General features: G+C 45.7%; 2 protein-coding genes across 8 annotated transcripts; one reads left to right on the plus strand and one right to left on the minus strand.

Moving 5' to 3' along the window:
- Nucleotides 1–435: 435 nt before the first annotated feature.
- Nucleotides 436–1,432, minus strand: LOC108175373 (olfactory receptor 13C7). The gene has a single exon (XM_070054314.2). The coding sequence runs from the start codon at nucleotides 1,390–1,392 to the stop codon at nucleotides 436–438; it is 957 nt and encodes a 318-aa protein (XP_069910415.1). The 5' UTR covers nucleotides 1,393–1,432.
- Nucleotides 1,433–37,215: 35,783 nt separating this feature from the next.
- RECK (reversion inducing cysteine rich protein with kazal motifs) lies at nucleotides 37,216–121,691 on the plus strand. Of its 7 annotated transcripts, none has more exons than XM_051851340.3 (22): nucleotides 37,216–37,426; nucleotides 52,921–52,979; nucleotides 53,974–54,048; nucleotides 54,958–54,994; nucleotides 58,442–58,527; nucleotides 58,775–58,837; nucleotides 60,037–60,084; nucleotides 76,249–76,282; nucleotides 78,652–78,849; nucleotides 82,285–82,552; nucleotides 84,618–84,797; nucleotides 96,356–96,568; nucleotides 98,709–98,845; nucleotides 102,137–102,277; nucleotides 104,898–105,086; nucleotides 107,631–107,753; nucleotides 110,044–110,215; nucleotides 113,850–114,042; nucleotides 115,512–115,722; nucleotides 116,890–116,963; nucleotides 118,843–118,998; nucleotides 119,879–121,691. In XM_051851340.3, exons 1-22 carry the CDS (start codon nucleotides 37,327–37,329, stop codon nucleotides 120,101–120,103), a joined length of 2,982 nt encoding a protein of 993 aa, XP_051707300.1. In that variant the 5' UTR covers nucleotides 37,216–37,326; the 3' UTR covers nucleotides 120,104–121,691.
- Nucleotides 121,692–135,104: the final 13,413 nt, after the last annotated feature.

The raw sequence follows: 135,104 nt of genomic DNA on the forward strand, positions 1-135,104 counted from the left end.
CATTGACAAATTCCTGGATGCGGCCTGCCCCTGAGGTGGGAATGGGGCTCTGGCTTAGGGAGCTCTCTTTAGTCAAGGGCGGTCCTGCAGAGAGGTTGGCTGCAAGTTGCTGTAGCCACCCCCACTCCCAGCAGCCGGCGTCACGAAGCCAAAGCCAGCTGCAGCCCTAGGTGAACCAAGGCCAGGGCCCCAGGCAGCACTCACAGCATCCCCTGTGTGCTCTTAACCAGGACAGTATTTCTCAATGTTGAACATGCATTTGAATCACAAGAAGATTCCAGTGTAGTAGGTCTGCAATGGAACCCAAGATTCTGTATGCTGAGTGAGCTCCCAGGTAATGCTGATATTCTGGTCCCCAGACCACACGGCGAAGAGCTTAGCTCTAAACTCAACTTGCCCTCATCTAGCTTTGTGATTATCGAGTGAGAACCACCATCAAAGGGGGCAGCATTTCTGAGCCACCAGGCTCCTCGCTGCAGTCTTCACGTCCTTGTTCCTGAGGCTGTAGATGATGGGGTTCAGCATGGGGGTCAGAAGTCCGTAGAAGAGGGAGATGAGTTTGTCTGCAAGGTCCTGCTTGTTTGCCCCCAGGGGGTCCTTGGACTTGGGCTTCCCATACATGAAGAGGATGGTCCCGTAGAAGACGACCACCACAGTGAGGTGGGCAGAGCAGGTGGAGAAAGCCTTTTTCCTGCCCTCAGCTGACGGGATCCTCAGGATGGTGGTGAGGATGCACATGTAGGAGATGGAAATGAACAGGACAGGGACCCCCAGGAATATCACGTTGGCCACAACCATGCTGACCACGTTGATGGAGATGTCAGCACAGGCCAACTTCAGCACAGCCAGGATCTCACAGGTGAAGTGGTTGATGACGTTGTCCCCACAGAAGGGTAATTGTACCGCAAGAGAGACCTGGACCAGGGAGTTGACGCCACCAGCTGCCCAGGAGCCAGCAGCCATGGGCACGTAGGCAGCCTTGCTCATGACCACGGGGTACCTAAGGGGGTGGCAGATGGCCACATAGCGATCAAACGCCATCATGCCCAGGAGCACACACTCTGTGGCTCCCATGGCAAAGGAGAGGAACATCTGGACGGCACAGCCTAAGAAGGAGATGGTTTTCCTGGGGGTCAGGAAGCCATTCAGGACCAGTGGGACCGAGGAGGTGGTGTAGCACACGTCGAGGAGGGAGAGGTGGCCCAGGAAGAAGTACATGGGCGTGTGCAGGCGGGCGTCCAGGGTGGTCACCAGAAGGAGGACCCCGTTGCCCAGCAGGATTACCAGGTACGTGGACAGGATGAGCACGAAGAACGTCTTCTCCAGCGCTGGGTGGGCTGAGAGGCCCAGCAGGACAAATTCTGTCACCATAGACTGGTTGGCTGCTCCCATGTCAAACTCCTTCTTTCATGCCTGGCAACAGTGAAAGACAGAAAGTGCATGTTTCTGTTTGACGGCTTGCTTGAGTCAACGCGTCTCCGGAGTTACAAACGAACTTGGGCCCCTACATGCAGCTACAAAACCAAGTTGTCTGGAGGCCGGGCTTGCAGCTGACCTTGGCAATCTAATGAAACTTGATAAAACACAAGACGCTCTGGGTAATGAATGAATGATGCTGTCTAAAGCACCAGCCGATGTCTACATGCGCTGTGTCCAGCACCTTGTAGGGAGGCAGGGGCCTCTGGGTAACCCTGTTTTTGCTGTAGAGTTGGAGACCTCAAGCTATCAGAGCTCAGTGACCCTGGTTCTTGAGGTCACACGGGCCACTCCTCTGAATCTGGTTTCTCCCCTCCCAGTAAGTTTCTGTTCTAATTTGACTCCCCACCCAGATCGTCTTGCAGGGAGAGAATGGACTGGCTTGGAAATGTAAAGTTTCCAAGGTCTTACCTCTTAGTGTCTGGTTTATACCGCAGTCTTTTGTGAGTGTAGTGGATGTAAATTAGTTCGTCTGCTCTTGACTCTCTTCTTTGCATAACCTGAACAAACAATTTCTGCAGCCTAGAACCTGGAGTTCCCACCAGAGTGACCAGAAATCGAGAGAAGGACTCCCGTGTTTCCTCCTGTAGCCACACCTGACCATGGCATCTTCGTTGCCCTGGGACTTGGTGAGAGGGACAGAATCTTACTTGACTGCTAGAACCCACTCATAATTCATACCTCCAGCTTGGGTTGGGTGGGGTCTGTTACCAGTCATGAAGTGGAGGGTGGTTGCCAGAGTGAGTCTCATGGGTTCTTAGTATAGAAATAAAAGGTCAGAAAACAATTTGCAGAGAGACAGAAACTTTTATTTGATTGGCAAGCGTCTGGTCAGAGAGGAGACCAGGCAGAGTGCCTGAGGGGGACACTGGCTTTGGGGAAGTGTCCCGAGTTTTTAGGGCATTACTATTTACTCACTGGGTCATCCTACCAGGGCGGTGCCCATTGGACAGCGGCTTCACGTTTGTTTGTTGATTGGCTTGGGGCTCAAGGAGATAGATAGTGGGGATCTCCTGGAGACTGTCTGTCTCCACTCCTCTGCTAGCTCTGGGTGGAAGATTGTAACTAACTTGAAGGCATGGTTTAAAACCGCAAGGTCACACAAGATAGCCAGGGTCTCGTGGAGCCAGTCCAACTCTCCCCAGGTGCTCAGCCCATTCCCCTGCCAGCTGTGGGTGAAAGCTTGCACCCACCTGGAAGGTGTGATTTAAGGCTGCAAAGTCACACATGCGGCACAAGAAGCTATTAGTGGAGGAGAAGCCAGTTTGCTGGAGACAGGCTTTCCAGCCGCAGCCGGCAGCTTGCTGGTGAAAGACATTCCACCTACACCTGAAGGGGCCCCCAGACTCCCAGCCCCACTGGCTGGCCTCAGGGTCATGAGCCACACTCACCTCAATTCCAGGGAGAGAAGCTATCCCTTGCCACGTGGAGAGTTTTGCAGACATGTTCAGATGACATTGACTCAACCTCCCAGAACGCCAAAGTCTGCACTGTCCATCATCACAATTTTACTGTCAGAGGGAGTTGGAACTCCAGATATCATCCAGCCTGCCGCAGGAAGCCCAAGATGGCCTGGAGCTGGTGGCCTAGTAGCTACCCACGTGCGGACGAGAAGTGCTGAGTTCTGCGTAGGCGCTGGGCCAGCAGCTGAGCAGCCAGCTGGGACCCCTACGCTCCATGTCGCAGTCCCTGGGTTCATGTCCTGCCTGGGCTCCTGACTCCAGCTTCCAGCTTATGCACACCCTGGGAAGCAGCAGCGGATGGCTCTAATAGTTGGGGCCCGCCTTCCACACGGGAGAGCCAGGTGGACTTGCTGGCTTCTGGCTTCAGCCTGGTCTAGCTCCAGCCATTGTGGGAATTTGGGGAGTAAACAAGCAGACAGGACCATTTTTTTTCTCTCTGCCTCTGTCTATCTCTCTCTGTGCTTCTCAACAAACAAAACAAACAAACAAACAAACTGGAGTCCTGCCTTTGTAGATTGTCTTTGCAATGTTTCTGCTCTACTTGCTTGTTTTTAAATTTAAAATTTTTCAATTTATTTTCACTTTACTTAAAAGAAAGACTGATATCCCATCCAGTGGTTCACTATCCAAAGGCCTACACTAGCAGGGCCGAGCCAGGCTGCCAGGAGCCCACGACTCAATCCAAGTCTCCCACATTACAGCCACCATCTGTTGTCACCCTCTGTATTATTTAGTTTTTTAAATCAAAGTCTCCCCCAGCTTGGGGTCACTGGTCTATTTCCATGGCTCTCAATTTAAATGTGAAGAAACTGAGGTAGGAGAGAGATTTGTGAATTGCACATGGCCCTGAAAAAGTGCTCTTTTTTTTTTTCTTAAGATTGATTTAGTCATTTGAAAGGCCGTGTTACAGAGAATGGAGGGGGAGACTGAGAGATACCTTCCATCCCCTGGTTCACTCCCCAAATGGCCACAATGGCCAGAGCTGGGCCAGGCCATGCCAGAAGCTTCCTCCAGGTCTCCCACATAGGTGACAGGTACCCAAGTACTTGGATCATCTTCCACTATTTTGCCAGGCACATTAGCAGGGAGCTGGATGGGAAGTGGAGCAGCCAGGACCCAAACTGGTGTCCATATGGGGTGCTGGCATCACAGGCAGTGGCTTTACCTGTTCCACCACAGCGCCAACCCCTGGAGTGCTTTTTCTATTTGGTAATGGTACAGTGTCCAAAAGAGGCAATCCCAGGAATTTCAAGAATGAAGTAGGAGGAACTATTTTTTTAGAGACAAGCTCCTTTTAGTGTCAGGGAGCACATGACCCGAGTCCCGGTGGAAGTTCATAGTAACGCCACCTCGTGCACAGCCCCGAGCCACCTGCGTAGAAGCCCCTTTCCCGTCGGTGACGCCTCAGCCGCTGCTTGAGGCTTCCCTCGGAGGGAGCTCACAGCACTGTGGCTGTCAGGAAGCTTCGGGGACGTGAAATCGGCTTTTCCTCACTTCTTCCCTCCTCCACTGGTCCCTAGCCGGCCCTCTGGGCTCACACGAAGCTTGCCTGCTCCCTTCCGCAGCTGCAGCCTCCAGAGCTCCCCCAGCCCCTCCCCTGCACAGCTGCACACTCTCCCAGCTGGGGGAGAGCCGGCCACAGAAGCTACCCAGGATGGACCTGGTTTCGGGAAGAATCCAGTCAGGATCTATTGCTTGCAGGAAGGAAGGCCAGGGGAGCCGGAAGCGTTCCAGGAGGAGCGACTGCCCCTAGTGTCCGCTGCCCACCTGGGCGGTACACAGCCACACGACCAAGCCAGCCATCCGAGCCCTATCTCAGCCAGCCGTCCCAGCAGCTCTGGGGGCACACTCTTGCATGGGCATACATACTCTGGCTGCTGTCTCACCTGCTGGTGTCTCAAGATGACCCTGAACGGAGAGGCGCCTGTGGTGCACCCACAGTCCCAGAAGTCCTTGCCCGGCCACCAGGCTCTGCGAGACAAGGGAACAGAGGCTCAGCCAGGAGCCCCGGCCTGGAGAAGGCTGTACCACGGTGGGCCGCCCAGCCCTGCCTGGCCACTGGCCCCCAAACCCTCGCTCCTCTGTGCCCCACACTCCTTTCCCGGAGGATCCCACAGGGAGTCTCTCTCTCAGGAATTCGGGGCGGTTGTTCTGGGGCCAAGTCCTATCCCAGAAGCAATTTAAAGTTTGGTGAGAGACTCAGAGTTTAGACTTCACCCCACAGGCCCAATTAGGGGGAGCTACGGAGGTGTGCCCTATACTCAAGGCAATGTCCCAGAATGTTTTCCAGTGCCAACTACTCAGGGTTCTCCTGGGCTTTGGTTGCAAAGATTGGTTCAAGGCGGCCCTGTCACTGCCCTAAGAACTCTAGAGGGGGATGTAAACATTCCAGAAACTTCAGGGGTTCTCAGGCCACCCAGGCTTCTCCTCCCCGGGACCCAGTGTGTGCTCTCTCTCTGTTCTCCACAGAGTTGGGGTGGGCATGAGACCTGATGACCTGAGACAGGACTCTGTCATCGGAGAACGCCCAGCAGAGTAGAACTACCTGCAGGCAGCCGCAATGCTGTCCAGGACGCTGGGCACCAGGGGAACATGCCAGGGACGGAGGAAAGGGTGGCTCTGGGAGACATACAGAAGGAATTTGCAGGATTGAGAGGTGAATGAGGGGTGGGAAACATGCAGGAGAGCAGAATCAACAACAGCTCAGGGGGCTCAGACGGCAGGTGACCCCACATTTGGCACCCTGGCATGCCGAACAGCGTAAGCTGAAGGAGTTTGAGAAAGGGCATGTGCAGGCTGTCTCTCTGACCTTCCCTCTCCCTCCTCCCCTGAGGCACAGGACGCGGGCCAAGAGGACGCCCAGCTGACTACACGTGGTTGCTCTTGGCCCCATCACATTGCCCCGCGACTCTCCAGTCTCTACTTTTTACAAAGAATTCTCAGGCTTAACTGTGTCTCAGGCTCTTTACTTCCATATGAAGCCCCCTGTGTCACACAAAACGTTGTTGAACTCATGTGTGTGCATTTCTCTTGTTATAGGGTCCTCAGCCAATGAACTTGAGATCAGCAGAAGCAACACTCATATACAATACAGCAAACCTCGAGGACCAGAGGGAAGCCGTGGGGGAGTACGCCGGGCAGCCTGTCTGGCCTGGGAGGAACGGGGCAGCCGCGGCGTTGCTCCTGCTGCTTTCCTGCCCATCCTTTGAGCCCAGCTCTGGACTGGTGAGTGCAGATGAAGCTGTGACTAAGGAATAATCTCTGTGATCCAGGTGTTCACCGCTGAGCGGGTTTCTTGTAGTTGACACAATGGGGAGGCGCTTGTAAAGTGGCATCCCAGACGAGCAACTGTTCGGCTCCTGGCTGCTCCATTTCTTTTTTTTTTTTTTTTAAGCTTTATTTTACTTATTTGAAAGTCAGAGTTACACAGAGAGAGAAGGAGAGGCAGAGAGAGAGAGAGAGGAGAGGAGGTCTTCCATCTGCTGGTTCACTACCCAGTTGGTGGCAACTGTCAGAGCTGCACCAATCTGAAGCCAGGAGGCAGGAGCTTCTTCTGGGTCTCCCACATGGGTGCAGGGGCCCAAGGACTTGGGCCATCTTCTACTGCTTTCCCAAGCCATTAGCAGAGAGCTGGATGGGAAGTGGAGCAGCTGGGACTTGAACTGGTGCCCATATGGGATGCCGGCACTACAGGCGGCAGCTTTACTCACTATGTCATAGTGCCAGCCCCCAGAGAGCTTTAACATTCAGCCCTTCCCGACCCCCGACTCCCAGAATGGAGAGAGAGCTGGAGATTGAGATCAATCACCAATGGCCAATGATTTAATCAATTATGCCTGCATAGAGGGGCTACCATAAAAAGTCCCAAACCAAAGGGGTTGGGAGAGCTTCCTGGGTGGTGAGCACGTGGCAGAACGGGGACAGCAGTGCACTGGGCGGGGCGAGGGAGGGTGCATGGGGGCATGGAAGCCCCACCCTCCCCCTCCACCTGCCCTACACAGCTCTTCCACATGGCTCTTGCTGAATTGTGCCCTGTATGATAAACTGGTCAATGAAAGTCAAGTGTTTCTCTGATTTTTGTGAGCCGTCGAAGCAGATGATGGAAGCTGAGGAGGGGTTTGTGGAAGCACCCCTGGCTGCTGGTTGGTGAGAAGGAAGAGTGGCCCGGAACTGGGACTGGCGACGGAAGTGGGGGCAGGCTTGGGAGACTGAGCCCTCATCCTGTGAAGTCTGCACCAGCTCCAGGTAGCTAGGGTCAGGAGTCAACGGTAGGGTACTCATGTGCTGTCCAGAAAGCTGCAGTACTGGTTAGCCCACATGGGTGGCATCCGAAGCACCATGGAGCAGGGCCGGCAGTGGAAGGGTCCCCGAGTGTGAGCTGGTGGAGGACCCTCCCCATTGCACCATGCCCTGACACTCACAGAGGCGGCTGCTCTCTTTGACCTCGGAGTTCCTAGCCTCTCAGATTTCTGCAGGAGTTGAGAGATGTTGCGGGATTCTCGGCCAGACACTTGGGGCTCACACTTGAACGGGCGTTGGAATGTCAATCGGGATCCAAGTGGCTTCTGTCTGCAGCAGGGCGTCCCCCAGCTCTGGTCCCCGCCCTGGGGGGTGCGCAGCCACTCTGCCCTGCTCCTCTTGCTCTGGTTAGAGCAGAGGACTTGCCTCGGCGAGTGGTCTCCCAGCCTTGGGGAGGCAAAGCTTTGCCCACCCCCACCCCACCTGGCCTCCATCCTCTTCCCTCCTCAGGGGTCTGGGTCCAATTGGGGTTTTATCCCCAGAGGACGATGGTTCTTTTTCCCCTTCCAAAGAATGTTCTTCTCCTGACTCCGGGTGGAACCTCTAGATTTCTGGGCAGCATCGCTCCCTTCAGATGCGGGATCTCAAGGAAGCTCCTGTGACTTCCGGGGGAATGCCGCGGCCACGTCTGTCCTCCAGTGGCACAGGCGTCTGCTGACCTGGCAAAGCCTGGGGTTCACCCGACCCCTTGGTCCCTTCCGCTTGTCCTTGGCAAATCACCTCTCCACCCCCACCCCCCACCCCGGACATCTGGGAATGAGATTTCTGACGTGCCAAGCTTGGCCTTGACCAAACCCAAGTATCCCTGGGCTGGTCTGTCGGAGGCTCTGATTCACAAAGGGAAACATGGCTAGCGGGGCCCCAGATCCCAGTGCCCTGAGTTCCCCCAACACCGCATTAGCAAGAAATTGAGCCGCAGACGGCTCGGGTGCGACCCAGAGGCGGGCAGCAGCAGCAGCAGCAGCACCCAGGACCTGGGGACTTCGCAGGTCCTTGGATGCCGCCTAGACCTCAGTCAGAGTCTCTGGCGCATGCGCGGGTGAGTGTGTGCGGGTGGGTGTACACGGGTGTTTTGGGTATGTCTTAAGTCCTCCAGATGATTAGGGAGCATGCTCAGGGCAGCAGACTGGAGTCCCAGTTATGACTTTGGTGGCATCTAAGTGGAGGGAAGGGATTCTTTCAGACCCAGCAGTGCAGCTGCCTGACCCTTGACCCTTGACCTTTGACTGCCACCCCCCCAGCTAACTTCCCCTGGGTCACTGGTCCCGGGGCATTTTTCTCTATCCTTCCAGTGGAGTGCCTTCTTCCTATTCCCAGGTTCCACTTTTTCAGAGTTCTCGGGTCACAGCACTTGGGCTCCCGTGGCCCTGTGGCCAAGGACTCCTATAAGCCCATGGCTTTGCTTCTTTGGAGGCCTCTGACAATCTCCCGTGGTAACACAGTTAGAGTCACATCCAGGGACAGCCAAGCCACCACTGCCACTTCCCTGAGTGATGGACAGGTTGAAAAGTCAGAAAGCTTCACCCCCTGCTCAGAATTCTGCCCCATCTCTACCTGGGTGTTCCCCAGGCCCTCAAGCCCACCATGCCCCCCACAGAATCCATCTTCTCCCCTAAAACCAGCAATCTGGTTAACACCTTAGTGGAGTCAGCATCATCCTCCCAACATCTGAGCCAGAAATACTGATTCTACCCTCTCTGCTGCCGGCTACATCCAACAAAAGAGGACACTGTATTTTTTAATCCACCAAACAACTTTTGAATCTTCCTGTCCTCACCACGTCCCTCTGTCGTTGTCCAGGCCATGGACTTATCTCTCCTTTCCCGAAGTGTTTCCCTACGTCTCCAGTCCTTGCCCTCTTCTCCTAGTTCCCTCCATACTGTGCCCAAAGTAACCAACCTAAAATGCAAACGCGGTCGTATCAGACCTTTACTAAAACCCCATCGGGCCGACAGGAGCAGGCGCTAGGGCCCAGCCTAAACCCCTGCTAGCGTCTTCAGGCCCCAGCAACGTCCCCCTGCTGGTCGCTGCCAGCCGGCTCATCCCACCTCTGTTAGCAACAGGCCCTGCGGCCAGGGAGGCTTCCCCACCTCCCTTCTCGGGCTCATTGCCACTCTCCACTCCAGCAGTGTGCTGACAGGGATTGAACAACCAACTCAAAATGCCTTGAGCTCCTGGCTCCTGGCTTTTCCTGGCCCAGCCCTGGTTGTTGCGGCCGTTTGGGGAGTGAACCAGCAGATGGAAGATCTCTCTCTGTCTCTCTCTGTAACTCTGACTTTTAAAATAAATAAATAAATCTTAAAAAAAAATACTACGCCTTGATCTGTAGCATTTGCTGATTTCTGTGATGTAAATATTCTCTTCATGGTCAACTTCAAGCTACCAAGGAAGTCACTGAGTGGAAACTGAGCAGAACCTGTGAATAACTGATGATAATAATTGATGAGCCAGTGCGAGCCACCGGCAGCACACCACAGGTGGGGGCACCTTCTCTGGGGGCTCCTCCCCCAGCCTGGACCCTCTTCTGGCCATGTGCCACTGTCCCTGTTTGGTGACTATCTTGTCATGTGACTCTGCTGCCACCAGAGGGCGCACACCCCAGAGGCAGTGCTCTGGGTTTCTCTGCACATTTGCTGAGTAAAAGAAGGTGCCGGCCGGCGCCGCGCCTCACTAGGCTAATCCTCCGCCTAGCGGCGCCGGCACACCGGGTTCTAGTCCCGGTCGGGGCGCCGGATTCTGTCCCGGTTGCCCCTCTTCCAGGCCAGCTCTCTGCTGTGGCCAGGGAGTGCAGTGGAGGATGGCCCAGGTGCTTGGGCCCTGCACCCCATGGGAGACCAGGAAAAGCACCTGGCTCCTGGCTCCTGCCATCGGATCAGCGCGGTGCGCCGGCCATTGGAGGGTGAACCAACGGCAAAGGAAGACCTTTCTCTCTGTCTCTCTCTCTCTCACTGTCCACTCTGCCTGTCAAAAAAAAAAAAAAAGGACCCTTGTTGTCCTGGGTCACCTTCTGTCAGGGACTCCCGTGAGGTCTTGGAGCACATGTGGAGATGATGGGGGAAAGGCCAGTGACTTAGTTGGGTGGCCAGTGAGGATTGAGAGAACACAGCAAGTTGGTTTAAGGCACCTAACCCAACGAGATGAAAATTTGGAGTTCACATCTTTGCCTCAGATACCCCAAAACACTGCCTGAGCACAGACTGGAGGTGATGGGGCTTGGCCAAGCACAGGGGGAGAGACTTGGGGGTCTGCATGGATCACTTAGTCAACAGCCAGCAGCAGGCTGATTGACTCTGCTAACTGGATTGGGATGCTCAGAGAGAAGGGGTGGGGGGAGGCTGGGAGGCAGGAGGGACTGTAGGGAGTGGAAGAGGAAGGAAGAGAGGGAGCGAGGAAGGGAGGGAGCAGAATGGAAGGAAGCAGGCAGCAAACTTCTTGTGGTGCCTTGGACATAATTGGGTCTTGGGGACATTATCCCAATAGGATACAAAGTTTCTAACTGAGTGCAACTCACTTTCCAAACTATAAATGACTTCAGGGACAACCAAGGTCCCAAAGAACAAACAGGGTCTAATTGTTTTCTAGGGGCAATGGCCAGGCCTTAGGAAATTTTTCCCCAACCACACAAGACAGGTGGAGGGGACAGGACCGGCCAGACCCTCACCTGTCACAGGTGCACCTGTCACGCGTTCTGAGCCCTGAGCCCTGCTGCTTCAGACCCTCTGACGTGCAGCTTCTTCCCAGCACTTAGGAAACGGCTCGTTCTTCTCAGCAAGTTGCTGAGAAAGCTTTGGTGAGGGGAAGAGCAAGCTTCAGTAGCTCAGCTTCATTGCTCTCATCAGACTGTGGAACGGGCGCGGGCGCGGGAGCGGGGAGGGTGTGGAGCTCTTTCCTCATCCCTGTGCGGGGAACGCTTGCCAGGCACGCACTCCTGTCCCGCTTCCCACACTCAGCTGGCCCGCCTTGGTGACAACTGCTGTAGGCACAGTCTGAAGTCCATGGCCACCCCGGGCCACGTGTCTGCATGTGGGGATGGTGACTGGAGGGAACACTCTCTTCACAGGGCCCCGGATGAGCCAGTGTGAGCCCTGCTAATGCACCTAGGAAAGCAGTGGAAGATGGCTCAAGTGCTTGGCTAGCTGTGAGGCCTGGCCAGCTGCTGGCTGCATCTCTGCATCACAGGTACCCATGGGTCCCAGGCACAGGGTCTGACTTCAAGTTTGGGACCATTTTCCGTATCAGCCTTTGTAGTCCTTTTGTAGCCTTTTGTAGACCCCTGGATGATGTATTTGCCTCAGAGAGACACAGCTATGCTTTGTTTTTCTTTTCTTTTCATTTTAAATTTATTTTACTTGAAAGGCAAAGTTAGAGAGAGAGACAGACAGACAGACAGACAGACATAGATCTTCCAGCCGCTAGTTCATTCCCCATATGGTTGCAACAGCCAGGGCTGGGTCAGGTGGAAGCCAGGAGCCAGAAGCTTCTTCCGAGTCTCCCACAAGGCTAGCCAAGCACTTGAGCCATCTTCCACTGCTTTCCCAGGTGCATTAGCAGGGAGCCAGATCGGAAGTGGAGCAGCCAGGATTTGAAGTGGCACCCATATGGGACGCCAGCACTGCAGGCTAAGCCACAACTCTGGCAGCTATAGCTGTGTTTTTCAAGGACCTGGGGAAAGAGAGAGATGGATGCTTGTTCGTCTTCATGCTGAAGCCAAACAATGTCTGGATATGTGAAGCTGTCCCGCGGAGGATGTGGAGGACGGTTAACTGCCCTTTGAGGCCCCAGATGGCAGGGCCCGGCATAGGCTGCAAGCGGGTAGAGTTCAGCTCCATCCCAAAGGCCAGCTAATTCCGGAGGAATTGAGCCTTGTCAGGAGGCCAAGAGCCCCACACTGCTCGGTCAAGCCTGGCACCAGGACTATCAGAAATGCAGGAATGGTTCTCGGCCTGGGAGAGGAACGGTGGCCCCACGGGTTACAAGCCCGGGAGTGATTAGTGCGGTCGAAGGAGATTATGACGACGGTCTAATTGTTTACAGGACTGTCTCAAATAAAAATTACTTTATTTGAGAGGCAGAGAGAAAGAGACAGAGGCAGACCAGAGAGAGTGCTCCCAGCCACAGGGTCACTCCTCTCAAGGCCCTCGGTGGCTGGGGCTGGGCTGGGGTGAAGCTGGGATCTCAATCCAGGTTTCCCGCGTGGCTGCAGGAACCCAATTTCTTGAGCCATCGCCACGGCCCGCACAGGTGTGCGTTAGCAAGAAGTCAGAGTCCCAGCGGTGCTGGGCGTGGGACCAAGGCGCTCCAGGGAGGGGCGTGAGTGCCTTCACCACAAGGCCAAGCACTTGCCCACCCTCTCTAGATCTTGAGTTCTTTGGGGTCAGGGGCTGTGCCTTTCATTGCTGTTTTCCCTCACCCCGAACTGTGCCTGGCCCAGAGCAGATGCTCCAAAACTGTCTCTAAAACCTGAACTGAATCATCACGGCCCCACGAGCACTGCGGGCCGAGGCCCCACTCAGGGGCTGCCCGGAGCTTCCCAGGCAGGCAGCCCCGGCAACGGCTGAGGCTCTTGGGGCTGGGAATCAGAGAAGTCAGGCGTATTTGCTTTCTAAGAGTGATCTATTTATTTGAAAGGCAGAGTTACAGGCAGGTGGGCAAGGACAGGGAGAAAGATCTTCCAGCCACTGGTTCACTTCTGAAAAGGCCGCAATGGCCAGGGTGGGCCAGGCTGAAGCCAGGAGCCTGGAAACCCCATCCAGGCCTCCCATGTGGGCGGCAGGGGCCCAAATACCTGAGCCCTCCTCTGCTGCCTTCCCAAGGACACTAGCAGGGAGCTGGATCAGAAGCGAAGCAGCTGAGACTGGAACTGGAGCTCCGATAGGGGGTGGCAGCAGAGCAGGAGTCGGCTTAACCCGCTGCACCACACGCCGGTCCCTCACGAGTATTTTGGTTACAGGGCAAACAGAGCCAACTTGCCCAGCACCCTCAAAGTTGCAACCAGGTTTTGTACTGGGCCAGAACAAATGCTTTTAAGAACGCCTAGAAGTCTGGGGAGAGAGTTAAGCTTCCCAGAAAGAAGCGCTCACAGCAGGACCGCAGGTTCTGCAAACAGGCTCAGGAGCGCGGGTGCCTCGGGTCAGGCAGCGGAGGATGAAGCCAAGGGGAAGCTGAAGGTTGCAGTGCCCCAGGGGCCCGCCGGCTGCTCCACGTTTACAAAAGTATCAGCAGGACTTTCAGGCTGTGGCACTGTGAGCGTCAATACGTGGGCTGCTTCTGTCAGCAGTGTCAGCAGGAGTCCTCTAGGCTCCCGCCTGGGCCAAGAAGGAGGATGCTTGATTTTTCTGTTGGTGGTGGTGGTGTTTTTTTTTTTTTTTTTTTTTTTTTTTTGGTGTTCATTAATATCGTGTTATCACCTTGTGTGCCTTATTTTTACAATGTATGCCAGCAGTTATATTTCCAAAATTATTTATAGAAATTGCATCAGGGCCAGCACTATGGAGTAGCAGCAACACCGGCATCTCATATGGGCACCAGTTCCCATCCTGGCTGCTCCACTTCCAATCCAGTTCTCTGCTCATGAGCCTGGGAAAGCAGCAGAATATGGCCCAAGGGCTTGGGCCCCTGCACCTGCGTGGAAGACTCGATCAAGCTCCTGTCTTCTGACTGCTGCCTGGCCCAGCCTTGGCCGTTGCAGCCATTTGAGGTGTGAACCAGCAGATGGAAGACCTCTCTCTCTCTCTCTCTCTCTCTCTCTGCCTAACCCTCTCTCTAACTCTGCCTTTCAAATAAATAAATACATCTTTAAGAAAAAAAAAGAAGTTGTCTTGATACTGGGGTGATGTTAGCGTTTGCCTCTCAGGTATTGGGAGCCTTGAAGGTCTGGGACCAGCTCAGCCCGACCTCAGGGCTATGGGAACATCCAGGCTGACACCTGCTTCCTCCTACCTGCCCTTGACCTATCGTACCGCCCTTTGCAACCCCACTCCAAATATAAGAAGTTTAGTTGGGGGGCTCTCACAGTGGACTTTGTACCCCAGAACCTGTTGCCCATCTCTAGGGGCTGCCGGCAGTGCCTCGAGAGGCTTCAAAGCCCCCCTTTGGAACACAGCCTCTGGGCTGTCCTCACTTCCCCAATCCCTGCTTTTCCCAGAACCGTGACCCCACGCCTCCTCATTGTCCTGTTACCTCTGCAATGTTTCCCACCCCATTTGCACCTCTATCTAGTTTTTCTAAGTGTCATCTATAAGAAAGCTGGTCCAAGTGAACCTGTTTGTTCTCACAGCCAAAGCTAAATGCTGAACTCTACTGCATTGCTCCTAGAACTGCACCCAGGTGAGCACATGGTCAGGGCTATTCCCCCATTGTGCATTAAGGCAAAGATTCTCACCCAACTGCCCCAGCACACTTGGAGGGAGAGAATGCTGGACTTGACCTGAGTTCCCGGAAGTGTCAGAGAAGATGCACCAAGGATGAGACGAATAGGACCCCCCCACCATGGTGGGGTTCATTCTCCTGTGACTCTCAGCCCACCCAACGCTGGAGATTCAGGATCTTTATTGAGATTTCTGTTCTCAAATTTTATATGATTGCTCTAATCAACCCAAATGTATTGTTACTTAGAAAAAAAAAAAAAAAAGAGGAAAGATTTCCTTGCGGTTGCTCAAGTGGATCTTTGTTCTTATAGATGAAAGAGCAAAACCGAACAAGTGGGGATGAAAATTCACTGAGGAGTCAGGGCTCTCAGCTGGCGCTGGCTGCAGATTCAGGGACCACCAGGACGCCAGGGTCCCGCTGGGGAGCAGGCCTCGTCTGTTTGTTCCCAATTCAGACCGACGCTTTGTTCTCTGAGGGGTTAAGCCTGGGACTCCGAGTGTTGTGGAGAGGCTATAAACAATCCAAATCAAATTCTTACAACAGCTGCTTCTGGCACGGCCAGAGAAGACAGGAGAGCTGTTCAAAGAGCAGCTGAAGGGAGGCAGGTCCCTCAGGGCTGCAGAGTCGGGGGCGGGCGGACCTGCGCTGCCCTGCCCCTTGCGGGTGCTCTCGGGGGCCAGGCTGCCTTCCAGCCCAGGCTCCAACACCACCTGCCATTGCTGAGCACTGGGCTACTGAGTCTCTTTCCCTCTCTGGCACTCAACTTCTTCGCCTGCAAGCGAGTGTGCGTAATCACCCCTCTCGGACACATGGCAGAACAGCCCACAGCCTGCCATTGTCTGATTAGGGGGTTCCTCCAAGCTTCCCTCCATTCACTACTTCCACAGTCCCTGAGCAATCACCCCAAATTCCTAACGTCCGCTAACGGAGGAGTGGGGACTGGCATGGCTGACTGTGGCTCCATGCCTGCTGCTATTCTGCCCTCTGGTGGACACTTCTGAATCTGCCATTTGGGGTTCTGCAAGCACCTCGGGTGCTCCTCAAACTTCAATGTCTCTTGACTCACTAGTTTGAGAACCTGGGGATCTTGCAAAAACGCAGAATTAGCTTCAGTGAGTCTGAGGTGGGTCCATAGAGTACATCCCTGATGAGTACCCAGGTGTCAAGCCTGCCAAGGTGTTCCCTGCACCTTGTTCCAGATTGCACTGTTTTGGCCGTTGAGTATGGCTTGCTTCTTGGAGTGCTTGTCAGCATGTTTTTGAAGGACACTTTTCTGCATACTCTTTAGCACACTCAGTCGGTTTCCACACTCATCTGGGGGGTTGCTTGGGGAACCTGATGCTTCCACCTTGCCAGAAGTGAGATCCTGACCAGTGTGGATTATGTATTCCCAAAATCTTGATGCCCAGTATTGACCACGGTTCAATCAGTAGATTTCATTAATTCATGAGGCTGGACAGAGCTTTGCTGAAAGAAATCATTTGCTTTTCTCCTAGAGTGCCAAATTAGACAATCTCACAGAGCGGCTACAAGGGAGAACAAGTAGGTGTTTAAAATCCAGAATTTCCTCATATAGACTCAAAGTTTGGGTTTCTCAGCAGAGTTCAGTGAGAGCTGCAGGAGAGAGAATTCAGGCTACGATGGCAAAGGTTTCCAGCCTCCCACTGGGGAAATGGAGAACTTCCATGTCTGGAATGGAAAAGAACCAGAGAAGCTAGAATGAGAGGAAGATGCTACTGCGTCCATCAGCAGGAACCTGGCACCCTGTCTGCCTCAGGCTGTGGCCCACGACTAGAGGCAGTGAGTGACATTGGGGCAGTAAATCTTCTGATAGGCTCAGGGTGAGTTCTCCAACATCGGCTGGTTCTCTGCTCCTCCCTGGTGACCGGCCTGTGACAGGCACCTGCAAGTGCACGGGGCACAATCCCCAAGACTCCCCCAACCCCCACAACACACAAAGCAGGCCCAAGTTCCCGTGTTCCTGCGTCCCCTTTGGAGAGTGGCTGGATATATCATCCAATCAGATTGTCAGCAGGGTCACCGGCACTTCAAAAGCCCTGGAATGAGCAGCCAAGATTTAGAGCACCTTCAGACACCTATCACATGGAGACTCTAGGCAAGCTCAAGCCGGTTGGCAAGTCGATAGTTCTGGAACACCTGGATATTCATACAAGAAAGAGGGAAAACAACAACAACAACGAATCCCAGTCTGAGTGCTTAAGTTCTATAAAGAGTCCAGAGGAAAATACAGGAGAAAAAGAAGTATGGCCTCAGAACAGGCAAAAGTTTCTTAGGAGGCAAGAAACTCAACCCTAATGGAAGCAAGTGTTAAACTTGGACTTTATCAACATTTAAGACTTTGCTCTTGGGGCTGGCATCGTGGCATAGTGGGTAAAGCCACGGCGTGTGACACTGACATCCCATATGGGCACCAGTTGGAGTCAGGCTGCTCTACTTACAATCCAGCTTCTTGCTAATGCGCCTGGGAGAGCAGTGGAAGATGCCCCAAGTCCTTGGGTCCTGTGTCAGTGTAAGAGACCCAGATGAAGCTCCTGGCTCCTGGCTTCAGCATGGCCCAGCCACAGCTGTTGTGGCCATTAAAGGAATGAACCAGTGCTTAGAAGATCTCTGTCTCCCTGTCTCTCCCTCTCTTTCTGTAACTCTGCCTTTCAAATAAATAAAATAAATATTTAAAAAAAAAAGACTTTGCTCTTTGGGCAACACCACTAAGAAAATAAATGGGCAAGCAGCAGATTGGAAGATAATACATATAATGTATATTTCTAATAAAGGACTTTTATCCACAATATATAAAGAACTCTCATCAATGCAATAAAAAAAAAAACCAAGCCCACAAAATGATGAGCAGATGCTGCACAAAAGAGCTCCCCAAAAGGTTTATGAATGGCAAATTAGCACATGATTTTCAACACCAGTCATTATGAAAATTCAAATTACAGGCCGGTGCTGTGGCTCACTAGGCTAATCCTCTGCCTTGCGGCGCCGGCACACCGGGTTCTAGTCCCGGTTGGGGCGCTGGATTCTGTCCCGGTTGCTCCTCTTCCAGTCCAGCTCTCTGCTGTGGCCCGGGAGTGCAGTGGAGGATGGCCCAAGTGCTTGGGTCCTGCACCCACATGGGAGACCAGGAAGAAGCACCTGGCTCCTGGCTTCAGATGGGCGCAGTGCGCCGGCCGTAGCGGCCATTTCGGGGGTGAACCAACAGAAGAAAGATCTCTCTCTCTCTCTCTCTCTCTCTCTCTCATTGTCTAACTCTGCCTGTCAAAAAGAAAAAGAAAATCCAAATTACAACCACAGTGGGATTCCACTAAGTACTCATTAGAAGGCCTAAGATTTGGAAAACTGACAATGCTAAGTGTTAGGGAAGAACTCTGAAGCATTGCTGATGGAAATATAAAATGATGTCACTTTTCAGAAAACAGCTACCTGTTTCTTATAAACACACCCCTCCTTATGACTCAGCCCTGAGCTGTCCTGATTGTGTGTGTTTGGATTCTGAATGTGTTCATCTAGCACCCATTAACGACAGGGCCAAACTGAAGTTGTTCACCTCTCCCCTGAGATCCAGAGCCCCTACTCTGAACCACCTAGAGGTTTTTTTGTTTGTTTTGTTTTTAAGATTTATTTATTTATTTGAGAGGCAGAGTTACAGAGAGAAGGAGAGACAGAGATAGACAGAGAGAGAGAGAGAGAGAGAGAGAGAGATAGAGAGAGGTCTTCACTCCCCAGATGGCTGCAATGGCTGCAGCTGGGCTGGCTGGGCTGAAGCCAGGAGCCAGGAGCTTCCTCTGGGTCTCCCACATGGATACAGGAGCCCAAGCACTTGAACCTTTTTCCACTGATATCCTGGGTGCACTAGCAGAGAGCTGGATTGGAAGTAGAGCAGCCAAGACTTGAATTGATATCCATCTGGGATGCTGGTGCCACAGGCAGAGGTTTAACCTACTATGCCTCAGTGCGACCATCTGAAGAGTAAACCAGCCGATGGAGGACTCCCACTCCCTTTCCTTCCCCCCCACTTTCTCTCTATAACTTTTTCAAAATAAATAAATACATTCTTTTTAAAAAATGATCATAGAATTTCTACTCATAGTAGCCACAAACTGGAAATAATTCAAATATCCATCAATAAATCAAAAACAGAAACAATTTGGGGTATACCCAGGCCATGGAATATTACCTTGCAACAAAAAGGAACAAACTACCAGACAATGCTGTAACAAGGGATTATATCAAAACCCACCATAGCCAGTGAAAGATGTCAGACACAGGAGCACCTGGTGTGTGGCTGGAATTCCAGAAAAGCCAGAACCAGCAGTGACAGAATGCATGAGCCAGGGGAGGAAAGGGGGCTGCTTGCAAGGGCACGAGGACGCTTTGGGGAGTTGTGGGAATGCTTCATATCTTGCTCTTGTGATGGCAGTTACACAAGTACATGTTCCATAAAATTCGCAGAGCTGGATCTTAGATTGTGCGCATTTTAATGGATGCAAATTATAGCTCAATAAAGGTGATTTTTTTAAAAAAAATTCAGCTACCTTCTGCCCTGTCTCCATTCTAATTCTCGTTGCAAATAGTTCTAAAATGCAGCAAAGTATAAATAAATATAAAAATGTGATCAAGGGCAAATAAGGAGTAAATATAGCAGAGAAAGAAATACATGCCAGGGGGCCGGCGCCGCGGCTCACTAGGCTAATCCTCCGCCTAGCGGCGCCGGCACACCGGGTTCTAGTCCCGGTTGGGGCGCCGGATTCTGTCCCGGTTGCCCCTCTTCCAGGCCAGCTCTCTGCTGTGGCCAGGGAGTGCAGTGGAGGATGGCCCAAGTGCTTGGGCCCTGCACCCCATGGGAGACCAGGAAAAGCACCTGGCTCCTGGCTCCTGCCATCGGATCAGCGCGGTGCGCCGGCCGCAGCGCACCGGCCGCGGCAGCCATTGGAGGGTGAACCAACGGCAAAGGAAGACCTTTCTCTCTGTCTCTCTCTCTCACTGTCCACTCTGCCTGTCAAAAAAAATTAAAAAAAAAAAAAGAAATACATGCCAGGGGCGGCACTGTGGCGTAGTAAAGCTGCTGCCTGCTGTGCCAGCATCCCATTTGGGTGCAGTTCGAGACCTGGCTGCTCCACTTCCGATCCAGCTCTCTGCTGTGGCCTGGGAAAGCAGTAGAAGATGGCCCAAGTGCTTGGGCCCTGGCAGCCCCATGGGAGATCAAGAAGTTCCTGGCTCCTGGCTTTGGATTGGTGCAGCTCCGGCAGTTGCAGCCAACTGGGGAGTGAACCAGCTGATGGAAGACTTCTCTCTCTCTCTCTCTCTTTGTGTCTCTGTAACTCTGCCTTTCAAATAAATAATTAAATACTAAAACAAAAAAAAGTCAAATGTTGCCAAAAAAGCACAATTACGGTGTTTGTAAAACTTAACTAGAAAATTATTAGCAGTGATATGCATTCAGAAATTTAGGAAACAGAAGCAGGTCCCCCAAATCAATTGTACTCCTACATACCTACATACTTAGTCCTACCTTCCTATGTTCAACACACAGCAAGAAGTAAAAACAAAAGCCAAGGAACACTGGTCTTTCAAATATGGCAACAAGGAACAAATAATTGGGAGCAAACGTAATTCTAGACATGAAAGGTAGAGTCAAGAAAAAATTGAAAGACTGTTATGGGAATGTAAAAGAAGACAGAATGACTGACCAGGGGCTTGGAGAAAGAAACACAGTAAGAATGACACAAAATTCTATGGTAGAAGCTCTCAAACTGGAACAAATGAAGTAACTTCTTAGATAAGCATATTCCTGGGTTCTAAGCCCAAACACCCTAATTCCATGGTGTCTGACGTAGGCTGGTAGGAAATCTGTCCTCGTAAACACAGTTATTTTGTTATTTATTTATTTGACAGGCAGAGTTAGTGAGAAAGAGAGACAGAGAGAAATGTCTTCCTTCCATTGGTTCACCCCCCAAATGGCCACCACGGCCGACATGCTGTGCCGATCCGAAGCCAGGAGCCAGGTGCCTCCTCCTGGTCTCCCATGCGGGTGCAGGGCCCAAGCACTTGGGCTATCCTCCACTGCACTCCCAGGCCACAGCAGAGAGCTGGACTGGAAGAGGAGCAACCAGGACAGAACCGGCGCCTCAACCGGGACTAGAACCTGATGTGCTGGCGCCACAGACGGAGGATTAGCCAAGTGAGCTGTGGCGCCGGCCAAACACAGTTATTTTGTAATGAAGCATATACAGCTCTTCTGAATATTTTCCAAACAGATTTCATTTTATGAGATTTTACAATGTAACTATTAGTGAACTATTAGGGTACTTTTTTAAGTTTTGTAAAATTAGTGCTGAAAGTAATACCAGAAGTTGTATTCAGGCGTTAATATTCATATGTCTGATGAGAGTGTAGGGCATAAAGAAGGAATCGCTTTTTTAATAAACAGCTGAACAGCACAGCTTTCAACTGATTGAAGGTTTGCCTTTGACCTACGTGTCACAGCATATGCTGCCAAAAACTTCAGATGCGTGAGAGTTAAGCATAAAACACCATCGTGATTACCAAAAGCTAAGAAAAACAAAATGACATATTTGTGCCAGCTGTGCAGGACAGTGTGATTCATTGTTTTGGAAAAGAAGATGATATCAGAATTAAGATAGATATGTCCACGTAGACATTGCCCTAAACTCTTGACTAATATGGTCTGATTAAATAACAATCACACTTCTTCAAAATAGAAGTCTGTCAACTTCCACAAGCATTTGATGTATTCATGCTATAAATAACCTTTTTTTTTGAATAAATATTTATTTACTTCAAAGGCAGAGTTACAGAGAGGGGGGAGGGACAGAAAGAGAGAGAGTCAGAGAGAGATCTTCCATCCTTTGATTCACTCCCCCAAATGGCCACAACAGCCAGGGCTGGGCCACGCTGAAGCCAGGAGCCATGAATTTCTTCTGGGTCTCCCACATGGGACTTGGGCCATCTTCCACTGCTTTCCCAGGCCATAGCAGGGAGCTGGATCAGAAGTAGAGTGGCCATGATTTGAACTGGCACCCATATGGAATATCAGTGTGGCAAGCAGCAGCTTTACCCACCATGCCACAGCACCAGCCCCTCAAATAGTTTTGATATGGACTAAGACAAGGGGCACATTTGATATGGACTAAGACAAGGGGCACACCCAAACTTCTAATGTTTTGATGTTTTACAGAAAACACAATTATGGTATTTCTAAAACTTAACTAGGCCGGCGCCACGGCTCACTAGGCTAATCCTCCGCCTTGCGGCGCCGGCACACCGGGTTCTAGTCCCGGTCGGGGCGCCGGATTCTGTCCCGGTTGCCCCTCTTCCAGGCCAGCTCTCTGCTGTGGCCAGGGAGTGCAGTGGAGGATGGCCCAAGTCCTTGGGCCCTGCACCCCATGGGAGACCAGGATAAGTACCTGGCTCCTGCCATCGGATCAGCACGGTGCGCCGGCCGCGGCGGCCATTGGAGGGTGAGCCAACAGCAAAAGGAAGACCTTTCTCTCTGTCTCTCTCTCTCACTCTCACTGTCCACTCTGTCTGTCAAAAATAAAAATAAATAAATAAATAAAATAAAAAAATGAAAAAAACTTAACTATGAGTTCAGAAATGTGTCACCACCTCCTGAGAATAATATGAGGTCAAATTGACCCACTTTGGTAGAGACCTTGGAGTAAGTCTTTTCCTGCCATTTCTGAACACATTTTATCTCTTTAGGTGTGTCCTTGATTAGAAGTGTAGCTCTATGCTGCTCTTTTAATTCAAGTCTTTGCACAGTACTCACATAAAATCATGCAACAGAGCACACATGTGCACCATTCTCAGTTAAGCGTTGGGTAAGGCTCAGAATCCGCTGCTTGACACATATTCTCCCTAAGTTATCAGAGCTGATTGCACAAGCGAACATGTAACTACATAGAAATAACATCTCATGATAAATAGTATCAGGATGCACCACAAATGTGGGAGGTTGCTCTATCTCTGACTTTACATTTGAGTAGTTTTCAAATATTACTAATGAATCAATCATTTTGTTCTGAATTTTAGTGGTTAGATGTTTTTCCATTAATTTTAGCAGCGAGATGGAGCAGGATGTACAGGGGATTCCCACTATCCCACCCCAACCTATGCTCAACCTCCCCCACTACATCCTGCCCCAAGTGGTGCATTTGCAGCGATGAACCCGCATTGACATATCACTATCCCCACAGTCCACAGCTTACAGTGGGGTTCACTCTTGGTGTTGAACACTCTGTGGGTATACACATGCATAAAGACGTATGTCCACCATTGTAACATTTTATGGACTTTTGCCTTTTCCAGGATGTCATATAGTTGGAATCAACCAGTATGCAGACTTTTTAGATTGGCTTCTCACACTTACTAATTTTCTTCCTTGTCTTTCCATGGCTTAACAACTCATTTCTTTTTAGCGTTGAATAGTATTCCATTTTCTGGGTGTTCCAGAGTTCATTTATTCACTCACCTACTGATGGATATTTTGGTTACTTCCAGGTTTTGGCAAGAAGTTACTCTAAATCTGTCTGTGCATGCAGAATTCTGTGTGGACATAAGTTTTCATGACTCAATATTGAAGCATTAATTTCTCTGTACTTTTTTTTTCAAGGTACCATCTTAATTTAAATAAAGAATTGTCTGAGATTTCAATGTGAGCTACATTGCAAAAAGCACGACTCTTGGCAAACTATTCATCTATATGAGTCAGAATTTTCTTTATAGCAAAGCCAAAATAAAAATACTGAAACAAATTGGAAGCTAAAATGTGTGTGACTGCAAGTCATCCATAATTTCAGATCTCAAGTTTTTGTATTCATCTGAATATTGCTGTCTTTGAACTCTCCTTTGTTATCTTTGAGCCAAGTAATTGTTATAAATTTGGGCTTATAAATGAGCCAATAAAACACAGCTCTTTTTTTTTCTTTTTTTGATCTTTCATATAACAGGACTCCATTGGAAACAAGAATCCATTGCCAAAAAACATTTTTGTGTCTTTTAAAAAATATGTTTATTTGTTTTCATCTACTTGAAAAGCAGAGTGGCAGAGAAAAAGAGATAAAGAAAGATATCTTCCTTCTGCTAGTCCACTCTCCAAATGGCCACAACAGCCAGGACTGGGCTGGGTGGAAGCCAGTAGCCTGGAACTCCATCCATTTTCCCACATGGTGGCAGGGCCCAAGCACTTGAGCCATCACCTGGTGCCTCCCAGGATGTATTAGCAGGAAGTTGGGTCAGAAGCAGAGGTGCCAAGACATGAACTACTCTCCAATATGGGATGCAGGGATCCCAGGCAGCAGCTTATCCACTGCACAACAACAGCCACCCCAAAATAAAATCACATTTACAAATTTTTATTTGAGAGATAGAGAGAGGGACAGGGAGAGTGAGATGGATTGAGGTCTCCCACTTGCTAGTTCACTTCCTGAATGCTCACAACAGCCAAACCTGGGCTGAGTCTGAAGCTGGGAACTCAGTTTGGGTCTCCCGTGGGATGACAAGGACTCCACTATTGGCGCTAACACTGCCTCTACCAAAGTCTGCATTAGAAGAAAGGTAGAATCGGGAGTCAGAGCTGAGTATCAAACCCAGGTACTCCGACTTAGGTTTTCTTCAAATCAGTGTCTTACCTGATTGACCAAAACCCATTCCTAAAAATCAAAGCTTTATAAAATGTGAAAAATACTGAAACAAAGAGACATACAAAGTAGAGAATATGAGATAATTTCATACTCACAGGCACATGTCTTTTGTTTTTGATTGACTAGTTGTATATTCTCATGGGATGCAGCATGTCTCAAAACATGCATAAAATGTGCAATGATTAAATCTGGGTATTAGCATACCCATCACCTCAATCATTTATCATTTTTATGTCTGTCAGAAGCACTCAAAAACCCTCTCTTCCAGTTATTTTGAAATATACAAGTTTTGAACTGTAGTCATCCTATCTGTGCAACAGAACTTAATCCTTGCGTTTAACTGTATTTTTGTACCCTTTAACCGACTCCTCTCTATCCTCCCTTTTCCGAGGCCACCCCCTCCCAGCTTCTGGCCTATGTGTGGAGAGGACTCACTGGAGGCTGGTAGGTGTTGTACCAGCACCACAGGCTGAGCATCAGCGCTGAGCATTGCAACATGGGAGTGTTGGATACCTTGTGGTAGGGCTTCTCTTCCTCCTCTGAGCTCCCACCATAGGGCTCAGTGGGGATATCAGATATGCTAATCCTGCCCAAGGCACAGAGAGCCTTCATTCACCAAGGCCATGTTCCCAGTTATTAACAGTGAACATGACATGCAATTGTAACCTGTTGACTCTGGCTGGGCAGTTGCTTCTAAGCAACAACTTCTAGCAGGTGCACTCAAATCTTTACTGGGAGGTCAGTTGACTTGGCACATCCCCTTCCTACTGAATGACTAACGCGTTGTCTCAGTCCCTTCAGTGAGATCTCAGTGCAGTCAGGGTCCCTTCCCAAGCCCTCCCTGGCTTTGAGAATTGTATCTGGAGCCAAAGGCAGCAGTTGGGAGTAGGGAAGAAAACAGGACATGTGGTTCTCGGTAATAGTCCCCAATCGTTGCATTCTCATCTGGTGTCCAGTTGTGTAGGCCCTGCAGAAAACAGCTCTGGCCTCCATGCTCTGGTCTTGAGGTCATTTCAGGATCTCGCCTCTCTCGACTTCTGCCTTGCATAGAAGGCATTCAGCTGCTGTTCTGCAGGGATCAAGGCACAGCACACAACTGCAGCCTTTTCTGTGTATACTGAATGCAGGGGACTTCTATATGATCTGTCACTTCCCTGAGCTCTACACCAAGAGTGAGGCTCAGATCCACTCTTAGCTCATATTCTCAAGGCTTCCTTGGGGTTCTACATTCACCCTATTGCATCCCCTACAGCAGTCTCTTCTCCAGTAGTTGCTCTCCTCCTCCCAAAGCATGGGTGGGGAGTGATGGGAGTGGGAGGGACTATAACTGACTAACCACAGGGTTCCTCCATATCTATTGTTTATAAAAAGTACTTTACATCCTCAGACTGTCATGTCGAACTCTGATATTTCAGAAGTTGATTCTCTTAAAGCCACTGTTTCTGGTATTCCAATTGTCTATTTTTTCTTTAATTTAGAGAGTTATTTATTAATTTGAAAGTCAGGTTAGAGAGAGAGAGAGGGGGAGAGAGAGAGAGAGAGAGAGAGAGAGAGAGAGAGAGAACTTCCATCTACAGGTTCATTCCCCAGATGGCTACAATGCCCAGGGCTGGGCCAGGCCGAAGCCAGGAGCCAGAAGCTCCATCCAGGTCTCCCACATGGGTGCAGGAGCCCACACACTTGAGCCATCTTCTGCTTTTTCCAGGCCAATATCAGGGAGCTGGATCAGAAGTGGAGCAGCCGGGACACAAACTGGTGCCTGTGTGGGATGCCAGCATCATAGGCAGCAGCTTAACCTGCTACACCACAACATCAGTCCCTCAATAGTCTATTTTTTAACCCCAAATCTTGGAATTTGTCTGCTTTTGTACTTTTTGTCTACTTTTCTACTCAATGATCATTCCTAAAAAATCTAAGGACTTTCCCTGATGGTTTAGTTCTGGTAAAATAATTACTGGGAATAAAAATACACTAATATTTCAAAATATCATCTCACTATATACATATGAAACCAGATACCATAAAGCCTCAAGGAACTCAAAGTGAACCCTGTCCTTACAGAGAGAGGCCAATTCATAATAACACAAATGTGCTTAGGTCAAACAAAGCCAGGAAAAATATTTCCATCAAAGATTAACTCCAGAAAGTATCATACATAAATTCCAGAAAACAATGTGTAAACTCTTATTTAATTAAAACATTTGTAATAAAACCACCATGTCCTTGCTAAAAGAAGTTTCTCTTTCTCAGAGATTCAGACTCTGTTGCAGGAAACAATCAGAAATGAAGACAAGACAGCCTCAGCCGTAAATCCCTGATTTGGTGAAATAGGGAGATGGCAGATAAACAACCAACACATCTGGAAAGTAAATACTGTATTTCACAGACACGTATAAAAATATATGTGAATATGCATGTGTGTAATATCATCTCTATAGTTTGCTAGAAGGTACTAGTAACTTTTGAGAAATTAAAATTGAAAGGGACAAAAGGAGTGCAAAGGGGCAGGGTTGAGTTGGGTTGATTTATAATTTTAAGAAAGGCAGTGAAAAAAGGTCATCCGAGTTAGGACCTGGAAAGGAAGAGGGAGGGTTTACAGTGACCACAAGGAATGAATTACAGGCCGAAGGGGCAACAAGTGCAAGGGTCCTAAGGCAGGAAATACTGGAATGATTAAGGAAAGGCACAGAGCCAAGATTGGAGCAGAAGACTGAGACAAGAGCAGTAGAAAGAGAAGCCAGAGGCATAGGAGGAGGAGGCAAGGACACAAGACCTTGGGAGCCACTGTAACAAATTGACATTTTCTCTGGAAGGTTCTGAGATGAGAGGGATATAAACTGAGCTACTGAAAAGGATCAGTATAGTTTTCTGGTTGAAAGTAGATTGCAGGTAGCAAAAGGTGCAGTGAGGAAGCTCTTGCAGCACTCCAGGTGGGCCATGGAGGTCTGCACCGCGGTGGCAGCAGTGGAGCTGGCTGGACACGCCCTCCACTGTTTCTGATGAAATGGCAGCCCTCAACTATATCGTTATTTTCTTATAATCTGTCATTTCTAACCAGCTGATTTGAAGGTGTTTCTCTGTGCTTTAGTTTCCAGTAGTTTGTCCCCTTCTAAGTAGACCCTTTCTTTTCTTTATCCTATTTGGAGTACACTCAGCTTATTGGGTCTGGAAGTTGATGTTCTTAACCAAATTTGAGAAATTCTCAACTATGATTTTTTTCTATGGTGAAAAATACGTATTCAGAATTAGCCAGGCTGGCGCCGCGGCTCACTTGGCTAATCTTCCACCTGCGGCACCAGCACACTAGGTTCTAGTCCTGGTCGAGGTGCCAGATTCTGTCCTGATTGCTCCTCTTTCAGTCCAACTCTCTGATGTGGCCTGAGAAGGCAGTGGAGGATGGCCCAGGTGCTTGGGCCCTGCACCCGCATGGGAGACCAGGAGGAAGCACCTGGCTCCTGGCTTTGGATTGGCATAGCTCCAGCCGTAGTGGCCATTTGGGGGGGTGAACCAATGGAAGGAAGACCTTTCTCTCTGTCTCTCTCTCTCACTGTCTAACTCTGCCTGGAAGAAGAAGAAGGAGAAGGAGAAGGAGAAGGAGAAGGAGAAGGAGAAGGGGGGGGGGGAAGGGGAGGGGGAGGGGGAGGGGGGGAGGGGGAGGAGGAGGAGGAGGAGGAGGAGGAGGAGGAGAAGAAGAAGAAGAAGAAGAAGAAGAAGAAGAAGAAGAAGAAGAAGAAGAAGAAGAAGAAGAAGAAGAAGAAGAAGAAGAATTAGAAGAAGAAGAATTAGAAGAATTAGAAGAATTAGAAGAATTAGAAGAAGAATTAGAAGAATTAGCCACCTGGTCTCAGCTGGAATGATCTCAACTTTGCTGGCCACATCCAGAGCATCATAATCAGGAGCCAGTCGAACATGTCTTCTGTCAGGGCTGATCAGGGTACTGACCTTTGAACTTTGAACATCAATGTCAGAGTTTCTGCCCAGCCTGTCAGATCTGGTGCTTGTTGGCCTCGACATTCACAATGAAGACTGTGCTGTTGTCTTCCCTCTTCTTCAAGGCAGACTCAGTGGTCAGGGAGAACCTGATGCTGGCATAGTGGTCAAGCTTGTTTCTCCTGGGGTCCTGGGGGCACCCCTCCAAGGATATCTGGACTGCCACCAGAGACGTAATGTCTTGGGCCATGGAAGCAGGTGATGTGTGGATCTTCTTTTCTGTGGCTGTGGCTTCCTCTCAGCATTGCCTTCTTGGTCTTCAAAGCCTTTGTTTTGTTTTGGTAGGGCCAGGAGCTTCCTTTTTCACCTTTAGTGCCATCTTGGTAAAAAGGCCAATTTTTATTTTTTAAATTTATTTATTTATATTTGAAAGTCAGAGTTACACAGAGAGAGGGAGAGACAGAGAAAGAAATCGTCCAGCCACTGGTTCACTCCCCAAATGGCTGCAACAGACAAAGTCAGGAGCCAGGAGCTTCATCCAGGTCTCCCAGGGGCCCAAGCACTTGGGCCATCTTCTGCTGCTTTTCCCAGGCCATTTGCTGGGAGCTGGATTGGAACTGAAGTAGTCAGGATAAGAACCAGCACCCATATAGGATGCTGGCATCGCAGGCAGCAGCCTTATCTGCTACATCACAATGCTGGTCCCTCAATTATGATTCTATCAATATTTTTCTACCTCGTCCTTTCTCCTCTCCTGGGATTCCAATTACATACACATAAGGCCTCTTGCTAGTAGCCCGTAAGTCACTATAAACTTGTTCGTATTCTTCCAAACTCCTTCCCCGACCCTATTCTTTAAACTGAATATTTTAGCAATTTAGTTTCAAGTTTGATTATTCTTTCTTCTGCCATTTCTGATGGGTCTTCCTTTTCTTTCTTATCTCCTTCCTTCCCTCCCTTCCTCCCTCCTTTCTTTCTTAGAGAGAGAGCACTGCCATCTACTAATTCACTTCCCAAATGTCCTCAATGGCCCCAGCTGTGACAGGCCAAAAGCATAAGCCAGGAACTCAGTCTAGTTCTCCCACTTGTCGAGAACCCAACTACTTGAGCCATCACCTGATGACTCCCAGGGTCTGCATTAGCAGGGAGCTGGAATCAGGATCTGGAGCTGGGATTCAAACCCAGATATTCCAACATGGGCTGTAAGTGCCTTACCCAGTGTCCTAACTACTAAGTAAAATGTCCTCCCTGTGTCTCGACTTTTTAATTCACATATCTTACTTTATCTTTAGATCTAGAATTTCCATTTGATTCTATTTTTATAGTTTCCATTTTTCCACTGCTGTGATAGCCAAGCCTTAAGAGTGTACGTTAGGAGCATGTTCTTGGTTCAGCAGAAAATGGAACTTTTCTAATCACATGAAGAAATGAGACAGCATAACCAATCATCAAGACTAAAAAACAGTCAATAGAATCATTTATCAAACAAAGACTTTCAAGCACTGGTCCTACATTTATTTAAGCACTTAAGGGAAAATATGGTCATACCAAAGAAACAGATTGATGATCTCAGCAATCCACAGGAACTTAACTATGCATCAAAATAAAATGTGATTACAATTGAAAGGAGTAAACACCCAACAAAAAATTTTAGCACTCAAAAAATGAAACAAAGAATTGCATGCAATGAAAATTTCTCTGGTGGAGCCAGCATTGTGCAGTGGGTTAAGCCACCGCCTGCGAAGCTGGCATTCCATATGGGCTCTGGTTTGAGTCCCAGTTGCTCCACTTCTGATCCAGCTCCCTGCTAATGAGCCTGGGAAAGCAACAGAAAGTGGCCCAAGGACCTGGGTCCCTGCCATCCATGTGAGACACCCAGATGGAGGTCTGGGCTCCCGGCCTTGGTCTGGCCCATTCACAGTCATTGCAGCCATCTAGAGAGTGAACTAGCAGATGGGAGATCTTTTTCTCTCTTTGTCTTTCTCTCTGTGTCACTCTGTCTTTCAAATAAATAAAATAAATCTTTAAAACAAATTTTCTACAACATGTAAACAAAAAGGGAAAGTGTTACAGTCAGGAGAAAAATCTATCAAATAGACACACAGCAGATTAGCAGACAACACTGAAACAGCTGGTATGCATACTGTACATATATTCAAGGATGTAAAGGAAAACATGAATTAATAGGAGGGAAGTGAAGATGTAAAAAGACATCAGGGGAACTTCTTTTTTAATTAATTTATTTTTTGACAGGCAGAGTTAGAGAGAGACAGAGACAGAGAGAAAGGTCTTCCTTTTCTGTTGGTTCACCCCCCCAAATGGCTGCTACAGCCGGCGTGCTGCGCCAATCCAAAGCTGGGAGCCAGGTGCTTCCTCCTGGTCTCCCATGTGGGTGCAGGGCCCAAGCACTTGGGCCATCCTCCACTGCACTCCCAGGCCATAGCAGAGAGCTGGACTGGAAGAGGAGCAACTGGGACAGAATCTGGAGCCCCAACCAGTACTAGAACCCAGGGTGCCAGTGCTGCAGGCGGAGGATTAGCCAAGTGAGCTGCAACACCAGCCATCAGGGGAACTTCTACGGATGAAAAATGTAGTACCTGAAATGAAAACACACTGGTAGAATTTAGCGGATGGGGCCGGTGCTGTGGCGCAGTGGGTTAAAGCCCTGGCCTGAAGCGCCTGGGAGCCAGTTCTAGTCCTGGCTGCTCCTCTTCCGATCCAGCTCTCTGCTATGGCCTGGAATAGCAGTAGAAGATGGCCCAAGTCCTTGGGCCCCTGCACCCACATGAGAGACCTGGAAGAAGCTCCTGGCTCCTGCCTTTGGATGGGCACAGCTCCAGCTGTTGTGGCCATTTAGGGAGTAACCAGCGAATGGAGGACCTCTCTCTCTGTCTCTACCTCTCTCTGTAACTCTGACTTTTTTTTTTTTTTTTTTTTGACAGGCAGAGTGGACAGTGAGAGAGAGAAAGACAGAGAGAAAGGTCTTCCTTTGCCGTTGGTTCACCCTCCAATGGCCGCCACGGCTGGCGCGCTGTGGCTGGCGCACTGCACTGATCCGATGGCAGGAGCCAGGAGCCAGGTGCTTCTCCTGGTCTCCCATGGGGTGCAGGGCCCAAGCACTTGGGCCATCCTCCTCTGCACTCCCTGGCCACAGCAGAGAGCTGGCCTGGAAGAGGGGCAACCGGGACAGAATCTGGCACCCCAACCGGGACTAGAACCCGGTGTGCCGGCGCCACTAGGCGGAGGATTAGCCTAGTGAGCCGCGGCGCCGGCCTGTAACTCTGACTTTCAAATAAATAAAATAAGTCTAAAAAAAAAAAAGAATGAATAGCATATCAGACATCACAGAGAAAAGAACAGTGAATTTGAAGACGCAGCGGTAGGAACTATCCAAAATAGAGCAGAAAGGAAAAAAGCTGGGGGAAACTGAGCAGAGATTCGGGCACTGCTGTAACTGTGTATAACAGGAATCCCAGAAGAAGCGATCGATCAGAGGAGGCAAAGAAGATGTTTAATGGAATTAATGGCCAAAATTTCCCAAATCTGGTGGAAGTACAGACGAACATTCTCAGAATTTTAATATACCCCAAGAAAGATAAATACAAAAAGAGCCACACCAAAACACATCATAATCAAACTGCTGAAAGCTAGTGGTTTATAGACTATGACAGGGGCAGACTTTTAACCTAGCAGGTAGGACGCCACCTGCGACTCACACTGGAACACCTGGTTCAACATCTGCCTACAGCTCCTGACTCAGGTTCCTACTAATGCAGACTTTGAGCGGCAGCAGTGATGGCTCAAATAGTTGAGTTCCTGCTGCCTACATGGGAAACCTGGACTGAGCTCCCAGCTCCCTGCTCTTCAGCCTGGCCCAGCCCCAGCTGTTATGGGCATTTGGGGAGTGAAGCAGTGGATGGGATCTCTCTCTCTCATTTCCACTCTATTTCTGCTTCTCAAATTACAAAAAAAAAAAAAAAAAAAAAAAAGTGAGTAAAATAAAAAACTAAAATAACTAAAACATTTTAAAGCAGATAAAAGGGGAAAGACAGAAGGGTGGAGATGAGAATGATGGAAGAGCGAAGATGAGAATTATAGAAGATGTTTTGTTAGAAATTATGGAAACCAGACAATAACTGAATAGCATCTTTAAAGAGTTGAAGCAGGGAGGCAAGGATGGAGGCAGTGACTACTGTTTGGCACAGTTAAGACCTGACTTGAGGGGCCGGCACTGTGGCACAATGGGTAGAGCCACCGTCTGCAGTGCTGGCACCCCATTTGGGCACCGGTTGGAGACCCAGCTGCTCCTCTTCTGATCCAGCTCTCTGCTATGCCCTGGGAAAGAGGTAGAAGATGGCCCAAGTCCTTGGGCCCCTGCACCCATATGGGAGACCTGGTTCCTGGCTTCAATCAGCTCAGCTCTGGCCATTGTGGCCATTTAGGAGTGAACCAGAGGATGGAAGACCTCTCTCTCCTCTCCTCTCTCTCTGCCTCTGCCTCTGCCTCTCTGTAACTCTGCCTTTCAAATAACTAAATAGATCTTAAAAACAAACAAAAAAGACATGACTTGGACATGGACATCTGCATACCAGTGCAGATTGGGACATGCATCAGAGTGCCTGAGTTCGTATCTCAGCTCCTCTTTCAATTTCAGCTTACTGCTAATGAGCACCCTGGGAGGCAGCAAATGAAAACCCAGTTGGGTCCCTGCCACCCACAAGGGAAACCTGGATTGAGTTCTGGGCCCTGACTTTTGCCTCGCCCAGCACTGCTTATTGCAATGATTTGAGGAGTGACCTAGAGCTGGAAGATCTCTCTCTCTCTCTCTCTGTGCCTTTAAAATAATACATAAATGATTTTTTAAAATCAGCTGAGAGGGAAAATATATGTCAATCTAGAATTCTATATAAAAAAATAACTATGCTATGGGCTGGGTATTGGTTTGGGTGCCCCCAAATGCTCACATGTTGAAGGCTTGTTGCCCAATGTCTTATGTTAATGACTGATGGGTTAATGTTAATGGTTAATGGACCAAAGGTGGAAACATAATCGGATTATGGTATCTGAAGGTAAGGTAGAGCCTTTGAGGAATGATTCAATTGCATCAGGCTGGTCAGGGGGAGCCCCCAGGATCCAATCACAGTGGCTCTCTAAGGAGACCATATAAACATAGATGATGAAGGTTCTCTCTCTCTCCCTCCCTCTCTCTCTTTCTGCTTCCTGGTGCATCATTTGATCCCTCCTTTGCATGGATTCTGCCATCCACCTCACTTATCAGATGTCAGACCAATGGGGCCATCCCGCCTTGCACTGTGAACCTCCAAAGTTGTGAGCCAAAATAAATCCTCTTCCTTCGTAGTTAAGACTTTAGTTATAGAGATGAGAAGCTAATACAATACACATATTTCCTAAAGTAAAGACAAAATAAGGGTTTTTCAGATAAAAGCCAAGAGAATTTATTGCTTATATATATATAATATATATATATACATATATACATATATATACATATATATATTTTGAAAAGGATAAATGAAGTAGTTCAGGGGTAGAAAAATGATACCAGAGACAAATTTGGATCTACAGAAATGAACAAACAGCATCATAAGCAGTTAATATGTGGATAAATAAAAATTACATTTTTATTTATACATTTTCAATTTGGTTTTTTTTATTTTTTTATTTTTTTATTTTTTGACAGGCAGAGTGGACAGTGAGAGAGAGAGACAGAGAGAAAGGTCTTCCTTTACCGTTGGTTCACCCTCCAATGGCCGCCGCGGCCGGCGCACCGCGCTGATCCGATGGCAGGAGCCAGGAGCCAGGTGCTTTTCCTGGTCTCCCATGGGGTGCAGGGCCCAAGCACCTGGGCCATCCTCCACTGCACTCCCTGGCCACAGCAGAGAGCTGGCCTGGAAGGGGGGCAACCGGGACAGAATCCGGCGCCCCAACCGGGACTAGAACCCGGTGTGCCGGCGCCGCAAGGTGGAGGATTAGCCTAGTGAGCTGCGGCGCCGGCCTATACATTTTCAATTTGTTTTTGTCCGTGTTTAGTTATTTTTTATCTCCTTGGAAGGCAGAGAGAGAGAGAAAGAGAGAGAGGGAGAGAGGTGTCTCTTCCATCCACTGATCCACTCCCAAATGCACGCAAAATCCATGGCTGGGCGAAGCCAAAGCCAGGAGCCTGGAACTCCATATGGGTCTCCCTCATGGGTGTCAGGGACCCAAGCACATGAGCCATCATCTGCTATTTCCCAGGATATATTAGCAGAAAGCTGGACCAGAAACCAGAGTAGTCGGAACTCGAACCCAGCACTGTGGTATGCAATGTGGGCATTTCAAGAGGCAGTTTATGTTGAAATCCTTACTTAAGGTATACTAAGCTGATCTTCTGTATATTAAGATAATCGAAAATGAATCTTAGCCGGCGCCGTGGCTCAATAGGTTAATCCTCCACCTTGCGGCGCCGGCAAACCGGGTTCTAGTCCCGGTTGGGGCGCCGGATTCTGTCCCGGTTGCCCCTCTTCCAGGCCAGCTCTCTGCTATGGCCAGGGAGTGCAGTGGAGGATGGCCCAGGTGCTTGGGCCCTGCACCCCATGGGAGACCAGGAAAAGCACCTGGCTCCTGGCTCCTGCCAGGATCAGCGCGGTGCGCCGGCTGCAGCGGCGGCCATTGGAGGGTGAACCAGCGGCAAAGGAAGACCTTTCTCTCTCTGTCTCTCTCTCTCACTGTCCACTCTGCCTGTCAAAAAAAAAAAAAAAAAAAAGAAAATGAATCTTGATGTGAATGGAAGGGGAGAGGGAGTGGGAAAGGGGAGGGTTGTGGGTGGGAGGTACGGTATGGGGGGGAAAGCCATTGTAACCCATGAGTCGTACTTTGGAAATTTATATTCATTAAATAAAAGATAAAAAAAAAAGAAAAGAAAAAGATAAGCTGCTGAATTCATGAAGATAAAAAGTAATCAACATGCTAAAAATTAACTTAAGGTTCCAGATTGTATCTGTAGGATATTTCAGAGCAGAAAAATAATATTCACCTTGGCGACAGATTGTCTACTGGATATAGTGAGAGAGGTGGAATAAAACAAAAAAGAGTTCAAAAAAAAAAAAAAAAAAAAGAGGCAGTTTAGCCTTCTCTACCACAATGCCTGCTCCAGACATTATTCCTCATAGTGTATAACAACAGCACTGAAGGTAGGATGGGGGAAGTGGAAGCATAAAGTTGTCAAGTTCCTACATTTTGCATGAGGCGACAATTATTTAAAGGTAAGCTTTACTATGATAAAGTATATACTCCAAACTGTAGAACCACTACTAAAAACTAAGACAAAGAGGTCTAATATTCAAAAGAGGAGATAAAATTAAATCATAAAAATAACACTATTATTCCAAATAAAGGCAGGCAAAGAGGGACAAAATGGATTAAAAAAAAAAAAAAAAACAAGCAGAGCAAATAGAAAACACATAGCAAGATAGCAGATTCAAGCCTAACCATGTCAATGATTATATTAAATCCAAATGGCCTAAGCACTCCAATTAAGAGAGGTATCGTTAGATTAGATTTAAAAGGAAAAAAAAATGCAAGACCCAACTATGTGAATTTTTTCTGGAAAACCATTTTTTTTAATTTTTATTTTTTGACAGGCAGAGTTAGACAGTGAGAGGGAGAGAGACAGAGAGAAAGGTCTTCCTTCTGTTGGTTCACCCCCCAAATGGCTGTCACGGCCGGCACACCACACTGATCCGAAGCCAGGAGCCAGGTGCTTCCTCCTGGTCTCCCATGGGGTGCAGGGCCCAAGCACTTGGGCCATCCTCCACTGCCCTCCCGGGCCACAGCAGAGAGCTGGCCTGGAAGAGGGGCAACCGGGACAGAATCTGGCACCCCAACCGGGACTAGAACCCGGGGTGCCGGCGCCACAGGTGGAGGATTAGCCTAGTGAGCCGCGGCGCCGGCCTAGAAATCTATTTTAAACATAAAGATAGAGCCAGGTAGCCACTTCTGGTTTGGAGCATCCAATTCATGAGTTGCTGTGTTTTCAAATCAATTCTTTATACTTTTATTGTGCCTCAGTTTACCTTTTAAGCACGTTAGAGTTGTCGTCGGAACGTTTTAGAAATATCGTTAACTCACTCATGTTTTCCTTTCATAAACTCGAAAGGGAGAAGAGATTTGAAGACCTAGAAGGCATATAAACCAACTTCAGTATGTGGATAGCGACCGGAACCTGAAACATTGCAAAAAGAAATACTAAAACAAGGAAACTGAACAGTGGGTATTGAATGATATTGAGGAATTTAAACACTGTAACTGCAGTTACGCTTTTTTTTAAAAAGGGAGGAGAGAGGAAAGGGACATTAATTCAGGAATTCAGAGAGAGAAAGGAATGAATTTGCTTTGGCAGCCCTCGGACCCTCTGCAACATTCCTGACAGTAACCGCTGGGGTGCCTTGGGTGGGGACCCGCCTTCAAAGTGTCTCAAAGTCAACTCCTCAGCCTGCCATTCGCGGCTCTCCACATCACACACACACACACACACACACACACACAGTTTTCCCTGCGGACAGGTGTTCAACAGCACAGGACAGACATACCTAGGCGACTTGCGCCAAACAGCTTTGGGGCTGAGTGTCAGGGGGCCGTGTCAGCGACAGAGCCCTTGGGCCTTGAGGGCGGCCGGACGCCGGCCGGCGGTGGAGAGCGAATCTGAGGGCAGTGAGAGAGACGCCCGCTGCTTCGGGCCCTGCTCCTCGAGGGGCGAGCTGGTCGGGGGTGAAGCTCGGGAGCGGGCAGGGGCCTTCCAAAGCCCCTTCAGGCTCTGACATCCTCCGACCCTGGCTTGGACGGACGAAGCTGGCTTGGAGGACCCCCCCACCACCACCACCACAGAAGCCGACCCACAGCTGGGCCACAACAAAGAGCTGGGGTCTGGGGCACGTTGCCGCCCCCGGGAGGTTTTGGAAACTCTGTGCGGCCCAGGGGCGGGGCTTGCGCGCACCGCAGCCAATCACCAGAGCCTCAGGCGCCGGGGGCGGGGCCTGGCGCCAGCGGCTTGCGGCGACCAGGCTGGGTCCGAGCATCCCGCGGCTCCGGACCCGCCCGGCCCGGACATGGCGACCGTTCGGGCCTCCGTGCGAGGAGCGCTGCTGCTTCTGCTGGCGGTGGCGCGAGTCGCGGAGGTGGCAGGGGGCCTGGCCCCGGGCAGTGCGGGTGAGTAACCGCTGGAGCGGCGGCTCGGGGCGGTCGCCTCAGCGCTCCAAGATGGCGCGGGGCAGGGGGCGGGGGGTGAGCGCGGCCCCCAGACCCGACCCACGTCTGGTGACCCGGGGTCGCAGATTTCGGCAGTCGGGAGGTGGTGCCGAGGCGGGACGAGTGAGGACCTCGCCACCCTCGCTCACGGCGGGAAGAGCTTCTAACCTGGGAGCGGTGACCCGGGTTCGAGGCCTTGCTCTGTCACCCACGGGCATGGGTTGCCCGCTCGGCCCTGCCCGCCCCGCCGGGTCCCCGGCTCTGTCAGCCCAGGGTGAAATGCCTTGGTGGGGGCCAGTCGCGAGGACCGCAGGGGATTCAGCCGTGCAGCCGCCTTCCGGCCCGGGCCGATTCTTGTTGCTTGTTCCTGGCCCCTTGCTGGGTCTGAGAAGCCAGGCTCGCCCGCTGTTGGGTGCGCTGAGAGCTGGAGACGGGGCTGGGCTCTGGCGGGAGACGTCCACTTGGCGGTGAAACCTGCCCCCACCCCCTAGGCTGGCAGGCTGGGGGAGTTTTATTTTTGTTCTAAAGGAATTAAAGCAAGGATGGGTAGCAGTGTCCGGTGCTTCTTAGACTGGCTCCCACTTTCTGGGCTTTCAGCGTCCCTGCCAACTCCTGCCTTCCAGGAGCTCCCTGGCTGCTGGGCTGCAGCAGGAGTTTCAGGTAGCAGATGTCCAGGGGAGAGGCAGGGCGCGCGCAGGACAGAGATGACACCCACCGAGGCTGGGGGGAGCGGATTCCTCCTAACTCTCTGCTGGACCTTAAAGGATGGCTGGGATTTGTGCTTGCAAGAGTGGTGGAGACGGTGCGGCGCTTACAGGAGAGACACCTGGGAAAAGCAAAGTCAATCCCAAGGTTTTGAGACAGCTCAAGATGTAAACAATGAATGCATTTAGAGAAAGAAGAACATCGTGTCGGGAACCTGTGATAAGACGGTTCATTATAATTGGGTTCAAGTTTTAGCTGTAAATAAGCTCAGAAGCCAAAGGAAAAAAAGAGAATGCTGTGGGTACTCTTGGCTAAATCAGCTTATCTTTCTTACAGGTGAAAGAGATTGAACTAGACCATTTACAAAATTATGGGCCATGGAATACTAATTGTTTATTCTTATCCCATAGCTGGTTGATTCTGAGGGATGTATTAGAGTGGTGTGGTTAAGACACTTGAGCAAATTACTGAACTTTCATCTTTTGGTGCTTTAATAGCAAATATATAACATTTATTATATATGGTGTCTTTCAGATTTTATTGTAGGATTTAATTGAGCTAATACACTTATAACATTTAGCATGGTACAGCATTTAGCACAGAGAGCACTGAATGTTAGTTACTATATACATATATACTGCTCATGGTACTGCATCTCATAAATTCACAAAATATATTAGGGCCAGAGCTGTGGCATAGCTGGTAAAGCCGCTGTCCTGGCTGTTCTGCTTCTGATCCAGCTCCCTGCTAATGCTCCTCGGAATGCGACAGAAGATGGCTGAGGTACTTGGGCCTCTGCACCCATGTAGGAGACACAGAGGAAGCTCCTGGCTCTTGGTTTCAGACTGGCCCAGCTCCAGTCATTGTGGCCATTTGGGGAATGAACCAGCAGACAGAAGATTTCTGCTGTTACTGGTTTATTTTTTGGTGGGAGTTGATAAAAATGTTCTAAAATTACATAAACTGATGGTTGTACAACTCTGAATATACTAAAAACACCTCAATTGTGTGCCTTAAAAGGGTGAATTTCTTTTTTCATTTTAAAATACTTATTTGAAAGGCAGAGTTACAGGGAGGCAGAGAGAGAGAGCGGTCTTCCTTCCAATGGCTCACTCCCCAAATGGCCGCAGTGGCCAGATCTGGGCTGATGACCCTTCTATCTCTGAAACTCCAAGACAGCACATGGTTTATACTATCTGATAAAAAGAAAAAGTTCAAAGTTTGATCTGAAAGTGAGACTTGTTCCTTGTACTGAATTCTAGGAAGCATATATTGCCTGGTTCCTATATAAAAGACATTGAATAATATAATGGACAAAGACTTCCACTGTGGGTTTGTAGAAAGTACAGAAAATGTTCTATCCTAAACAGAGATTAAGAACACAATTATTAATTGTATTTCAGTGAAGGGCTGACTTGTATTGCTGCTTCCCCCTCTCCTTACCCCCATTAAGCTTGGGAACTTCTGTGTTTACTGGTGTAAGACTCCACTGGTCACCGATGACGTATGGTCACCGATGATGGTCTACGTATGGCTTTCCTAGTCTCATGCGCCCTGACTGTTCCTGTTTGTGGGGGATGGTGATGAGGGAATGATATAAACGGCTCAGTGATTATCTCTCTGGAGTATGAGACGGGACCCTATCTCAGTTCCAGGATTCACGTGTCATGGCACCTGATAATAGCTCTGTTTCTGTTTAAGATGCTATGTAATAGTACAAATGAGAGGAAGCTGTAACATTAAGGGCCTGATTTCAGCAGGTTGACATTTAAGGACTTATGTAATAGTCAGCCTAGAATCCTGAAAAGAATGGAATGAATTTTAAGTTAGAGACATAAACGCCTATCTGAAAGAAAGTAATAAGAAGCAGATTGTCTTCCCAAAGAAATATCTTGACTCCCACTGTAGAAAGAGCTAGGACTGGTGATAGACCGCATATGATGTTTTATTTTGGTATACTGATAAAAGTTCCTGGCTTGCAGTCATAGATTTAAGCAGTCTTTCGTTGGTGATACTTTTCACTGGATGTCACTTCTAGGAGAAGGAGGGAAGATGTCAAGAAAGTGAGTTCATGTATTATTATGATTATAGTTTTTATAAAAAGTAAAACAGATGCTGTAGTGTTTATTTATTAAAAACAAAACAAGACTGAGAGCCTACTTGTGTGTCAGGCACTGGTCTAGCTGCAGAGATTCTGCTCTCCACGGGCTTACATTCTAGAGGAGGGGAAATAAACAATAAATAAAATTTTTCTTTGTGTGGTTAAGTATGCTGTGAAGGAACTAAAACAGATGGTAACAGAACTGTGTGAGTGCAGGCGGAATGCATCTTTACAGAGCTGATATTTGTGTGCTTAGTGACATGGTAAAGTTTAGAGTTGAGACTGAAGGTGGAGATGGTGAGATCCTTATGAAAGACAGAGGTGGGATTCAGGAAGCGCAGAAGGTTTAAGATATAAGGAACAGAGTGAGAAAGAGAATAGGCTAGAGCTAGCTGGTAGCTGGTGCTGAGCCTTGCAAGAAGCCACATAAGGATTGTAGATTTTATTCTGTGTGCAGATAGAACCAATAGTTTTTAAGTAAAGGAGGTATAATTTGATAAATTTTAGATCACTGCTTAATGAAAAAAAAATTGTAGGGAGCAAGAGCAAGAGTACAGTGACTAGAAGGCTGCTGCAGTAGTCCAAGCAGCAGATGCTGAGGACTGAGAGTACAGTTATGGGAGAGACAGAGATGAAAAATGCAGGGGGCCGGTGCCGTGGCTCACTTGGTTAATCCTCCGCCTGTGGCGCCGGCATCCCATATGGATGCCAGGTTCTAGTCCCGGTTGCTCCTCTTCCACTGCAGCTCTCTGATGTGGCCCGGGAGGGCAGTGGAGGATGGCCCAAGTGCTTGGGCCCTGCACCCGCATGGGAGACCAGGAGGAAGCACCTGGCTCCTGGCTTTGGATCGGCGTAGCTCCAGCCGTAGTGGCCATTTCGGGGGTGAACCAATGGAAGGAAGACCTTTCTCTCTGTCTGTCTCTCTCACTAACTCTATCTGCCAAATAAAATAAAAATAAAAATAAAATGCAAGTGTTACAGATGGATTGGATGTGAGAAGTGAGGATGGAGGAGTTAAAAATCACTTGTAGGTTCTTGTTCTTTTTTTTTTTTCTTTTTTAATATTTATTTATTGGCTGGAGCCACGGCTCAATAGGCTAATCCTCTGCCTGCGGCTCCGGCACACCGGGTTCTAGTCCCAGTCAGGACGCTGGATTCTGTCCTGGTTGCTCCTCTTCCAGTCCAGCTCTCTGCCGTGGCCCAGGAGTGCAGTGGAGGATGGCCCAAGTCCTTCGGCCCTGCACCCACATGGGAGACCAGGATAAGCACCTGGCTCCTGGCTTCGGATCAGTGCGGTGTGCCAGCCACAGCGGCCATTTGGGGGGTGAACCAACAGAAAAGGAAGACCTTTCTCTCTGTCTCTCTCTCTCACTGTCCACTCTGCCTGTCAAAAAAAAAAAAATTATCATTTGAAAGTCAGAAATACAAAGGAGGGAGACAGCGAGAGATTGATTTTCCATCTGCTGATTCATTCCCCAAATGCAGCAACAGCCAGGGCTGGGCCAGGCCAAAACCAGGAGCCAAGAGCTTCTTCCAAGTCTCCTACGTGAGTGCAGGAGCCCAAATACTTGGGTGTGGGGAACAACTGAGACTAGACTAAGTTACTGGAATTAAGACTTATTCTATGCATCTGCTCTCCCACAATATGGCGCTGGGGAGGAGTAAACTTCTACACAGCTGTCTCTCGCCAGTTTGACTGATGAGCTGCAGGAGCTGATCCTGCTCCTGATTGGAGGAGAGCAGCGTGTTAGGTGTGTGGGTAGCAGAGTTGGGATTGGCGGAAGAGGACTATAAAGGAGGAGAGAGACAACATGCACCAGGAACATCTGAAGGAACACCTGAGCAGCCCCCGAGAGAGCCGGCCGGCGGTGTGCCGCTCCTCCACGGAAGTGGGGAATGTGGCAGGGGGTACCGCCCCTCCACGGAGGTGGAGGGGTCGGCAGCCAACCCGGGAAGGACCAGCAACAAACCCGGGAAGGGCTGAGCAGATGAAAGAACAGTGCAGGGTCCTGTGTCGTTCCTCCGCGAATGGGGGAGCGACACTTGGGCCATCTTCCACTGCTTTCCCAGGCACATTAGCAGGAAGTTAGCTCTGAAGGTGAGCAGCTGGGACTTGAACAGGCACCCATATGGGATGCCAACCCTGCAGGCAGAGGCTTAACTTCTATGCCTCAGTACTGGACTGAATTCTTTTTTTTTTTTTTTAAGATTTATTTTATTTATTTGAGAGACAAAGTTACAGAGAGAGGTAGAGACAGAGAGAGGTCCTCCATCTGCTGTTTCACTCCCCAGATGGCAGCAACAGCCGGAACTGTGCTGATCCAAAGCCAGGAGCCAGAGCTTCTTCCGGGTCTCCCACACGGGTGCAGGGGCCCAAGGACTTGGGCCATCTTCTACTGCTATCCCAGGGCATAGCAGAGAGCTGGATCGGAAGAGGAGCAGCCGGGACTTGAACCGGCGCCCATAGGGGATGCTGGCACTTCAGGCCAGGGCTTAACCTGTTGCACCACAGCGTCAGCCCCCCCAATTTCTTTTTATCTTGAGCAACTTAGTAAAAATCAGTGCCATTTACTGAGGTAGGGATGATGGGGAGGTAGGGAAGAGGAGCAAGTTGGAGGAGAGTTGGCAGGTGAGGCAAGGAAAGAATCAGAAGTTCCATTTTAGTATATGTTTAAGATGGATGTTAGGAGTATCTGCCCCAGGTCCACTGCCTTTTAAACCAGATTTCATCCCTGTCAGTAATCCATTCAGCAAATATATGTTAAGCTGTTCATCATGCCAAACACTGTAACACATAAGGTATAAAGCAGGAAGGAAAAACAGATATGATCCCTGCATTCAGGGGACTTATAGTTCAGTGGGAAATTCAAACATTTAAATACCACTTATATATATATTTGCATTACTTGTATGTGGTTACACTCACACATATCCATTTATATCCTAAATTTGAAGAATATATTTGAGGAAAAATCATGTGATTGCATGAAGTGTGTAGCACACAATCTCATGGATGCTATAAAACACGTAGGTCACATGAAGCGGGCTGTAAGAAGAGTGTAGTATTAAGAGACGCATTCTGACCATGGGATGCGCAGTTATTGTCGGGAGCCAGATGTTCATACTCGAGATCCCTGGTTTATAGGTGGGAGTCGGGGAAGAGAATTGTCCAAGAACACTGGTATCTAGGAGGGAACTTCAGAGGAGTAATTTGCTTTAGTTGTTTCCCGATACTGAATGTCTGAGTTAAGGCTCTTTTTGATTCCAAGGGAAAGGAACCAAAGTAACCCAAACCAGGGAGCTGGTTATGTAGCATCTAAGAGGAAATCTCATGGAAATCTGGGTGTAGGAAGTCCAGATAGGTATATGGGTATTCATTTTACTATTTGGCCTTCTTTGGCTGATATATTTTATATAGATATATACATACATACATATATTTAGGGATAAATGTAACAATTGTGTGTGTAAGTTAAAGTAGCAGTTGTCATTTAAACATATTTAGAGTAATTATCATATTCCAAGTTCTTTGGAAAATAAAAAGTTGATTAAAAATAAGATTTCATGAGCCAGATGTTTGGTGTAGTGGTTAAAATTGCTGCTTGGAAGGATGCCCACATCCCATAATGGAGTGCCTCGTTCGAGTTCTGCCTATTCCACTTCCAGTCTAGCTTCCTGCTAATGGGCATCCTGGGAAGCCATAGGTGATAGCTCAGGTGCTCAGGTTCCTGCCTCCTGCATGGGAGAACTGGATGGAGTCTGGGGCTCCTAGCTGTTGTGGGCATTGGGGGAATGAACCAGCAGATGAAAGTTCTCTTTGAATGTCTCCCTGCCTTTCATGTAAAATGAAAATAAATAAGTAAGTAAGTATAAAATAAGAGTTCATGTGAATAATAAAAATAACAGATTTGTAAAATAGTGTATCTTTTTATTTAGAATGACCTTTTTCCAGTATCAGCTCAGATTTAGTTTTCTACTTCAGTAGGGTGGAAAGTAGATATCCGTGGGTGTGTTCTGTTTTAGGAATTCGTTAGGAAAACATTAATTAGAGGGAATTTTTTTTAAGAAAAAAAAAAAGAATAGCTTTTCATTAACCAATTTGAATTATAGCTTCTGGGAGGCTTCTGGGGCAAAAATCCCTTTTAACTTCAAAAGTCCTATAATTCTATGGATATTACTTATTTTTAGATTAGGGTGTGTACTTGTTTTTTAAATACTACTTGGTCTTAGAAGTTGCATTTTTCTGCATGTGGCTGGAGCATGTGCTTCCTGCTAAGTTGCCTATCTTTAGTACACATGTGGCCAAAACCAGCAGCCAGACCTTGATGTTTCAAATTATTGTATGATTTTGCTTGCATATTTCAAGGCTACACTAGTTTCTTCTTAAACCTAGAAAACAGGGCCTTTAGTAATCAATTTTTTATTTTTAATAGTTGTATAATCACAGGCTCTTGGAATAAGAATGCAGGATCACTTAATCTGTGTGTTTTTAATAAGTGTCTTTTGAATTATTTTACCGTTACTCAGTCCATCTTCTGAAAATAAACAGTTTTAAACTGTTTTTCTTGAAGAACACATTATAATGAAATTATGAAAACAAAATATTTCTAGAATGTATTGTCTTATAAAAGCAGGCCTTAGTTTTTACACTGTCATAGCTGAATGACCCAATTAGTCCACTATAGTTGCTCTAAAAAAGAAAAAGAACTTTAATTACATTAATTGCATTTGAATTCCTCTCCCCCGTCCTTAATAAACCCATATGCGTAGACGCCTATTTGTGGATATTTATTTCTTGAAAATATACAGTGTTGAAGATTCTAATAAGTTTTTATTATTTCAAAAAAGGAAAATTGTGTACTAGTACAGTCATGGCAAAGGATGAGCCTGTAGTGCAGAAATAAGATGAAGTAAAGGTCCCTAGCCTGTGTGTGAGGGGTGGCAGTCCTCTCCAGGGTGGATGTGTGCTGTTACAGAGGAATGCTTGGTTGAGGGGAAGAAGATAGGAGTTGTTACCAAAAGACTTCAGGCTTCCTCTTTCATCCCATTTTGTCAAAAACAGCAGAAAAGGCTTTTGGACAGACTAGAAGAAAATATGCCAGCATGTCAACAAAGATTGTGGCAGGACAGTAGAAGTATAGATCATTAAATGTTTGAGGTTTTACATAATGAAAAAACAGTATTTTAACTTTGGTGGTCATTCTACTAGAAGTTTGAGCTTTGCCATTAAATAAAAAAATGGGTTTTTATGCTTATATTTTTAAATAAAACCTGTTATTGTAGTTTTAATTATAATGTGTTTGTGATTCTGTTTTAAATAGAACTTTGTACTAAGAAATTGTTTTTCAAAAATTCTAGACCCAAATCAGACTCCTGTCTGCCTGATTTCTTTGCTTTTTGCTAAGCCTGTGTTTATTGAGACCATATGTTATCTGGAATTATCTGTGCTCACGATCAGCTGGCTTTTCTGCCTCCTGTGACCCTTGTGTTGAGGACAGTAGAAAGTGCCAGCTTCCAGAGCACTTCAAAGGAGCATGTCGGTATCACACAGGAGAGTCTTTTTCCTGCCTGCCCTCCCATTCTAATGAGGGTGGGGCCTTAACAGAGTCTTCGGAGATGGGGGTAGGTGGTATAGCACTGAAAGGGAGGATAGAGGTGCTGTGAGAAAGCTTCTTAAGTGCTTGGGCCCTCCCTTGAATTGGAGCTTCTTATAAAGCATAAACAGGGGCCGCACTGTGGCGCAGTAAGTTAAAGCCCTGGCCTGAAGCGCCGGCATCCCATATGGGTGCCGGTTCTAGTCCTGGCTGCTCCTCTTCCGATCCAGCTCTCTGCTGTGGCCTGGGAAAGCAGTAGAAGAAGACCCAAGTCCTTGGGCCCCTGCACCCGTGTGGGAGACCTAGAAGAAGCTCTGGCTCCTGGCTTCGGATCAGCTCAGCTCCAGCCATTGCAGCCATCTGGGGAGTGAACCAGCAGTTGGAAGACCTCTCTCTGTGTCTCTACCTCTCTCTGTAACTCTTTCAAATAAATAAATCTTTTTTTAAAAAAAGAAAGTATAACAGTACAAGCCGCTTTTTATCAAGGCCTCTTTTTTTTTTTCCTTCTGAAACTTAGTAAAATGTTTTTAAATTCTTCAGACCATATTTAGAACTTCAAGGCACTTTTTCCTCATAGAAATAGTATTAGGGAGGGGCCGGCGCAGTGGTGCACTAGGTTAATCCTCTGCCTGCGGCACCGGCATCTCTTATGGGCACTGGTTCTAATCCCAGTAGCTCCTCTCCAGTCCAGCTCTCTGCTGTGGCCCTGGAGGGCAGTGGAGGATGGCCCAGGTGGTTGGGTCCCTGCATCTGCATGGGAGACCGGGAGGAGGCTCCTGGCTCCTGGCTTCGGACCAGCGCAGCACCGACCATGGCAGCCATTTGGGGAGTGAACCGTGAACCAACGGAAGGAAGACCTTTCTCTCTGTCTCTCTCTCTCACTGTCTATAACTCTACCTGTCAAATTAAAAAAAGAAAAAAAAGAAAAAAGAAATAGTATTAGGGAGCCAACTCTGCAATAGTCCTTTATGAAACCAAACTATAGTAATAACACCAATAATATGATTAACCTTGTCATTATTTTATGGAGAAAGGATTTCTAGTTTCAGACTTAAAAGCCTTGATTGTAAGATCTAAGGATTTTTTATTCTTTTATTCATTTGTTCATTCGTTTCTCTCTAATACCAATCCTACTTTTAATTTAAAAAGCTCTGCTTTTGTCTAATCCATATGCTGAAATTATATATATATATTTCATTTGAATAGAGAATTGTGTTGCATGTATACATATATGAAGGTACTTCAAAAAGTTCATGGAAAAATGGAATTAAATAATAAGTTTATATGGAGGTGTAAAGATAAAAGCTTAGGGGCTGGCACTGTGGTACAGTAGTCTAAGCCTCTGCATGTGGTCCAGCATCCCATATGGGCACCAGTTCGTGTCCCGGCTGCTCCTCTTCCAGTCCAGCTCTCTGCTTATAGCCTGGGAAAGCAGTGGAAGAGGGTCCAAGTGCTTGAGCCCCAGTTTCTGCGTGGGAGACCCAGAAGAAGCTCCTGGCTTCGGATCAGTTCGGCTTCAGCCGATGCAACCATTTGAGGAGTGAACCAGCGGATGAAAGAGCTGTCTCTCTGTCTCTCCCTCTTTCTGTCTGTAACTCTACTTCTCAAATAAATAAAATAAATTTTTAAAAATTTAAAAAAATAAAAAGATAGTCTTTCTTAATGCTAAAGATAGAATGTGCCTCTTTGAGAATCACTGAGCACTTGTTGCTAATGTTGTATAGGTAGAGACCCTATGAATATATGTACCTTTTTCATGAACAGTTTGAAATACTCTTATATATTCACACTTAAATGAGTGTAGGTTAATACATATTTTAAAAAACATTTTTAAAGATATGTTTATTTATTTGAAAGGTGGAGGGAGGGAGGGAGACGGAGAGAGAGAAGGAGAATATCTTCTATCTGCTGGTTTACTCCCCCAAATAGCCACAGTGGCTGGGCTGGGCCAAGCTGAAGCCAGGAGCCAGGAGCTCCATCTGGGTCCTCCCATGGGTGCTAGGAGCCTAGGTACTTCAGTCATATTCTGTTCCCTTCCCAGATGCGTTAGCAGGGAGCTGTATCAGAAACAGAGCAGCCAGGACTCGAACTGCTGCTCCGATACGGGATGCTAGTATTGCAGACAGCAGCTTAACCCACTTGCCCAACACCAACCCCTAAAAATATTTTTAAACCATTGTACCAGATGTAGGTGTCTAAAATGTAATATTTTCACCCCTTGTCTATTTTGACTTGCCAGTCTTAGATGACTCCTGATCAATCCAGCTACATCGTTTTCCCAGTCATTAATACTGTATAACACTTACAGGTCTCTGCTGATAATCTCTGTAGCCAATTTATCAACTCCTTTGGGCCCATAATGCCACTTAGCAGCCTTTTCCTTCTTTCTAATTTGATATTTCTCAAATTGTCGTCCTGAAATGTTAATAAAGTCATAAAAAATTCTGTACTTTAAGAAGTCTGTGTAGTCGATCCTTCTTTAGGAGGTTAATAATGCACCTTAATGTACTTACAGCTTCACAAGGTCCTGCAACAAAGAAGTGTTTAGTCCTTTATTTCCCAATTTATTTGAATGTGAAACATTTTCTTTTGAGGTGCAGATACTAATAACTCATGTGAAATGATTTTTCTTTGAGTGCAAGGTTAAGAAACACATCTGTAGTTACTTACTTTCTCTGTTCTCCAGAGTGGCAGTTGCAGACTTTTACAGTTTTTGCTCAAGCCCTCAATTGTATCTCAACTCTATTTTTTTTGTACTGAATCATTATTTCATTGAGAAAATAAGACACTATCAGCGGGCCGGCGCCGTGGCTCAGTAGGCTAATCCTCCGCCTAGCGGCGCCGGCACACCGGGTTCTAGTCCCGGTTGGGGCGCCGGATTCTGTCCCGGTTGCCCCTCTTCCAGGCCAGCTCTCTGCTGTGGCCAGGGAGTGCAGTGGAGGATGGCCCAGGTGCTTGGGCCCTGCACCCCATGGGAGACCAGGAAAAGCACCTGGATCCTGGCTCCTGCCATCGGATCAGCGCGGTGCGCTGGCCGCAGCGCGCCGGCCGCGGCGGCCATTGGAGGGTGAACCAACGGAAAAGGAAGACCTTTCTCTCTGTCTCTCTCACTGTCCACTCTGCCTGTCAAAAAAAAAAAAAAAAAAAAAAGACACTATCAGCTTCCCTCTTAGTTTATCAGTGTTCTTAAATCTTTTCCTCTTGTCTAGATTTTGTCCTACCACCAAACTGAAGTCAGAGAGCATCACTTTTGTTTGCTATTGTAATCCCTATCCCTAATACAAAGCCTCTTCCTCAACCCACATTCCTTTCTGGAAACTACCTCATTTCTGTGTGTTTTGTTTCACTGCACTTACTTCTGCCATTGAGCACCCAGAGTCACTCAGAGTCCACATGCTAAAGAGCATGGTCTTCAGCAAGACTGCCCTTACTGCAGACACCATCCTCCCTTCAAGCGCACCCAGGCCATCCACATTTTTAACCAACTGTCTATAAATTCAAGGCTTCCATGACACCCTCAGGTTCAATAATTCACCAGAGTGACTCATAAAATTCAGGGAAACACTACGATCAAGCTGAAATCCTCATTATTTGACAGTAACATCTAACACAGTTAATGCCTCCTTCTTGAAACATTTTATTTAGGTGACACATAGATACCATTCTTTCTCTTAGTTCTGTTGCAAACTTTTCTTTCTGCTAAATTTTTAGAAATGTTACAGCTCTTTCCGTCCATTAGGTTTTTTGTCTCACGACCATGAAGAATTAGACACATAGACAAGGAGTGTGAGCAACAAGAAGGAAGTTTATTAAGAGAAAAGAAAAGCAAGCTCCTGGCAGCCCTGGTAGCGGCCCCAAAAGGGTTGCCAAAAGAGGTTGTGTCTAAGGTTTTTATATGTTTTTAAAAGGGGAATGTTCTCTGACTGGTGGCTATATAAGCAAAAAGGTGAAAAACTTCTAGTACTGGATACTGGCCACTCAGGGAGCAGCTGCCAGAATCACCTTTTGGGTCTTGATATGCTAATAAACTTGAAACTGAAACCCTTGGATTGAGGTCCTCAGAGGTCAGAGCCAGAGTAACTTGTTTTACCTAGGGAAGTTAATCGAGTGCTCAAACAGGTCCCTGGTAGTCTGGGGGACTTTGGCTGATGCAGCCTGAACTGGTGAGTCTTGCGATTCATGATTCTTCCTTGAAGACCCTTGTCCTTCTACTATTAAGAATCTATCTGGGCCGGCGCCGCAGCTCACTAGGCTAATCCTCCGCCTAGCGGCGCCGGCACACCGGGTTCTAGTCCCGGTCGGGGCGCCGGATTCTGTCCCGGTTGCCCCTCTTCCAGGCCAGCCCTCTGCTGTGGCCAGGGAGTGCAGTGGAGGATGGCCCAAGTGCTTGGGCCCTGCACCCCATGGGAGACCAGGAAAAGCACCTGGCTCCTGGCTCCTGCCATCAGATCAGCGCGGTGCGCCAGCCGCAGCGCGCGGGCCGCGGCGGCCATTGGAGGGTGAACCAACGGCAAAGGAAGACCTTTCTCTCTGTCTCTCTCTCTCTCACTGTCCACTCTGCCTGTCAAAAAAAAAAAAAAAATCTATCTGGGGGCTGGTATTGTGGTGTAGAGGGTTAAACAGCAGCCTGCAGCACCAGTGTCCCATATGGGTGCCGGTTCGAGTCCTGGCTGCTCCACTTCCAATCCAAATCCCTGATAATGCACCTGGGAAAGCAGCAGAGGATGGCCCATGTTCCTGGGCGCTTGCACGTGTGTGGGAGACCCAGAGGAAGCTCCTGACTCCTGGCTTTGGCCTGACCCAGCCCTAATTATTGTGGCCATTTGAGGAGTGAACCAGTGGATGGAAGATCTCTCTCTGTCTGCTTTCTCTTTGTAACTCTGCCTTTCAAATAAATAAAATAAATCTTAAAAGAAAGAAAAAATTCTCCTGTGTCTATAAGTTCTCTTCTCATACATTGGCCACAGTCTCCCATCTCTAAAGGATGGAGTGGAGCTGAGTTCTCATCTCAGATGCTGATATGCCTTTAAGCTTCATCACTCAAAAGTCACATAATGTGATTCCCAAATTTACATTCCCAGTTCAGGGTCTTTTCCTGACACATGTATCTACCTATCTATTTAATATGTCCCTTAAAAATCTAATGAGCATCTCAAAATTATATCTAAAACTGAATTTCTGATCATCCCACCTTTTTAGTTAGGAGGATAGACATTAGCCTATCTGTGTGAGAAAGGCTGAAGGGAAAAGACAAAAAGTATCTTTTTAAGCATCCTTAGAAGCATACCCAGAAAACAGCTCAGCATTTGAAACATCAAAGACCTGCCCATACCCCTGTTACTTTGTAAGTGGGTCCAGCCTTAACCCATTAGAGATACCCTAGGAAAACTCTGCTGGAGCCAAGAGGACTTCCCAATCTGGTAACATTGGGTATTAAAACCTTGGGAAGAATTTCACACCTATTAAATCCTTTCTCCTGGGCGGGCACTGTGGCATAGCAGGTAAAGCCGCTACTTGCAGTGCCAGCATCCCATGTGGGCACCTGTCTAAGACCTGGCTGCTCCACTTATGATCCAGCACTCTGCTACGACCTGGGAAAGCAGTAGAAGGTGGCCCAAGTCCTTGGCCCCTACACCCATGTGGGAAACCTGGAAGAAGCTCCTGGTTCCTGGCTTCGGATCAGCTCAGCTCTGGCTGTTGCCGTCATCTGGGGAGTGAACCAGCGGATGGAAGACCTTTCTCTCTCTCTCTTTCTGTCTCTCCTTTGCTCTCTGTGTAACTCTGACTTTCAAATAAATAAATAAATTTTTTAAAAAATCCTCTCTCCAGAAGAAAGGAGAAGAAAAAGAAAAATGGGAAAAAGTGGACCCTATGCTCATAAACCCCAATCTGAATGCAGATGGGGCTCAGTTTTTTACTAAGAAACCCATCTGACCTGCCAGGCCTATTCAGTTCATTAAACTTTGCTTCCTTGCTTAATGCTACTGTCTCACATCTGAAATTCTTTTCATTTCTTTCCTTTTTAAAAAGATTTGTTTACTTTATTTGAAAGAGTTATATAGAGAGGGGGAGAGAGAGAGAGAGCGAGAGAGCGAGCGAGAGCGCTTCCATCTGCTGGTTCATTCCCCAGATGGCTGTAATGGCCAGGACTGGGCCAAGCCAAAACCAGACTTCTTGAGAGTCTGTATTTATTGTCTGTCTCTATTTCCTCACCTCTGGTAGACTCCTTAATATCATTCACTTTTACCAGTCCACAGAAAATACTGTGAAGGCTATCAAGTAGCCTTCTAGTTAGTAAATGTGTTTCCTTTTTTGGTCTTCAATCTAACTTCACTCTTATGGCATATGACATTACTCCCTCTCTCTCCCATAATGCAGCTGTCTTGTAGTTGACCTGTGTCTCTGATTATTCATCTCAGTCACTTTCCTTGTTTCTTCCCATGTCTCAGATGTTGCTGTTCTTTATATTCTGGTGCTGTTCACCTCTTACTAGAAACTTGCTAGGCAATGCCATTCATTTCCATATATCTCTTTTATGCTAATTATTTCCAAATTCCAAATTTGGATCTTCAGACTTGGCTTTATTTCCATTCCAGCTTGAATTTCTGACTGTATTGGAATTTCCATCTAGATGCCTTAGAAGAACCTCAACATCAATATATCTAAATTTGCAGTCATTTTATCAGTTGACTTTGAGTTGTAGGTATAGTACTAGGATCTAGTCTACCGAGTAATTCTAAGCATTGAATAAAGAAAGGCATTAAACAAACTTAGTAAACTCTCTGGCACATCGAAAGTACACAATTAGTAGTAGCTATTATTATTACGTGACAGTCTCCCCTACTAGATGGCAAGCTTCTTGTAGGGCAGGGACCATGTCTGTAAACCTTGCTTCCCTGTGACTTGGGTAGGTGCTTAGTGAAGGTTGCATTAAAATGAATAATAATAATAGAATTCTGTTGAGGAAATGGTTAATTTTAACCATCTGAATTAGCTTAGTCATCTTGTTTATTTAATAGTGGGAGAATATCAGATGTTTATTTTTTTCTTCCTAGGGGCATTATGTTGTAATCATTCAAAGGACAACCAAATGTGCCGTGATGTATGTGAACAGGTAAGCTTCCATAATAATTATAAAGGCTATGGAGATTTTATAATTGTTAAGTTGTTTTGGGAAACAACTGGACCGCAGCTTAACAAGTGATCAGAGTGACGTCATCAGTAATGGAGCAAACTAGCGGATGGAAGATCTTTCTGTCTCTCCCTGTCTCTGTAACGACAGTCTGTTTTTTAACATCATCAATTGACTAAAAGCAATTCACATAATACTTTAGAAATAAATTTATCTTCCCCCCCTTTTCTGTTTTCTTCTCTCTTGGTCTTTCTAATCTTTATGTCCAACCCCCCCTCCCCCCTGCCCAACTCTCCCAATAGTTTGGTAGCCTGGTTTTCTCCACTTTGGGTCAATACAAAAGGGTCTAGACTTATTATATTTGGGTTTCCTTTCTCCCTCCCTCCCTCTCCCTCTCTCTTTCTCTTTCTTTCTTTCTCTCTCTCTCTTTCCTTCCTTCCTTCCTTGCTTGCTTCCTTCCTTCCTTTTTTCTTTTTTAGATTTATTCCTTTATTTGAGAAACAGAGAGAGGAGAGAGAAATCTTCCATTCACTGCTTCACTTCCCAAAGGGTCACAACAGCCTGGGCTGGGCTGAGCTGAAGTCAGCAACCAGGAACTCCATTGTGGTCTCCCACATGGATGGCAGGGATCTGGGTACCTGAGCCATCCTCTGCTGTCCTCCCAGACACACTAGCAAGAAGCTGGATCAGAAGCAGAGCAGCTAGGACTCGCATCGGTACTCCGATATGGGATGCCAGCTTCATAAGCAGAGGTTTAACCTGCTGCCCCACAACAACAGTTCCTGGACTTTCCTGATGATTTACCAAACTTAAGAATTAAGTTACCTCAGCTAATTTATACCCTTCCAAAGATTTTCCATTTATAAAAGCAATTTGAAAAATATTCTAGACAACTTATAAAACTCTTGAGGATAAAATTTTACTTCTTATAGGAAAAATGTCACAGATTTTTTTTTTTTTTTTTTTGGTCAAATAGATTTTCTCTTCAAAAAGTGAATCCCGACTAAAACATCTATTGCAGCGAGCCCCGGATTATTGCCCAGAAACAATGGTAAGTCTTGTTTAACTTAACTTTGGAGGCTTTTGTGTAAATGAAACCAATGAATGAGTTACTTTTAATTTAGCAAATTTTTAAAATGTGACTGTGATTTGTGGTCAAAGTAAAATACTGGGTTTAACTTAATAGGAAGGTTTTCACACAAATTGCTAGACACCAAATTGTCTTTCATCTTTTATTGTCTATTCTATGATGTAGATCTAAAAAAAATCTTAAATGTAAATATATTACAGCTTTTAAATTTCATCATATTTATATGGAATTTGAAATTGTATTTATTGTACTTTGACTAATTTTATGAAAATAATAAGTCAAATCTTATATTTATTTTGATTTTGAAAAGTTGAATTTGGAATAAAGAAAAATATGTGACTTCTTACTCCTTATATTTCTATTTTCTGGCATACATATAAATATATCGCTTAACTTTCTGAATCATGCAACTTAAAATATCTCTGATGCTTGGACTGTTGTCAGGGTTTGAAATGCTTATGGACCAGGCCAAGAAAGCCTGAGCTTGCATGAAAGAATTTCTTTAGATCTGCTGGCTAGTATTATGAGAAAGGAGAAGAAAGTTTGTGATCAAACAGTTCTGACTGACATGTTTTCCTTCAGTCACTCTGCAGAAACTTTTGTTTATGTGCTTGGAAACTGATTCCAATGAATAACCAGACTCATTCTTAGTGCTGTCAATTGGGACAATGGGAAAGAAGCAAGAGATATTTTTGAATCTCAGCTTTTATTTTTTTTCATCCTTGAATAGCTGGCCCACAGGCATATAAAGCATTGAGAGTATAGTCATTTCTATGATCAAATAAACTGCACATAATATCTATAGAAATTAATTGTCATATGTAGGAACTGGTTATGTACATAAAAACTTTTTGGTGATTACAATTTTAGGTTGAAATCTGGAATTGTATGAATTCATCTGTGCCAGGTAAGTCATAGAGGTGTGGCATTTAGCACTTTAACTTTAAAAGTTTATTTTGTGAATATAGAAATCCATGTCATAGTTCTGTTACCTAATTCATACTCTGGAGTTTCTGTCTTCTCCTTTCCTTCAGCAGTCAAACTTTCAAATGTAGAAGTTATTCTCATTTGCTTAATCCTTAGCTTTGTACTTTGTTTTCCACTTCTGTCATTCTACTGAAACTAGTCTGTGAATGATCACCAGAATCTCTTGGTTCCTTGATCTTTTGACAGATGTTCCTGGACCTAACATAGGGTTATATCCTGAAAAACCCATTATAAATTGAGTTACATTTTGAAAAACCCATCAAAAATTGAAAAAATAAGACAAAGTGCCTTTACTTCACCTAACCTTCTGAACATCCTAGCTTAGCAACATAGCACACTGTGGAGTGTCAGTTTCTTACCCTTGTGGTGGAACTATGGCTCACTTCTGCTGCCCAGCATCACAAGAGTATCATATGGCATATTGCTAACTCAGGAAAAGATCAAAATCTGAAGTGTGGTTTCTATTGAACAAATATTGCTTTTGTATCATCATAAAGTTGAAAAATTGTAAGTGAGAGATCATCTGTATTTACTCTCTGACTTTCCTGAAGCGCTTGATATTATTGACCACTGCTCCTAGGATTCCATCTTGGCCCTAGAGTCGTTCTCTCCTACCTTTCTCTTCTTGCCTGCCATAAGAACTGTAGTTAGTGTGGTGTGTGGTCGGCTTCCCTCCCCTCCATGTTCAAGTAATGAGTGCTGATAATCTAATTACTTCTTAGAACTAATTAGCTATGGGAAAGTAAATCAGAAATCATTGTGACTTTTTACATATCTAAAGATATTTCTAAATGGAGTAGGTAGCATCTGAAATGCAAATCCAAAATCAAACTCATAACTGCCCCTCTTGTGAGTGACACTGGACTGAAAACCTTCAAATTATCTTTGATTCCTTTTTCTTTCTAATTCTATTGGCTCTCCCCTTGCAGAAGGTTTCATGCATCCTTTCTACTCCTAGTTCAAGTCTTTATTATTATACTCTTGGGTAAATATTATAATATCATAACTGATATTTCAACCCATTATATCTATCTTCCCTTCCCCCTTCAAAAAGAATCCCTCAGGAGATAGCCACTTTTCAGAACAAAACCCAAACTCCCTAGCCTGACATTCTATAGATCTTGTAGGACTGAAGTTTGTTTTTCAGTCTTGATTAACACCAGTGCCTTAGAAAAGGGAGGATACCTTCTGTATCTGAATTCTAAAGGCTATCACACTACTCGATGTTTACATTTGTAAAAAATGGGCCTGTTTGCCTTCTTGAAATTGCCTGCCTCCTTACCTATTCTCCTAGTTATCCTTCTGCCTAGTGTCTTAGTAGTTTATATATATACACACACACAGTTCCTACCAAACAGTAATCCCCATGTTATAAATTATATATTTTATTTATTTCACAATTTTATACTTCACATAGCACCTAATAGAGTGCCTTGTATATAATGGGAACTCAATAACAGTAAATGCTTGTTGAATATTTTGCTATTTCCTAAGAAGCCACTGGGTATGGAGAATCAGCAGTGTACTGCATTGTGGCATGACTGCTGTCAGAGTTAGGGCCTACATTAATTCAGTTCAAAATACTTTCTAAAATATGAGGGATTCTGAATAGCAAATAGCAAAAGTAGGCAGTGGAGCTAGACAGAGTCTGTTTCCCTTTGTACCCGTATGATACATAAAGAAGTTTAGAAGTTTTATTCAGTTTTTGCAGTTGGAAAGGCTTATATTTAATGAACTTTGGGAGCAATTTATAAATATATTTTGAGAGCTTTGTTTATGAACCTTTGTTTGTTTTCATTTGTTTTGTTTTAGCAGAATGTATCTCTTTGTGTATGAAGTCCTACTTTCATTTGGAAAACTACATTATCTGTTAACTTGAATCCCTGACATTTTTTTAAAATGTAGATAATAATATACAGATATGAATTTGCAGACCTATGTATTACATGGAAGAAGCATAAAGCATTTTTTAAAAGTGATAAGGAGGAATTTAAAGCATACCTAAAAGCATGTGTTTTCTCTTTTTAAACTGTTTTCTTGTATCTCCTAATTTTATCATAGAAGTCATTCATTGACATTTATGATTACAGAAGGGATCTAAAAGATAATTTAGAGGGAGCCAGCGCCATGGCATAGCAGGTTAAGCCACCACCTACAGTGCCGGCATCCCATATGCGTGCTGGTTCAAGTCCTGGCTGCTCCAATTCCAATCCAACTCCCAATTAATGCACCTGGAAAAGCAGTGGAAGATGGCCCAAGTGCTTGGGCCCCTACACCTACGAGGGAGACCCAGATGAAGCTCCTGGCTCCTGTCTTTGGTCTGGCCCAGCCCTGCCTGTTGCAGGAGTCATTTGAGGAGTGAACCAGTGGATGGAAGACTTCTCTCTTTGTTCCTCTGACTCTCCCTCTATGTAACTCTACCTTTCAAATAAATCTTTAAAAAAAAAAAAAAAACAAATTAGAGTACTTTTATAATCTTTAATTTTACTGTAATTTCATTAGAAAAATCAGTGCTATACATGGATTAAACTAGAATAGTACAAAGTAATTTTCCCCAGTGATTAAGTGTGCTTTATCAAAGTCAGGCCTGGCTCATAGAAATTGTTTTTCCTGTTACTAAGTGACAGTTTTTATATAGGATCATAGGTTTTATGCTATTCTAGGAATTTAATATTGTAAATACTATAATGTGACATTTTTTGTTTGCATGTTAAGTTAAATTAGTCTTTACCTCTGTTTCGCAATGTAGGGGCAGGAATTTGACACAGCTGTTGAGAGTCCTTGGGATGTCCATATCCCATATTGGAATGCTTAGGTTCGCATCCCAGCTTCCTGTTAATGCACACTCTGGGAAGCTTAAGTACTTGGGTCCCTACCACACATGTGGAGACCCTGATTGAATTCCTGGCTCCTGGCTTCAGCCCCACTCAGCCTCAGCTTTTGTGGGCATTTGGGGAGTGAACCAGCAGATAGAACATCTCTTGATCTCTGTCTCTGACACTGCCTTTCAAATAAATTTTAAATGTAATCATTTTTTAAAGTAAAGAAGGCCTTTCCTTTGCTTTCCTTTGTATGTCCTCTATTAGGGATGCTACCTCTCCAACAGTAGGAGTGACTTAAAGAGTGTTTAGGGTAGGCAGGGAAAAAAAGATTTAAAAAAAGTAAGGCCTCATAAATACGCTGTGAGGGACCCTAAAGAGACAGCACTGGGATAGCATAGTGAAGGGAGGGGCTTAAGTATTTTGGGGCTGAACTGGTTTTCCTGTGGACACCTGCTTTGACTTTTAGTGATATCTGTGCAACTATTTGGCATACTGTTTGTCTTTGTCACTACTTATGACCAAAACATTAAACATTTTGTTTTAAGGTGTGTTTAAGAAGTCTGATGGCTGGGTTGGCTTGGGCTGCTGTGAACTTGCTATTGCCTTGGAGTGTCGACAAGCATGCAAGCAGGTAACAGTGAACAACCAGGCTCTTAAGTACCATGGAGTGTGGTTTGGATCTTAGCTGTGCACGTGTCTTGGGCCTTGCACTCTTACCAGCTTTGGAGAGGTGAACCACAGAAACTGCAAATTGGGTATTTCTTGCGTAGACCATTTCTTTTTAGACTTTTGCTTTTTCAGCTATGGTCACTGCATATAAGACCCTCAGCCTTCTTTTATTCTTTCTTATCTTTCCCTGTCTCTGGATGCAAAGAAAGAATATCTCTCTTTCATCATGGTTTACGCTGAGCATGTTCTCATACCCCTTCTCTGCTCCTAAGGTGAGTATGACTCCTAGACTGAGTTATAACTTCTCTTTTATTTGATTCATATCTGGTCCAATTTAGGATAGGCCTCTGAATTCTCCTGCACTGTGCATATTTTCATAATAGTTCATCACAGTGGACTCATGGCTCCTCCATTCCAAGTGGTGAGAGCAGACAGTTGGGAAACTGTTAAATGGACCTGAAACCACAGCTGGAAAGCCATCTCTTATTTTCTTCTTCTAGAGACTGGTCTCTAGACAGGAGTGTATATGAGACAGGGTGTCACCTTCACTTTAACACAGTCCTCTGTACTAGCCTGAAGCAGCTCTCTTTGGGTACCACATGGCCATGTATCTTTTTCTGTCCTCCAGACATTGAGCTGTGGAGGATTTGAACCATGATGGGTCTAGTGTGCCAGAAAGTAGTTGCTGTCCCATTCTGCCTTTTGCTGTCCCCATCCTCATCAGCAGACCTGTTCTAAATTACACAGGCCTAGGGTCCTCTGGAGCAGGAATTGGAGCCACGGCCTTGGGACTGCTTCTCTAGGTGAAGGCTAATACACAGATTAACCACTCCTTAGCAGCTTTGTTTTATATAGAAATTACAAACTCAAACGTGGTTAATAACCTGCCCTTTCTGTGAGCATCAGTTTTGTCATCCATAGCAGGGATAATATCTTCTTAAACTGAAGAGAATTACATGAAAATAACTTTAATCAATTGCCTGGTATAAACCTTTTCTTTCTTTAGTTGCTTCCTCCATTCTCTGGAAATTGGGTCAGAATGTTTGATGTAAAAGCTTAGAATATGAAGGGTTAAAGAAAAAGCAAAATATAAGTGTCCTGGCAGAGCTTCACAAGAATTAGCTACAGCATGCAATTCAACTTTAAAAAAATCTCCAATTTACATTTCCCTCAAAGTCGTCCAGTTTCTGAAATAACAAAAGAGCCATGTTATTACGTGAGATTAAAACCATGAAAGTTAGCTTTAGTGGGATGAAGTTCTAGTATATTGGATAGTTCTTGGGGTAATATTTGTCTTAAAGAATTGCATGAAATTTTTTTGTTGTATTTTAGGAACTTTTAAATATTTGAGAATGAAGTTTTCCTTGAGGAAATAAAGAATAATATACCAGCAATTAATATACACTAATTTGTGTTCTTTTTTCTGAATAGCATGTTTAATAAATTAATGGAAAAATTTGTTGATTTTTAGGCATCTTCAAAGAATGATATTTCTAAAATCTGCAGAAAAGAATATGAGGTATGCATTTTACGAAAAAAATTTGGATAGACTATTCAGATATATCAGAATTGATGAAATCATTTAACATTTTAAAGATAGATTCATTTGTATACAGATTATCTTTTACCTTTACTAAAAATTTAAGGTTGACAAAAATGTCATTTACATTGTTTAGAAATATTATGAATTTATCTTTGCTGAAATAATTAAGTATTAATTTTACAGAAATACCTAAGTTTCACATATAAAGAGTTTAATCTGTTTTTATAACAAAGCAACTGGTTGTACCCAAGATTGTAAACTAGTTTTTCTTAGGTTCTGTATCCTGCCCCATTTCCTATTGCTCAACCCTTCTAGTTGTCCATTTTTGTAAACTGCCTTTAATCATAAAGAATAAGCAAAGAAGCAGAATCACACTGCTGGTGTGAGTGGTTTCAGGCTTTCCTAGTATCTTGCTCTTGGTGAAAAAAACTTAGGTTACAAAGACTGTATTAAACCTTGTCTCCCAATGGCAGGATTTCAAGCCCTCCTGGTATCTAGGTGATCGAAAGATTTGGTTGGGGTGACAGAGGTATTTTGTAGTATGTAAATATATGCGGAAGATTATCCCTGAGGTGAAAAAGTTCTTTATTGAGGTTACCTTGATCAGTTTCAAGAACCGCACTATTAAATGTGACAATTTCATTGTTTTTCATAGTATAAGGCCATGTAACTAAGTATACTTTAAGCATATGCCTCATTCGTTGGTTTTTTTTTATCTAAACACCGGGATTCCTGTTACTTTTAGTAGTCTGTTTTCTTGAAGAAAGAATAACTCTTACTCAACTTTTTCTAGATTATAGGCTTGATTTTTTTCTCAAAATTTAAAATTATGTCTCTTGATTAACATTTTTAAACTGCTGAATCTTGTTTATCTTTTGTCCCTTTGTCCTATTTGCTAAGTTATATCTGTTCCTCTGAAAACAGATTTCCAAATTAACTGCAACTTTCCTCTGTTCTTACTGAAAGGAGCCTTGCCACAAAGAAGTGAAAGATCTTTCTTTCTTTTTTTTCCTTGCATGTCTCTATTCCTTTGAAATGACCAGTTTTAGTTTCTCTTGAACAGCATGGCTAACTGTGACAATTCCTTCTTTTCTCCCACATGATGTCTGACTCTGTCCATCTCCTGTAGCCTGTCCTCCATTATTTTAGTGTGCTTCCTTCTCTTGTCTGGATTTCTGCATTGGCCTAGGAAGTCTGCCAGTATGTGTTGATGAAGGATGGACAGGAAAGGTAAGAGAGACAAGCACCGTCCTATGATAGAAATATTAAGAATAGTTTACTTTTCCCAGTCTTTCCTCTTTTATTTGGCCAAGAATTAAATAACCATTTTCCAAAAATCTACATGCCAAGAGGATTCGTTTATTTTTATACTAAAAGCTGGCTTTGCAAATTATTTGAGATAATTCAGTACCTAGTATGATTTCTTGTATGTTATGTAGAAATAAAAAAGAGAGGAAAGCACTTTAATGTGTGAAAGGATTCTGTATTATAAACCCCCAAAATAATACCTGTCATGATTGTTGAAGTCTAGTCCATTACAAAGTGAACTGAGTAAATTTGGTGTAATGAAGCCTACTTTAACTATGTTGATTGTTTGTCAGTATTAGAATGACTTATAAAACTAGGCTTTTAGTATCTTTTCCTTAACACTGGGGTGGTCCTGGGGTGAACTTCTAGATGTGTAAGCTGTTCATTTAGGCCTACAATTCCAGAGGTAGTGTTTACCTTCAAAGGTGATTTTGTGTAGTTTGATTAAGATTCAGAGAATGAGTAATTCCATTTGGAAAAGCATTTATCTTTATTGGTAAGCTGCTGCAGAGTTCTATTTGAGAGAACTTACTAAGAACTTTAATACATTATTAAATGAGCAAAGTTTAAAAACCATAATGTCACTGAGGACTGTTTTGTTCTAGCTAACCTAAAATAAACCAGTTAAACATAAAGCATTATTATATCTGATTTTATAGAATCTTATACCTGTTTTATGCAAATCAACAAGTATTTTTTAATATGGAGAGTCAGAGTTATATTTTAAAAAGAGCACAAACTTTGAAGTCAGGCTTAGATTAAACTTCTGGTTTTGCTACTTTTAGCTATACTTCAAATACTAAAGAATTGTATCAAATTCAGTCAATCTAACTGAAGTATATGCTGCACAAGCAAGAGCTCAGGGAAATCAGAAAGCAAAGCAAACTTGTTAAGAGTTATCAGGAACTACTACAGTGAAGCCTGAAAAAATTGGTATAATTTGGGTAAGAAGACTACAAATCAAAGGTATATTAGCAAAAGTATACATGGCTCATGCAGGGGGAAGGACAGGCCTATTTTTGACAAAGAATCTGTGATTTGGTAGGATTAGATTTTGGAAAGATGACATTTTGGTGGATGATAATGAAGATTCTGTAAAAGGAGACCAGTATTACAAATAATAACACAGGCCGGCGCCGCAGCTCAGTAGGCTAATCCTCTGCCTGTGGCATCGGCACCCCAGGTTCTAGTCCCAGTCAGGGTGCCGGATTCTGTCCCGGTTGCCCCTCTTCCAGGCCAGCTCTCTGCTATGGCCCGGGAGTGCAGTGGAGGATGGCCCAAGTCATTGGGCCCTGCACCCGCATGGGAGACCAGGAGAAGCACCTGGCTCCTGGCTTCGGATCAGTGCGGTGCGCCAGCTGCAGCATGCTGGCCACGGCGGCCATTGGAGGGTGAACCAACGGAAAAGGAAGACCTTTCTCTCTGTCTCTCTCTCTCTCACTGTCCACTCTGCCTGTCAAAAAAAATTAAAAAAAAATAATAACACAAACAATATTTTAAGAACCTTAATCTGTTATTGCCTGCAGGCTGTTGTACATCCCCCAAACCATTCTAGTTTAGCTAAGAAAGAGAAGATCAAAACTAGAATGACTGCAATAGAATCAGGTATTCAAACACAAATCAGAGATTTGAAGGCAGAATCCATCAGCAGGATTTGTTATGATGGATTGAATGCAGGACATGATGTTCAAGGAGTTAGAAGAAACAGTTCTAAGCTTTTCAGCCCGTTTTCCTGGCATAATACTCTTCCATATTTGAAGGTACTATTTAGAACATCTTGTTCTGGCAACAGATCATATTTGTGCATGAAGCAATCCTCCAGGTAAAAACAATTTAAAATGCTGACTTAATTGGCTGGAAAGAAAATATGGAAGACTCAGGTCAAAAACTTATGTGAAAGGCAAGGATCCAGGGAGTTACAAACACCGAAGAAGGTGTCTTGAAGGCATTTTCATAGTTTTGTAGCTGCATGAAACTCAGAAATAAGAAGACAAATCCTATGTTCTGATTGAAGATGGGAAATCTAGTTGAATTTTCCTCCCCTTCCCACCAATAAATTTGGGATCCCAAAGAGATTATACCCTCAGTATTAGGGTAATCAAGAAATACGCTCATCTCTTCTCCTTCCAGGGACCGCAAGGAAAATGACCTGTCTCAAACTTTTAGATTTTTTCCATTGAAAAAATCATAACTGTAAGCTGGTCTTCACTTGATTTCACAGCCCAGATTTGTATTAAGTAACTATTTATAAAACCTCAAGCCCAGAATTTAGAAAAGCTAACGCAGATCCACTCTAGAGAAAGTGATTCCAGACCTCTTGGGATTTCTAGAGATAAAAATCTGAGGAAAATAATCAGCTCAATAGGCTGATTAAGAAACCAGAGTTAAGAAACCAGAAAACAAGGTTCATCAAACAAGACCCAGCCATAACAATATTAAACAGAATCAGCTTAAAGATATTCAGGTGCAGGCTGGTGCTGTGGCGTAAGGGGTTAAACCTCTGTCTGCAATGACAGCATCCTATATGGACTCTGGTTTGAGTCCTGGTTGCTGCACTTTGATCCAGCTCCCTGATAATGCTCCTAGGAAAGCAGCAAAGCATGGGCCAAGTGCTGGGCCCTGCACCCATGTGGAAGACCAAGAAGAAGTTCCTGGATCCTGGCTTCAGCCTGGCACAGCCCTGCTGTTGCAGCCATCTGGGGAGTGAACCAGCAGATGGAAGATCTCTCTATCTTTCTGTGTTTCTCTAACTCTGCCTTTTAAATAAATAAAATAAATCTTAAAAAAAAAAAAAAGATACTCAGGTATAGAAATTATCAGACACAGACTATGAAATGTTTATTTTAAACTATTTAAGAAATAAAATACAAGGAGTAGGCATTTTTGGAAAAGGACAAGAGATTTTCAGAAAATAAAGAATATAATAATTGAAAAAAAACCCACAATGGATGAATGTCTTTAGCAACTTTGATACTGTAAAGAAAGTTGGGGGCCGGCGCCGCAGCTCACTAGGCTAATCCTCCGCCTAGCGGCGCCGGCACACCGGGTTCTAGTCCCGGTTGGGGCGCCGGATTCTGTCCCGGTTGCCCCTCTTCCAGGCCAGCTCTCTGCTGTGGCCAGGGAGTGCAGTGGAGGATGGCCCGGGTGCTCGGGCCCTGCACCCCATGGGAGACCAGGAAAAGCACCTGGCTCCTGGCTCCTGCCATCGGATCAGCGCGGTGCGCTGGCCGCAGGGCGCGCGGCCGCGGTGGCCATTGGAGGGTGAACCAATGGCAAAAGGAAGACCTTTCTCTCTGTCTCTCTCTCTCACTGTCCACTCTGCCTGTCAAAAAAAAAAAAAAAGTTGGTGAATTGTAAGATAGAATTGAAAACATTTTAAGGAATACCAACACAGAGGGACATAAGGCTGAAAGATAGTTTCAAAGGGTGAGAAAGTCTTCTAATTGGGTACTAGGAAAAGGAAAAAAAAAATAGTATGAACAGAGGCAGTGTTTAAAGAAAGTGACAAATGCCCAATCAAGGTTAAAAGCAGAAATACCCCACATATTATAAACATACATGAAAGCCAGAGATCTCTAACACAGTCAGAAAGAGACATTACCTTCAGTGGAGATCAACAGTTGGTTTTCCAGTAGCTGCAGAGAAAACCAGAAGACAGTGGAAAGATCCTTCAACTGTTTTGAAAGAATGCAACAATCAGTCTAGAATTCTTATCTACCAAAAATGTTTTTCAAGAAAGAAGACAAAATTAGGATATTTCCAAGTAACAGAAACAGAATTGCCATTACGAACCCTTTCCAAAAATTATTCTGTAAAGGGAGTTCTGAAAGGTCTGCTTCAGACAGGATTCAGATACAAAAGGGAATGTCAAAATATAAAGTGAATAAAATATGGGTACATCAAAATACACAGATTGTATAAATTAGTAATAATGAAGTATTCTACTTTAAAAACAGAAAAAAGTACCCAGCAACACTAGCAGATAGACTGGGAAGGAGGCTTACAGAAAGTGGAGTATATCGAATGCTGGTTCCTTTCAATGTGAGCACCTCCTATTAGGAATACAAGACTAATGATGATGAAAGATAATGCCTACAGGCAACTTTCAAGTAACCTTGAACCTTGAGAGTGAATGAAACCTATGTGAAAGAGAAAGTATAGAAGCTGGGTTTTGAAAATTGCTGCTTTACGGAAACTTAAAAGAAGAACCAGATACTGATCTGACATTTCAGACCAGTGCTCAAAATGGGATGAGGTGTTCCAAAAAAGGAGTACTTCCTATCACAGGAAATGTTCAGTTCAAACAAAGACTTACACAGCTGGATTCACCAGCTGTGGAGGGGATTCTGCTATGGACAAAGATGTCTTACTGATGATTACCCTTCTGACTCTACTGTTCTCTTATTCTGACCAATATATGAGAAAGTACTTATTTCAGAATCATACCCATGTAAAACAGTAATAATGTTTTATTAATGAAGACACCAAGCACTGGTCTGTAGGAGTTACAGAATCACCCATCGTCTTGATGGTGCTACATGAACATGTTCAAATGGCTGAGCATGTTCAGTTACAGGTTCTTTGTGCATTCTCTTTGGCCCACATAGAAGTCTTGGTTAGGCTTCATAGGATTCATGGATATGTGGTGCTCGAACCTGAAATGATATCAAATTATTCAACAGCTAGAATTATATGAGCAGCAACAATCAGAATAGATACTATAAGTATTGCCAGACCTAGTGGTTGACTAGAACTAAAGTAAAAATGATCTCATATTTTCTATGAGGTATGGGACATTTAATATAGATTATTTCTGCATAAGCTTTTCCTAGAAGTTAGCTGTGAACATTTTCTTCTAACCATAAAAGTAGTAATTTAAAATTTTTTTCACTGTTGATAGTTTCTTCCTTTAATGCCAGAATAAACATCATTAAGATGAGGTGAAATAAAATGTTAGCAATGTAATGTGAAGCCTGGAGAATAAGAATTTATGGAAACAAACAAGGGCTATGAAAATAAAGGGCTATGAAAAAGTGAAAATAGTTTATGTGGGGAGGGGATAAGAATGGGAGTATTTTTAATGTATTTGAAAAGTACTTCCTCTATTTTGAACTAATGTGCAATAACTAAAAGTCAGGACAAAACCCAGAAAATTAAAACAAAAGGGTGGGGGCCGGCACTGTGGCACAGTGGGTTAATGCCTTGACCTGAAGTGCTGGCATCCCATATGGGTGCCAGTTCGAGACCCGGCTGCTCCACTGCCGATTCAGCTCTCTGCTATGGCCTGGGAAAGCAGTAGAAGATGGCCCTTGGGCCCTTGCACCCATGTGGGAGACCGGAGGAAGCTCCTGGCTCCTGGCTTCTGATTGGCACAGCTCCAGCCATTGCGGCCATCTGGGGAGTGAACCATCAGATGGAAGACCTCTCTCTCTCTGCCTCTCCTCTCTCTGTGTAACTCTGACTTTCAAATAAAAAAATAAATCTTAGAAAGAAAAAAAAAGGTATGGATTAGGCTACTTCCTATGGCAGTAAAATTAAGCACTAAAAATAATGCAATCTCTTAATTTTTTCCTTAACTCGTGACGTTAAAGTGATAACTTAAAAGGGATTATTCTCTCACCTTAATAAAATGGATTTTAACATTAAGGAAAAAACAATGATGTGAGGCTGACAAATTTCCAGAGACCTGGTAATGGCTGTAGGGTAATGAGGTAAATTTTAGTTTGGAGTTTATGAATCCATTTCATAACTTTAATGTTGGGTCTTATCTACCATTCTCTTAACACAGTGGCCTTACTTAAGTGTAATCACCTTTCTATTTGCTGTATGAGCTAGCAAAGCGCAAAGCCACAAATTTGCCATCAGACTTCCACGTTTTTACTTGTTTCATCCTTCTTTCCTGGATTCTTTTCTAGACTCTTCTTTGTATTCTTTCCAGAGGTGTCATTTTCATTTCTTCTCTTTCTTTCATACCTTTCTTTAGTACGTTTACTCGATGTTGTTTTATCAAGGAAGGTGAGAAACTATGAAGGAAAGTCAATAGGAGCTATTTTTATGAGGACTGACTTTTTCTAAAATATTGTCAGTTAAGTTTTAAACTGTAAAGTAGCTAATACAACTAAAATATTGTCTGCAGTGGGTCTTTGGTTCTGTTAGAATGCCAAGGTAAAATTAAGGCTCAGGATATTAGCAAGTGCTCCTTCAAACCACAAAAGTAACACAAACCACTCAGTACCACCTGTCAACACCCAGCTAAGTGTGTGAGAAAAGGTTGTTGCTATGTGATAATTGTTATTTTTTGGATATTCACATGGCTCAGAATTCATAATTGTGTACAGCAAGGTCTCTTTGCTGTCCTTTGCACCACAGCCAGCCAGCTCCTAAGGTCACTAGAGCTACTTTATGTGTATAAAAGTAAATATGAATATGTGGTCCTCCTCCATCCCCTTTTATCGTACACTTTGTTCTGCACCTGGATGGCGGTGTTTGGTGTATATTTATGTATGCCTACATTGCTGCACAGTGTATACTTGGAAAATGACACAATAAGATATTCTGCTTAAAGATATCTATGTATTCTATTTTGTTCCATTTTCTCCCAAGTTAATCTTGATTCTAGATTTATTCCTGGAAGTTTAAAGGAAAAGGGATGAGAGCAGCCCAATTTAGAGACGTGAGGGAAAGGGATGCCAGTACCAAAAGGATTCACTGGACAGCTAATGACTCCCAAGTGTCAGTGTGGTTGCCTCTGTGCTGTGATGGTTCTGAGAACAGAGGAACCCATCTTGCATGCCAGATGATTGCCTAGGCTGTGGTCAGCTATATTATATGTCTTTCTCCCACTCAGCTGAGGAAGCTCCCAGAATTGTCCAGATACAGTAAATAGAACACCAAATTAGGTAAAGTGCTATTGAAGTACACTGTATGGGAGAAGATGTGAGCCGTTACCTGCAGCTGATGAGCTCCAAAAAGAGCGAAACCTATTAGGTCCTGCAGTACTGGCTTAAGATTGTATAAAACCTTGATTGTCCTTCACATGTATTTTGTTTTCTTTTGTCATATTTGTTTTGTAGTTTGGAGAGGGGAGTAGCTCCAATTTAGTCTCTTTGCCACTAGTATATTTCCTTGTCAGTTCAGTTCTTCTCAGAATTTGCCTGAATTAGATCATCCCCAAGGGAAAATCTGATCAAGTCATATTAGTTTGTGACCTGGTCTAATCTTAAGTGACCTGAGTTTTACCCCTAGGCAGTCTAATCTACTACTGTAGCTTTAATTCCCCTGTACGATGACAATTCCAGAACCTACTTAGTTATCTTATTTTTATGAGCTCATGAGCCAATATTGGATATTTATACTTTTGATGTACCATTGGAACAACAACAAAATCAACCCAATTGATATTACTTTACCTTCTCTACCTCTCCTCTGTCCGACAATACCGTGTACACATACATCTCCAAAACTTGTAATTTTTCTTTTTTTTTAAGATTTATTTATTTTTATTTGAAGGTCAGAGTTACACAGAGAGAGAAGGAGAGAGAGAGAGAAGTCTTCCATCCGCTGGTTCACTCCCCAACTGGCCCAGCGGCCGGAGCTGTGCCGATCCGAAGCCAGGAGCTTCCTCCAGGTCTTGCTCATGGGTGCAGGGGCCCAAGGACCTGGGCCATCCTCCACTGCTGTCCCAGGCCACGGCAGAGAGCTGGATAGGAAGCAGAGCAGTTGGGACTAGAACCGGAGCCCATATGGGATGCCAGCACTGCAGGCGGCATATCTACCCGCTTGTAATTTTTCTTACATTTTTTGAGTATACTAGTACAGTCCCCTCACACAAACTAAAAGCCTAAGAAGTATTATCTGCTATTTCCTCTTTCTTACCTCTCACAAATTACCAGCTATCAAGTCCTAAAGATTTGCCTCCTAAATGTGTCCTAAATCAGTCTCCTTTCCAAATCCTCAGTTAATAATTGCTTTAGGACAGGCCTAATTTATGCCACTTTTCTGGAGTACAGCAATAGCTGCCAAACTAACTTTCCTGTGTCTAGTTTCTCCTCTTACTGGCTATCTTCACTTCTCCTAGAGTATGTCTTTGAAGGCCAAACTTGATCATTAAAATTTTCTTCCTTGAAACCCTTCAGTGGCTTCCCTGTGGACCACAGTTCAGGCTGCTCGGCCTGGTCTGCCAAACTTCTCTCCATCCCCCAGCTCTGCCCTGCTTTACACTTGAGCAGGCTACCTGTAATTTCCCAAGTTGGCCAGTTTTATTTCTCAGTTGTAGTGTACAACCTGTTTGTTCCACCTGGAATTCCCTCTTCCTGATTGCTTCCTAAACACCACTGTCCAGTAGTACACTGAAACTGGTTCCTGGCATCTAGGGAGAACTGAGTGCTAAACATCCAGGAATTTTTCCCAACCAGTTTATAACTGGAAATCAGATATGAAGCACCATGAGCTGGTCCCAGCATAGTACTTCCCCTCCAGCAGGCAGCCATTGCTTCACATTCTGGCGTGGATGGTGCGTCTTTGAAAATCTCCCTGCCTGTCCTTCTTCCCTCCATACAGATAGCATTGATTGCTACTTCTAAATCCTTTGCATGCTTTATTTTGGCATTTGTCACCGTGTAGTGTATAACTCTGTGTTTACATGGCTTTTTTTGTTTGGAACTAAACTCTTGAGTTCCCGGAGTAGAGTCCGTCCAGTTGTTTTTGTATCTGCCACTCATTCGTTCACTCAACATTCATTGAACCTATTAATTATCATTAATTATTAATTATCATTAATTAGTTATTAATCTCAGGATACACAGATGAAAAGATTGATTTAGCCACTGTCTGCAAAAAGCTCAGTCTAATGCATGGAAAGAGAGAAGTTCAAATAGTCCATTACAATATTGTGAGAGAAGTATGTTGCTAAAAGTCTGTATAGGACACATTGGAATCTGGGAGGAAAAACTCTGCACAGGGTAAAGGGAAGTCATCACAGAGCAGATAAGAATTAAAGAATGAACAAAAAGTTATGGCTCGTAAGTAGGTGCTGGAATCGGTACTTTATGGACAGAATGTTTTTTGGTTTTTGGTTTTTGGTTTTTTTTACAGGCAGAGTGGACAGTGAGAGAGAGAGACAGAGAGAAAGGTCTCCCTTTTTCCATTGGTTCACCCTCCAGTGGCCGCTGCAGCCAGTGCACTGTGGCTGGTGCACTGTGCTGATCTGAAGCCAGGAGCCAGGTGCTTCCTCCTGGTCTCCCATACGGGTGCAGGGCCCAAGCACTTAGGCCATCCTCCACTGCACTCCTGGGCCACAGCAGAGAGCTGGACTGGAAGAGGAGCGACCAGGACTAGAACCCGGTGTGTCGGTGCCACAGGCAGAGGATTAGCCTAGTGAACCGCGGCGCCGGCAGACAGAATGTTTTAACGGAATTGTTTCTACTCTGGACATTGGAATTGTACAAGTTTCTTTGTTTCAGAGCAAATACCAGTTTTCTGTTGAAACCCAGTATACATGTCTATGATCTAGGCTTTCTCTGCCTGAGTAGACAAAGCACTATACTTTTTACCACAGTGAAGTTGTATTGTAAGCCATCCCCAAAATCTGTAGCCTAAATAGTAACAGTTTATTGTTTCTCCTCAATCTAAGGGCCAGCTATATATTTCTAATGCAGCCAGGCTTAGCTGATTCCACCTGGGCTCACTGGTGCCTCTGCAGTCAGCTGGAAGGTCAGCCTAGGGCTGGCTGGCTTAGGATGCCCTTGGCTAAATCAGTTCAGCTCCTTTGCGTGTGTCTCTCCCATCCTCCAGCAGGCTAGCTCAAGCATGTTCCTGTGGCACTGTCAGAGGTCCAGGAGAGGAAGTGGAAATGTAGAACTCTGTGTTCAGGCCTCTGCTTGCTTCAAGCTCACTAATACCCACCAGTCCATAGCAAATCACATGGCTATGTCCAGAGTTAACGTGCAAGAAATAGATACAAGGAAATGTGAAAAACTGAGGCCGCTACTGCAGTTGGTCTGCCCAAGCGTGGAGTCTGTGCCAAGCTTCCTTCTAGAGCTTGTGTTACTCTCTAGATGCTACTTCCCGATGAATTTGCTTTTCACTAGTTAGGCAGTCTCTGGTGTAAACGAGCAGACTCTGACCTATTAGTCTCATTTCAGTACTGAGGGTTCATTTTTGTCTAACTACTGAAGTGGCATTTCTTATTTGAGAGGCTGAGGAAATTGAAGAATCGCTTGTGTATCTAGGTCATGATAATCTGTTTTACTTATATTTTAGTTACAGTTATAGTGTCCACAAGGAAAAAAGGTTAGAAAACCTGTCTGCTTTTAAAGGTCAACTGTTAGCCAGCGCTGCGGCTCACTACGCTAATCCTCCGCCTTGCAGCGCCGACACACCGGGTTCTAGTCCCGGTCGGGGCGCCGGATTCTGTCCCGGTTGCCCCTCTTCCAGGCCAGCTCTCTGCTGTGGCCAGGGAGTGCAGTGGAGGATGGCCCAAGTGCTTGGGCCCTGCACACCATGGGAGACCAGGAGAAGCACCTGGCTCCTGCCATCGGATCAGCGTGGTGCGCCGGCCCCGGCAGCCATTGGAGGGTGAACCAACGGCAAAGGAAGACCTTTCTCTGTCTCTCTCTCTCACTGTCCACTCTGCCTGTCCAAAAAAAAAAAAAAAAGGAGAAAAAAAAAAAAGGTCAACTGTTTAACCTCTCTGACTTAGCAAATGATTACTGGCTTCCTTGTATGAAATGCAAAACTTGAAAATGGGGGATATTTCAATACATCTATGAAAAGCAGACAAAATTTAATTTGTTGAGACCCTGAGAACAGAGTAGCCTCTCTACTTTTAACTAGTAGCCTAGTTAAATAGAAAGCTTTAAATAATGGTTCATAAAATGTGCTTTTTTTGGTTTTTGTTCAGAAATGATGAAAATATCCAAAAATCAAACCTGCTTATTTTTTTTTCAAGATTCTATGATCTGTGTTTATTGAGTTTTCATCATCCTCATCATTGGTGAGAACGAGGGAGGGAGCTGGAGTGGCCTATAGAAGAAGGGCAGTGGAGAGAGAGGACTACAGTAAGTGGACACGTAGAGAGGTTAGAGAAGTGCCATTAAAGTGCAGAGAAGGTGGCTGGGGGAGAAGATAAATCCATAGGGGCTGGAGGGCAGACCACAGCATGTGCGTCTCAGGTGTACCCCAAGGCGCTTGCCCTAGAGAGGGGCTCATACGGCCGCAGCTTTGATTTTCTGCCAGGTTAGGCTGCAGGTTACCTGCTGCCAACACGAGATGGGAGGATTTGTTGTGCTTCTCTAAAACCAGTGGGAGTGGGACAGAGAACTGGTGAGGAAAGGATTTCAGGATCAACTTTTTATTTTTTTATGGAAAATAATATTAACCTCAAGAAAGTGTTTATTTTTCCGTAACTTAAGTTGTTAATTTTAAAAGTAGAAGTCAAGTCAAGTGTTACTCTGTGGACAAAAATTCAGCCTTGCATTGGGTACAGTCAGAAAAATTATCCAGACTGTTCTCACAGGACAGTGTAATGCCACTGGTGGAGCAGTCTTGGGTCTAATCCTGGCTCTGCCCTTTGTTCGCTGTGTCCATCGGATTCCTCACTGGTTGGTGAAGGCTTTTGGATTTGAAGTTCTCCTGGGACCCTGTCAGCTTCTGTCTGATACCATGTTCTTTGGGTCCCTGAGGCTGTGGTAAATCCTTACATCAGTACCAGTGTAATTTTGATTTATTCTCCAGATTGGGGTGAAGGAGCTGTTAGGTGAGGCACATTGAGTGTGCTATTAGTAAGCAGGTCAATAGAGGCTCCGTACAAGGGAATGAGTCCAGTTACCACCTGCTTTTGCCACAAGGTGGCCATCTGATATTCAGAGACTTCTTTGAGCAGCCAAGAATCACTCCTAAGAAGTGAAGACACTGTTAAGTGAATGCTGTAACTCATTTTGTCTATGTATTAAACTCTGTCAGACTAATTGAGCCATAGTTTAGGCAGTGAAAGTGTAGAGTTAGCGATTATAAATGTAGGCATCTTTTATCAAAGTAACTCTTTCATTATCCATCTGTGAAATCACAATAAATGAAACAGAATTGATAACTTCATCAAAATAAAGGAAGATTCTTTTGACTCAAAATGGGTAAATATTTAAAAATGATATTTATTAATATTAAAGATGCTACCAGGAAAAATATGAGAAGTTCTTAGTTCAAATTCAGGGAGCAGGTGTTTGGCAGTTAAGATATCCCTTGGAATGCCCATATCCCATATCAGAGTATGTGGGTTCAAGTCCCAGATCTGTTTCCAATTCCAGCTTTCTGCTAATGCACACCCTTGGAGGCAGCAGATGGTGGTGCAAGTAGTTAGGTTCCTACCACCTTCATGGGAGACCCAGATTGAGTTCCAGGTTCCTGATTTTGGAGGTCCATCCCCAGCTGTTATACACATTTGGGGAGTGAATTGGTGGATGGGAGATTTCTCTATCTCTTTGCCTTTCAAATAAAATGAAAATAAATACATAAATAAATATTTAAAACAAAACCTATGCATGAAAGGTATATGAATGAACATTAAGAGAAATGAGAGGTGCTTGAGGAACACCTCTAAACTCTGGATGTGACATCAAGAGAAGCAACTGTGTCCCTTCTTGTAAAGGGGAAATTTTTTCTGTAAAGCAAATATTTTAGGTTTGCAGAGTATATGGTCTCTGTCTCTTCGACTCTGCCATTGTAGGATGTGTAGCATGAAATAACCATGTAAAATATGTAAACAGATGTGTTTGCCTGTGTTCCAGACAGGACACAGATAGGCAGCAGACAAGATTTGGTTTGTGTGCCATAGTTTATCAGCTCCTGTTGGTGAGTGAAAGCTGTAGTCCATAAGTACTTCCCCTTTCCAAACCTCAGTCTCTGGCTTCTGTCAAATTAAAAAAAAAAAAGAAAGAAAGAAAGACTGGATTGGATGACTTCTGACATTTAAAAAATCCAACTTTGGTTTGGATAATATTTTGTTGGGGCTGGGGAGGAGCTGTCCTGTGCATTATGGGATGTTTAGTGGCATCCCTGGTCTCTACCCACTATATACCAGGAGCACCTCCTCCCTCTTAATTGTGACAGCCAAAAATGTCTCTAGACATTGCCAAGTGTACCCTTGGGGGCAAAAATCATCCTCAATTGAGAAACACTGCTCTGGAGACTTTAAAAATAGCTAGAAGAATACCAAAAATGGAAATCAGGCATTGCAACCCAGGATAGCCACTAAGATAACAACATACTTCTTCAGCTACAAGGTCTGCAAATCCAAAACCAAAAGGAAAAACCAGCTTATTCGAAGGGGACAGTCAAAATTGTATTAAGCCAAATGGGGCTACAAAGTTCTTAGCAGACTTTTTAAATATGGATTTAGATAATTTTACAGTGTTCCTGAGAATAGTGAGCCCAAATTGAGGGCTAACTATAATGGGGAGCTGAAAAGTCAAATTAAAATGAGGAAATGTGAGTGAAGGGAGAGAGAAACAATATTATTAAAGAATACAAGGAATATTTGCTTTTTCACAACTCTTACATTTCCTGGGGAGGTCTCTAGCAGAATAATTCACCCTGGGTGAATTCATTGGCCCTCATCTGTGAGGCCAGTGGCTCGGGATGATAGATGATTTCCCTTTGACCGGGAAGTCAATTCAGAGCTTCTGTGTTTTCAGCCTCGGACTTAGAGACAGGTGTATGTTTTGGTTAGTTTTGTTTTAAATTTAATAAATCAAGTGTGGCTTGTTCTTTAGTGGGAGAAAAATGAATGCAGTAGCATCGCATACTATATATAAATGGGTATTTGAAGCTAGATTGTAAATATCTGTAAAACTGGTCTTTTAACAAGCCCACATCACCTAGCCAACTTGTAATTTAGCTGCAATTAAAAGCTGAAATCACCTCAGTTCAACAGTGAAGGGGTACTTGATTCCATCTGCTTTTTATTATTATTGTGAGTGATACTAATCATAGCTAACAAGTCTTGAATATCCAGATGGCATTATATAAGGAGTTTTTCATTTTTGTCCTGTTTGCTTCTTGTTTTCTCTTATTTTCCTTACAATGACTTTAGTAAAGGGTGAACTGTAATCTACACTTGATCTAAGCCAAAAAGCTGAAAAGTGATGTGATAATCTAAGAGCTCTAAAAACACTAGTTCTAGTCTTGGGCTCTGCCTTTCACTTTATGAACTAGGGTAGGACTCTTTCCCCAGCTAAGGAAGCAGTTTCTGCTTCCATAAAATGGTAGAGAGATTCCCAGAATCTGATCCCAAGACAGCTACGTAAGAACCACCTTTGAAACCTTGTTCTCTATTACACTCCCACATTCTGATTCTGTAGTTGACGATGTAAGGCCTGGGAAGTCCAGCTGATTCCATGGCATGGCCACTTTTGAGAACAATCAGAGATGATTGTTCAGGTACTTTCAACCCTCAAATGGAGTGGTTATGACATATATATATTTCCTTAACTGCCCTTTCTTAGGTCATTTTTTGGAAAGTGTTTTAAATGCTATATGAAGCAATTGAGATATACATTGTAGTACCTCTCCAACATATATGTTGACACAGCTTTACATAAACATGTTTGCTGTAATGTTTTCAGTTCATGGCTCGGGGTGATCATTTGGATCCCCAATATGAGTTAGAAGATGATTTCCTTCTTACCAGAATGTAATTTCATAGTTCCTGTGTCTTCAGCCTTGGACTTAGAGAACAATTAGTTTGATATCATGATTTCCATGTAATATAAAATGGAATAAAATTAGAAATTCTGTCTGGTTGTTAATTTCTGTTTATTTGTTTTTCTTTAATTACAGAATGCTCTTTTCAGTTGCATTAGCAGAAATGAAAGTAAGTATATTGTCAGTGGTCATACAAGCAGTCCAAAGAGCAAAACACAGTTGAAAGAACATGATTAGCTGTTCTAAACATTGCCAGCATTTGTAGCATTCTAACAGGCTGTTAGTAAAGCCATCTGAAGGAATGTGCACAGCAGGATTCTGGTAGGCTCTTTCCTCTGGGATGTTCAGTTCATTCCTGTATTCCAGCAATTCCCATGTCCTAATTGCAGATCTTAAGGGGCAGGAGGAAGATCATGGCCCAATAAGTAGGGTCATTTTCAAAAGTGAAGCACATCCACATTATCTGACACCACATGCCAAGCTACCTCCCAGTTCTCCAGCACATTGACTAAGTGCTTGCTTGGTGGGGCAGATGCCTGTACAGAAAGAGCTCTGGGGCATGGCAGGATATGAGATTGTGTCACCTATAAAGTGCCACAGGAGTTCAGAGGAAGGAGGGAAACCATCCTGCTGGGATGCTTACAAGTGACTTCATGGAGCTGCCGCTGAGGCCTGGAAGAATGACCAAGAGGAGACTGGAGGAAGAGCATTCTAGATGAAGGGCAGTTAGAGGTGGGAAAACACATCTCAGGAACAAACATTCATTTAGATTAGCTTAGCAGAGGATATGTCAGAATAATAAGAAACACTAGGTGTCACTACTTCTACCCTTTCAAACTGGGGCTTAGTCCAGGATTTTCCCAAATCTTGGGCACATAATCATGTCCTTCCACACTGGTGGAAAACCAGCCTAATGAAGGAATCAGAATAGGTGTCTTGTCCTTTTCTTACTTATCTCTTCTAGCCTCACTGTTCCCCACCACTACCCCTGGTTTATCCGCACTGAGGTTTGCAATGATAAATGTAGCCACTAATGATTGTTCTTTGTGATGAACATGAACTCTTCAGCAATAGTCAAAGTCGGTATGGTAGTAATTGCAAGTCAAAAACAGGTGGTGGGGCAGGTGTTTGGCCTATTTGTTAAGATGCCTGCCTCCCATATAGGAGTCCTGGGCTCAAGTCCTGGCTCCAACTCCTGACTCCACCTTCTTGCTCTTGCAGATCCTGGAAGGCAGTGGTGATGGCTCAAGTAATTGAATTCCTGCCATCCATATGGGAGACCTGGATTGAGTTCCCAGCTCCTGGCTTCAGTCTAGTCCAAACCTGATCATTGCAGGCATTTGTGGAGTGAACTAGCGGGTGGGAGCTTTCTGCCTCTCAAGTAAAAGCAAACAAACAAACCAAAAAAAAAAAAAAATTTGCTTATCACAATAGGTATGAAACAGTTTGCTGGCCCAGGAAACTGAGGCTTATTGTCCATCACTTAGTTTAGTTCTAGTTTAGTTCATTTGTATATGATTTGATCCTTCTCATTATTTATGGAAGTCATCTGAACTCCCTGCTTATTGATCTATGAAATTCACTAAAAACTCAATTCTGGTTCCTCCATATCCATCTCTAATAACTATCATGAATGTCCTATCTGCCGTTCTTATCACCTCTTTCTGCCACATTACCTTGGCTTCCTTCAGAACCCCTTAGACTCCTAGGAGGGTGGGTTTCTTGTTCTTCTCCACTATGAATCTATATCTCACATCTGTAACCCTAGCCACTCATCTGACTTCCCCAGATAATAAATGGCAGTCCATTGGTTTTTTTTTTTCCTTAAATATATAAATCCAGAGTAGTATTTATTTTGAATGACAGTTCCATGTTTCAGTATTGAAGCAGGGTCATACCTGTTGTGAGGTGAAGGGTGTCTAAGCACATTCTTACAGATGGTCAAGCTAAATAGAGCTTTTGGGATTTCTCTTTCATAGCTTTTGATCTAACAATTACATTTCTTTTTAAACATATAATTGTCAAACTTATTAAATGATCTTAATAATCTTAGTTTATCTTGGTCCTGTTTTTAAATGTGAGGATTTGAGATTTTATTTTGCTTTTGTTTGCTTTGTTTATAAATCCCCACAAATCTAACACAGGAAGAAGTCTTTCAGTGATTCTCAACATGGGTACTCTTGGCACCGGGGAGAGTTTTGTTTGTGTGAGACCCTCCTGTGCATTGAAGGACATGTAGCAGCTCTGACCCCTGTGCCCTAAAGGTCAGCACGAGTCCCTAAGTCATCACGATGACCAGAAATACTTCCACATGCATCTAGACTCTCCCAGGGGAATGATGCTGTTCCTGATGCACAATGACTTTCTTAAACCAGTGAGCACATGACTGTGCTTATGGTAGTGCTGGTTTTAGGTGCTCATCTTCTATGGCATGGTTTTATTTCTCAGATTCAGAAAGACATACTGTTTGTCATGATGGTGATTTAATTTTAACAAAAAGAGGTTTCCACATCATTGTCATCTCTTTTTTCCTCATAGTGGGCTCGGTTTGTTGCAGTTATGCAGGTCATCACACCAACTGCCGAGAGTACTGTCAAGCTATTTTTCGAACAGATTCTTCTCCTGGTCCATCTCAAATCAAAGCAGTGGAAAATTATTGTGCCTCTATTAGTCCACAGTTAATACACTGTGTGAACAATTACACCCAGTCTTATCCCATGCGGAACCCTACAGACAGTAAGTAAAGAGGATATATTTCTCATTTTAATCTTTGATCAAAGACTTTATAAAAAGGAAGTGATCCATTCCTGTAGATATCTGTAGTCTGGGTCCCTTGGGAAGCTCCAGACTTGCTTTGGTGTTTAGATTTGGCAGATTGGACATGATTGTCACAGCTAAAAGGTGCCAAGAAAGATGGGACTGCCTAGGGTATGAGGAATTGGGAATTCTCTAGTCTGAGGGTAGGAAAGTTCATTTGGGCAGTTAGATAATGACCATTAGAATTCCAAATATACACCATAGTTTTTGATCTAGCAGTTCCATTTGTCAGAATTATACAAGAAAATTATAACTTGCGAAAATATATTTTATTGATATATAAAGGATATTCATTGCAACAATGAGGTAAATAGAGCAAAATTAGAAATAATCCAAATATTCACACATAGAGAATTGATCATTATTGATTTAATTGTGATGTATCTTTATTACAAGTAAAAAATAGCGATGCAAATAAAGCAAATTACAGGGGCCAGCACTCTGGCATAGAAGGTTAAGCCTCTTGGGGCCAGCACTCTGGCATAGTAGGATAAGCCTCTACCTGTAGGGCCAGAATCCCATATGGGCACCAATTTGTGTCCCGGCTGCTTCTCTTCCTATCCAACTCTCTGCTAATGGCCTGGGAAAGCAGTGGAAGATGGCCCAAGTGCTTGGGCCTCTGCATCAGCGTAGGAGACCCAGGCAAATCTCCTGGTTCTTGGCTTTAGATCAGCACAGCTTTAGCCGTTGGCGGCCATTTGGGGAGTGAACCAGTGGATGGAAGACCTTTCTCTCTGCAACTCTGCCTCTCAACTAAATAAATAAATCTTAAAAAAAAAAAAAAAAAAGAAAGAAAGAAAAAGAAAAGAAAAAAAAGAAGAGGAAGAAGAAGAAGGTTAAGCCTCAGCCTGTGGTGTCAACATCCCATATGAGCACCGGTTCGAAATCCAGAAGAAGCTCCTGGCTGCTGGCTTTGGCCTGGCCCAACCCCAACTGTTGCAGCCATATGGGAAGTGAACCAGTAGATGAAAGATCAATCTCTCTCTGTCTCTCCTCCTCTCTCTATCTCTGCCTTCAGATAAATAGATAAATCTTTAAAAAGAAAAAGGCAAATTATAGAATTAAATGCATAGTGCAATACAATTTTAGTTATATACCTAATTATTCCACGTTATATATTTATTTCTGTGTTTACATTTTTTTTTTACCAATGAGCACTTCTTTAATTTAAAAAAATCATGAAAATGAGACAAGAACCTGATTTTTTAAAAATCAGAGCCTCCTAATGAACTTGCACCTTGTAGGGATCAAAGTCTCAGCTTTGTGTCCCAGAATCCTTTTTCTTCATTTAGAGGGATTCAGATTCTAAAGAACTATTGATCGACCAAACTGACAAAAGATTAATTTACAAAGCAGATGTCAGTTTTTATTTACACTGGGACATTGAAGACCTTTTTTTTTTTAACTGAATTTTACTCTCAGCAGCTATATTGATTCTTTTTTTAAAGATTTATTTATTTATTTGAAAGTCAGAGTTACACAGAGAGGCTGAGGGAAAGAGAGAGAGGTCTTCCATCCGCTGGTTCACTTCCCAGTTGGCTGCAACGGCTGGAGATGTACCACTCCGAAGCCAGGGAGCCAGGAGCTTCTTCCAGGTCTCCCACGCGGGTGCAGGGTCCCAAGGACTTGGGTCATCTTCTTTTGATCTCCCAGGCCATAGCAGAAAGCTAGATTGGAAGTGGAGCAGCCTGGACTCAAACCAGCGCCCATATGGGATGCCAGCATTGCAGGCGGCAGCTTTACTAGCTAAGCCACAGTGCTGGCCCCTGAAGACCTGGGTGTTTTGTTTTGTTTTGTTTTGTTTTTTGTTTTTTTGACAGGCAGAGTGGACAGTGAGAGAGAGAGAGAGAGAGAGAGAGAGACAAAGGTCTTCCTTTTCCGTTGGTTCACCCCGCAATGGCCACTGCGGCTGGCGTGCTGTGGCCGGCGCACCGCGCTGATCCGAAGCCAGGAGCCAGGTGCTTCTCCTGGTCTCCCATGCGGGTGCAGGGCCCAAGGACTTGGGCCATCCTCCACTGCACTCCTGGGCCACAGCAGAGAGCTGGACTGGAAGAGGAGCAACTGGGCTGAAGACCTGTTTTTATAAACTCAAAAGCAGGGCTGTATGCATTGCTGACCACCATCTAAGGCCTTTGAAGGTCTATACTGTGGCTGTGTGGTGAAAAGCAGGGAGTGGGGCATTTGCCACAAAGTGCCTTCATTTGTTTTAGAGGCAGATCTGTGTTCTCTGACATCAAAACTGTACAGTGCTGCTGCTGGCAGGAGCTAAAGAGATAGCAGCTAAAAGTAAATAAATAAATAAAGCTGAAAGAGTAGAACAGCCAGCTCACATCCGTGCTAATGTAGAGGATGCTAGAATCAAAGGCTACCAACAGATATGCTTGTATGAATTTCTTCCAAAATCAGACACCCAAGAAAACAATTTTGAAGAAATCCTCCTGGTTGAAAGTGTTCTCATCTTTTCTGTTTCTTTGTAGGAAATTAAAAGCATGAACTTATATCTTGTCAGTTTGTTACTTTATTATTTAAATTATAACTTAGATTAACAAACTTACACAAATACATCCCAACACAGCTAGCTGATATTTGTATTTCTCTCAGGTCAAGAACATAATCCTTTAGCTATTTGTTACTAGTGGGGTATAAGTCCACTGATCTATAATACCTTTTTCCAAGAATGTAAAATACTCTTTTTTTTTTTTTTTTTTTTTTTTTTTTTTTACAGGCAGAGTAGACAGTGAGAGAGAAAGACAGAGAGAAAGGTCTTCCTTTATGCCGTTGGTTCACCCTCCAATGGCCACCACGGCTGGCGCACCGCAGCTGGCGCACCGTGCTGATCCGAAGGCAGGAGCCAGGTGCTTCTCCTGGTCTCCCATGGGGTGCAGGGCCCAAGCACCTGGGCCATCCTCCACTGCACTCCCTGGCCACAGCAGAGAGCTGGCCTGGAAGAGGGGCAACCAGGACAGAATCCGGCGCCCCGACCGGGACTAGAACCCTGTGTGCCGGCGCCGCAAGGCGGAGGATTAGCCTATTGAGCCGCGGCGCCGGCAAGAATGTAAAATACTCTTGCCATGAGGACTTCTTCACTGTAGGGTGACCTTTCACTTTCGTGAGGATGGTGCTGGAGAGTCCATGATTAGGGACAGTAGGGAATTACGGTAACAGAGACCTTATCCATTTAGCTTCTCATCTGTTTGCTACACTGCAGAGTAATGGAGAGAGAATTTTGTAGGCCCTCTATACTGCAGATATTGACAGAGTTGTTAATGGTTTCCACTGCACCGCCCTGTTCTCTTCTGAGCAGCGCATGATATAAAACCAGCTAATGAAGCCACTTACCTTCTGAAAACGTAGGTTTATATTGCTGCGACAGAGCTGAAGACCATGCTTGCCAAACTGCCTGCAAGAGAATTCTGATGTCTAAGAAAACAGAGATGGAGATTGTTGATGGCCTCATCGAAGGCTGCAAGACCCAGCCCTTGCCTCAAGATCCCCTGTGGCAGTGCTTCCTTGAAAGCTCTCAGTCTGTTCACCCTGGTGTCACGGTACACCCGCCTCCCTCTACAGGCCTGGATGGGGCCAAGTTGCATTGCTGTTCTAAGGCAAACACTTCAACATGTAGGTCAGTATCTCATTTTCCAGTATTAAAATCAGCTTTTAAGCTTAGCAAGTGTGTTTTATATTCTTCCATTATGTGGGTTTAGCATTTAGAAGAGATAAAAATCTTTCATTCTCTCATCCAGTAAATATTTATTGAACATTGTATGTATAAAACATTATTTTGTATGTTGAGTGCTAATAGCACTATGTTTAAAGGCATGAAAAATTGTTTTAACAGGGTAATACATAAAGATGATGCAGTGTGAATTCTGCCCTGATAGAGATATTTAAGTAAGTTTATGATTTAGAAGATGTTTTGATCTGACATCTAAAGGATATTCTCTTTATTGTGAAACTTTGAACTTAACCAAATTTTTTTGTATTGGATATCCTTGGTTAACATTTACAGCCCAAGTTGGATAGCATTGTATTGGCATTCATTACGGTGATACACTTAGGGATAAAAAATTAACAATACAAATATAGAGTGGAGAAAACACCATCTGTGGACAAGAGTAAGTGGAGATAACTAAAGTCATGGTAGAACACAGATGAAATAGAAGTTTGCTATATTAGAGATATGTTTGGGTGAAAAGAACCACATGTAGGATATCCTAAAGTGAGTATGAGATACAACTGTGGTTTCTAAACTGGATGAACCATAAGTAAGATGTGTGCCTTGAATAGCTCATCAAACTTTACCAAAGATGGAGAAAAAAAATCTGAAAAATATTCAAAGTAAATTCACTGAAGGGCTTAAGGGGAAAGAAATCGGCCCTGTAATTAAGGCAATTGAATAGCTAATAGAAGTTAATAAATGTATTTGTGGGAGGGATGCTGAGTAGTTCTTTGAACGGCCACAAGAGTTCTTGCCTTCATAGTCTCTGGAGACTGGAATGGCTGTGTAGTCCCAGAAGAACTTCAGTAGGAAATGCTGTTTCCTCTCTCTTACCTTGATGCAAAGTATTATGGTTTGCTAATGCTTTCATTTCCATTAGATTTGATCTTCATGAAATCTTATAAGATAACTGGATAATTTGTTTAATTCTTGTGTTGCATATAAAAAACTAACTCTAAGATGTCAAATAATTTGTCCAATGGAAATACAAAATCTATGGATAGGGAAAGCACTGGTTTTCAGATCAAGTTCTGTCTTGATCTTGGCTTCCTCATTCCCATGAAGTAAGAGTTCCACTGAGACAGGGACCTGTCCTGTTTATTCTCTACTACATAGCCAATGCCGTGAGCAGGCCCTTGCACAAAATAGGCGCTCCGTGAATAGTGGCAAGGCAATGAGCAAACAAAAGCGAAGATGCCCTCTTCATAGAGAGGATTATGAAAGTCAAAGAAAATGTTGACTTGTGACTTTGTATATTTCAATAATATGAAAATTTTATATAATATGCATGTATTTTATAAATAAAATTAAGCTAATGAATATAATATGGTAAAGCACTTTGGAAATGGTACAGATACTGTCTTAGCTATACACACACTTAAGTTGGTTTGTAATCACTGGGTAATGAAAATAAGAATGTCATACATTAACTGCAGTAGTAAATAGATGTTTTGGAATATTTAAAGGGAAATAGTTGACTTTGAGATAATTGTTCAGGGAGACACTAGTGAGCCCTAAGACTGACAGATTTCTTAAAGAAGCTTGAGAACCATGTCACAGTTTTGTCTGCTGTGATTGGACATAAATATAGGGGAGTACATCTTGGTCAGGTAGAACTATGTGCTTTTCTTTAAAGGAGACAGGGAGAGCAGAGGCCAGAAAGATGTAAAGGGAAATAATTGTGCTAAGAACTAATGATTTATAAATACTGTAGTTGAACATTAAATTTAGCACTGAACTTTCTAACAACTGTGCAAAAAGGGAAGAGATGAATGATAAAAGAAGGGCCTGTTTTTCATGCAAAAAATTACTTTTTCTGTTCCTAAGTTCTAGGAGATAGTTGTCTTTTGTACTTTTTTTTTGGCATATATTTTCCAGAATATATAGGTCACAGGGTTCAAGTTTTAGGCAAGTCAGATATTTATTCATTTGGCTCATTTCTGTTTATGCATTTATGTTTTTGTTTCAGGGAGCTGTGCACTAAACTTTACAGCATGAGCTGGGGCAATACACAGAGTTGGCAAGAGTTTGATCGCTTTTGTGAATATAATCCAGTGGAAGTGTCCATGTTGACCTGTTTAGCAGATGTTCGGGAACCTTGCCAGTTGGGCTGTAGAAACCTTACTTACTGTACTAATTTCAACAACAGGTAGGAATAAATCATTATACATCAAATGGAAGTATTTTATTAATTATCTGGTTTTTAAATAAGTGAAAACACCACTTTCTCTCTGATTTTGTTCCTGCTTGGTGAAAAGAAAGCTGTAATTCTTTATTATTTCATTTTTATTTTTAAAATGTTTATTCATTTATTTTTATCTATTTGCAAGGCAGAGCAATAGAGAGTAAGAGATCTTTCATCTGCTGGTTCACTCCCCTAATGTATGCAAAAGCCACAGCTAGGCCAGGTCAGAGCCGGGAGCCTGGAATCATATCCTGATCTTTGACATAGGTGAAAATTGCCATGTGCTTGAACCATCACCTGCTGCCTTCCAAGTTGCATTAACAAGAGACTGGATCAGAAGTGGAGGCAGGCCTTGATCCCAGGCAGTCTGATAGGGGATGCAGTCATCCCAAGTGGTGGCTTAACCATTATACTACAATGCCCACCCCTATGATATCATCCTATTCCACCCAGTAAACCACCTTAGGGAAAGGAAACACTATTACAATGTCTCTTCTAATCTAGAGATAACTTCAAGCTTCTGGAATTCAAAGAATCAGCTCCCTCTTCCTTCAACTGCACCACCAGTGGAAACAATCATTGTAGAATAAGTTTTTGTGAACTATTTGGCCATCCAAATGTCTCCCTGAGATCAGTTTACTTTCAAAGTCTTTCAGACTGGTTGAGGTTCCTGCTCAGTGAGTCCCCTGTTGCATTCAAAGCCGTTTCGTTACAGAAACATTCAAGTAAGTGTTTCTCTGAGGTGTCACATTTAGTAGGAAAAAATGAAGGGCAAAAACTGAACCTTGGGATATATCTATAGCTAATGGCTGAAGAAACAGTGAAGAAAACAGAAAAGGGGCATCCAGAAGCATGGATGAGAGAGCTCACTGTCAGAGAAAACGGAGAGAGAGAGTTTCTGGAAAGTGGGGCTGGTCTTGTGATCTGCAGCCCAGAGATCAAGAAAGCAAAAGGGAAGAGAAGCATTCAGTTGGGCCAGAGGGAAGTCCTAGATATTTGATTCAGATGATGTTGTTGACCTCAAGCTAATACAGTCCTATCCTTTTAAAAGTATTCAGAGTATTTATTACTTTGAGTAGGAAAATTGAGATGTCTTTACAGCTGCTGATAGAGTGTTAGCTGATAAGGACCTAGCTCAGAGATCAAGTAAATCTGAATTCTGTGAAATGTTTGAGGTTAACCTTGAGCACATGGATCTGGTTTCTGGTGGAGGTGGACAAGCTTGTGTAGAATAACACCCCTGAAAACACCAACTACAAACTCTGCACAAAATATAAAAGAACAGTTGTTTTTCAAGGCATTGAAGAGCAATCAAAAGCAGAAGGGCTATCTTGCTTGAAAGACAGAAACTACACTGAGTAAGAGCCACATTTATTCACTTTTCTGTCATGGACACACTCACGGACAAGTCTTTTCATGGGGAAAAGAACTGAAGCAGAAAGCAGCTGTCTTGGGCTCGGGGATTAAGCGATCAGAGTTCAGGGCTGCTAGAGAGCCTGGACATTGGAAGGGAAAATTCCACAAAGGAAGGAGACACAAAAGGAAATGTCCCAAAATCCATAGGCAAACTCACCTTTAATCCTTACTTAACTCCTCAATTGCACTTGTACCAGATAAGACTACAAGCATCCCAGGGGGAAATAATAGCTGGAAAGCTAAAGACGAACATAGCTTGTAGCAGTTACCTTTCGTTGGGCAGTTTGAAATTCAAATCATGCCACATTAGGTGGGCTAGTAAACGTGTTGAGCTTTTCAGTGAAACTCCACAGGGGCCATGCCTTGGGAGTAGAGATCACACCTGAGGACTAGGGTAAGACTGAAACCAGGTAGAGGTAAAGATGGATATACTTGAAGACTGGAGAGTTTAAGGTGAGAGATGAAAACTCTTTAAAAAAAAATATGGAGGCCAGCGCTGTGGCTCACTAGGCTAATCCTCCACCTGCGGCGCCAGTACCCCAGGTTCTAGTCCCGGATGGAGGCACCAGGTTCTAGTCCCGGTTGCTCCTCTTCCAGTCCAGCTCTCTGCTGTGGCCCGGGAAAGGCAGTGGAGGATGGCCCAAGTGCTTGGGCCCCTGCACCTGCATGGGAGACTAGGTAGAAGCACCTGGCTCCTGGCTTCGAATCGGCATAGCTCTGGCTGTAGCGGCCATTTGGGGGGTGAATCAACGGAAGAAAGACCATTCTCTCTGTCTCTCTCTCTCTCACTAACTATCTGTCAAATAAAAAAAAATTTTTTTAAATATTTAAAAAGCCTGGGACACGGTGTCTCTAAAAAAAAAAAAAAAAAAGGTAAGAACTGAAAATATCTGAAATAAAAACTTTATTGAGGGCCAGCACTGTGGCATAGTGGGTAACGCTGCTGCCTGCAGTGCCAGCATCCCATATGGGCTCCAATTCGAGTCCTGGCTGCTCCACTTCCTGTCCAGCTCTCTGGTATGGCCTGGGAAAGCAGTGGAAGATGGCCCAAGTGTTTGGGGCCCTGCACCCATGTAGGAGACCTGGAGGAAGCTCCTGGCTCCTGGCTTCGGATCAGCCCAGCTCTGGCCATTGCAGCCATTTGAGGAGTGAACCAGCAGCTGGAAGACCTCTCTCTCTGTAACCCTGCCTCTCAAATAAATAAATAAATATTTTTTTAAAAAATTGACTAAAGTTTTCCAAACTTATTGAAATACATTACCCGACTTCTTGGGTATGCTTAGCAAACCCCTGTCAAATAAATGCAAAGAAAACCCACACCTAGCACACTATAATCAGACTGCTAAAAAACAAAGGTAAAAAGGAATATTAAAATTAGCCGAAGTGAGGCGGGCATTTGTTGCAGCAGGTAGATGCCAGTTGGGATGCCCATATCCCATATTGGTGCCTAGGTATGGGTCCCATATCTGTTCCTGATTCCAGCTTCCTGCGGATGCATTCTCTGGGAGGCAGCGAATGATGGTTTGAGTACTTGGATCCCTACTGCCCACGAGGGAGACCTGGTTTGAGATCTGAGCTCCTCCAAAGCTGTTGTGGGTATATGGGAAGTGAATTAGTGGGTGGAAGATCTCTTTGTCTCTCTGCCTTTCAAATAAAGTCAAAGTACATAAATTAAAAATGTTCTTAAAAAAATTAGAGAGGTAGAAAAGACAATGTTACATCCATTAGAAGAACAGTAAAAATGACAACTGTCTTCTAGAAACAATGGAGGATCAGTGACTATAAAATGGAATCCCTATAAAATGGAGTCAGAAAAAAATAGCTATCAAACAAGAATCTTAAATTCAGTAAAAATATTCTTCAAAACCTATGTAAAATAAAGGTATTTCTAGATTTTAAAAATATCTGGTTTTCAGCCGGCACCATGACTCCCTTGGCTAATCCTCCACCTGCGGCGCTGGCACCCTGGGTTCTAGTCCTGATTGGGGCGCCGGATTCTGTCCCGGTTGCTCCTCTTCCAGTCCAGCTCTCTGCTGTGGCCCGGGGAAGGCAGTGGAGGATGGCCCAAGTGCTTGGGCCCCTGTACCCACGTGGGAGACCAGGAGGAAGCACCCGGCTCCTGGCTTTGGATCGGCGCAGCACCGGCTGTAGCAGCCATTAGGGGAGTGAACCAACGGAAGGAAGACCTTTCTCTCTGTCTCTCTCTCACTGTCTAAAACTCTACCTGTCAAAAAAAAAAAAAAATTGGTTTTCAAAAAAGGAAAAGCTTAGATTGTTTCTTCTATAAGCTCTCACTACAAGGTATTCTTCAGTCTTAAGGAAAATAACAGATTAAAAACTCAGATCTATAGGAAAGGATAAACAGCACTAAAAATTGTAAATATAAATAAACATGGAAAAAAAAAGTTCCTTTATTTTTCAAAAGTAACAAAAAAAAATTATTGGCATGTATTGGGGTGTTTGTAACAAGTAGAAGTAAGATATATCCCAACAGTAGCAAGAAGGACTACAATTATTTTAAAGATTTATTTATTTTGATTTTATTTATTTATTTGAAAGTCAGAGTTACACAGAGAGAGAAGAGGCAGAGAGAGAGAGAGGTCCTCCATCCGATGATTCACTACCCAGTTGGCTGCAACGGCTGTAGCTGCACCAATCCGAAGCCAGGAGCCTCCTTGGGGTCTCCAACGCGGGCACAGGGGCTCAAGGACTTGGGCCATCTTCTACTGCTTTCCCAGGCCACAGCAGAGAGCTAGATTGGAAGTACTGCAGCCTGGTCTCGAACCAGCGCCCATATGGGATGCTGGCGCTTCAGGCCAGGGGGTTAACCAATTGCGTGACAGTGCCAGCCACTAGGATAATGTAAATTGCTTACATTATTTGTGAAATGGTGAAATATTAATTCAAGGAGAACTGCAATGTTTGGATACATATGCATAGAACAACCAATACTTTAAAACATAATACAAAGAGCTAAGAAGCTAATAGAATATATGGAATAGAACACTGAAATAATATTTGATCCATCAAAATAAATCAGAAAAGAAGAGACAGATTGGAACCAGTGTGTGGTGTAGCAAGTTAAGCCACAGCCTGTGATGCTGGCATCCCATATGAGCACCTGTTCAAGTCCTGGTTGCTCCACTTCTGCTGATCCTCCCTGGAAAAGTGGTGGAGGATGGCCCAAGTACTTGGGCCCCTGCACCATGGTGGGAAGAAGCTCCTGGCTCCTGGCCCCTGGCTTCGGATCAGCTCAGCTCCTGCTGTTAACGGCCATTTGGGGAGTGAACCATCGGGTGGAAGATCTCTCTCTCTCTCTCTTTCTCTCTCTCTCTCTCTCTCTGCCTTTCTGTAATTCTGCCTTTCAAATAAATAAATAAGCCTTTAAAAATAATTAAATATAAATAAACTAAAAACATCAATTGAAAGGCAGAGATTGTCAGAAAAAAAAAGTATGACAGTAGTTCCAAAAATTAATGGGAAATGAAATTAGTTTATTTCAATGCAAAAAAAATTTGAAATCCACATATAGTTTTTTCATAATCCATGTTTTCTGTGAACTTTTTGAAGGCCTCTCATGTTACTAAGGAATATCATCTCATAATGATAAAGGGCTAATTTATCATGAAGATATAATAAACCTCTATATACATGTACCTAATGTCAAAGTCTCAAAATACATAAAAACAAAAATGAGCATAACTAAAGAAAGAGGCAAAATATCTACTCATATTTGAAGATTTTAACACTCCTGTCTTGGTAGTAGAACAAATAGAAAGAATATAGTAAGAGCATAAAGATTTTAACAGCATATATTCAGTCAAATAACAAGTCTCAGCAACTCAAAATATTGAAATCCTAAAAAAGTATATTCTATCAACACAACTGAATTGTTATAATTTGGTAAAATTTTAATATGTAGAAATGCTCCCAAATATTTGATAAATACAATGCTCCTAAATAATATATAAGTCAAAGAAGAAATCACAAAGGAAATTAGAACATACTTTCAACTGCGTATTAATGAAAACACAATTTGCATTTATCAAAAATTAGAGGGGGAGTGGGTATTGTGGTCCAGCAGGTTAAGCCACTGCTTAGAACACTATATCATATATAAGCCTGGTTCAACTACCAGCTACTCCACTTCCAATCCAGCTTCCTTCTAATGCACCTGAGAGGCAGCAATGATGGCTCAAGACTTGAGTCCCTGCCACCCATGCAGGAGATCCAGATGGAGCTCCTGGCTCCTGACTTCAGTCTGGTCCAAATCCAGCAGTTGTGGGCCTTTGGGACGTAAACTAGCAGATAGGAGATCTCTCTCTCTCTCTCTGCCACTCTGCCTTTCAAATAGATAAATAAATATTTTTAAAAATAGTAGGTAGCTAATTATTCCTTAGAGGGATAATTTTAGTTTTAAATATGTATAGTCATAAAGAAGAAGGATTTTGAATCACTAGTCTAATAAACCCATACCTTAAGAAATTAGAAAAAGCAAATTAAATGTGGAGTAAGAAGTAAATAATGAAGAATAGAAATCAATTAAATATGAAGAAAGCATTAGAGAAAATTCACAAGGGCAAGAGTCCATTATTTGTAAAGATTTTAAGAAATGATAAATTCCTGTCAAGACTGTTTAGAAGACAGATCAATATATACAAAAATAGGGGCCAGTGCTGTGGCACAACAGGTTAAAGCCCTGACCTGCAGTGCCAGCATCCCATATGGGCGCTGATTTGAGTCCTGGCTACTCCACTTCCAATCCAGCTCCCTGCTAATGCTCCTAGGAAAGTAGCAGAGGATGGCCCAAGTCCTTGGGCCCCTGCATCCACATGGGAGAACCAGAAGAAGCTCCTGGCTTCAGATTGCTCAGCTCCAGACATTGCAGCCATTTGAGGGAGTGAACCAGCAGATGGAAGACCTCTCTCTTTTTCTCTGTTTCTGCCTCTCTCTGTAACTCTCAAATAAATAAAATAAATCTCTAAAAATATATATATACAAAAGTACATACATATTACCAATAATATCAGGATCAACGAGGATACCACTATATAATGTAATGACATTAAATGGGCCGGCGCCGCTGCTCACTAGGTTAATCCTCTACCTTGCGGCGCCAGCACACCGGGTTCTAGTCCCGGTCGGGGCGCCAGATTCTGCCCCGGTTGCCCCTCTTCCAGGCCAGCTCTCTGCTGTGGCCAGGGAGTGCAGTGGAGGATGGCCCAAGTGCTTGGGCCCTGCACCCCATGGGAGACCAGGAGAAGCACCTGGCTCCTGCCATCGGATCAGTGCGGTGCACCGGCTGCAGGGCGCCGGCCGCGGCGGCCATTGGAGGGTGAACCAACAGCAAAGGAAGACCTTTCTCTCTGACTGTCCACTCTGCCTGTCAAAAATAAAATAAAATAAAATAAATAAAAATAAAAAAATGTAATGACATTAAATGGATGATAAAGAATACTAAGAATAACTTTATACCAATAAATCCTATAACTTAGATGAAATGGATGCATTTCTTAAAAAACAATATAAACACAGAAACAAATAGAAAGTAGGATTAGTCCTACATCTATTAAAGAAATTAACTTTATAATTGTAAATGTCACAGAGGAAAAAAACCTCAGGCCCAGATGACTTTATTGGTAAAGCTTACCAAACACATAAGGAAATAATTAAACAAATATTACACAAAATCTTTCAGGAAACAGAGGAAAGAGACTGTATCTCAACTTCACTTATGAAGCCAGAACTACCTTGATATCAAAACCTGACCTGGAAAAAAGGTAACTATCAGAGATTCCAAAATCTTCAGTAAAAAATTAGCATATTCAATTCATTAATATGTAAAAAGAATAATATGTTATAACTAATTAATGCAAAGTTGGTTCCCTATTCAAAAGTCAATCAATGCAATTCACTAGATGAGCAGAATAAAGGAGAAAACTTATAAACATCTCTTATAAAATTCATATAAAATGCATTTGATAATTCATAACTTTTGAATTCTCAGCAAACAAGAATAGAAGGAGAAGTCCACATTCTGATAAAGAGCATCTGTGAATACGTCTGTCATCCCTGCAAACTGTCCCAAGATGAACAGGGCAAAAATGACCATTTTTACCATTTCCGGTTAACATTTCTATGTGTGTAATAAGGCAGTAAAACTGAAAAAAAGGCAAAAAGGTATAAAAATGGGAAAGAAAAGAACTATAAATGAATTTAACAAAGTCATAGGATACAAAGTTAATATACAAAAGCCAATTGTATTTCTGTATACTAACAAGACAATTGAAACATAAAATTTTAAAACAATGCTGATTTACAAAACTTACATCAAAAACAATGAAATACTTAGAGATAAATGTGACAGATAATATTTGAGAACTCTATAGCAAAAACCAGAAAACTGGCAAGAAGTTAGACTACAAATGGACAGATAGCAGATTTGTAACTTGAAAGACCCTATTGCTGGGGCTGGCTCTGTAGCATAGCAGGTTAAGCCTCCACTTGTAGCACCAGTTCGAGTCCCAGCTGCTCCATTTCCTATCCAGTTTTCTGCTAATGGCCTGGGAAAGCAGTGGAAGATGGCACCGATGCTTGTGCCTCTGCACCCACGTGGGAGACCTGGATGAAGTTTCTGGCTCCTGGCTTTGGATTGGCCCAGCTCTGGACTTTTCCATCATTTGCGGAGTGAATCAATGGATGGAAGACCTTTCTCTCTCTCTCCCTCTCTTACTCTCTCTCTCTCACCTTTCAAATAAATAAAATACCCTATTGTTAAGATATTCATTCTCCCAAAATCATTTTCTAGATTTAGTGCAAGTTAAAATAGAAATTGCAAAGCTAATTCTAAAATTCCCATGAAAATACAAAAGATTTAAAATAGCTAAAACAATATTGTAAAAGTAGAACACATTTTAAGTACATATTTCAAGACTTATTATGAAGCAACAAAAAAAAATATAATCTTTTTTTAAGGATATATTTATTTGAAAGAGTTACAGAAAGAGGTAGAGACAGAGAGGTCTTCCATCCACTGGTTCACTCCCCAGATGGCCACAAAGGCTGGAGCTGTGCCAATCCAAAGGCAGGAGCCAAGAGCTTCTTCCCCATCTCCCACGTGGGTGCAGAGGCTCAAGGACTTGGGCCATTTTCTACTGCTTTCCCAGGCCAAAGCAGAGAGCTGGATCAAAAGAGGAGCAGCCAGGACTAGAACCAGCGCCCATATGAGATGCCAGCGCTTCAGGCCAGGGCTTTAACCTGCTGTGCCATAGCACCGGCCCCAACAGTATAATCTTTGAATAAATTTGGACAAGTATGCTCTACAGTACAAAGTAGAGAGGCAAGAATAGATCCCCCACTTAAAAGAAAATGATTTTCAACAAAAGCAGCAAGGCAATTCCTTGCAAAAAGAAGTGTCTTCTCTTACAACTAAAGTTGGAGTGGTTGAATATCTGGGGGAAAAAAAGTAAGAACCTCAACTTCTGTCTCCCACCATACACAAAATTTACATCACGGTGGATCATAGGACTAAACATAAAAGCTAAAAGTAAAATTTCTAGAAGAAAATATAGAATATCTTCACAACTTTGGTGTATGTGAAGATTTTGTAGCTAGGCCAAAAATGTGTTGTTATAAAAGGAAAATATTAATGAATTAGAATTCAAATCTTTATCAAAAAATATCATTTAGGGGCTGGCGCTGTGGCTCACTTGTTAATCCTCTGCCTGCGGCACTGGCATGCCATTTGGGCGCCGGTTCTAGTCCCAGCTGCTCCTCTTCCAGTCCAGCTCTCTGCTGTGACCCGGGAGGGCAGTGGAGGATGGCCCAAGTGCTTGGGCCCCTGCACCTGGGAGGGAGACCAGGAGGAAGCACCTGGCTCCTGGCTTCAGATCAGCACAGTGCCAGCCATAGCAGCCATTTGGGGAATGAACCAATGAAAGGAAGACCTTTCTCTCTGTCTCTCTCTCTCACTGTCTATAACTCTACCTGTCAAATACATTTAAAAAAATCATTTAAAATCTGAAAGGGCAAGCCAAGACTGAGAGAAAGTACTTACTGAACCATACAAACATATACATGCTACACAAACACTAGACAAAAAACTTGTGTCCAGAATATATAAATAACTCCTATACCTCATAATAAAAAGTCACACAACACAATAAAAAAGTGAGTAAAAAACTTTGAAAGACCCTTCACCAAAGAAGGCTTCAAAGTGGCCATTTAACTAATAGATATATATAATTTTTAAAGATTTTATTTATTTGAAAGAGTTGCAAAGAGAGGTAGAGAGAAAGGAAAAGGTCTTCCATCAATTCATTCACTCCCCAGTGACCACAATGGCTGGAGCTGCATCCATCCGAAGCCAGGAACTTCTAGGTCTCCTACTGGTGTGCAGGGGCCTAAGGACTTGGGCCATCTTCTATTGCTTTCCCAGGCCATAACAGAGAACTGAATCGGAAGTGGAGCAGCCAGGACTCAAACTGCCATCCATATGGTTAAAGCCCAGGCTATACCATAGCACCGGCCCCACTAATAGATATATTTTAAAAGGCTCCACATCACTATTCACCAGGAAAATGCAGATGAAAGTGACAGTGAGATATCCCTTCACATCTGTTAAAGTGTCTGTTATCAAAAAGATGAAAGATTGGGGCCAGCATTGTGGCATAGCTGGTAAAACCACTGCCTGTGATGCTGGCATTCCATATGGGCGCCAGTTTGTGTCCCAACTTTTCCACTTCCCGTCCAGCTCTCTGCTAATGGCCTGGGAAAAGCAGCAGAAGATGGCCCAAGTGCTTGGGCCCCTGCACCCACATGGGAGACCCAGATGAAGCTCCTGTCTCCTGGTTTTGGCCTGACTGAGCCCTGATGGTTGCAGCCATCTGAGGAGTGAACCAGCAGGTGGAAGATCTCTCTCTCTCTCTCTCTCTTTCTCCCCCCCCCCCCACTAACTTTCAAACAGATAAATAAATCTTTTAAAAAAATCATTAGAAAACTGAAAAGGTACACCACAAAGTGGCAAAACATGTTTGTAATACACATATCTGATGAAGGACTTACATAAAAATATATAAAGAACTTTTACAACTCAATAATTTTAAAAGCTCTACTTTTTTAAAAAGGCTACAAAGACATTTCACTGAAGAATCTATCTGAATGGCTAATACTTACATGAAAAGATGCTCAGTAGCAATAATCATCAGTGAAATACGAGTTAAAACCAATTAATACTTCTACACGCTAATAGAATGGCTACAGCTAAAAAGACTAACAAGCATGTGAAGCAACTGGAATTTGCATACATTATTGGTGAGAATGTAAAATGTCATAACCACCTTGGAAAGCAGTTTGGTGGTTTCTTAGAAATGACCCAACAATGCTGTTCCTAGGCATGAAAGAATCTTAATGTCTGTAAATAAGTGAGTAGATAAACCTGCATTTCTCCAAATATGGTGTATTATCTCCAGAACCCAGCAGGGGGCCCATGAGAGCAAAACTATTTTCATAACAGTCTAAGATGGCATTTTCCTTATTCACTTTCATTCTCATAAGACTGAATTTACCAAATTGAATTGAATGCAGAAGCAGAGATGTCTTCTGTTAAACCAGGTATTAAAAAAGATTCGCAAAACTGTAAAATGAACCTATTTGTCTTACAAATACATTGTATTTGTCATAATACATTAACATGTTGAGCTTGTTACGACTTTAAATAAATTGATAGCTACTTTAAAATAGATGTTTTAATTTTTAATGTGAATATTTATTTATATTTATTAATTATACCTCAATTTTTAAAACCTGGACTCATTTATTGTGTGAAGTGAAGCAGATGGGATTGTCTGGGTATGATAGTCCTGCCCAACACATTTTGAAATTTTAAACTATCTTAGAAAAATCTGTGTCAAAAAGAAAGCACACAATCAGAGTCTTTTTGCTGGTGTCTTTTGAATCCTCATAAACTCAAAGTTGATATCCTTTGATGAGTTAAATATGCTTTCCTCTTCAAGAAAATCAAAATTTCCTGGTGTGTATGTCAGCATTTTACACATTTGCTCTAGAAACTGACTGCCTCTTGCTTCCTTCTGGCTCTTTCCCTTCAGGCCAACAGAGCTGTTCAGGAGCTGCAATGCTCAGTCAGATCAAGGCGCCATGAATGACATGAAGCTCTGGGAGAGGGGAAGCATAAAGATGCCGTTTATCAGCATACCTGTTCTCGACATTAAGAAGTGCCAGCCAGAAATGTGGAAAGCCGTAGCTTGTTCACTGCAGATTAAACCCTGTCACAGCAAATCCCGGGGAAGCATTATCTGCAAGTAAGTTTCTTTTTCCATGACTCCAGTTTGGGTCCAGGCCCTCCATGGCCAAAGCCTCTCTTTAGGATTTTCCCTCTCACCACTTACTTTTGCCCATCACCCCCACGTTACAGACACTTTCCCACTTTTCCCTCCTCTGCTTGAAATACTGCCCCCCCCATCTCCACGTGTCTGCTGCCTGTCCTTGGCCTCTCTCAAATACCAGACATTCCTACAGAATCTTCCCAGATTTCTTCAGCTGTCCTTACTATAGTTTCTTATATTTTTATTTTTCTTATGAAGCATAGGAAACATTTATGTTTTAAATGCACAATTCTATTTTTATATTTTCATGTGTGTGCTTGTCTCACACAGACTTTATTCTCCATAAGCTCGTTCTTCTTTGTGCATTTGTGTCATTTTCCTTCTTTTCTCTTTTTAGGAATTAGCATAATCTCACCATAAATAGTTGACGACTAGGGGAATTAGTGAATATAGCCATTATGGCTTGTTCCTCATAACCATTTTTAAATAGTTTGCTTGGGAAATCTAGGAGCAAGGAAAACGGAGAGCTGCTATGGTGGATGAAACTAAAAGATTTTAACTATGTAGTAGTCTGGATCAGCTGCTCCTCAAACATCTGTTTTTCCAGAAACTTTTTCAAAACCAAGTTAATATTTGCCCCTAAGTGTTAGTATGTGGCTCCTAGGTACCTAATGACTCATTTCAGGTTAGTTCAACCTTAAACAGAGTCCAGATCTGTTCTCTGTCATGACCTCACTAGGGGAGATAATGAGCTATAACTACTGGGTGACAAGCAAGTGGCAATGAGTGACAAATTTGTGGACTCTTAGGACAGAAAACTTACAGAAGAAGACAAAAATCTCACTTAAGACTAAGGAGCTTTACGGCGCCGGCACACCGGGTTCTAGTCCCGGTCGGGGCGCCGGATTCTGTCCCGGTTGCCCCTCTTCCAGGCCAGCCCTCTGCTGTGGCCAGGGAGTGCAGTGGAGGATGGCCCAGGTGCTTGGGCCCTGCACCCCATGGGAGACCAGGAAAAGCACCTGGCTCCTGGCTCCTGCCATCGGATCAGCGCGGTGCGCCGGCCGCAGCGCGCCGGCCGCGGCGGCCATTGGAGGGTGAACCAACGGCAAAAGGAAGACCTTTCTCTCTGTCTCTCTCTCTCACTGTCCACTCTGCCTGTCAAAAATAAATAAATAAAAAAAAAAAAAAAAAAAAAAAAAAAGACTAAGGAGCTTTAAACTAGTGGACTTTTCCAGTTGTTACAGGTTAATGTTGATAACAATGTTGATAACTGAAAAGCTGTTTAAAAAGAGAACAGGAGGAAGGGGAGGAGAAAGGAAGCAAGCAAGCATAAAGTCAAGAAAGTAAGGATATATGATTTTGCAAAGAGCAGATCAGACCAGCTAGCTTAGTTTCCTTTCAAAGATGGTGAAAAGCCACATTGATACAGTAAGTATGTCTAAATTTTTTTTTTTGCAAATTTGACAAACACTATTCTTATTATTTACAAAATACATGGGGATCATGAGTAAATGTTACAAATTACAACAGGGAAAAGTAGACACAAATGGGGGAAATAAGTTCCCCATTCCTCTGGAGTCCATTTATAATAAAGCAGTTCTTTGTTAAAATTAGACAAGGTTGTGAGTAGGTACACTGCTGTGTGAAAGACGCCAGTTACTTAGAAATCTACCTCTACCCACGGGTAGAAAAGCACTGGTCGTGTACATAAGTGTGTCCTGAATTAAACTACACCATGTGTACAGATCCAGTGTTCCATAATACAGCCCCCTGCTTTTAGGCAGGAAGCTGTGAGAGACTTGATGGCTAGTCTTTCTAAAACAGCAAGGCCCCAGGACCATCTAACTCCCCTACCTTCAACAGGCCTTGTTCAGGTGGTAAGTCTAAAATTTGAGCAAGGCCTTTGATCTCAGATAAGAGAGTTAGGAATCTTCACATTGGCTGTTCAACCTCAGCTCCACTAAGACTCCTGTTTTCTTTTACACCTGACCAACTGAGGAACATTCAGCTATGAAAACGCACTTCCTGGAAAGCTTCAGGAACAGAGGAGATATTGACTAAACATCATGAGGAAGTTCTTTGAGCCCTAAATTTGTGTGCATGTTTTCTTTTCAAGATCAGATTGTGTGGAGATTCTCAAAAAGTGTGGGGACCAGAACAGATTTCCTGAAGACCATACAGCTGAAAGCATTTGTGAGCTGCTGTCACCCACAGATGACCTAGAGAACTGCATACCGTTGGATACATACCTCAGTAAGTACTTTTTGTCGTTTATTTGGTTTTTAAAAAGATTTGTTTGTTTGTTTGTTCGTTTAAAGGCAGAGTTACGCAGAGGCAAGGGCAGAGAGAGATCTTCCATCCGCTGGCTCACTCCCCAAATGGCCTCAATGGCCAGAGCTCAGCCAATCCAAAGCCAGGAGCCTGGAGCTTCTTCCAGGTCTCCTCCACAGGTGCAGGGGCCCAAGTCTTGGGCCATCTTCCAGCCTGGACTCGAACTGGCGCCCATGTGCCTGCACTGCAGGCAGTGGTTTACCCGCTAGCCACAGCGCCGGCCCCTTACTCGTTTTTTAGATTTCAGATACTCTTCTTTCTTCTATGCCTTTTTGTTTGTTTTGGAAGGGCATTTATCTGTTGAGATCACAGACTCATATCTGTGTGGCCTTTTTGGCCCAGGAAAGACATGTCATCTTAAACTATGGAAGCAGGAGTGATTATTTTATCAGTCTGAGGAGGCATGAAGTCTTGTCAGTCAGGAATTCTAAGCAGTGAATCAGGGACCAGCATTCTCAGATGTCTCGCTGTTTCCTTGCGTGATATGACCAGAAAGCGGTCTTTCCCCTGGGGAGAATTCACCTTTCTGTCATCAGATGGATGTGGACCTGAGCCAGGCATTGGCTGAGACAGCCCCAGTATGGAGTAAAGAATGATAGTCTGGGTTAGTACATGAAAATGGAGCTCATAATCACTACTTCTACTTCTGTCTGCCAAAAAGTACTGCCAAGAGCTACAGGAGGAAGCTGTTATGTCATTGAGGGATCTTGGAGCTGAGCTTCTTGGCAGTGGGGTGACTGTGTTGTGGAAACCAGAGGATAACAAACAGGACTCCAAGGGAAGTGTGAAGACTGCCACCAGGGGGCAGTGGTGTTCCAGACTTGCTGGAAGGCAGACAATGTTTTCCTGTGCAGTTTAGGATTAAGTTGACTGCAAATAACAGAATAACAGATATAAATAAAAGAAAACCTAGAAACTAATAGTCCAGGGCTGCTCTGGTGTCTCTGTCATCAGGAATGCTCCTCTTATCTTTCTCCACTCACATCCTTAGCGCCAGGCTTCTGTCCTCAGGGTTACTCTATGTTCTGTATCATCACAACACAGCTACAGGAGTTCCAGATGGTAAAAAGGAAGGAAGAGGAGGCCAGCATTGTGGTGTAGCGGATAAAGCCACTTCCTGCAATGCCAGCATCCTATATAGGCTCCGTTTTGTGTCCTGGCTGCTACACTTCTGATCCAGCTCCCTGCTAATGGCCTGGGAAAAGCAGCAGAAGATGGCCCAAGTTTTCGGGCCCCTGCCATCCATATGGGAGACCTGGATGAAGCTCCTGGCTCCTGGCTTTTACCTGGCCCAGCCCTGACCATTGCAGCCATTTGGGAAGTGAACCAGAGGATGGAAGATACAGGCCGGCGCCGCGGCTCACTTGGCTAATCCTCCACCTGTGGTGCCGGCACCCCACGTTCTAGTCCCAGTTGGGGCGCCGGATTCTGTCCTGGTTGCTCCTCTTCCAGTCCAGCTCTCTGCTGTGGCCCGGGAAGGCAGTGGAGGATGGCCCAAGTGCTTGGGCCCTGCACCCGCATGGGAGACCAGGAGGAGGCATCTGGCTCCTGGCTTTGGATCAGTGCAGCACGCTGGCCGTGGCAGCCATTTAGAGGGTGAACCAATGGAAAGGAAGACCTTTCTCTCTGTCTCTCTCTCTCTCACTAACTCTGCCTGTCCAAAAAAAAAAAAAAAAAAAAAAAGGAGGAAGATCCATCTCTCTCTCTAACTCTCTAACTCTGACATTCAAACAAACAAAAAAATTTGTTAAAGAAGAAGGAAAAGGAAAAGTGAAAAAAAAAAACAAAAAGGAAGCAGGGGGAGCAAACAGTTTCTGCCTCGTCTCATTGGCCAGCGCACATTGTAAGGATTATCTTTCTAACTATGGGGCCACTGCCATCCTAAGTAGACTTGGGGATCTATTAGTAAGTGGGGAAAGAAAGTGGATGTGGATTTGTAGCTGGTAATAGCTACATTTTCTCAAGATCAACAAACTGTCATGCTTAATCTTTGTGACCAACAGGACAAAAAAGAGAGCACTGGACTATACATTAATTCTATGCAACTTTGAATAGATTGCTTCTTTGTGCCTCAACTTCCTTATAAAATAATCGGGCTGGAGAGATGAAGCCCTTATGCCTCTATCAGTCTTAAAGTCTAAGTCTGTCCTAAAATCAAGTAAGCAAAACAAAGGTGATCACCTAGACCCTGTTACAGAAGTCAAATCCATGTGGGGAAGGAAGCTGTTTCAACGGGAGAAAGGTCAGGAAACACTGTTGCTTGCTGTTCTGTTCTGTTTAGACGTCATACATATTGTCTATTAGGGAGACTTCCTTGGTCATGATTCCAAAAGTTGAACATAGCCATGGTGTGGAGTGCATGCCACCGTGGTAAATCATCATTTTTGTGCTAAATTATCTCTTGTGGACATAAGCACCTTTTTGACTGCCCTATCCAAAATCTACATGTCACCTTCTGTCTCTACCACTGCTTATTCCTTGTAAGTGTCTTTCTTTCTGTTTATATATATATATATATAATATGTATATATGTGTGTGTATATATATATATATAGTCTATTTCTCTATCATTTGTAAACTCTATGTTGGAGACTTGTCTATTTTATTCATCACTGTGTCTCCAGCACCTAGAGCTTTGCCAGGCATGTTGGAGGTGCCAGTAATAAACAAATGAATGACTGTATGTTTATTTCAAATGCACAAATGAGAGAGAACCTGAGTATTTTAGTAGTTTCTTATAACCAGGCTTTGTCGGATCCTTGTAAGCTCTCCATTTATTGCAGCCACAATTAATTTAGATCATTTACAGACCTCTTTTCCTCTCTCTCTCTCTCTCTTTAAAATATTTATTTATTTACTTATTTATTAATTTGAGAAACAGAGTTACAGAGAGAGAGAAAGGTCTTCTATCTGCTGGTTCACTCCCCAAATAACCACAATGGCCTGTGCTGGGCTGATCCAAAGCCAGGAGCCAGGAGCCTCCTCCGGGTTTCCCACATGGGTGCAGGGACCCAAGCACTTGGGCCATCTTCCACTGCTTTCCCAGGCCCATTAGTTGGGAGCTGGATTGAAACTGGAGCAGCCAGGACTTGACCCGGTACCCATATGCAATGCCTGCACTGCAGGCAGAGGCTTAACCTACTACACCATAGTACTGGCCCCCTCTTTTCCTCATTTAGATTGGTTAAATTGATCTGTTTTGGTCTTTTTCAGGGCCAAGTACTTTAGGTAACATTGTAGAAGAAGTGACTCATCCCTGTAACCCAAATCCTTGCCCAGCCAACGAGCTTTGTGAAGTGAACCGGAAAGGCTGTCCGTCTGGAGATCCCTGCTTTCCATACTCTTGTGTTCAAGGTAAGAAGTGGGTGTGGCTGTGGGAGAGCACAAATAGGTGCAGCTGGTGCTTCTTTACAGGGCTTGTCTTTGGAGGGAGATTGTAAGGCCACTGTTTTCTATGTTTTTCTGTAATGTTTGAGGCTTTCTCAATTATGTGTATTATTTATGTAAGCAGAAAAAGACACATGTAATTTTCAATTGTAACTTAAATTGTAAACTAATAATACCAACCCAAAACTTTGCTCTCATGATAAACTATAGGATTCTTGACTATAAAAGAATCTTGGGCAGGCTTTTTGTACTTTCTCTGCCTTGTTTTACAAAGTGTGTTGTACAATGTCCTGGTGCCTTCTTTAATATATAGAGAAATGGCATTCTCAATAGGATATACAGTGATCTCCATAAATATTAATGCTATGTTGAAGTATGTATGATTTTTAAGGCTGAAAATATTTGCATCTCATAGAATTTTGATAGTCTTTCTGTCAATACCTCTAGAAACCATTTATTGAATTAGAATCAACACTTTAAAATATCTTTTCTTTTTTAATTTACTTATTTATTTGAAAGAGTGACAGAGAAGGAGAAGAGATCTTCCATTCACTGGTTCACTTCCCAGATGGCGGCAATGGCCAGGGCTGGGCTAGGCTGAAGCCAGAAGCCAGGGGCTTCATCTCGGTCTCACATGTGGATGGCAGGGATCCAAACACTTGGGGCATCTTCCATTGTTTTTCCCAGGCCATGAGCAGGAAGATGGGTTGGAAGTAGAGTAGCCAGGACACAAACCAGCACCCATATGAGATACCAGCATCACAGGTGGTAGCTTTACCTGATATGCCACAGCACCAGCCCCTAAAATGTATTTAAAGAAGAAGCACAAGAATAAACAACCATGATGTCTATAGTATTTGTATAATGCTATGATATATCAGCTTTAGAGTCATAATAAATCTTGTTAACACTGGAAATGTTAGAATGCTTTAAATTTCAAGATCATATTTTCTGTTCATTTACCTTCATATTATAATTTGGTAAATTTGGAGGGGACAAGAAAATAAGTTAATTAAAATTTTGACACCTGTATTTTATTTTTTTAAAGATTTATTCATTTATTTGAAAGAGTTACAGAGAGAGGGAGAGACAGAGAGATTTTCCATTTGTTGGTTCACTCCCCAGTTGGCCGCAATGGCCCGTGCTGGGCCAGGTTGATAGCAGGAGCCAGGAGTTTCATCTGGGTCTCCCACATAGGTGGCAGGGTAGTACTTGGGCCATCTTCAACTGCTTTTCCCAGGCCATTAGCAGGGTACTGGTTCAGAAGTGGAGCAGTCAGGACATGAACCAGTGGCCATATGGGATGCTGGTATCACAGGCAGTAGCTTTACCCACTACGCCAACACCAGTTCTGTGACATCTATATTTATATTATTTAAATATCAAATTCAATTCTGAATTCTCTTGTTTTTCTAAGCTCAGAAAGCCCATCTTGTAATAAGATAGAAATGTCCAAGATAGAAAATGGGTTTTCTTCAAGCTCATTCAGCCATTCACTTTTTTTTAAGCTTATGGAATATTCATACTCCATCACTAAAAGTTTTCCTGACCAAGATTATTCTGAAAATACTATCTATCTCCAACACTCCATTTAGAAACTATCTGGGGCCAGCACTGTGGAGTAGCAGGTAAAGCCGCCGCCCGCACTGCCGGCATCTCATATAGGCACCAGATTCAAGTCCCGGCTATTCTGCTTCCAATCCAGCTCTCTGCTATGGCCTGGGAGGGCAGTAGAAGATGGCCCAGGTCCTTGGGCCCCTGCACCCGTGTGGGAGACCCAGAGGAAGCTCCTGGCTCCTGGCTTTGGATTGGCTCAGCTCCAGCTGTTACTGCCAATTGGAGAGTGAACCAATCTCTCTCTGTGTTACTCTTTCAAATAAATAAATAAATCTTTTTTAAAAAAAAAAAAAACCTATCTATGATTTAAAAATCATAGATTAAAAAATATCTGTGATTTAAAAATATCTTTGATTGCCCAAAGAAATTATAAACTACATGGTAAGGCATTTTGCATCTCAGTTAAGTTGACATTTGGGATATCCACATCCCCTTTCAGAATGCCGTGGTTCAAATCCTGGCTCCATTTCTGATCCAGCTTCCTACTAATACATACTCTAGGAAGGCAGCAGATGATGACTGAAGTGTTTGAGTCCTTGCCCTCCACAAAAGAGACCCAGAATGGGTTCCAGGCTCCTGACTTTGACCTGGCCTTGACTATTAGGGGAATTTGGGGAGTGAACCAGTAGGTGGGAAATCTGTCTGTCTTTCAAATAAAATAAAAATAAATGAATTTATTTTAAAAAGAAATTTAAAGGCACATATCTTAATAGCATTTTTGCACTGAACTGTCACTAGTTTGGGGGTACAGGTCCTTAATCAGCACTCTCCCTCAGAACATGAAATTCTCATTTAAGAGGATGTATTTATGGCCCGTGAACCAAAACAATTTTTTAATTTGGTGCAAATCCTGTTACACAGTATTTACTAGCTACATAATACCTACAAGTCTTTCATCAAGTGTATCTGAGATCATAAAGCAGCATCCTAGAACAACACCATTTCTCTCAGCTAATTTTTGTTTATGCAGGCTGCAAATTGGGAGAAGCTTCTGATTTCATCGTCCGTCAAGGGACCCTAATCCAGGTGCCATCGTCTGCAGGGGAAGTTGGTTGTTATAAAATCTGTTCGTGTGGGCAAAGTGGACTCCTAGAAAACTGTATGGAGATGCACTGTATAGACCTCCAGAAGTCTTGTATTGTTGGAGGAAAAAGAAAAAGTAAGTCTTAAACTATATTTGTGGGTTTTGTTTTTTATGTTTTTTCAAATGTTTCTGTTCAACTTTAAAAAAAAAAATATATATATATATATATATATATATATATATATATATATATATCTGAGAGAGAAAGAGAGAGAGACAGCTCCCATCCACTGGTTCACATTCCAAATGCCTGCAGTGGCCCCTGGGCTGAGGCTGAAGCTGGTGGCCAGAAACTCAATCTAGGTCTCCCACATGGGTCACAGAAACTCAATTACTTGAGCCATCACTGCTGCCTGTCAGGGTACACATTAGCGGGAAGCTGACATCAAGAGCTGAAGCCAGTATCAAACCCAGACACTCCAGTGTGTGAGGCAGGCATCATTTTGGTTTTTAATATTTTTTAAAAAATTTCTGTCTTTGAAAGGCAGAGTGACAAAAAAAAGAAGAGAGAGAGAATCTTCCATCCGCTCATTCACTTCCCAAATGGCTACAGTGTCCAGGGCTAGGCCAGGAGAAACCAGGAACCTGATCTCCTCCCACATGGCGGGCAGGGACCCACATACTTGGGCCGTCATCCACTGTGTTCTCAGGAACATTAACAGGGAACTGGATTGGAAGTGGAATAGACAGGACTCGAACAGGCACTCTGATGCCAGCATTGCAAGCCATATCCTAACCCAGTGCACCACAGTGCCAGCTCCCACAGGCATCTTAACTGGAATCTTAATTGCTAGGCCAAATACTTGCCCCTGTTTTTGTTTGTTTGTTTTGTTTTTGTTTTAGTTTTGTTTTTCAAATGAGATTGGTTATCTTAACTTTGTAGGAACAACATTGAATGGGCTCTCACCAAAGAGTAAGGTCTACACATCAGATTCTCACAGAACAGTAGGACTTCTCAGGCACCTTCTTTAGAAGCCCCTCAAAAAGAAGGCTAATGGCTAAGACTTGTTAACTTGTTGCATTCTTATCCTGTGCTAAGCACAAGGCTCAATCTTGCCCTACCTTATCTCATTTAATCCTCCACGTTCTCTTTGACAGAGGTATTATTATCCCCAGTTGCATAGATGAGGAAGCTGATGCTCAAAGAGGCCACCCAGATAATAAGTAACCAGTGCAGAGTTCAGCCCCAGGCCTACTTGACTCCTTAGCTGGGCACAGGCAGGAACATAGGCACCCGCCTCCCTAACCCTTCCTCTGCCGCATTCCACCCCACCCCTACTTCACCAGGAGAGAAACTCAGTCTTACATCCTGGGAGGCAGGCAAGGACAGACACTGCGCTGTTTGGTTAGGGGTATGCCCTCTGGTCGCCTTCCCTAAAACTTAGAGTCTCGCTTTCCCATTGCTTCCTTTACCATCTTTTGCTGAATAGCTCTAAAACTGTTTATGTTAACATAGGACTTCAAAAATTATGATAAAATGTCACTATAAGGAAGTGTCCCTCCCCACTGCTCACTCTGCAGGAACATCCCTACTCCCATCTCCCACCCCAGCAACTATGGTAGGTCAGCTTTTATGTGCTTTTTGGTTTCCTCTTCTGTGTGAGATCTCATTTGAAACAAAAGTGCTCTTGGCTAAAGTAAGCTTATAAATGCCCACCCTAGAACAAGTCACATACTTGTTTCTTAGTCCACATTCTACTTGGCTAAAATGTGAAGGTGGGTATCTTGCGTCACAGAAAATATCTAGAACAAATTCACTCCCTCTGTAAACATCCACTAACTAAATGCCTATTTTATATCAAAGAGCACACTAGTGCCTGCGGGGCTGACCCTGGGATGCAGGATGAGATCCTGCTTTACGTGGTGAGACGGGAGACTCTGAGCCACAAAATATTGCAGATCGAGTGCTATTCTGGGCGCTGGTCATTCTTGCCAGGGCTGCAGCCCAGGCTTCAGATGCAAAATCCAAAGATGTCATCGAGAGTCTGGTCCTGAAAGACGAGCGAATTTCAGGGGAGAAGAGCGCTTGAGGCAGATGAGGATCCCCAGGGAATAGGGCGCCTGCTGCTGAGACTGCACCTTAGGGCTGGGAGGAGCAGAGTGGGAGGTGAAACGAGAATGCGAGTATCAGATTTAACTCCTGAGTGTGTACATTCAGAAGCCATCTTTCAAGCATTTCCATCTTAAAACTTTCTAAACTGGGGCTGGGGCTGGGGCGCAGCGGGCTAAAGCCCTGGCCTGCAGGGCTGGCATCCTATATTGGCACCGGTTCTAGTCCTGGCTGCTCCCCTTCTAATCCAGCTCCCTAATGTGCCTGGGAAAGCAGTGGAAGATGGCCCAAGTGCTTGGGCCCCTGCACCCACATGGGAGACCCAGAAGAAGCTCCTGGCTCTTGGCTTCGTATCGGCGCAGCTCTGGCCGTTGCAGCCATCTGGGGAGTGAACCAGTGGATGGAGGACCTCTCTCTCTGTCTCTGCCTTTCTTGTAACTGTCTTTCAAATAAATAAAATAAATCTTTAAAAAAAAAAAAAAACTTTGTAAACGATATAAGCTTTTTAACTTAGGCTCTATTTCTCAGCACACGGTTATAGATCAGCATTCTCTTGCTCTTTCTCTCAGGTCATGGAACATCCTTTAAGGTCGACTGCAATGTCTGTTCCTGCTTTGCGGGCAGTTTGGTGTGCTCCACCCGCCTCTGCCTCAGTGAGCACAGCGCAGAAGATGACCGGCGCGCCTTCACTGGTGAGGCCAGCCTGGGGCCATCATTGCTTTGAACCCATTTTTCCCTTCAGGGCAGCTTGTGTCATCTTGCGTTAACTGCAGATGTGCACAGTCAAATGAATATGGATACTTTCCCTCAGTGGATCCTAGTTCTGTGCTCTCTGCATTGAAGGCATTAAACTAGCGTTCTGGAATTCCATGAGTAAGAACAGGGCCAGTGATTGGGGTGATTTGAATTAAATGGAACTTTTCTACCCGGTAAAATACCCCCACATAACCCCTACCATTATAGCTAAAAATGTCCATGTATTTCCTCAGTGTGTTTCTTGTCCCCTTCTTCCACTACCTACCTTAGCTTACAGGTTCATTTTGTCTCCCACAAGCAGTATTCCAGAATATACTCTTCTGACTCTACTGTGCCTCTCACTGCTGGCATTACGCTCAAACCAGCTACCGTTGAAGTGAAAAGCTGATGACAGGAACACTTTTCTCTTGCGAAGCGACAGCTAACAACAGCTGCACAGTCTCCTGGTGTCTCTTCATGTCTGATTTTTCCCAGATCTGCAGTATTCTTGGTTCTGGGTAAAGAGGTGCTAGGTACCTGTCCTTGCCCCATTTCATGCTGCTGCAGTGGCGACCTGATTCTCCCCTGGAGTTAGTATACACCTGGAGAGGGGCGGGGATTGGATGGGGGGACAAGAGAAGAGAAGGGTTTACCAACCTGGTGCTTCCAACCCATTAGAAACAAGAGATTGGAAATAAGTGAACAGCACACTGACGGGGGAGCAAAAGAAGGGCTAACTCTACCCAGTCCTCTCTCCTAGAGAGCAGCAGCCCTCACTGCTCTGGGTTCAGTGTTGCTGCCACCCTCTTGGATGACTAGTCTTTCTCTGCTCTCCTTTGATGGGGACAGTTCAGTCCATTCACAGAGGGATGTGGGGATGAAGGGTGGCTCGGGATTGACAAGGAAAACTTACTTTGTGTTTTGTCTACATCAGTCACTTTTCCTTACTATGATGAGATACCTCAGGGAGGCTACTTCATAAAGAAAAGAGGTTTATTTTGGCCCGTAGTTCTGGAATGCACCTGATGATGGCCTCCTTGCTGGCAGAGTCCCAAGGTAGCACAGAGCATCACTGAGCAGGAGACAGGGAGGATGGGCCCACGTGTGTGGGTATGGTTTCTCTCCCTCTTCCTATGAATCCACCAGGATTCAGTCACCCCACGACCTCATCTGATTCTAATCACTTTCCAAAGGCCCTACCTCTAACACCATAAAATCAGGTTGAGTTTCTACCCTCTTAGTACCTGACAAGGGGGACTAAAGGCTTGGGGACGCTCACACCAAACCCAAACCATAGCATTTTTGGAAGATGAACCTTACAAGTAGAAAGTCCCTTGTTCCTTATAGTGTGTGGTCCTTGTGTCCCAGAATAAATTAAGTCAAGATCTATTTAACTGGTGGACAGGAAATTTTACCGGTCCCAAAGTATGCCACATTCCTTGGGACTCAGTGCCCCATCCAACCGTGACTCAGAGAGAAGACATAAAAATTTCTAAGTCTGGCACGGCTCACTTGGCTAATCCTCCACCTGTGGCGCCGGCACCCTGGGGTTCTGGTCCCGGTTGGGGCACTGGATTCTGTCCTGGTTGCTCCTCTCCCAGTCCAACTCTCTGCTGTGGCCCGGGAAGGCAGTGGAGGATGGCCCAAGTGCTTGGACCCTGCACCCGCATGGGAGACCAGGAGAACCTGGCTCCTGGCGTCGGATCAGCGCAGCGTGCTGGCCATAGCAGCCATTTTAGGGGTGAACCAACAGAAGGAAGACCTTTCTCTCTGTCTCTCTGTCTCTCTCTCTCTCTCTCACTAACTCTACCTGTCAAAAAAAAAAAAATTCTGAGTCTTAAAAGTACAGTAATTACTGAAGTTATCTTCTTATTCTGACACTTTCGCTTTGTTTGGTAGTGGGTATCACCTTTCACGTTCAAGAAATCCCCCAAGCCAAACTCAGACGTCTAAACTCTACGTTTTATGTGCCAGATTGGGAGAAACATGCTTTACTTTTCCTGCCAACATCCTCTTTACAGGGTGTCCAGCCAAGGTCAGGTCCGGAGGCCCTCCCTGAGCCCACAGCTAAAAGACAGGGGAGAGCCACCGTAGGGATGAAGGGCTTCTCGGAGTCCGACAGAGGAGGAAGTTATTTTAATGCCCTGATTTACAATTCTGTTGTACCCGCTGTGACTGTTAATGGCCTGCTTACTAGGGAAGGGGAGTGTACCAGGGCATGTTGCTGAGACTGTTTCCTCGCTGCAGGTCTGCCCTGCAACTGTGCAGATCAGTTTGTCCCCGTGTGTGGGCAGAATGGACGCACTTACCCCAGCGCCTGCATTGCTCGCTGCGTGGGTCTCCAAGATCATCAGTTTGAGTTCGGATCATGCATCTCAAAGGATCCGTGCCATCCTAACCCCTGCCAAAAAACCCAGAGGTGAGTCCAGCGGCTCCTTACATTTTTTTGAACAGAAGAGCAGAACTTGAAGCATCTCCTGTGTGCCAGACAAAGAAGAAGAAGTGCTGTCCGCCCCAAGTTTGGGGTGAACAAGAGCCAGGCAAAACTTCCTGGCAGTGTGAGTGGGAGCCTGGAAGTGGAGCCAGTCATGTAGTCTGGGAAGGCCGTGGTGGCTGTGAGACTCAGCTGAGTCTAGAAAGGTTTAAAGCAGAAGGCAGAGTAACAGGAGCATAGGGCGTGGCGATTGGTAATGAAGAGATGGCGTGGTGTCTGCCAGGAGCTCTGGCAGTTGTCAAAACTGAAACAGAAAGTGTAATGTGAGGAGATGAGGGAGTTGAGTGCATTCTTATTATTACCTGTTTATGCCTGATGGTCAAGGGAAGTTTTCTTCAATTGATGTGCCTCCATTTTAGGAACTAGACATGAGAAATTTCTGCAAATGCAACTTCAGGACTGTTTGCAGTTGTGTTTGGGCTCCTCCTGCAGTGTCCTCAGTGAGCTCAGAGGATGGTTGGCCTGGCCTTAGTGTTGGGTCTCTGTCTGTGATATCCACCAGGACGAGTGCCTGGCTGACCCTCAGATTTCAGCCGTCTGGAACCTGAGTTTTTATTTGCTGCCTCAGGGACCTGAGCAGGACACATCCCAGAGCCACAGTCTTTGACTTAAGAAGGATTTATGGAGAAAGAACATAAATCCTTTTTTAGGCTTCCATTTTAGGCTTCCATCCTAAAATCCCTGGGGCAGTGTAGAGAGAAGGGAAGATTTTGGGGCCGGCGCCAGAGCTCACTAGGCTAATCCTCCGCCTAGCATCGCCGGCACACCGGGTTCTAGTCCCGGTCGGGGCACCGGATTCTGTCCCGGTTGCCCCTCTTCCAGGCCAGCTCTCTGCTGTGGCCAGGGAGTGCAGTGGAGGATGGCCCAAGTGCTTGGGCCCTGCACCCCATGGGAGACCAGGATAAGTACCTGGCTCCTGCCTTAGGATCAGCGCGGTCGCTGGCCGCAACGTGCCGGCCGCGGCAGCCATTGGAGGGTGAACCAACGGCAAAGGAAGACCTTTTTCTCTGTCTCTCTCTGTCCACTCTGCCTGTAAAAAAAAAAAAAAAAAAAAAAAAAAAAGAGAGAGAGAGAGAGAGAAAAGGATTAATCTAATAGAAAAATGGGCCAAAAACATAAACACAGGAAAACAAAATACAGTGGTTCTTAAACACATGAAAAAACATTTTTATTTGTTAGGGTTACTCCAAAATATCAATATTTTCAATAGCAGAAGTTCAGCTAAAGGTCATTTGACATGCAGCAGGTAGCTTTCCACGTGGCCATTCGGAGTCTCGGGGCTCTTCCACGCAGTGACTCTGTCCTCTCCACGGTCCCACAGATCCTGTGTCCTCGGCGTCTGGCCAGCATATCCGAGGAGGGAGATGGTGGAGGCTGCTCTCGAGAAGCTTTTATGGGCCACGTCTAAAAGTGACATTCGTCACTCTGTCCAGCTGTATCCCATTGCCTGGAGCTCAGTCACTTGTGACTGTCAAGTAACTCACAAGTCTCTGTCAGGGAGACTGGGAATGGAACCTGGCTGTTCACTGTGCCAGGAGAGTACAGGGATCGGATGAACACCTAGCCTGTCGGCCACAGTGCCTAACCTTCCTCGTGTTAGGAGAACTGTACATTGAATTAAAGCGACAATTGTATGCCATTCTCCTTCTGTCAGACTGGCAGAGAGGCAGTTTGGTAACAACATAGGGAAATAGGTACTCTCATACGAGAGGCAGCTGGGAAAGGATTGCTCAAAATCCTTCGCCAAAATACAGTTTGAAACATACATCCCCCTTTGAATCAGCATGTAAAATGCTTGCTCTTACAGTAACTGTCTTTGCAAAGATAGATACGAAATTGGCAGTAGCGGCCGCCTTGGAAGGAGGAGACTGTGTGGCTGGGACACAGGAGCAGGAGGGAGACTGATTTCTCACCATTTGGTGCCTTTCAGTTTGATCAGGGGCTTGTAGTATGTGCTCAGAAAGTCGCTTAGAAAACTGGAAGGCTGTGTTCACTCATCAAGTGTTTTCTGATTCACCAGGCGTTTTTCTGAACATCAGGACACAACAAGCAAGACAGACCCAGCACCTGCCTTATCATTTTATCCTCATCCCCTCACCTCCCGGATGCTCAACCTCTTCCTGTGGACTTATTTCCTTGAACTTAAATTAATCAATTTTTTCCTTCCCAGATTGCCAAATTTCTCCTAATATTCTTGGTTCTTATGGCATCCCTGTTAATCAATAATAGAATTATTTTTTTTAAAAAAGATTTATTTATTTATTTGAAAGTTGGAGTTACACACAGAGAGAAGGAGAGGCAGAGAGAGAGGTCCTCCATCTGTTGGTTCACTCCCCAATTGGCTTCAATGGCCGGAGGCACGCCAATCCGAAGCCAGGAGCCAGGTGTCTCTTCCAGGTCTCCCACCTGGGTGCAGGGGCCCAAGGACCTAGGACATCTACTGCCTTCCCAGGCCACAGCAGAGAGCTGGATCAGAAGTAAAGCAGCCGGGACCCAAACTGGCACCCACAGGGGATGCTGGCACTGCAGGCTGTGGCCTCACCCGCTACACGGCACCAGCCCCTGGATAATAGAATTCTCAACCTTCTTTCCCATTGTTTCTCTTCAAACATCTCAAATGTCCATAAACCCATAACTAAGTGCCTTCTGATTTCAAGTTACCTCAGAGAAAGCAACCACTCTGAGTGGTGGCGGGGATTTCAGTGTAGGAGGCTTATTCCTAAAAACCCTAAAGATAATTTTCTTCTAAATTAAAATGCCAGCTATATTCTTCCTCTTTTGTATTATACTCTCTTATTTGTATGTCTTATTTCAAATACCCAGTGACAGCTAAACATTTTCATAGGCCTTACCTTCTTAAGAAAAGTTACACATACCTCTTGTGAAAATTAGGACAGAAGGAAAAGAACGTGCATCTGGGTGCGGGGATTGTGCGTGGAGCAGGGATCTGCTGTCACCAGGCCGCGCCAGCTTCATGGCGCACAGTGGGTTGCAGCAGCCAGCCCAGCTCCTTAGTCTTGTAGCAAACACCTGAATTCTTTAGGACATAGAGTAAAGCCTTTTCTTAAGGCAGGCTCCTGTTAGCCAACCTGAAAACCAAGCACCTGAAAGTGTTTCATTTGTTATTGACCCCAACCCACCTGTTGGCCTCATAGCATGGCGTTCGTGTGCACGCGTGCGTCCTTGGCGGCTGCCCTTGGGGTCACCTGTCATTTCCCCCAAGCACCACATCACAGGCTCCTTAAGCGTCACACTGTGCTCCGGCTGCTCTCTCCTCCACCTGGCAAGCCTGCGGCCCTGCTCACCCTGCAGGCCCAGCTAGAAGCCCACTTCCTCCTGATGCTATCTCCAGGTTCCCCAGCCAGCCAGACTCAGTTCCCATGGCATTCTGTCACTGTCTAGCCTCCTGGCTCTCCCACTCTACCTAAGCTCCTGGGGGCGGGCCTCTCCTTTGCTCTCTTGCTTTCTCCCCAGCCTCCTGTGCCTCATGCAGTGTTCTGTCTTCCCCCTCATCGTCCCTCCCCGCCATGGCTCATGGTGCTGCATTCATCTCTTTCAGGTGCGTACCCAGACCACAAGTCTGCCTGACGACTGTTGATAAATTTGGATGTAGCCAGTATGAGTGTGTGCCGAGGCAGCTTGCCTGTGACCAGGTCCGTGATCCTGTCTGTGACACAGACCATGTGGAACACAACAATCTCTGCACTTTATACCAAAGAGGAAAAAGCCTGTCTTACCAAGGCCCGTGCCAGGTACCGTGCTTAGACCAACAGACCAGAGTGCACTAGGCCGGAGACTGCCTCGTGATCTGCACGTGAATGGGCAGTGAGACCGTCTGAGGGGCTCCTGTGACTCCTGTCAAGCATGGAGAACCCAGCCCTCCACTACAGTGAGGCCCGGCTGTTTCTCCTAACGTGTGTAGCAGTGCTGTGTTGCTTAGCACATCTAGTGAGTGAGCAAGAACAGCAGGTGGCCACTTGTCCCTCTCCCAGGAGAGGATTCACAGCTTTCTACCCCGGTGTGACCAACACCGTTCCACTTCCCACAGCTCTGTGGGCCCTCGTGGAGGAGCATCAGGAAGAATGGGAGCTAGACCAACCCAGAAAGGAGTTCTCCTACTCTTCCCTGCAGCCCCTCCTGCTGCGCTACTGAACAGTGCTCGAAAATTTCTCTGATGTGAAAATCCCAAGGTTTTTATTTATTTATTTATTTATTGACAGACAGAGTGGACAGTGAGAGAGAGAGACAGAGAGAAAGGTCTTCCTTTGCTGTTGGTTCACCCTCCAATGGCTGCTGCGGCCGGCGCACCGCGCTGATCCGATGGCAGGAGCCAGGTGCTTCTCCTGGTCTCCCATGGGGTGCAGGGCCCAAGCACTTGGGCCATCCTCCACTGGATGATATCATCCAGAGAGCTGGCCTGGAAGAGGGGCAACCGGGACAGAATTCGGCACCCCAACCGGGACTAGAACCTGGTGTGCCGGCGCCACAAGGCGGAGGATTAGCCTAGTGAGCCGCGGTGCCGGCCCCCAAGGTCTTTTGACATCAGCTTAACTCTGGGACGCCTCTGGGACTTTGCATGTGCACTGCTGATTTCTCACCAGCCCCTCCTCCTGGGTCGGGAGTTTTTGGCCCACAACTTGTTAGTCACGTTCCCTGGTCTTCATGGTTAGGAAAATCCATTCAGCTCGTCTCCAGACTCCTGTTCCTCTCCGAGCTTCTGGTCCAGTTGCATCGATAGCCTCCACCCTGCATGCTTTCCTGTCCCTCTTGGTGGCGGTGGCTTCTCTCTGTGTATCCTATCTACCGGGTGGATCCAGAGCCTGCGCTCGGCCCCCTCCTCCTCCAGCACGAGATGACAAAGCCTCGGCATTTGTGAGGAGCGCCATCTTTTCTTCAAGCAGGCGCTTGTGGGACACCGAGTCAAGTGTGGGCAGAGGCGGGGAGGCCGCTGGAAGGGGAGATTTGCCTCAGGGCAGTTCACATAGAATGAGCTCCGGAGTCCCACAGGGGCTGAGGAGAGTCATCTTGTCAACTCATCTGAGACCACCCTATTGCTCCCTCCCGCCACCCCTCGTCCCCTTAGTCCAACCCAGGGACTTGAGAGGGTCCTTCTGGTTTATGCCAGTGCCTTTTCCTCCCTGAAAATGGAGAGATGTGCCCTGTACTCAGGAGAGGTGCACCCTGGAGGGGTCCAGGCTGACTGTGATTTGTTTGCCCTTAGCCCTTCTGCAGAGCCACGGAGCCCGTGTGCGGCCACAATGGCGAGACCTACAGCAGCGTGTGCGCCGCCTACTCAGAACGGGTGGCCATTGACTACTACGGGCCCTGCCAGGCCGTCGGGGTCCTGTCGGAGTACAGCTCCGTGGCCGAGTGTGCTGCCGTGAGGTGCCCTTCCCTGCCGGCGACCGGGTGCAAGGCCGTCACCCCACCAGGTGGGCTAGCAGTGACTGGGGTGTGGGGTGTGCCTGGGAAGCTTGCTCACCTGCCTTCAGAGAGTGAGTCAGCGTGAACAGAGTTTGTTATTTAAACTGGGTTATTTAAACTTTTCAAAAAGTCTTCAAAGAACTCTTATCAACTCTGCTCAACATTATTCTGGGTTGACCTTAAAAAGCTGTTGTCACCTTAATTATCATCCAGTCTGGTAATTTTAATACAATATGGTGGGGTTGGCGTTGTGGCACAGCAGGTTAAGCCACTGCCAACAATGCTGGCATCCTCTATGGGCACCAATTTGAGTCCCAGATGCTCCACTCCCAGTCTAACTCCCTGCTAATGGCCTTGGAAAGCAGCAGATGGCCCAAGTGTTTGGGCCTCTGCCACCTACATGGCAGACCCAGATGGAGTTCCAGTCTACTGGCTTCAGCCTGGCCATGTGGCCATTTTGGGGGTGGAAGGGCCTTATTCCAGTCTGCAGAGAGTGGGTTAGTCCGGACTCTAATCAGTTTCTTCCTCCATCCAGAATCTTGTGCTTCTAAGCACTGGGGACACTGCAGGGCACAGATAAAGCTTTTCTCCTCCCCGAGACAGGTGCCACAGACCACGTTACCGTGCAAGTCCACACCGAGTCAGGCGGTATCCAGTGCAGTGATGTTAGAGGAGGGCACGCGAGGGCCTGGGTGGAGTGCTTGATGGTTCACCGTGTCTGCTGGGTTAAAATGCAGTGTAATACTTGATTATGCCAGACTTCACCATGGTTTTAACAGTTTAAAATATTTGTAGAAATTAAACTTGAACCAGACATTCATGGAATCCCCAAAATACCAGCTCCTTTATTTTGCAGACAGAAAAAAAAAAAAATCAGTGAAGGCGTTTCCCCGGGCTCACTCAGGGACTTCAGAGCTGGAATAGGCATGGCCCCGTGTCCCTCGAGAGGCCGGCTCTCCCCGTGCCGTGCCATCTGCTCCACTGCCGCCTCCCCCGAGGAGTGCTCTGTGATGGACGCAGGGATGGAGGAAGGGCTCTGGGAGATGGGGGATGCTCAGATTCCAAGACCCCAGCTTGCTCAGGAGCAGCAAGGCCCGCGGGGAGGGGCAGTCGCTCCCCAGCCACTGTGAGTTCTCTCTGATTGTGAACACAGATGAATGCTTTCTGTTCCACAGGTGCTTGCTGCCCTCTGTGTGCGGGGATGCTAAGAGTTTTATTTGACAAAGAAAAACTGGATACTATTGCAAAGGTAAATAGCTTTATATGGCTGGTACTGTTAAAACCTAATTGCTGGCCGGCGCCTCAGCTCACTAGGCTAATCCTCCACCTGCAGCGTCGTTACCCCAGGTTCTAGTCCCGGTCGGGGCGCCCAATTCTGTTCCGGTTGCTCCTCTTCCAGGCCAGCTCTCTGCTGTGGCCCGGGAAGGCAGTGGAGGATGGCCCAAGTGCCTGGGCCTGTACCCGCATGGGAGACCAGGAGGAAGCACCTGGCTCCTGGCTTTGGATCGGCACAGTGCACTGGCCGCAATGCACTGGCCGTAGCAGCCATCTTGGGGGGGGGTGAACCAATGGAAAAAGGAAGACCTTTCTCTCTGTCTCTCTCTCTCTCTCACTGTCTAACTCTGTCTGTCAAAAAAACAAACAAACAAACACAAAAAAACCTAATTGCTAATGGGGGCTGGCTTGTGGCTCACTAGGCTAATCCTCCGCCTGCGGTGCTGGCACCCCGGTTCTAGTCCTGGTCGGGGCGCCGGATTCTGTCCCAGTTGCTCCTCTTCCTGTCAGCTCTCTGCTGTGGCCCAGGAGTGTAGTGGAGGATGGCCCAAGTACTTGGGCCCCTGCACCCACATGGGAGACCAGGAAGAAGCACCTGGCTCCTGGCTTCGGATCGGCATAGCGCCGGTTGAGGAGTGAACCAACGGAAGGAAGACCTTTCTCTCTGTCTGACTCTATCATTGTCTATAACTCTACCTGTTAAATAAATAAAGAAAAAAAAACCTAATTGCTAAACCTTCTCATCTTAGAAAGCAGAATGTGTTGTCCCATTTATAGATGAAGGAATGAATCCTTAGAGAAATGATGTGCCCAAGGCCGTTCAGCTCCCAAGCAGTCAAAGCAGGGTTCGGGCCTGGGCTGGCTGACTCCCCACCTTGTGCCTGTCCCCCTGTCACCCGGGGCACACATCTTTCTTACAAAAGGTCCCCCTCCTGCCACAGTGGCCTTGGTTGGAGGCTGCAGGCACAGCCCAGGAGCTGGGACTGTAGATGCCCAGAGGGTTTCTTTTTTTTTTTTTTTTTTTTTTTTACTTTTTTTTTTTTTTTTTTTTGACAGGCAGAGTGGACAGTGAGAAAGAGAGACAGGTCTTCCTTTGCCGTTGGTTCACCCCCCAGTGGCCTCTGCGGCCAGCGCACTGCGCCTATCCGAAGCCAGGAACCAGGTGCTTCTCCTGGTCTCCCATGCGGGTGCAGGGCCCAAGGACTTGGGCCATCCTCCACTGCACTCCCGGGCCACAGCAGAGAGCTGGACAGGAAGAGGAGCAACTGGGACAGAATCCGGCGCCCTGACCGGGACTAGAACCCGGTGTGCCGGCGCCGCAGGTGGTAGATTAGCTTATTGAGCCACAGCGCCGGCTGCCCAGAGGGTTTCTAGGTTGCTCCTCTTACTCCAGTCCCAGTTCCTCCAGAGGGGACCTTCAGGAGCCCAGCACCTCCCCTGGGAACTTCTGCCCTTTCCCTGTTCTTTGCCGTCACTCCTGCCGCTCCTGGCTATGGCCGTAGGGCCCAGGAAGGCAGAGCCAGCACTCACCGCTACCTAGAGAATTGTGCCCATTGTAATGAAACAGCTGCATTTTACAGGAAGACTTGCTCTGGCCTCTAACTCTGGACAGTCACCCTTTATGTGCTTCTGGTTTGACTCATCTGAGCTCCAGAGCTCCAGGGTCAAGAACAGCCCCACTGAGACAGACTCGGAGGTTGCCCACTGGGCCTCGCAGCGCCCTGTTGGGGCCGCATGTGGAGGGGTTCCTTGGTCAAGAGAACTCCTTAGCTAGGAGGCCACTGTGAGGTAGCTTGGGCAGTGAGAGAGAATCCTTCCTATCCTCAGGTCATGGAAATATTTTCTCTTTCTAGGTGACAAACAAAAAGCCAATAACAGTTCTGGAAATACTTCAGAAAATCCGCATGCACGTGTCTGTCCCGCAGTGTGACGTATTTGGATACTTCAGCATCGAGTCAGAGATTGTGATCCTGATCGTTCCTGTGGATCACTACCCGAAAGCTTTGCAGGTGGGTTCAGCACACGTTCAGTTGTTGGGCCACCGTCTTGTCCCTCTCCTGGGACGGGGTGGGCACAAGCCAGGATCCGGGAGGGATGCGAGTGAGGAAACGGAGGCATGTGGCGAGCTGAGGAGGGCGGGGGCGGCAGCGAGGCAGTGTCTGCGGGCCGAGCACGTGTCCGGTTGACAGCAGAATGTGAAGCACCTGGGACTCAGCGTCTGCAGAGATGGCAGGGGCCCGAGGAATCACTGCATCCCATCCAGCCACTGTACAGACCAAGCCGCTGAGGCCAGGGGGAAGGCACTGGCACAGGCCACGCAGTGACAGAGCCACAATGGACGCTGGTCTCCTGAGGGCCGCACTCCCACTGCAGGGGAAGATGCTGCCCTTGCGGGCCCAGCCTTTTCCTCACAGCCTGCGGGGACGTGCGCCCCTGGAGGCCCCCGTGTCAGCATCAGAGTAGTGAGGACGCAAGGCGGGGATGGATGCAGGCAGTCCGTGAAACCTCGTCAAGTGGGCCCTGGGTGCACCTGCCCTGTGACTGTATGTCACCGTGCAGGGGCGACGCCGCGGTGTGGCTGAGCCGTGGTCAGTACTGTAGACACTTGGAAGCGGCAGATACGTTAGGGCAGCTTCACTGGGGGTTGGGTTTGATTTCCATTAATGCTGGTGTATTTCTGTAATAAATGAAGGCTGTAATAAAGGGGATTGCTCTGGCCTCCCTGCCTTGGGGATAGGCAGCGTTTGTCTGACTTGGCCCCTCCTGGGCTCTGTGACATAGATCATGCCAATCACACTTGGGTGAGCCGTGTCCTTTGCCCTGGAATAAGAAGTCACGCAGTGTTGTTATCCCGAGCCCAGGTTAAAAGAGTCCTGTTGTCCCTCGCAGATCGAGGCCTGCAATAAAGAAGCAGAGAAGATCGAGTCGCTCATCAACTCCGACAGCCCCACCCTGGCCGCCCACGTGCCCCTCTCCGCCCTCATCATCTCCCAGGTGCAGGTCTCCAGCAGCCTGCCCGCGGCCGGCGTCCGAGCCAGGCCTCCCTGCCGCTCCGGCTGCCTCCTGCTCCTCAGCCTGGGCCTTGCCTTGCACCTGCTCTGGACACATAACTGACTGCCCGCAGGTGCGAACCGTTCCTTGACCGAATTTCTCTACCTTGTGAAAGACATTCAGGACGGCTGGGTTCGAGCTGGACGGTGGCCAAGAGAGCATGTGCCACCTCTGTTCACCACACAGGGTTTCCGTTGCTCAGTCTGCCGACATCTGTAGGTTTACAAGTGTGTAACACGGGCTTCCGAGGGCCGACGAGGGAGGGCGTCTCCTTCTGCTGAGGCACTGCCTGATGACTCACATTTTGCTCAGTAGATGGGTCCCCCACTCGAAGGCAAATTTTTTCTAAAGATATATTTATTTATTTGAAAGAGTTACAGAGAGAGAGGGAGAGACAGAGGGAGAGAGGGAGAGAGAGAGAGATCCTCCATCTGCTGGTTTGCTCCCCAAATGGCCACAATGGCTGGGACTGGGCCAGGCCAAAGCGAGGAGCCAGGAGCTTCCTCTGAGTCTTCCATGTGGGTGCAGGAGCCCAAGAACCTGGGCCACTCTCCGCTGTGAAGCAAATGTAACATCTCACTGCTGGATGAGATGCTCACTTGGTAGAAAGAGACCTCATTTGACAGCTAGGTTCCTATCAGATACTTTATCTCAGAGTCCCAGGAGGTCCTCAGGTTCCCCTTTGTGTTTGTGTTTGTTTCCAGATGAATACCTCCTCCGTCTAGGAGCTAGGGGTCCGGGAGGGAGCCAGTGCCGTTAGAGACGCTGAAGGAGAGACACAGCATCTTGATGCTGTGCAGCTCAGCAGGCAACGCGAGATTAGCTTACAGAGGGTGAATTCAGGGCCCCGTCTGTGGTGTTAAGCTGAAGCAAGCTGACTGAATGACAGATAGTTCTGTGTTGTAAGTGACCATCTCAGTGGCCACGGAGCTGGGTCTGTGACGTTCGTAAAAGGGACAAGTCACACTGCCTCTGAGCACACTCTGCATTATGCAATTTTTATATTAATCAGCATATATTCATCAGTATTCATTAAATTTTGAATTTTTAAACATCAACCTTTAAACCAATTGCTGCTACTTAAATAACTGCCAAAAAGTGAAACAGCTGGTAGTGCACGTGACAAGCACACGACACGTCTGCTTCATGGTGAAGAGGGGAACAGCCATATTTGTAAGATGACAATCACGCGTGGTGACCGGATTTTCCGTTCATGAAGACACATTTGCTTTGTGTGATGTGCACAATGTAGATAAGTGTTCCGTCTCTCTTTTTTTGATATAGAATTATAAAAAATTGTGGTTTATATATTTAAAAATGTCAAACTGAGTATTAAAATGTTTGCATGTTGTCCAAGAAATTAAGTACCTTGAATGTTCCACAGTTTGAGATAAGCTATTCAGTGTAATACTTGTTTGTGTGCACCTGAACTTAGATTTTACATGAAGTATTTTTTCAGTATTATATGTACCCTCTGAAATATATAAAGATATGCTTATTATACCAAATGGTTTTTGAAAAGTGGGCACTTAAAGCTTTCAGAATATCTCAAGCTGATGTAGCATGTTTGTTGCAATTGCTTTTGTCCTGTATATTTTCAATGCAATATACTAGAAAGCTTTTCTATTTTAATAAAAATAATTTTATATGATCTTGTATACTTCCAAGCAACGTGCACATTCAGATTGAAACCGCCAATCACGCTTGGGTGAGCCGTGTCCTTTGCTCTGGAATAAGAAGTCACGCAGTGTTGTTATCCCGAGCCCAGGGCTCCGAGAGCATGGGACGGCAGAACAGAGCTGGTCAGACTGGACCCAGGCATGGCCAAGGGCAGACAGTGGCAGAGTCGCATGCAAAGACCGCCGGGACAGGGCGAGCGTCATGTCTTCCAAGACCCGAGACCCAGGAACTGACCGGGCAGTTCTGCTTCCTCTGCATCGGGCCTGATGTTCCACGTCCCCCGCAGGGCAGGGGCTTCCCTGCTCTCAGCTGTCCTTCTCAACACCACCTTCACTCCGGGACCCATTCCAGGGTCCGCACCACGCAGGGAAGAGAGAACCAGAAGCTGGCACCACGTCCCTGCTCAGCAGTGACTCCGTCGGTTCTGAACTCCTGAGTTGACAGGGTGCGGACAGATAACCTCCCCAGAGTTGGCCTGAGCTGTAGGGAGGGACAGTAAGTATTGTGAACAATAATGGAGTCTCCCACAGAGGCCTTTTCTCACCACTGGCAAGGACCGACTAGATTTTTTTACTAGAAAAACAGTGGACGTCCCATGGCCTGGGAAGAAAATAGGATGAATGAGAAGGGTGCTTGGGTCTGAGGAGAGGGGTAGCAGGGGAGAGGAAGATCTAAAGGTCGGTCCTGCTCTGGAGACACAATCATGGGAACCCCGGGAAGAGTGATGGGCAGAAGCCCAGGTCAGGTCCGTCCTGGAAGACGACACTCCTGTATTGCCAGCAGCTGCGGTGGACACCCGGGCTGCCTCGTGGATGGACTTCCGTGGCCTCCCAGCACCAGAGCAGGTGGAGCCCCTATTGGATGGCATCCTGCCCAGGGCTGGGTGCTTCTGTCTGGGAGAAGCTGGGAGAGGCTGTGGGGGAGAGCGGGGACCAGGGGGAGAAAGAAATGGGCTCCTGTGTCCTGGAATTTTGCCAGGGACTAGGAGCAGGGAGTATCAGAAGTCCAGGAGGAAGCCATTCTGCAGGAAGAGGACAATTAGAGGATGAGGTAACTGAAAAGTAGATGCTAGAGAAAGGTAGTCTTCCATGGTCACGGGTGAAGCAACCAAGACACTAGAAGTAGCATCCTGGCCAGGCTACAGGAAGTGATGGGGTATGGGCCCCAAGAGGCTCACAGGCCTGGCCAGGATCACCTGCCCACCTCTGTGGCAGAGGAGGGAAGATAGGGAATGTTAGGCACGCCGAAACCAGATGGCATGGGTTTCCCACGGCAGAGAATTCACAGCAGGGGAAGCCTCTGCTACCTGGTCCTCGGCAGCAGGCCATCCGCTCCTAAGCCGGTTCACAGACCAGGGCCACAGCCAGAGGAACTGCACGCCTCAGCCACCAGAGCCAGTGGCAACCCTCGGGGGGGCTTTATAAGAGTGACCTCTTGCAAAAGTGAATTTGCCACAGTCACTAATAATGAAATAATTGTTACACCCAGGGCAACAATGGCGACGTAGTTCAGGAGAGTCTGACCAGAGCACAACTTGCAGCAGGCCAGCTCCAGGAAGGCCCTGCTGGCGTCCCCCCGGCCAGCCTCCAGCTCTGCTGTGGTGAGAAGGTTTGTGTCCCCCAGATTCCCACGTTGCAATCCTAACCCCAAGGTGATGGCTTTAGGAGGTGATTGGGTTGTGGTGGCAGAGCCGTTATAATGAGGCCAGAGCTGTGAGGACACAGCGAAAAGGCATCCTTACAAGCCAGTAGGCCCGCACCAGACAGCAAGTCTACCTTGATCCTGAACTCCCCAGCGGCCAGAACCCCCAGGAAGAAGTTTCTGTTGTGGTAGAGCCCCCAGTTTATGGTGTTTTGTCATAGCTGCATGGAACCAGACCAGGGTCCCTCCTCCATCCACTCCGTGATGACCTTACAGCCTGTGTTCAGGGAAACATACTGGGATGTCCTCGCTGTGGCCACCTTCCTGCCCAGCAGGCCACACGTGGAAGCCCGTGTTGGCCACAGCCCAGCCAGGAATCAGGTGGCGGGCTCTCTCCTGAGGACCACCTGTCCCATCTCAGGCTGGGCTCACACGGATCCCAGCTGCAGATGGGAACAGTCGCTTCTCTGACCAGTACTTAGGGACGCATTTATGTGGCTGAGGGGGCCCCCACAGGTGGCCACCCAAATTAGGATTAAGGCTTCCTAAAGGAACTACTTTTAAGAGTGTGGGCAGGTGTGGGGAAGCAGCCATAAGGGATGATACAGCAGAGCGAGGTGGTTGGCAGACCCCAAGGAGAGCGCCGTGTGGGGCCAGCATCCCTCACTGCCCATGACCACATCCATCGGGGACCCACCTGGAGACCTGCGGACCAGGCAGCCCGTGGCAGTACCTGTGCCAGTCGGCCTCCCGGGGACAGAGTCAATTTAGGGAAGGAAGTACAGTAAAAAGAAACTGCCCGGCAAAGCAGGCCAGGGCAGCGCCCAGCGTTAACGACTCACCCCATTGCTTCCTGACCCCTATCCACCCTCCTCCCCAGGCCTCTTGCAGGCCCACATTTCCCAATGTCAACCCCCAGCAACCTGAGGACCGCCCCCCATCCTCTGGCCCTCGGCCATGGCTCTCGGGCGGCAGCAGAATGTTCTGGCCATTGTGGAATCTTTCTTCTGCTCAGGCCTCCCTGGCTCCGGAAAGGAGGCCTGGGCTCTAGAGCAGGGAAGAGGGGGACGCTGTGGTCCTACTCACCTCCTCCGAGAGCGAGTGACACCCACCGTAGGGCCAGCGTGCACCTTCGCTGGCCTCCTGCCACAGCCAGTCTGTTCGCATGGGAGGAAGGCAGAGTCTAGACCGGGGCGCTCGTCTGGCCTAGCACTAAAGACGCTTGTCAAGACTCTCACATCGAGGTGGGCGTTGTGGCAGAGCGGGGTAAGCTGCCACTTGAGACTCCCACATCCCATGTCAGAATGCCGGTTCAAGTCCTGGCTGCTCCACTTCCAATCCAGCTTCCTGCTACTGTGCCTGGGAGATAGCAGCTGATGGCTCAAGTGCTTGGGCCCCTGCCACCCAGATGGGAGACCCAGATGGAGTTCCTGGCTTCTGACTCCAGCCTGGCTCACCCCTGGTTGTTGCAGTCATTTGGGGAATAAATCAACAGATAGAAGATCTCTGTCACTCTGCCTGCCCTTGCAAACAAATATATCTAAAAAAAAAAAAAAAAGATAGATACTATGTGCTACAAAGAAGTGCCTGCATTCAATCCTAGGCCCTGCTTCCTGACTCCAGCTTCCTGCTAATGCAGACCCTGGGAGGCAGCAATGAAGGTTCAAGAATTGGGTTCCAGCCACCCACATAGGAGATCTGGACTGAGTTCCACCTCCCAGCTCAGTCATGACCATTTCAGGCATCTGAGGAAGCTGCAGGGGCCCAAGCACTTGGGCCATCCTCCACCACTGTCCCTGGTGCATTAGCAGGGAGCTGGATTGGAAGTGGAGCAGCCGGGACTTGAACCAGGGCTCCAGGCAGCAGCTTAACTCATGTTAAGCACTGACCCCATATATTGGATGATTTTAAAATTTGTTTCTGCTCTTGATATTGTCTGTGTATACCCCCACCCCGGCCTATTCCACTGATTATTGATGTAAAAAAACTTTAAAAAGCTGTTCATTTTTAAATAAAGATTTATTTATTTATTTGAACGGCAGAGTTACAGAGAAGCAGAGGCAGAGAGAGAGAGAAGACTTCCATCCACTGGTTCACTCCCTAAATGACCGCATCTGAAGCCAGGAGCCAGGAGCTTCTTCCAGGTCTCCCACATGGGTGCAGGGACCCAAGGACTTGGGCCATCTTCTACTGCTTTCCCAGGCCATAGCAGAGAGCTGGATTGGAAGTGGAGCAGCCAGGACTCGAACCGGTGCCCATATGGGATGCCGGCACTGCAGGCAGTGGCTTTACCTGCTACACCACAACTCTGTCCCCAAAGCTTTTGATTTTCAAAGTAGTTGTCTTGGACTTGGTTGTAATTTTTTAATTGTCTATTATTTTCATGGATTTTTCTAGGTTTTTTCAGGGAGAAAACATCAAGAAAATTTTGCTTTTCTTTTTTCTTATCTTTTTTTGTTGTCCTGCTATTGGCTGGGACTCCCGGAATAATACTGACTAACAGGGCTGGTGACAGCAAGAAACCTCCTTGTGTTCTTTTAAAGAAAAATTATTCATTCATTGGAAAGGCAGAGTGACAGAGAGAGAAAGGTCTTCCATTGGCTGGTTCACTCCCCGAAGGCCTGCAACAGCCAAGTCTAGACCAGGAGCCAGGAACTCCATCTGCCTCTCCTATGCCTGGGCCATCTGCTGCTGCCTCCCCAGATGTGTTCACATGGAGCTGGATCAGAAGAGGAGGGGTCAAGACTCAAACCAGCACCCCAACCTGGGATGCAGGCATCCCAGGGGTGCCTTAACCTGCTTCACCACAACACCCACGTGTTCTTGATTTTAATAGGAATGCCTCCGTTGTTTTACTGTTAAGTATGACATGTTTGTGTTTAGACTGACATGTTTGTGTACATGTGACACATTTGTGTTAAGCACATGTTTGTACTAACCACAACATGTTTGTGTTAAAAAATGGCATGTTTGAAGGCTAGCATTGTGGTGCGGCAGGTAAAGCCACCACCTGTGACATCAACATCCCGTATGAGTGCCAGTTCATGTCCACTTCCGATCCAGTTCTCTGCTAATGCACCTGGGAAAGCAGTGGAAGATGGCCCAAGTGCTTGGGCTCCTGCACCCGTGTGGGAGACCCAGAAGAATCTTCTGGCTCCTAGCTTCAGACTGGCCTGGCTCCAGCCATTGTGGCCTTTTGGGAAATAAACCAGCAGATGGAAGATTTATATATCTCTCTCTGTAACTCTGCCTTTCAAATAAATAAATAAATCTTTTAAAAAGAACGGTATGTTTGTGTTAAGGCTAACATGTTTGTGGGGCTGACACTGTGGTACAGTGAGTTAAGCTGCCACCTGTACAGCCAGCATCCCATATTGGCGTGCCAGTTTAAGTCCTGGCTGCTTCACTTCTGTCCATATGGGATGCTGGTGCTGCGGGCCACAGCTTTAACCCACTGAGCCACAGTGCCCTCCCCATCGTGAACAACCTTGAGGAGGTAGGTCTGGAACCTTCTTGGTCACTAGTCATATAACAATTCTAGTGGAAACTTTCTACAGAAGACCATGGTACACAAGGCTCAAGCTGTCCAAGTCCCATAAGGTAACAGGTATAAGATATAACATGCGGGGCTGGCACTGTGGTGTAGTGAGTAAAGCCACACCTGCACTGCCAGCATCCCATGTGGGCACCAGTTGGAGTCCCGGCTGCTCCACTTCCAATCCAGCTCTCTTGCTATGGCCTGGGAAATCAGTGGAGGATAGCCCAAGTCCTGGGACCGCTGCACCCATGTGGGAGACCCGGAAGAAGCTCCGGGCTCCTGGCTTCGAATTGGCACAGCTCCAGCCACTGTGGCCATCTAGGGAGTGAACCAGCGGATGGAAGACTTGTCTGTCTCTCTCTGCCTCTCCTTTTCTCTTTGTAACTCTGACTTGCAAATAAATAAATAAATCTTAAAAAAATAAAAAAGCCAGATATAACAGGCATAGAGTGTTTGCTAGGTTTTACATTTTGCTGGTTTGTAATATAATATTCCTGTTAACATACTGAAAAAGTTTTTCCATGCTCCAAATGGAGAAAAAAAGGCTTGTAGCTAGATGCTAGATGATGTCACTGGCGAACTTGGATGAACAGGAACAAGGTCAGACGGTCAAAAGGAGACCAGTAACAACCAGACGTTCCCAGGAGGGCTCATCTGACTCTGCCCACAGCAACGAAACCAATAACGAGAGGATTTGCCATCGAAGGACTAAGGAAGAAGTGTGGCTACTGACATTATTAGCACTTAATACTTCCTTGATTTGAAAATAAAGGGGGCCGGCGCCGCAGCTCAACAGGCTAATCCTCTGCCTAGCGGTGCCGGCACACCGGGTTCTAGTCCCGGTCGGGGCACCGGATTCTGTCCTGGTTGCCCCTCTTCCAGGCCAGCTCTCTGCTGTGGCCCGGGAGTGCAGTGGAGGATGGCCCAAGTCCTTGGGCCCTGCACCCCATGGGAGACCAGGATAAGTACCTGGCTCCTGGCTTCGGATCAGCGCGGTGTGCCAGCTGTGGCGGTCATTGGAGGGTGAACCAACGGCAAAGGAAGACCTTTCTCTCTGTCTCTCTCTCTCTCTCACTGTCCACTCTATCTGTCAAAAAGAAAAGAGAAAGAAAAGAAAAGAAAAGAAAAGAAAAGAAAAGAAAAGAAAAGAAAAGAAAAGAAAAGAAAAGAAAAGAAAAGAAAAGAGCCGGCACCGCAGCTCACTTGGCTAATCCTCTGCCTGTGGCGCCAGCACCCCGTGTTCTGGTCCTGGTTGGGGTGCCGGTTCTGTCCCAGATGCTCCTCTTCCAGTCCAGCTCTCTGCTGTGGCCCGGGAGGGCAGTGGAGGATGGCCCAGGTGCTTGGGCCCTGCACCTGCATGGGAGACCAGGACAAAGCGCCTGGCTCCTGGCTTCAGATCAGTGCAGCGCGCTGGCTGTAGCAGCCATTTGGGGGGTGAACCAACGGAAGGAAAACCTTTCTCTCTGTCTCTCTCTCACTGTCTAACTCTGCCTGTCCAAAAAAAAAAAAAAAAAAAAAAAAAAGGGACTTCAAACTTCAATGAAAAAAAAAAATCCAAGGAAGGATTTTTGGCACAACTGTTAGGCAGCCACGTGGGATGCCTGGCTTCAACTTCTGGATTTACTTCCAATCCAGCTTCCTGCTAGTACATGTGCTGGGAAGCAGCAGGTCACGGCTCAAGTACTTGGGTTCCTGCCAACCATGTGGAAGACCCAGACTGAGCTCTGGCTCCTGCCTTCAGCCTGGCCCCACTCTGACTGTTTCAGGCATTTGGAGAGTGAACCCCTACATAAATATCAGCAAACTGAATCTAGTGCTGTTTTATCAGAATAATATATCATGACCAACTAAAACTTCAAGGGGGTAGGGATGGCTTAATGTCGGGCCAGCATTGTGGCACAGTGGGTTAAGCTGCCACCTATAACACAGGTATCCCATATGGACACCAGTTTGAGTCCCAGCTTATCCACTTCTGATCCGGCTCCCTGCTAATGCACCTGGGAAAGCAGTGGAAGATGGCCCAAGTTCTTGGGCCCCTGCACCCACATGAGAGACCTGGAAGAAGTTTCTGGCTCCTGGTCAGCCTGGTCCAGCCCTGGTCATTATGGCCATTTGGGAGGTGAATCAGCAGGTAGAAGGTCTCTCCTTTCTCACTTTGTCTCCTTCTCTCTCTCTAACTCTGCCTCTCAAATAAATCTTTAAAAAAAAAACTGTCCATAGATTCCTATCATATAAACATGGTACCAAGTATTTTAAATGAATTAGTCCAAGGAATTCTCACAGCCTCTCTAGGAGGCAAATAGTATTATTAACACCATTTGCAACTGATGCAACTAAAGCTTACAAAGGTTAAGTAATTTCTCTCAGACTACCCAGCTAGTTAATAACTGAGCAAAGATATTTGAACTCAGGTCTAACTCCAAGCCTGTGCTCATATTTATCCTACTATATATTCTCCTCTAAGTACAGCTTTGGCTGCATCTGATGGTATTTTCTAACAGCAATAATAAACAGCACAACAGGATAAACTAAAGAGACTTTATGCTCACGTCTTTATTTCCCCCATTTTTCTAGTTATCATGGCCTTCAACCTATTCACTATTACAGTGAATTTTTTTATTTCAAAAAACTGCAGGGGCTGGCGCTGTGGTAAAGTCACTGCCTGCAGTGCCAGCATCCCATATGGGCACTGGTTCGAGTCCTGGCTGCTCCACTTCCAATCCAGCTCTCTGCTATGGCTTGGGAAAGCAGTAGAGGATGGTCCAAGTTGTTGGGCCCCTGTACCCACATGGGAGACCTGGAAGAAGCTCATGGCTCATGGCTTTGGATTGGCGTAGCTCCGGCCATTGTGGCCATCTTTTTTTTTTTTAGATTTATTTTATTTATTTGAAAGACAGAGTTACAGAGAGATGTGGAGACAGAGAAAAAGTTCTTCCATCCACTGGTTCACTGCTCAGATGACCACAACAGCCAGAGCCACGCCGATCCAAAGCCAGGAGCCCAGAGCTTCCTCTAGGTCTCCCATGTGGGTGTAGGGGCCCAAGAACCTGAGCCATCCTCCACCGCTTTCCCAGGCCACATCAGAGAGCCAGATCAGAAGAGGAGCAGCCAGGACTAGAACCAGTGCCCGTATGGGATGCCGGCGCTTCAGGCCAGGGATTTAACCTGCTGCACCACAGCGCGGACCCCTGTGGCTATCTTGGCAGTGAACCAGCAGATGGAAGATACCTCTTTCTCTCTCTCTCTGCCTCTGCCTCTCTGTAACTCTGCCATTCAAATAAATAAATCTTCAAAACAAAACAACAACAACAAACTCTGCAGACCAACAGCCAAAGCCTGGAGAACGTAACACATAGTTTGCATCACAAACCATAGCTTTGGAAAGAATTCGCGATGGGGTACAGTCTTAGACCCTGAGGAGGGAGTGAGTCATGGGCTGCAAAGTGTTCAGGAGAAACGGGTTTAGGATAGAAACAAAATCCTCTGTTCCCCTGAGGGAGATGCGGTAGACAGCTGCCGGGTTGGGCTGTTCAGCACGTGGCAAAGTCAGTGTGAGTGGGAAGAGCCTACGCCTGATCTTGGCAAGGCCATGGTGGTTGTGGCTGCACTCGGCACCCTGCCATGCCGCTCAAGGACAAGGAGGAAGATGCTGGAAGGTCGGCCAAGAAAGATAAAGACGCCGTGAGCAATCTGGGGGCAAGGTCAGAAAAGCAGAAGTGGCCCACGGGCAAAGTTCAGGGCTGGCTCAAAGCTCCCAGCTCCAAGCACAGGACTCCGGCTCTGGTCCCCAAGAGACAAGGTGAGTGGGTCCCTCTCCCAAGCAGAGGATCGGCCCACCTGGTTGCGAGCACAGAGCTCACATTGTCTACACCAGAAGCACCAAGCCTGCAGCGGCCCCAGCTGCTGGAGATACTGCACAGGACCAGTGACTGGTACATTTTGAAAAATAAAAGTTTATTAAATAAAAAAAAAAAAAAAGATCTTGTACCTAATGATGGGAGCTGAAGAGTAGCGGGGGAGGCCCTTCCTCTGCTCTCATTCTGGAAGCTGGTGTGAAGGGTCAGCCCGACAGGTGCTCCTGCCCCGGAATCCGAGTCTGGAGGAGTTTGCACAATGGTGTGGAAAGGAGGAGGGGCTGGTGTTGTGCTGCAGCAGGCTAAGCCTCCACCTGGGACACCTGCGTCTCACATGGGAGTGCCTGGTTCCAGTCCCAGCTACTCTGCTTCCGATCCAGCTTCCTGCTGATGCACACCCTGGGAGGCAGCAGGGGAGGGCTCCAGGACTTGGGTGCCTGCCACCCATGTGGGAGACCAGGATGGAGTTCCTGCCCCCTGGTTTTGACCTCAACCCAGCTTTGGCTGTTGCGGGCATTCAGAGAGACCTTGGAGATGGAAAAGATATAGATAGTTGATAGATGATAGATAGATAGATAGATAGACAGACAGACAGATAGAGGGCCGGCGCTGTAGCCCAGTGGGTTAAAGCCCTGGCCTGAAGCGCCAGCATCCCATATGGGTGCCGGTTCTAGTCCCGGCTGCTCCTCTTCTAATCCAGCTCTCTGCTGTGGCCTGGGATAGCAGCAGAAGATGGCCCAAGTCCTTGGGCCCCTGCACCCACGTGGAAGACCCGGAAGAAGCTCCTGGCTCCTGGCTTTGGCACAGCTCCAGCCGTTGTGGCCGTCTGGGGAGTGAACCAGTGGATGGAAGACCTCTCTCTCTCTCTCTGTCTCTCCCTCTTCTCTCTGTGTGTAACTCTGACTTTCAAATAAATAAAAAAAAATAAATCTTTAAAAAAAAGATAGATAGAATCTGTGTCACTCAAGTAAAATAAAAATATACCTTACCAAACAGGCATGTCGAGGAGCTGGGAATGATTCTGAATGGCTTAAATATTTACCCCAAAGACACCAGAGTACCTTTGACCATTTGCACCAACAGCAGAACTGGGGCTTATTCTCCACGGAGAAACAAAGTTCCCTTTTTACACACAGGAATGGTGACTGTGAAATAGTATGTGCCTGAAAATACGTGACATCTGGAGAGTGCTTTGTAATTCCATCTCATGTAACCCTAAAAAGAAAAGTCCCCGAAGCTGGTGTTCCTGTCTTCCTTTTACAGAACACGTAAGTGGACGTGGGGCGGCTCCATTGCTTGGAACAGGCACGGTCCGTGGGCAGTGGAGCCAGTCGAGGACGTGGCCACGCGGCCCAAGCCCCAGCTCCATGGTTGAGCGTCCAGGGGCATTCGCCCACCACCAACGGCCTCGATTTCGCCTTCCAGGACTCCAGGAGGGAGTTTTCTTTTCTGTGTCATTTTCTAGATGATTTAAAAACTTTCAGTTCACCTTTTGTTTTGTTTTGTTTTAGTTGTATTACCTTGTGTCCAAAAAGGCTGAATTTTTTTCTACTTTCAGGAATTTTTCGTAGTTTACTTTAACGTCTAATATTGGATTAATTTTTCTCTAAGTGTTCCATGTAAATTTTAAATTAATGTATCAAATACAGGCCGGCGCCGCGGCTCACTAGGCTAATCCTCCGCCTTGCGGCGCCAGCACACCGGGTTCTAGTCCCGGTCGGGGTGCTGGATTCTGTCCCGGTTGCCCCTCTTCCAGGCCAGCTCTCTGCTGTGGCCCGGGAGTGCAGTGGAGGATGGCCCAGGTGCTTGGGCTCTGCACCCCATGGGAGACCAGGATAAGTACCTGGCTCCTGCCATCGGATCAGCGCGGTGTGCCGGCCGCAGCGGCCATTGGAGGGTGAACCAACGGCAAAGGAAGACCTTTCTCTCTGTCTCTCTCTCTCTCACTGTCCACTCTGCCTGTCAAAAAAAAAAAATTAATGTATCAAATACAAACAGCCTTACCATAAATTAAAAGGCAAATATTACTAGACTGGATAAAATGACCCAGCTACAAGCTGGGTATTCCTGTCAGCTACAAGCTCCCAGGATTTAACATAAAGAACAAGGCACAGCAGTGAGCTCCCATCTTGGGAGGCCTGCATCCCATGTCAGAGTGCCTGGGTTTCCGCCCCAGTTCTGCTTCTGATTCCAGCTTCCTGCTAACGTGCACCCTGGGAGGCAGCAGATGAAAGCCCAAGTACGTGGGTCCCTGCTACCCACATGGGAGACCTGGATTGAGTTCCAGGGTTCCTGGACATTTGGAGAGTGAACAAGCAGACAGGTGTCTGTCTCTCAAATAAATAAATAATTTTTTAAAAACAAATTAAAAATTAAAGGGAGAAGTGCTGGTAGACACTTCCACAGTGCTTAGCCTGTGTCAAGTACTAAGTACTAAGTACTTTCCAGGGATGCACACATTCGTATCACCGTCAGCCTGGGAGGGAGAGGCGGGACTAGCCCCATTTCACAGAGGAAGAAACAGCCAAGTGACTCATCCAAGGTCAGACACTGCTCACATGAAGTTCGTATTTTCATAATTTACAGAGCATTAGGTTACAAGGGATTTGATATAGACAGTGAGGCGGTGAAACAAAAAGCTACATTTTTTGCTTATGTTTGCAAATTTTGTCTTGTTTATTTTCATATCACTCAATATGTCTAACCATCAAAATACATCAAAATTGGAGCAGCAGTGTGGCGGGCCAGGTAAAGCCACTGCCGGCAACACCAGCATCCCATGTGGGCACTGATTCGAGTCCCAGCTACTCCACTTCCAATCCAGCTCCATGTTAATGTGCCTGGGAAAGCAGTGGAAGATGGCCCAAGTGCTTGGGTCCCTGCACCCGCATTGGGGACCCGGAAGAAGCTCCAGGCTCCTGGCTTTGGATTGGCCCAGCTCTGGCCATCGCAGCCATTTGTGCAGTGAACCAGCAGATGGGAGACCTCTCTCTCTCTCTCTCTCTCTCTCTCTCCCCCCTTCTTTCTAACTCTGCAGTAAAGCTATGATTCCATAAAACACAAAAGCAATAGTGCATGCTGCTATGTAAAACAGTTTGCTGAAAGAAGAAAACAATTAAAGGATAAAAATTAGAAGAGCCTACTGATACTAACTGAAAGAAGGCTAGAACAACCATACTAAGGTCAGACAGAGCAGATTTCACAGAAAGCAACATTATCAGACATCGAAGCCTTTCTAATGGGAAGAGTCAACCAAGGTGACAGAATTATACATGTTCATGCTTCAGATAAAAGGGTTCAAAGTACATGGAGCAAAACTGATAGAGCCTCAAGGAGGACCAGACAGAACTGCAGGTGCAGCTGAAGCTCGCAACCTGCCTCTCCCGAGACCTGATGGAACAAGCGGAGAGAACGCCAGTCGGGACGAAAAGGCTGCAACAGTGCCAGCGACCAAGCCCACGTCGCTGGCATTTAGGGACCATTTCACCAGTGACAACAGGACACAGTCTTTTCAAGAGCACAGGGAAGGTTCACCGAGCCAGGCAGTATTCTGCGCCATAAAACAATTCTCAGTAAATGTGGAAGCACTGCACCTGTGCTCAGTGCACTGAGCACAACAGAATTAACCGGGAACCAGTGACCGACCGGCTATGTCGGGAAGTTCCCAGATACGTGCAAACGAACCATTTCACCTTTAAGATCTATTTTATTTATCTGAAAGGCAGAATGACAAAGAAAAAGAGGGGGGAGAGAGAGAGAGAGATCTTCCATCAGCTGGTTCACTCCCCAAATGACTGCAACAACCAGGGTTGGGCCAGGCTGAAGCCAGGCGGCTGGAATTCCATCCTGGTCTCCCACGTGGGTGGCAGGGGTCCAAACACTTGCGCCATCATCTGCTGCCTTCCCAGATGCATTAGCTTTGTTTTCTGTGTGTTTCTACTTACAGGCACCATATATAATATGTGCTCTTGACTTATTAACACTGGTCTTGTGACCAACAATACTATAACTCTTGCCTGAGTGAAGTCTCTCTAATTAGAGTGTATTTTCTCTGTAAGGCACATTGCAATGCTACATAGCACTTCAGGGCTATGCTTTGTTTTTTAAAGCCTTATTTTTCTTTATTTGAAAATCAGAGAGAGAGAAAGGGAAGGAGGCAGGGAGACAAGGAGAGAGAGATTTTCCATCCGCTGGTTCATTCCCCAAATGTGGGCAACAGCCAGGGCTGGACCAGACCAAAGCCAGGAGCCAGAAGCATCACCCGGGTCCCACACATGAGTGGCAGGAACCCAAGTACTTTGGCCTTCATCTGCTGCCTCCCAGGCATATTAGCAGGAAATTGGACCAGAGG

Source organism: Oryctolagus cuniculus, chromosome 1 (assembly GCF_051225735.1).
Source record: "Oryctolagus cuniculus isolate XC-2025 breed Fujian yellow rabbit chromosome 1, ASM5122573v1, whole genome shotgun sequence".
NCBI classification, from domain to species: domain Eukaryota; kingdom Metazoa; phylum Chordata; class Mammalia; order Lagomorpha; family Leporidae; genus Oryctolagus; species Oryctolagus cuniculus.

Bases quoted from the DNA above. Each gene is read 5' to 3' on its own strand.
- LOC108175373 (XM_070054314.2), bottom strand. From the start codon at position 1,392: ATGGGAGCAGCCAACCAGTCTATGGTGACAGAATTTGTCCTGCTGGGC.
- RECK (XM_051851340.3), top strand. From the start codon at position 37,327: ATGGCGACCGTTCGGGCCTCCGTGCGAGGAGCGCTGCTGCTTCTGCTG. The intron at 98,846-102,136 runs GTAAGTACTTTT...GGTCTTTTTCAG, and splicing joins ACCGTTGGATACATACCTCA to GGCCAAGTACTTTAGGTAAC. The intron at 115,723-116,889 runs GTGGGCTAGCAG...TCTGTTCCACAG, and splicing joins CAAGGCCGTCACCCCACCAG to GTGCTTGCTGCCCTCTGTGT.